General features: G+C 41.5%; 1 protein-coding gene and 2 pseudogenes across 2 annotated transcripts; 1 reads left to right on the plus strand and 2 right to left on the minus strand.

Annotated features, from left to right (window-relative positions):
* Window positions 1-3,404: 3,404 nt before the first annotated feature.
* Window positions 3,405-83,684, minus strand: APPBP2 (amyloid beta precursor protein binding protein 2). 2 transcript variants are annotated; one of them, XM_025362596.1, is made up of 13 exons: window positions 83,238-83,678; window positions 61,143-61,231; window positions 55,066-55,217; window positions 40,127-40,250; window positions 26,780-26,948; window positions 24,508-24,597; window positions 22,514-22,581; window positions 22,330-22,435; window positions 21,188-21,312; window positions 16,849-16,934; window positions 14,534-14,724; window positions 11,828-11,993; window positions 3,405-8,135 (listed from the first exon to the last, which is right to left on the minus strand). In XM_025362596.1, the coding sequence occupies exons 1-13, from the start codon at window positions 83,373-83,375 to the stop codon at window positions 7,882-7,884; spliced, it is 1,758 nt and encodes a 585-aa protein (XP_025218381.1). In that variant the 5' UTR covers window positions 83,376-83,678; the 3' UTR covers window positions 3,405-7,881. The 2 variants fall into 2 exon arrangements, with proteins under 2 accessions (XP_025218381.1, XP_025218382.1); XM_025362597.1 differs by lacking the exon at window positions 61,143-61,231 and having other exon boundaries at window positions 83,238-83,684.
* LOC112609198 lies at window positions 71,233-71,623 on the plus strand (annotated as a pseudogene).
* Window positions 83,685-122,186: 38,502 nt separating the features above from the next.
* On the minus strand, window positions 122,187-124,557 carry LOC112609292 (annotated as a pseudogene).
* Between the last annotated feature and the right edge of the window lie 19,622 nt (window positions 124,558-144,179).

Consider the following 144,179-nt stretch of genomic DNA (forward strand, 5'->3'; position numbering starts at 1 on the left):
ATCATATTTAACTGCTTATGCAAAGTGAAGTCTGATTTTTTTTTTTTTTTTTTTTTTAGGAGTCTCACTCTGTTGCCCAGGCTGGAGTGCAGTGGTGCGACCTCTGCTCGCTGCAAGCTCCGCCTCCTGGGTTCATGCCATTCTCCTGCCTCAGCCTCCCAAGTAGCTGGGACTACAGGTGCCCTCCACCACGCCAGGCAAATTTTTTGTATTTTTAGTAGAGACGGGTTTTCACCGTGTTAGCCAGAATGGTCTTAATCTCCTGACCTCGTGATCCGCCTGTCTCGGCCTCCCAAAGGGCTGGGATTACAGGCCTGAGCCACCATGCCTGGCATGAAGTCTGATTTTTAAAAATTGTGGTAAAATACACATAAAGTTTACTGTCTGAAATATATATATATATATATTTTAGACAGAGTCTTGCTCTGTCACCCAGGCTGGAGTGCAGTAGCGCAATCTCAGCTCACTGCAACCTCTGTATTCCAGGTTCAAGCAATTCTCCTGTCTCAGCCCCCCTAGTAGCTGGGACTACAGGCACGCACCACTACACCCGGCTAATTTTTGTATTTTTAGTACAGACAGGGTTTCACCATATTGGTCAGGCTGGTCTCAAACTCCTGACCTCAGGTGATCAACCCGCTTCAGTCTCCCCAAGTGCTGGGATTACAGGCATGAGCCACACTGTGCCCAGCCCCGTCTGAACCATTTTATGTGTAAAATTCACTAGTATTAATTTTCACAGTTTTGTGAAACTAATCTCCAGAACTTTTGCATCATGCAAAACACAAACTCTAGATCCATTAGTGCAGTGGTCCCCAACATTTTTGGCACCAGGGATTGGCTTTGTGGAACACAATTTTTCCACAGATTGGAAGCAGGGGGAGGTGGGGTGCTTTTGAGATGATTTAAGTGCATTACATTTTTTTGTAATTGAGACAGGGTCTCACTGTGTCATCCAGACTGGGGTGCAGTGGCACAATCACATTTCACTGCAGCCTCAACCTCCCAGGCTCAAGCAACCCTCCAACCTCAGCTTCCTGAGCAGCTGGGACCACAGGCATGTACCACCAGACCCAGCTAACTTTTTGCATTTTTTGGCAGAGATGAGGTTTTGCCATGTTCAGGTCTTGAACTCCTGAGCTCAAGCGATCTGCCTGCCTTGGCCTTCTAGAGTGCTGGGATTACAGGTGTGAGCCACCGTTTAAAGCACATTACATTTACTGTGCACTTTATTTCTATTACTATTACATTGTAATACATAATGAAATGATTATACAGCTCACCATAATGTAGAATCAGTGGGAGCCCTGAGCTTGTTTTCCTGTACTAGACGGTCCCATCTGGGGGTGATGGGAGACAGTGACAGATCATTAGGCATTAGATTCTCATAGGAAGTGCATAACCTAGACCCCTCACATGGGCAGTTCACAATAGGGTTCACCTAATGCTGCCACTGATCTGACAGGAGGTGGAGCTCAGGCAAGTGATGGGGAGAGGCTGTAAATACAGAAGCTCCGCTCATTCGCCCACCCACTGCTCACCTCCTGCCATGTGGCCCGATGCCTAGCAGGCCACGGACCCCCGGGGGTTGGGGACCCCTGCATTAGGCAACTACTCCCCATTTTCCCCTATCCCCAGCTCCTGGCAACCACTATCCTACTTTCTGCTTCTATAGATTTGACTACTCTAGGTGCATCATACAACAGAATCATACACTTGTGACTGTCTTATTTCACCTAGCATAATGTCTTCAAGGTTTGTCCACATTATAGCTTATGTCAGAATTTCCTATATTCTTATGGCTGAATAATATCCCACTGTATGTATATGCCATATTTATCAACAGGTTCTCATTCTCTCACCCAGGCTGGAGTGCAGTGTGGCGTGATCATGGCTCACTCAGCCTCGACCTCCTGGGCTCAAGCAATCCTCCCACCTTAGCCTCCTGAGTAGCTGGGACTACAGGTGTGTGCCACCATGTCCAGTTAATTATTTTTTTTTTGTATTTTTTTGTGGAGACAGGGTTTCACCTTGTTGCCCAGGGTGGTCTTGAACTCCTGGGCTCGATCCTGCGTCAGCCTGCCTCCCAGAATGTTAGGAATACACGTGAGCCACCACGCCTGGCCTGCTATATTGATCTGTTCATGCATTGATAGACATTTGGGTTGCTTTTGGTTTTGGCTATTGCAAATAATGCTTCTACACAGTTACCTAAATATCTGTTCAAGACCCTTTCAATTCTTTTGGATCTATACCCAGAAGTTGAATTGCTGGATCACAGAGTAATTGTGTTTTTAATTTTTTGAGCACAGGTGACTTTTTCACAGCACATGCAGCATTTTACATTCCTGCCAACAGTGCACAAAGGCTCTCATTTCTGCACATTCTTGCCAACACTTATTTTCTGTAATAGCCATCCTAATGGGCATTTGTCTATAGAAATGTGTGCTTAAAGTAACTGAGTGTGGTTTGCTAACACACTCAGGACAGTATCTGTCACAGGGTAATCTTTGTTTCTTGAAAAAATACACAACTCAGCAGTTTACAAGTTGGAAATAGTCTTAATACTGCAAGTTATATGGCCACATGGTAATTGCTTTAACAAAGCTCTAAAATACTGCATTACTACCAAGTGGCAACTCAAACTTTAAGGGAAGGGTTCCCTTGATCTTTGAGCTTGACAGATGAGTAAGACTATCCAGGAAATGACATTCCACAAAGCAGATGAAATAGCATGTTCAGAGGTTGTCATGGAGATGTAAAAAGAAACATTTTTAAACTCAGTATCACTGAAGGTGGCAGGCAATGAAGCTGGTGCTCACTATATTCCAAGTGATGAGGGGATTTTGTCTACAGTATTTTCTTCCTAATCTTTAAAAATATGGCTTCGTTTCCTGCAACTGGTTTCTGAGTACTTCAGACTTATGCTGTTTCATGGTGAAGTTTTTTAAAGACCTAATTTCACCCCCTTATTCAAGTGAGGAAATAAAACACAAAGAGGGCTGGAATGACATCACTCAGTCTTCCAGTTCAGAGACAGCTGCAACTGAAACTCCAATCTAGGGTTTTCTTTACTATTCCAACAGAACTTTATCAGGTCTCATCATTCATTTTCAGCCTTTAGAGTGAGAGGATTCTTAAAAGAATGGTATACTTTTGTAAAGACTAAAAAATCCCTTTGCATTAATGCAGTGCTTTGTTTTTTTCAAAGTGCTTTTCATCAGCACAATCTCCAGATGTTACCATGTGCCTCCTCTGCCACACATCTTAATTTTCTTGAACAAGAGCACTTTTGTTCTAGTTCCAACAGTTTCTCTCACACTGTTCTCTAATAAAAACAGTCTGCAAAGCTTAATCCCAACCAAAAGCCATCAAAACCGAATTGGAAACAGATACACTATGAATGCAGGAACACTATATTTATTAGGTCAATAATTCATTTTTAGCAATACAAGTACAGAATAATATCACAATGCTGGTTACAAACATACTTAGTATGGTTTAATAGTTACAAATAATGGTGGGCACTACAAATTGGTGAGAATGATATGAAAGGTCATCCTGACACAATGAAGAACTGTCTTCAAAAATCTATTTAATGACCTTAGATATTTCTATAGAAATTATTGTGGCACTATTAGTGGGGATTTTCACGTAAAGATTGTTAGTGTTTTGCTTTTAACTGTTACATTAAGAACTTTTAATTTTGAGCCTATTAAACTAAAATCCCCTGATGCTTAATAAAGTATAAAAATAGTACTGACCTGGTAATATTTAATAAAATGTAGCATTCATTCACATCATAAAAGTAGAACTAAACTGAAAAGTTTTAGTTACCATGGCAAAATATCTTCCCATAAAAGGAATATACAGAAATGAGTAATGTTACACAAACAGTACCTGCAATGGTTATTTAGTGATCCAACACTTAACTGTGCACCACAAACCAAGTTTTCTAGATATCTATATATAGCATATAATTTTAATCTTAAATTTTACTCTTGAAAAACATGTGCACTTCAACAAACTCACTAAGGCCACTCATGCTATAGATACCTAGGATTGCAATTAAAGAACAGTATTATGCAATAAGTCCTAAAGCACACTCCTTCTGATTATCAACAGGGTAAAACCAGTTTTCTGCCTAAAACATTCCTGAGATTTATGGACAAAAGTAGTGTTGAAGCTGGAGATTAATCCAAATGTCATATTAACAACAAAAAATTTCCTAGCCAGGCGTGGTGGCAGGAGCCTGTAATCCCAGCTACTCGGGAGGCTGAGGCAGGAGAATTACTTGAACCCGGGAGGCGGAGGTTGCAGTGAGCCAAGACGGTGCCATTGCCCTCCCAGCCTGGGCAATAACAGCGAAACTCCGTCTCAAAAAAAAAAAAAAAAAAAAAGAATTTCCTGGCAACTAAGGTCCTCCACAGTCAAGAGGTGAAATACACATTCACTTTTAAAGCAAAGGTAAAACTCTAAAAAATTTGTACTTATAAATTAGTGTTTCTCCAGTAGTAACTTTGCCACCCAGGGGGGAAAAAAAAAAAAAGGAGCAGCAAGGCTACAAATTCTAGGGAAAACATAAAAAGTGGCAGTTAACGATACCTGTTACGAGCAAATCATTATTTCTACGTATAAAGTTTCAGCCAAAGGCTTCAATCATGTTTCAGCATGTGTTTACTGAGTTTTCTGTCTGCACTATTAAGGAGCAGCCAAATGGCACCTTCATTATTTCTAAGATCGCAGCCTCTGTACTTAATTTTCATAAAATTATAAACTCTTCCCAACAGGCTAGGAACAAAGGTCTTTCTCAAATCCTTTATTTTCACAAATGAAAAAATACCTGGGCAGGGGTTACTACAAAGCAACAGTGAGTCAGTTTTTAACCAGGCAGAGACAGAGATCTGATGGTAATAAGGGTCTCAATCCCTTTGGCAAAGTCAGCTTTGAGGACCCATAAAGATTATGCTCTAAAAATTCCAATTGGCTCTATTAAATGGAATGCAGGCATGAATGGCCACCTGAGCGACACATGCGAGTGCTGACGGAGCTCCCTGATGCACCCAACTGGAGTAGCACCGAACTTTAGGAAGAGACTGGGTAGAAGAGAAGAGTCAGAGAAGGATGAGACCAAAGGCCCCTAATTTAACATGACTTTGCTGAACCTCCAGAAAAATCTTTAAGTTGGCCAGGGCTTCCTTACATACCTCACCATATGTAAAAAGTTTGTGCAAGTTAACTTATTGTGAGATAAATTTTATTATTTTGAGATTTTTAAAAAACCCAATAAATCATAGTGGCACACATCTAACTTATCCTAAACATCCCTACTTAAAGGATGAATCTTACACTTAAAAGTCATAGGGTATTATTCTTCATTAGAACCAGAAATAACAACATATTAAGTCATATCCCTAACCAAAAATGGCAATCTGTTTTCTTAGCTAGTGTATGCACAAAAGTATATGGATTTACAAAAAAAAAAAAAAACTACATTAAAGCAGTGGTGATAAGGAGAAATTGCCAATAATGATGTTTCAAAAAAACACAACTGGCTGCCAATTGACATTATCACCCTGTGATCCTAGGCTTCTACATATCATGTTGTTTTATCACTGAGTGTGAGCTAAGTTGAGTTCAAACTGAGTTAGGGAGGATGAGGCTGTAGGTCATTTGTTTATTTTTATCCTAGGAAGTGCTGTATGTGCACAAAACCAAAAAATACAGATTGAAAAAAAAAAAAACTTCATATGGAAACATGTTTCAAAATATTTATTGAAAAACAATTTACCATGACATTCCTATACCACAAACATATCACTGGATTCTAAATAACCAATAAAAGTATACAAAGCCTATCCTGAAAATATCTTTGGAGGTATTAAATATATAGGCCCATGAGGATAGAGCTGAGTAACTTAAAAATGTTAGTCCTTGGTCACAAAGACTATTTGGTAATTAATAAAGAAGTGCCTCTTGACATTAGACTGCAATTAACTGAGGGGTGGGGGGCAGCTTCATAAACTGCAAGTACATCAATTTACTCTTTCCAAAATTTAAAAAGAAAATAATTCAATTTAAGGAATAAACTCAGGTTTCTAAATCACACAGTTATCATCTTAGGGTGTGGGCATGCTTCATCTCTTTCAGTACATCCCCCAACCAACCCCCTCCTAGAGAACTTAAATGCACTGGCTCAAAACTAATAGGACTGCAAATAACAGCTTCAAACAAGGTTGGGAAGTTGAAAAAAGTGCTTAAAATATTAATAAAATTTGAAATCTACAATTTTTCTATACTCAATGTGGCAGACAGCTTAGATTTTTTCGCCTCTCACCCAACATGTATGTTAAAAGAAAACTAAAATTCAGCGCACATCCATTCACCCACAGACTACTCCAAGCATTAGCTAAGAGCAACATCTTTAACAGCCAAGTCATGAACCCCTGAAAATAGGGGGGAACCCAGATTCTTAACTATAGAAGCATCAGATGGGCTACTACAGTAAGAATTGAGGTAACAGCAAAATACCTTTTTGTTTCTTGAATTGCTACATGTCACAAATTCTTAAATTTGATTATTACCTCATAATTAAATAACCTGACTGGCTTACAAAAAAATCAAATCAAAACCCAATAAACAGAAAGACAAGTTAGTGAAACAGTTGTATTATTAGGGGATCTTTCCATTTGACTCCTAGATTTCAAATGAAATGACCTAGTTGTATTACTATTTACCATAAAAATGGAGGGTTTTCTAAGACTTATTTTTGGGCATTCATTTTCATTAATCTCTATAAACCATACAGTAACCTAACATTTCCATCTGAACATGAACTTTTTCATGACTCACAGTCAGTATACTTGTTAACTGCATTGATTACTAGGGCAACATTCAAAATGAGGGGGATGGCTGCAGCCGATATTTATAGACTTGCTTATGGCACTGCCATCTGTGTACCTTGACTAAAAATATGCCATTGAAATTGCCAAACTTCCCTAATTTGGTATCTATTACATAATTTTTGCATTATTCTTTTTCATTATACATCTAAATGAAATCATTCTACTGATAAAAGTATACATAGGATCTAAAATAATCATCTAAAGCCTCTGGTCCAAATAACCACCTTCTACATAAGGCTGGTCCTTTTTAGATCCTCCTGGTCCTGTTAGCAAATGCTATTAGAGCATCTTACATTGTTGTACCAAAAAAAAAAAAAAAAAAAAAACAGTCAGAAGTGCTGGTCTATCAGATTTCCTGTTACTTACAGATCAACACTGGTCCAGTTCAGATGAATCGGACAGTCCTTTCCTTGTAATACAGAGTGGTTGTATCCACTTATCCGGGCAAGGTAGCCAAACATAAGTCAGGATGTCCCTCTTTTATTAGTACTTGTATTAACTTTTCTATACTGCATATAAAGATTTTCCCATAAAATTCCTTTACACTACAGTATTGAATACCTCCACATGGAAGAATTACATATTAAAAAGTTGTTAAAATCATCCTTACATAATAAGAATGCAACTCTTTTAAACTCTTAAATAGTTTTATTTAGGGGTGTGTTTTATTCTTTCAGGCTTTCTGCAAAATGAATTTTTTAAAAACAAACAAAAAAAAGATTTCCTGTTGTTTGTTCTACGAGGTTGAAAATGTGGGCCAGACTACTTACACATGCGGTACATGCTGAATATAACTGAATATATGCTTATTCCTACAGACACTCTGCAAGATAGGGATCACCCAAAATAGGGTCTTCAATGGACTGGACCAGTGTTTCAATGCAAATTCCAGCCCCCCAAAACAACATGGTTTTGATTTCACAGTATGAATTCCCTGGAATCCGGGAAAAGGTAATTGGTTAACTGAGGTCCTCCCTCAGCAGCTCGGTCCCTCAACATTCTGAGAAATCAGGAAGGACTGCACCACTTCTTCAGTGGACTGGGGGCTGGTGTTGACATCTTCAAGAGCATCTGTCACTGAATACTGCCGATCTCGCAACCGGTTCCAGTTAGACAGAACATTGTGATATTCAAACACTTTCTCGTAATTTCCAATGGAGTTGTAAAGTTTAATGAGACCTCGATAATCATATTCTAGTCCACTGTAGCCTTCACCAAAAAGTTTCTTCCCTGAAAGTAACAAAAAAGGAAAAAAGAAAAAAAAAGAAAGCACAAAAGCACAAATAATGAGATAACAAGCAATTTCTATAATAGGAACAAGTTCAATTCTTTCAACAGGGAGGCTTAGGTTTATTCCCCTGCAAAGAATAGATGTAATTCTTGTATCAGCATCCCCCAAATCAGTCCATGAGCTATCACTAAGACTTTAAAAAAATTTTCTCTTGTCTAAAGCTAGCCTCACTAGAACAGAATTATAAAATTTCATGGTTTGAAGGAACTGTTTTAAAGAGATCTCAAAGAACAGCAGCATCTCCAACAACAGAAAATACACATGCACAGGCCAGTCATGGTGGCTCACGCCTGTAATCCCAGCACTTTGGGAGGCCAAGGTGGGTGGATCACCTGAGGTCAAGAGTTAGAGACCAGCCTGGCCAACATGGTGAAACCCCATCTCTACTAAAAATACAAAAATTAGCTGGGCATGGTGGCGCATGCTTGTAATCCCAGCTACTGGAGAGGCTGAGGCATGAGAACCGCTTGAACCCAGGAGGCAGATGTTGCAGTGAGCCAAGATCAGGCTGCCGCACTCTAGCCTGGGTGACAGAGAGAGACTCCGTCTCAAAACAAACACAAAAACCAAAACACACGCACAAGGCTATTCACTGCAACAGTATCTGTAATTACAAAGTAACAGAAACAAATGAAAACATGTAGAATGGTTTAATCAACTGTGGTACCTTCACTCAATGGCATCCTATGTAGCTGCAAACTGAGGGGGAAATTCTGGGCTCTCTATAAATGGTTACGGAGTGACTGATGGTATATTGTTAAGATTCAAAAATGTAAAATACCAAAGAGTATCTATAGTGTGCTATCTTTTGTGTATGATAGGGAAAATAAGAAAATATGTATCTGTTCATTGTGCAAAAAGATATACAAAAACGATAAACCAGAAACTAATGAGACTGGTTATCCATAGTGAGTGGGTGGGAACTGGGTAGAAGAAATCAGAGAAAATGACATGTCTCTGAGCATATCTTTCTGTATAGTTCTAATTACAGTCCATTAATTAACTCAAAAAATTAACAAAATAAAGAAAGATGGATAGGAGCAAAATTTAACATGTTAAATAAACCTAATTGTTTTGCAAAAGAATAACATAACCACATTGAAGGAAGGGGGTGTAAATAACCCCAAGTAACTTTTGAACACAGTATTCTGAATATATACTACCTTCAGGCTAAACAAAAACTGTAAATGAATATTGAACTCTAAGTAGTAGGTGTGTTTTTCACAGTGGTATGGGTTAGCAACTCTTAAACTACATGCACCTGAGGAATGAACAAGTCAGTCAATACATTATAGATAATAGGGAAACCACATGTATATGGACAAATGATTTATGATGAAGACAGTATCGCAGAGGGAAAAAAACAGTATTGTGGCCAGGTGCGGTGGCTCACACCTGTAATCCTAGCACTTTGGGAGGCCCAGGCGGGCAGATTGCCTGAGGTCAGAAGTTCAAGACCAGCCTGGCCGACATGGCAAAACCTTGCCTCTGCTAAAAAATTACAAAAAAATTAGCCAAGTGTGGTGATGCGCATCTGTAGTCCCAGCTACTTGGGAGACTGGGACAGGAGAATCGCTTGAACCCAGGAGGCGGAGGCTGCAGCAAGTCAAGACCACGCCACTGCATTTCAGCCTGGACGACAGAGTTTGAGACTGTCTCAAAACCAAACCAAACCAAAAAAAGTCTTTTGAAGAAATGGTCTTGGCTTAACTCTATGTCCATACTGGGAAAAAAAAATTGAATCCCTACTGCACACCATAAACAAAAATCAGTTTCATGACTGTAGATCTAAATATAAATAAAGTTTCCTGAAGATAATTTTCTAGAAAAATATCTTTATTACTTTGGGAAGGAGTGAGCCATTGCGCCCAGTCAAAAAGATTTCTTAAACAGAATACAAAAAGTGCTATTCACAAAAGAAAACACTGACGCAGGCTAGGCGCAGTGGCTCACAAGGCCTGTAATCCTAGCACTTTGGGAGGCCGAGGCGGGCAGATCACAAGGTCAAGAGATTGAGACCATCCTGGCCAACATACTGAAACCCTGTCTCTACTAAAAATACAAAAAATTAACCAGGTGTGGTGGCGGGCACCTATAGTTCCAGCTACTCGGGAGGCTTAGGCAGGAGAATCGCTTGAACCTGGGAGTTGGAGGTTGCAGTGAGCCAAGATCGCGCCACTGTACTCTAGCCTGGGTGACACAGTGAGACTCCCTCTCAAAAAAAAAAAAAAGAAAGAAAGAAAATACTGATGCATCTGATTACATTAAGGACTGGCTGGCTGGGCACAGTGGCTCACGCCTGCAATCCCAGCACTTCGGGAGGCTGAGGTAGGAGGATCACTTGAGCTCAGGAGTTTGAGATCAGCCTGGGCCAAGATTGTGAGACCTCATCCCTATTGAAATTAAAAAAAAAAATTAGCCGGCTAGGTGCTGGTACATGTCTGTAGTCCCAGCTACTCAGCTGAGGCAGGAGGATCACCTGAGCTCAGGAGATCGAGGCTGCAGTGAGCCCTGATTTGCACTCCAGCCTGGGTGACAAAGTAAGATCCTGTCTCACACACAAAAAAGAATTATTGTTATTTAAAAGGCTCCATTAGGAAACAAGCAATAGAATAAGAGATATGTGCAACACATGTAACCAACGAAGGTCTGTCATATTCGTATCATATAAAGAACTTCTACAAGTCAGTAAGAAAACGACAAGATAAATCAGTATAAAAATGGGCAAGAGTTTTAACAGGCACTTCATAAGATGATGGCCACAGATTCCTTATTTGATTTTGTAATAGTCCTGAAATGGAAATCCAAATGTTCCAAATGTTCATTAACAGTGGAATGGATAAATGATGACATCCTAATCTAGCATATGGCAGTGATATGCAACATCACAGATTTTACCATTATTGTTCACCAATAAGTCAGACACATAAAAATACACATTGTATAACTTTATCAAGTTCAAAAACAGGTAAGCCTGATCTATGATGTTAAAAGTTAGGAGAAGGGAGGGGGAGGAATGAGTGGGCAGTAACTGCACAAATACTTTAAAATAACTACTTTTGCCTACACATGACACTCTGCTGTCACACTTCTTACTACTGGCTTCAGTATCAAAACAAGCACCTTTAGCAAAATGTTCCAGATGATTTTTGAGTGGTTCCTGAATATCCTTAGCAACTTATCCCATTTAAGTCTATTTTATTTTATTAACTATTTTACTATTTTATTTTATTTATTTTTTTGAGATGGAGTCTCATTCTGTTGCCCAGGCTGGAGAGCAGTGGCCCAATCTCAGCTCACGACAACCTCTGCCTTCCAGGTTCAAGCGATTCTCCTGCCTCAGACTCCTGAGTAGCTGGGACTACAGACACGCACCACCATGCCCAGCTAATTTGTTTCTGTATTTTTTTGGTAGAGATGGGGTTTCACTATGTTGGCTAGGCTGGTCACCAACTCCTGACCTCAAGTGATCTGCCTACCTTGGCCTCCCAAAGTGCTGGGATTACAGGTATAAGCAACGACACCCAGCCCCATTTAAGTGTTTAATAACATTTTCCTTATACAACATATAAGACATGCTGACATGCTGATTTGTAATCAACTGACTAAAGAAAATTTAAATGTAACATACCAATTGCTATAGATCGCAAATAAAGTTTCTCAGCATTTTCATACTGATTCATGTCATAATTATATAAAGAAGCCAGATGTCCGACTGAAAGGGCTACTTCATAATCTTCTTGACCAAGAAGTTGTTCTTTAATCTGAATTGCTTTGATGTGCATTTCTTCGGCTTCCTGAAAAACAATTATGCCATATCAATCATTATACTTTTTCTCATCAGTTTTTTTTCTCAACAGTTCTTACTCAATGAGCAAAACTGATCTAAATGCCAAAGACATCTTATGAATGCCATAAAGTAATTATATCAAAGAACATACTATGTTATTCCAAAAACTGCCTATGGGAAGCATTACAGAGTTTTGGAAACCGCAGATAAACTGATGACAGCAATAGTATCCTATGCCAAAAGTAACAAGTGAAAACTTATCCTGGTAATAAAAAATTGTTAGAAGAACAATTTTTTAGAACAAAGAAATTTTCAAAATTAATTATTACAAGAAACTGTTACAAGAAATTAACAAAACATTCTAAAACAAAAATTACTTCCTTTGGTTAACACAGTTAACACAGTCCAAAATTTAGTTGAACCTTCTTAACAAGCTCTATATCATAATATGTTAATTTACACGGGTATATACTTCATTTTTTGGAATTCTGGCTGGAGTGCAATGGCCGGATCTCAGCTCACTGCAAGCTCCGCCTCCCGGGTTTTTACGCCATTCTCCTGCCTCAGCCTCCCGAGTAGCCGGGACTACAGGCGCCCGCCACCTCGCCCGGCTAGTTTTTTTGTATTTTTTAGTAGAGACGGGGTTTCACCGTGTTAGCCAGGATGGTCTCGAACTCCTGACCTCGTGATCCGCCCGTCTCGGCTTCCCAAAGTGCTGGGATTACAGGCTTGAGCCACCGCGCCCGGCCTGACAATTTTTATTCCAACAAACTAAACTCAAGGTACTTCAGGGATATATAGGTTGCTTTTCAGGTAAAGAAGACCTCTCACTCTTTCCTTACTGTGATCCCAAAATTAGTAATATTAAGAATTTATAGGCTGGGCACAGTGGCTCATGCCTGTAATCCCAACAGTTTGGGAGGTTGAGGCAGGCAGATTGCTTGAGCCCAGGAGTTCGAGATCAGCCTGGGCAACAGGATTGGGCAATAGGGCAAGACCCTGTCTCTACAAACAATACAAAAATTAGGCAGTGTGGTGGTGTGTGCCTGTATTCCCAGCTACTTGGGAGGCTGAGGTGAAAGGATCGACTGAGCCCAGGAAAGTTGAGCCTGCAGTGAGCCATGATCATACCACTGAACTACAGCCTGGACAGCAGAGTAAGAACCTACATTAAAAAAAGAAAAATTTGTAACTCAAAATTCTAAAAGACATTGAAGTTAGTCATATTTATTGCTACAATTAATAATACTTGTTGCAATAGCTGACATTTCTTGCACACCTGCCATGTGCCAGGCATTCTGCTAAGAGCTATACTTAGTATATACTAAGAATTATATATCAATAATTATATACTAAGAACTATGTTTGAAGTCAAGTATAGCAATCATATTTGTCTTTTTTTTTCCTTATCTCAAGTACTACTTTCATATATTAATCTTTTTTTTTTTTGAGATGGAGTCTCACTCTGTCACCCATTGGAGCTGGAGTGGAGATCTCGGCTCACTACAATCTCCACCTCCCAGGTTGAAGCAATTCTCCTGTCTCAGCCTCCCAAGTAGCTGGGACTACAGGTGCATACCACCATGCCTGGCTAATTTTTGTATTTTTAGTAGAGACGGGTTTCACCATGTTACCCAGGCTGGTCTCGAACTCCTGACCTCAAGTGTTCTGCCCACCTCGGCCTCCCAAAGTGCTGGGATTATAGACGCGAGCCACTGTGCCTGGCCTCATATATTAATCTTTTTGGTTTGATATGTTTCCTAATTTTTCATGATATATATGTATTTTTTTTTTCTGGAGACAGGCTCTCACTCTGTCACGTAGGCTGGAGTGTAGTGGTGTAATCACAGCTCACTGCAGCCTCAACCTCATGGGCTCCAGCCATCCTCTTGCCTCAGCCTCTGGAGAAGCTGGGACTACAGGTGCGAGCCACCATGTCTGGCTAACTTTTTCTTTTTTGTAGAGATGGGATTTCCCTATATTGACCAGGCTAGTCCTGAACTCCTGGCTTCAGGTGATTGTCCCACCCTGGACTCCCAAAATGCTGGGATTACAGGCAAGAGCCACTGTGCCTGGCCCACGGTCCTGATTTTTAAATTTTATTTATATTTTGACTATTTTTTGTTTGTTTTAGAGATAGGGTCTCACTCTGTCACCCAGGCTAGAGTGCAGTGGTGTGATCAGTCACTGCAGCCTCAACTTCTTGGGCTCAACTCATTCTCCTGCTTTAGTCTTCCAAGTAGCTAGAAAGACAGGTATGTGCCACCACACCTGGCTAATTTTTGTAGAGACAGGGTCTCCCTATGTTGCCCAGGCTCGTCTGAAACTCCTGGTCTCAAGAGACCCTCCCATTTCAGCCTCCCAGAGTGCCAGGATTATAGGAATGAGCCATTGTGCTTGGCCTATGTTGTTTTATACTCGCTATCCTCTCAATTCCTTTGTGAATAAGATTAGTGTATAATTTATTTGAGCTTACTTAAGATTATTTAAGATTCTATTTCATTACTTAAGATTAAGAGAGAAAAATATAGTAAAACATGATTCTACCTTAAATTTTCTCATTGACTGATAAAGTCTTCCAAGGTTTCCATAGTGTTTTGCAGTCTGTACATTAAATTCCCCAAAAGCTTTTTTAGCTAGTTGGAGTGAAGACAGGTGCAAATCATGAGCTTCTTGAAGCAGCCTCTGTTCAGTTTCCTTATTATGACAGTCAATTGCAATCTCCTCTAAAATAAGTGCTAAAAAAGAAGGCAATAAATTAGTGTACTTCAAAACTGTCTACCAAAGCTAATAAGAACATTTACTTTAAACTTAAATAATAAAAATGTTTACTGATTATATTTATATGTGATTATGGTTTGGAACTGGTCAAGATGAAAGAATTCCACTTTAACAAAAAAGTACACTTTTTGGTGGTCATTCTATTTTGCACAGTATATAAATTCAAATTTAAGAAAAACAATGGTATAAACGATTTTGCAGAATTAGTTTCTATTTTAATAGACTGCTATACTTTGCTGATGTGAATTTATTTTTCAAATTAAATGGAAGGACAAGGCAAGTTTTTTTTTTTTTTTTGAGATGGAGTCTCTCTGTGTTACCCAGGCTGGAGTGCAATGGTGCGATCTCGGCTCACTGCAACTCCACCTCATGGGTTCACGCCATTCTCCTGCCTCAGCCTCCCGAGTAGCTGGGACTACAGGTGTCTGCCACCACGCCCGGCTAATTTTTTGTATTTTCAGTAGAGACGGGGTTTCACCGTGTTAGCCAGGATGGTCTTGATCTCCTGACCTTGTGATCCACCCACCTCGACCTACCAAAGTGCTGGGATTACAGGCGTGAGCCACCACGCCCGGCCGACAAGGCAAGTTTTTAAAAGTTATGAAACTGTGTCAAGGAGTACCTAAGCACTTTTGAAAATTTTGAAACCACACTTTATAAAACATAACCTTTAACCAAACACAGCTAAGAACTGGTTTCCTCCTACTCATCTGACCAACCAAATCAGGCAAAACATTTCAATTTCAAAGCTGCATTCAAGACTTTCAAATTCTATCTAAAGTCTTAAGAATATACATATTATTTTACCAGATAATTTGATTTCTTGGAAAACTGTCTATGTACACAAAGGTAAGAAAAAGAGATTTACTTCTCTGTAGCATTTTTAAAAAATAAAAGGTTAAAAACAATTGTAAGAGTCAAATTAAAAAGGTAAGGTTAAATACATTAGAAAAAAGAACATATGTAGAGACATGAAAAAATGTTTGTAATATATTGAATGAAAAAATCAGATTATAAAACTAAAAAAAAAAATTTAGTTATCTTATTTGAAGTAATAAAAGTCTAAAATAATATTCACCAAAATGTTGATTGAGGATTGGTGGGATTTTAAGGCAATTTATTTTTTCTCTTTTCTATCTAACATCATGTATTACTTGTGTAACTTAAAAAATACAAACCTAGAGGGAGAAAAACCTCAGTTCCAGAACTAAGGTAGAACATACCCAACATGCATGGAATTACCACATAGGTAACCCAATCATGTTAGCAAAATAAATACATTACATGAAAAAGCCTTGGTGGTAATCAGAAGGAAAGTTAAAATAAGAAATGGAAGATAGGGGTATTTGGCAAGAGTCTTGCAACATTCAGTGTAACCTGATATGAAGCTCAGGATAAGAATCCTGCACTACAAAGCTAAAGTTATGAAACCCATCTTCTATCCATGTTGTGCAGAAACATCTGTATTATTCTTCCATGAAATCCTCAAAAAAAATTAATGCATGCATGAGTGAATGACAAAAAGGAAAGAGAAAAGAAATAAATTCTGGCTTATTAACATTTTTTTTTTTTTTTTTTTTGAGACAGAGTCTTGTTCTGTTGCCCAGGCTGGAGTGCAGTGGCACGATCTTGGTTCACTGCAACCTCTGACTCCTGGGTTCAAACAATTCTCCTGACTCAGCCTCCCAAGTAGCTGGGATTACAGGCGTGTGCCACCACACCCAGCTAATTTTTGTATTTTTATTAGAGATGGGGTTTCACCACGTTGGCCAGACTGGTCTCAAACTTCTGACCTCAGGTGATCCGCCTGCCTTGACCTCCCAAAGTGCTGGGATTACAGGCATAAGCCACCAAGCCCGGCCTATTAACAATGTTTTATGAGAGATGCAAACAGTCTTTCATTATGAACCACTGGAATCCCTTAAGTAGAGTTGTGGTAAAATGGCTATCTAGTAATACGTAGACACAGTCTAATCCTCTGAGAAAATCCTCCAATCCTCTGAGAAAATAAACAAATATCCCTAATTTTATACCATATATCATCTATTTTAAAATATCTGAGTCTAGATTACAAAGGATACCTTTCACCCTCTTTGAAGAAGCCAAAAGAAGATGATCTTCAGGTAGGATGTGGGTAATGATACCAATAGCTCTTTCTGCATGAAATCTGTAATACAGATAGATACAGTCTGGTATTTCTTTTTAGTTACAAATGATTTAGAAATTTTAAAAATCACAATCTGTAATATAATACTGATAGAAAGTACTTCTAAAACTATCTATGGTAAAGATTCAGCTTTTTGCTTTGAATTTCCAATCTGCTATAGACTGAACTTTTAATACCCAACAGAGACTCCCATTTCCCTCAGAATGAAAGAGAAAGTCTTTACTACAGTCTACAACACTGTATGATCTTTCAGCCTGCTACTTCCCTGACTTCATCTCCTGCCATTCTCACACCAACCCTCTCCTTCCCCTCCAGCCACACAGGCCTAGCAGTTTCCTGAACATGCAGAGCATGTTCTCACCCTGGCTTTACCCTCTCTGCAATGCTCTTCCCCTGAACAGTCTCACAGCTCGCTCCTCACTGAACATGTCTTTCCAGAACAGATCATATAAAAGGCCCTAAAAAAATTTACCATTGGCCAGGCGCGGTGGCTCACACCTGTAATCCCAGCACTTTGGGAGGCTGAGGTGGGTGGATCACCTGAGGTCAGGAGTTCAAGGCGAGCCTGGCCAACATGGTGAAACTCTATCTCTACTAAAAAAATACAAAAATTAGCCAGGTGTGGTGGTGAACGCCTGTAATCCCAGCTACTCAGGAGGCTGAGGCAGAACTGCTTGAACCCCGGAGGCGGAAGTTGCAGTAAGCCAAGACTGCACCATTGCACTCCAGCCTGGATGACAAAGACTGTCTCAAAAAAAAAAATTTTACCATCACTCTCTCAACTCTTAGCCTACTTTACTCTTCTTCACAACATGTATTCTCGCCTGACAAGTTTGGTTATTTGTTTATGGCCCATATCACCAAATAGAAGGTAAGCTATTTGTTTTATTGTCAGTTCCTTTCAAACAACACCAAGCCTCCTCTCCCCCATCTTCCAGGTAACCACTAGTTTTCTCAAATCTGTCTTCCAATTTACTGATTCTCTCTTTTGTTCTAACTAATCTGCTGTTAAACTTGTCTGCTGAGTTTTTATTTTTTTTTGAGACACGATCCTGCTCTGTCGTCCAGGCTAGAGTATAGTGGTGCAATCATGGCTCACCACAGCCTCAAACTCCTGGGCTCAGGTGATCCTCCCACCTCAACCTCCCGGATAGGTAGGTTACAGGCGTACATCGCCATGCCCAACTAATTTTTTTTGCATTTTCTTTGTAGAGACGGTGATTTGCTATGTTGCCCAAGCTGGTCTCAAACTCCCGGGCTCAAGTGATCTACCCACCTTGACCTCCTGAAGTGCTGGGAGTACAAGAGTGGGCCACCATGCCTGGCCTATCTGCTGAGTTTTAATGTCAATGACTACTTCCATTTCTAGCCATTTGTTTTATTTTTATAACGACTCAAGATGTAATTAGTATACCACACAATTCACCCATTTAACGTGTACAATTCAATGATTTTTAGTGTATTCAAGTAGTATGCCAATCACCAAAATCAATTTTACAACATTTTCATAACCCCATGATGAAAGAAACCCATGCTCATTAGCAGTCACTCTCCATTTCCCTCCAACTTCCCAGCCTAGACAAAACCAATTTATGTTCTGTCTCTACAGATTTGCCTATTCTGGACACATCACATAAATGAAATCATACAATATGTGATCCTTTGTGACTGGCTTCTTTCACTGGGCACAGTGTTTTCAAGGTTCATCCATGCTGTAGCATGTATCAGTTGTTTTATTTTAAAATCTGCCCTTTTCCAGCCAGGCGCGGTGGCTCACATCTGTGGTCTCAGCACTTTAGGAGGCCAAGGTGGGCAGATCACTTAAGATGAGGAGATCAAGACCAGTCTGGCCAACATGGTGAAACCCTGTCTCTACTAAAAATACAAAAATTAGCCAGGCGTGGTGGCACATGCCTATAATTCCAGCTACTCAGGTGGCTGAGACAGGAGAATCGCTTGAACTTGGGCGGTGGAGAGTGCAGTGAGCCGAGATCACGCCACTGCACTCCAGCGTGGGGACAGAGTGAGAGACTCTGTCTCAAAAAAAAACCAAAACAAAAACAAAAAAACTTCCCATTTCCTTTACAGGAATTTTCTTCATTCTTTCTTTTATATTAGGGTTAACAAGCTTTTTCTGTAGAGGGCCAGATAGTAAATATTTCAGGTTGTGTTGGCCACACATTCTCTGTTGCAACTATTGAACTCTTGCTGCTGCAGTGTGAACGAAGCTATAGAAAATACATGAATGAATGAGCATGGCTATGTTCCAGTAAAACATAAAACTTTAATTTACTTGCAGGCCTAGTTTGCCAACCTATTTTGTATCTTTAATCATAGAAAGAATACATACTATAGCATCAATCAAAAAACATTTTTTTTTTTTTTTTTTGAGATGGAGTCTCGTTTTGTCACCAGGCTGGAGTGCAGTGGCGATCCTGGCTCACTGCAACCTCCAACTCCCAGGTTCAGGCGATTCTCCTGCCTCAGCCTCCCGAGCAGCTGGGATTACAGGCGCGTGCCACCACACCCAGCTAATTTTTGTATTTTTAGTAGAGACAGGGTTTCACCCTGTTGGCCAGGAAGGTCTTGATCTCCTGACCTCATGATCCGCCCGCCTTGGCCTCCCAAAGTGCTGGGATTACAGGTGTGAGCCACTGCGCCTGGCCAAAAAAGTTCTGTTAACTAAAGTTCTCAGGATTCTAATCCTGTTCATTATGCCTGCTGACTCAGAGGAAATATTTTCTTATGTTTTGTAATTTTTAATGGTGAGTTCATTTTAGGTAAAGCTTTGTCTATGAAATGTCTGTGTAGTTTGGGTTGACAGGTAATTATTTCCAAGTTTTTGCATTTTCTCTCACAAGGCATCCCAGGAAAACCTGCAGTCCCAAAGTGCTTTTTAATATTTTTCTGTTTGGAGATCCTCAGGCATTATCCCTGTCTCAAGAGTGTTATAGGTAAAGAATTATGTTTTGTGAGGCTTCTTTTTGGGTTCAACTGTGATACCAAACTCAGATGGCCAACTTTCCCTATCATCTATTAATTAGATAGATGTCCACCTGTTGTCTTTTCCCTGGGGTTGTAGTTTTGTTTTTTTTTTTTTTTTGACAGAGTCTCACTCTGTTGCCTAGGCTGGAGGGCAGTGGCACAATCTTGGCTCACTGCAACCTCCATCTCCTGGGTTCAAGCAATTCTCTGCCTCAGCCTCCTGAGTAGCTGGCATTACAGGTGCCTGCCACCACGCCCGGCTAATTTTTCTATTTTTAGTAGAGATGGGGTTTCATCATCTTGGCCAGGCTTGTCTTGAACTCCTGACTGCACGTGATCCACCCGCTTTGGCCTCCCAAAGTGCTGGGATTACAGGCATGAGCCACCGTGCCCAGCCGGGCTATAGTCTTGACCCTGCTTCATGTGAGGGTTTCAGTTCTAACTCCCAGCCTCCTATAGGCTATTTCTTAAACCAAGGTTACAGAAATCTCTAAACTTTCCCATCACCCCAGAGCAGTTATACCACAGGCCATGCTTAATCCTTTGAATTTCAGTGTTCATTATTGGCCCTTGGAGGATTTCCCCCTCACTCTTGCAAGCTCAGTTACACATTTAAAAAGACAATTGTTACATTTGATTCAGTATTTCTATGTGTTCTGACCAAGAAGTTTCAGGTTAAGTTTGCTACTGTATTACTCAAAAATTATTGAAGTAAATACTCAAAAGATAAGTTACATTCTACATGAAAATATACAAGTCTCAATATTAAATCACATAAAGGCTAAATGAATAACCTATAAATTAGTATGATTTTATTTTTGGAAATAGGGTCTCACTCTGTTGCCCAGGCTGGAATGCAGTGGTGTGAATATGGCTCACTGCATCCTTGACCTCTTGGGCTCAAGCAATTCTCCTGCCTCAGCCTCCAGAGCAGCTGGGACCACAGACATGCACCAAAACATCCAGCTAATTTTTTAAATTTTTTGAGTAGACAGGGTCTCAAAACTCTTGGGCTCAAGCAATCTTTCCACCTCAGCCTCCCAAAGTGCTGGGATTACAGGCAAGAGCCTCTGCACCTGAAAACTGGTATGATTTTAAATGACTTCAAGAACATTTTAGGCATTCTGTTAAAGCTCCAGGAAGACAAATTCAATCTATAAAGTGTATCAAGTACTATTATTAATATAATAATAGTTCCCTAATGGGAAAAAACAAAATAAAACAAAAACAGTATTTCCTCCTTCAGAGAAAAGGAATGTGGAACTTACAGTGCATTGTCAAATTTCCCAGAGCTATACTGGTGGACATAAGAAGAGTAAGCCAAATCTTCATGAGCTGTTGCTACGTGGATATTTTTGCCACCAAACACTGACTGTCTAATGTCAAGTGCTGCCTGAAAGAATCATAAAAATATTTGTCAATACTGTAGAAAATACCACCTAAATTAAACATCCTAGTAATTTAAATATATATCTATATGCCTAACACCACAAAATTATGAAGCCCAGAAAGTCCTGCTATATTTAAATTACAGAACACGAAAGTCACCTAGAAGGCCTGAATTTCTGAAGATAGAGTTTGACTTAAAAGGCAATGGCTTAATAATAATAATCATTCCTATGTCTTGAGAATCAAGACATTGGGAATGTTTTTCTCTGTGTCCTTCTTCAAAAGTGAACTTAGGCCAGGCACGGTGGCTCACACCTGTAATCCTAGTACTTTGGGAGGCCGAGGTGGGTGGATCACCTGAGGTCAGTAGTTCAAGACTAGCCTAGGCAACATGGTGAAACCCCGTCTCTACTAAAAATACAAAAATTAGCCGGGCATGGTGGCACGGGCCTGTAATCCCACATACTCAGGAGGCCGAGGCACGAGAATTGCTTGAACTCAGGAGGCGGAGGTTGCATTGAGCTGAGACTGTGCCACTGCACTCCAGCCTGGACGACAGATCAAAACTGTCTCAAAAGAAAAAAAAAAAAAAAAAGTGAACCTTAAAGTCAAGTATGCCTTGTCTAGACCGATGGCATAATACATCATTTACCTGAGAATGAGTAAGAAAGGCCTAAAATAATTATCAGACATCTTTGTTATTACAAAGGCAGCTTTAGCGACATTTACTAAATCAACAACAAAGACAAGCCATTATATGGGTAAATAAAAAATGGAAAACTACTCCCAAATATGAGCTCACAACCCAACAATTCCTTTCCTGAATGATTCTCTTTAGTTCCCAAAGCATTAACTTTTACGCCTTCTAGGCAATACTTAATAAAATAATGATGCAACCTGTATTGGTGGGAAGGGTAGGTGTTAAAAAGTCATTTTTGAAGAGTGGTTTATACACCACAAACAAATACAGGTCAGCAAGTCAATATAGGTTGAAAGAAAAAAAGGGTAACCATTAACATACCTGATAAATTGCAACAGACTGACAGATATTATCTACATTGAGTAAGTAGAACCCATAATCTAGCAGTGTATCAGAATATTTTGGGTGTTTTGATCCAAAATGATCCCTATAAAAGGATACAAAATTATTAGCATATAAAGTATAGAGACAATTTAAAAGGATATTTTTAATAATAATCACCTACCGTGCCAAATACACTGCATGTTTAATTAACTGTTCTGCCTTCTTAAATTCACGTTTTACTACACAAGCCTAAAGATAAAGTGAAAAACGGTTAACTCTCAAACAGTTCATTAGTGTGCTAAGATAAGTGTAGTTTATATATTCTGGCTGTAACAGTTAATAAGAAAAAAACCCTCCAAACATAAATACAAAGGTTCTATTTGTAATTTCTTTCCTTCCAAGTACTTAAAAATTTTCTATTATAGGCCGGGCGTGGTGGCTCACGCCTGTAATCCCAGCACTTTGGGAGGCCAAGGCGGGCAGACCAGGTCAGAAGATCCAGACCATCCTGGCTAACACGGTGAAACCCCATCTCTACTAAAAATACAAAAAAATTAGCCAGGCGTGGTGGCAGGCGCCTGTGTAGTCCCAGCTACTCGGGAGGCTAAGGCAGGAGAATAGCGTGAACCCATGGGGGCAGAGCTTGCAGTGAGCCGAGTGCCACTGCACTCCAGCCTGGGCGACAGAGAGAGACACCGTTTAAAAAAAAAAAAATTCTATTACAAACAGATATGTATATAAGCTGGGAAAATTATAAAGTTTAAAATTTTGACAGTCAGTCCTAGTACAAATCTGCCATAATAAAGTCACCTTACAAAGCTGGTATACTCCCATTTTTCCCTATTATTAAAATAAAATAATGGGGGCAGCATTTACCACAGCATTTTCTAAGGTCCTTATATCCCAGTCCTGGAGTGGCTTACAACAATCTTTTGTTATTTTCATTTACTAATTTTTAAATGCATAGAATTTCAAGTTTTCTTATAATTTCTTTTCTTAAGAGACAAGGTTTTATGTTGCCCAGGCTGGACTTGAATTCCTGGCTACAGGCATGTGCCATTGTGCACAGTTCCCAATTATTTCTTAAAATATTTTGATCCATGAGTATAGCTAGTCGTTTTTTAAAAACTCTAAATATAATTTGTATATAGAAATATTAATCTTGCATAAATATTACACTGGTTTTATATTAAATTAATATTCAATTATTTCAATTAATTAAAAACATAAGAATATCCCTGTTCTAGCTCTCATAACTTGAATATTTACACTGTTTACTTACTCTAAAATGACTGACTTAATACAGAAATCTTGGATTCTCCCAGATATAATTTTGGACTCTATCTTCTAGTTGAATTTTCATAAGTAAAATAAACCAAAATGAAATATTCAAATCTGAGAAACTTCTGGGTAGAAGAGTGTATCTGAAAAGTACATTAATGCTTTAAGGCTTCACTGCACCAAAGCAGTAGTTTTAAACTACTACTAAATATCCTCAAGAGTTAATGCAGGCCAAGCGTGGCAGCTCACACCTGTAATCCTAGAACTTCTGGAGGCTCAGGTGGGAGGATCGCTTGAGTCCAGGTGTTTGACACCAGCCAGGGCAACATTGTGAGACCCTGTCTCTATTTAAAATAAAATAAAAATGTAAAAGATTTAATGCATTTATTTACAGAATAAGAAAAAACTAGAGAAAAATCAAGTAAGGACTGCCTAGCAGGTCAAGTATAGCAAGCTGCCTTGCTGTGAGACTGCAATACTATGACAAAGAGATTTAACACCAGGCTATCCTTTAGCAGAAGAGTGACCAAAGTTCACAGGATTTTGGCATAAGGAATTTAGGTTGCTATAAATATTTAAAAAAAAAACACAAAAAGAAACTCAAGCCAGAATAGCACCCAAATACTACTTTGATCTGTACTTTAGTGCACTGAAACAATTATCAAAATGAATTATTTCACTGGTTTTCTTGGTAAAGAAAAATTAGCTAAAAATCTACGTGTGATAGTTTTAGTTAGAAACCAGATTTCTAAAAATGAGCACAGAAACTTATAAAACAGACCTATGTCTATGGAGTGTACAAATAACTAAAATGTTAAATAATAGGTTAATTAAAACAAACTTAAAGCCTGATAAATCCTATAATTCATTTAATAGTTTTAACAGTATATTTACCTTAGAAGCTTGTCTTAAAACATCCACCACAACTTTCACTGGTAAGCCTGCTGTAATTTCTTTCATTGCCTCAATGCACCATTTGTATGCCTAAAAAAATTATTATTTATAGAAGAGACAGAACTGTGGTAAATCAAGTTGACAATATTTAACAAGATGACTGCAAAATTTTTCTACAAGCACTTCAATAAGAACACACACAAAATATTTACAGTTAGAATTTTCTGAGGCTAAACTTTCTTCAAAGTATAAATCTGTTAAATTATTTTTACTCTTAATATCTATAGCTTGTCTGAATCAGACCTTGTGTATACATATTTTCCAGAAATCAGAGGTATGTTCTCTCTTGCCTAGAAGCCTTTGCACATACTGTTCCCTCTGCCTTAAAATACATTCCCCCTTCTTCCAACTCCTTAAACTCATCTGTCTTGCAGGTTTCAGTCCTAGACAAGGTTTCCTGTGTTTTCCTATACATTCCATCCTCCTACTGTAAGATTTATTATTTTATGTATGAATTTTCTGTTTAGTTGAGTGCTTACTTTGTCCCAGCTACTGTCCAAAGTATTTTATGTGCATTAACACATTTACCTGACACAACAGCCCTATAAGATATGTACTATTATGGGAAACTGAGGTGTGGAGAGGTTAAGTGGCAGGCAAATATGCTAGTATCTAGGTATGAAATGGGAAACAAAACAAAAAATGTCCTTCCTCTCCTGGTGCTTAGTGGAAGAAATAAAAAAGGCAAAATAAATTATCAGGCTGGCTGTGGTGACGCATACCTGTAATCCCAGCACTCTGGGAGGCTGAGGTGGGAGGATCACCCAGCTCAGATGTTTGAGACCAGCCTGGGTTATAACATAGTGAGACTTTGTCTCTATCAAAAATCAAAAAAATCAGCTAGGCGTGGGGCTGTGCACCTGTAGTTCCAGCTACTTGGTGGGGCTGACGTGGAGGCTGCAGTGGGCCATGATGATGCCACTGCACTCCAGGCCTTATGGAGTGAGACGCTGTCTCAAACAAACAAGTAAACAAACAAAGACAAGTGTGGCCATGTTATTTCTTTTGGCAATTAAAATATGAAAAGTGAAGTGTGCCATTTCTGGAAGAAAAGTCCAAGAGCCAGCAGTACTACTCCATGAAGTTTCTGCCCCTGTGCCCAGGCGGGTAATGTTCTAGATAGATATGTTCCAGATAGACCCAAACCACACTGGGTCTTGATCAAACTGTAGATATAATGTTAAGAACAGCCATAGCCATCTGAAGACAGGGATATATTATGAGCCAGAAAGAAACTTTCATTGTTCCAAGCTATTCTGGGGTTGATATTACCTCCGCATAGCCTAGCCTATCCTAACACAAAAACATGGTGCTAATTCATCAAACTATGTCTGTAAGATTTGTTTACTTTTCTGTAGGTATCAGTGAAAAGCTTATTTATCACTAAAAGATTGAACTTTCGAAATTATCCAAGACTTCAACATTCCTCACGAATGTGATGAGAGTTGCAAAGACATGAATAAGGCATAGTATAGACCCCTAAATCCAAATGTAGAAGGAAAATAACTGTCAGGCTGGGCATGGTGGCTCATGCCTGCAATCCCAGCTCTTTGGGAAGCTGAGGAAGGTGGATCACTTGAGCCTAGGAGTTTGAGTCCAGCGTGGGTGACAAAGCAAGACCCTCCCTGTCTCAAAAACTACAAGAAGCCCATCCAAACAGTTTAGGTAAACATTTGGTTAAATTAAAACAAAAACAACAAAAGAAAGGGCTCTAAATTATACATGTATATATTTCAAATTCATCTCACAAATACTCCTTTTGTCTGATTTCATTTTTATTTTTTTGAGACAGGGTCTCACTCTGTCACCCAGGCTGGATTGTATAAATATGGCTCACTACAGCCTCAACCTACTGGGATCAAGGGATCCTCCTGCCTCAGCCTCCCATCTAGTTGTGACCACCACAGGTGTGTGCTACACATGCGGCTAATTTTCTGTAGAGGCAGGGTCTCACTTTGTTGCCCAGGCTGGCCTCAAACTCCTGCGCTCAACTGATTCTCTACCTTGGCCTCCTAAAGTGCTAGGATTATAGGCATGAGCCACAGTGCTCAGCTTGACTGATTTTGAATATTCCATTACAAATGTGTACTGCCTTATATAAACCTAATAAGCAAAAAAGATCTGTAAGAAAAATAAGAGAAGACTATTTGATTTACTCTCTGTTTTTATAGGTACTTATTGGTCACAATGAAATGTACCTTAAAACACTTACCTCATCATAGTGACTTTTTGCAAATAGGAGTGCACACAGTTCTCCATAGAGTGCAGCTTTATTTGCTTGCTGGCCATGTTTTGATAGTTTATCCATATATGTCTGAGCTAATTTAAATGTTTCTTCACCCAAATGATATTTGCAGTTTCCATTTCGCACATGAAGCAACCTATAAAACACAAATAACATTGCTCTATTTTTGATATTTCCAGCCTGGTAGACCTGATGACCTCTTATCAATCACCTAAATGACTTAAGGTAATTAAATGCAATTACAAGGCAGCATTTGAAAATACATGTGTGGACCAAATTGGAGATGACCTCATGCCGATAAAGAAGTACATGCTCTTTCCTGAAAGCTTCCCATAATTAATTTCATCAATTGTTGATTCCTTATCTTCTCTAAATATTTTATATATTTTGTATACTCAGCATGTACTGCATCTAAAAAAATGACATTTGCTCTTTTTGTTCCAAATCCACAAGTAATATAGCTTCAGTATAAGAAACTTGGAAAATAATGAAGAAAGTAAAATCAACATAAAATATCTTTTCTTATTTTTAGTACAGTCTAACACTTGATCAGTTACCACTTATTTCATGATGCTTCATAATGTTCATTTTTCTTTCTAATAAGATAAATTTACCAAAAATACCAGTAGTGTCAACTATTTCTTGAGACGGAGTCTCACTCTGTTGCCCAGGCTGGAGTGCAGTGGCACAATCTCAGCTCACTGCAAGCTCTGCCTCCCGGGTTCATGCCATTCTCCTGCCTCAGCCTCCCGAGTAGCTGGGACTACAGGCGCCCGCCACCACACCCGGCAAATTTTTGTATTTTTAGTAGAGACGGGGTTTCACCTTGTTAGCCAGGATGGTCTCGATCTCCTGACCTCGTGATCTGCCCGCCTCGGCCTCCCAAAGTGCTGGGATTACAGGCGTGAGCCACCGCGTCCGGCCAATTATTTCTTTTAAAATCTTTATCCTCTATAGTAGAAATACAGAGTTCTTTACACAAAGTAACTGTACAACCATGCTGACTATTTAACGATATGCCAAAATAGTACAATGCTTCTAGACAGCAACAGACTATGTGTCTATATAGACTATACAACATAGGCAAACAGTGTTAGGACTGGACAAATATTTATTTATTTATTTATTAAATGCTAGCTAGAACATTACGTTCATGTATCAAGCCAATACAACTTTCTGAAATGCTCAGCCTGAGAAGGAACAAAGGTATAAAAGCTACTTAAAAAAAAACCAAGGATGGAGAGGTTAGGAAGTATTCTTTAGGAGCATCAAATCAACAGATACATAAAATTTATTTTTTCTATCTATACCACAAATATGAACAGATTAATAACCCATGATGATAAAAATTCAGACAATCTTTTAATATCTATCATTCCTTTATATAGTCAGGGAAACAGATTAACTTCAAAAGAACCAGGACTAATCAATAAAGTGATGACTACTATACAATGCCAGTGTGTATCCTGTCAACATGTACCACACAGTTATCTGCAAAATCTATTACCATAAGAAGCTTACGTTCTAGTGGTGACAAGGGTATTAGCATGGGCAAATATACAAATACATAAGACTTTCATTTAAGGATGAATGCTATAAAGATGATAAAAAAAAAAAGTAGAGTAATATGATCAAAAGATTCTCAAAAGAGGTGTTTAGGGTAGACAGGGAAGAATTCTCCTGAGGTGGTAACATTTAAGTTGACACCTAAATGATGACACTGTAGCCAGCCAAGTGAAGATCTGGTGGGGAAGCATGTTCCAAAACAGAAGGAACTGCAAAATAGAAGGAATAGCCCCTGAGAAGGGATGGGGAGAAATTCTGGCATAGTCAAAGGAACAGAGAAGGCCAATTCATCTAGACTACAGTGAATAAAAGATTATGTAAAGAGAAATGAGAAGGCAGAGATAAGCAAGATTTTATAGCACCTTGCCTGCCTTGGAAAGGAGTTTTGGTTGCAACAGTAAGGGAGGTGATTTGACTTATGCACTATCTAATATAATTTCCTGTGATGTTAGAAATGTTCTATACTTGTGTTGCTCAATTTGGTAGCCACTAGCCACAGTGGCTACTGAGTATTAGAAATGTGCCCAGTGTGACTGAGGCACATTTTACTTTTAATTATTTTAACCTTAATAATCACATATGGTTAATGGCTACCATATGGGACAATGCAACTGTATCAAGAATGCTCTGGCTACAGTGTGGAGAATGGATTATAGCAAAGCCAAGAGTGGAAGCAAAGCCACCAAGGCAGAAGATACTGTAACAGTCCAGAAAAAAAAAAATTCCTTGAGAAAAAAAGGATTAGTATTTGAAACACAGATTTGATAGCCAAACAGCTGAAAGAAAAAAAAATGAGAAACCCATAGGTTGAAATTTTAGAGAATAAAAAGAACAGTGCTTACTTCTCATTTCCACAATGCTAAGAATTTCCTTTCCAAAGACCTTCACTCTAAGTATTCTCCTGAAATAACAATCTGTGGAAATTATTTAGTAATTGGCACATGATGAGGTAACAAAATAAACATTGTAGGCCAGAAAGGCACAGCTTGATATTTTCTCCAGTCCCTGCTGAATATCTATTTAAACAAAAGGGCAAATTAAACATATGGAGACTCTTTAAGGTTCTGTGTGTCCATCTGGGCTGACACTAAGCAGTATATTGAATTCAAGGAACTTGCGGTCCAACTCATTATGGTCTAATTTTATCCCAACATTCGGCCTAAGGAAAACGCAGGTTCTCAAAATGTGGCACTATCATGCAAACACAGTATTTTACTTTCACAATAACATAAAATCTTGTCTACCTGATCAACACCTATTGTCAAGAGCAACTACTGATTGTTCATTGTTTGAAATGAAAAATACACACATACGTAAGTCATTAGTTTACTAATATATTTACCATAAGACTGAACATGACTAGTTAGAGCCTCATCAGCCAGACATAACGAAAGTAAAATACACTAAAAGTAAAACTAAAGGAAAAGAATTTCTTTCCTTCTTATAAGTGTCTTTTTCTTACAACTAGTTTAAAATTTTGGCCGGGTGTGGTGGCTCACGCCTGTAATCCCAGCACTTTGGGAGGCCGAGGTGGGTGGATCACGATGTCAGGAGATTGAGACCATCCTGGCCAACACGGAGAAATCCCATCTCTACTAAAAATACAAAAAAAATTGCCGGGCATGGTTGTGCGTGCCTGTAGATACAGCTACTCAGGAGGCTGAGGCAGGAGAACTGCTTGAACCCGGGAGGCAGAGATTGCAGTGAGTTGAGATTGCACCACTGTACTCCAGACTGGCAAAAGAGCAAGACTCCATCTCAAAAAAATAAAAAATGGAAATAAATGATAGCTTGAAAGGGTAGAGCTGCATAATGAAAATAAAGACCGGTATGGGTTTAATAATTTTTTTTTACTATGGTGAAATATACATAAAACTTTGTGCCATATGAGCTATTTTAAAGTATACAATTCAGTGGCATTAATTATATTAACTGCATCATACAACCATCAATACTATTCGCTTCCAAAACTTTTTCATCACCCCAAAGAAAAATTCTGTAAGCATTAAGCAATAGTTTCCCCTTCTGCCTTACCCCTAAGTCCCTACTAACCTTTAATCTGCTTTCTGTCTCTATGAATTTGCCTATTCTACATATTTCATGTAAGTGGAACCATACAGTATTTGTCCTTTTGTGTCTAACTTATTTCACTTAGGATAAAATTTTCAAGGTTCATCCATGTCGTAGCATGTACCAAAACTGGCTGAATCATTGTATGAGTATATATGTAAAAATGCCAAATTTTATCTCTCTATTTATCTGTTGATGGATACTTGGACTGTTATCTTTTGACTTGTGAAAAATTCTGCTATAAACACTAGCACACAAATATCTTTTGATTCCTTGCTTTCAATGCTTTTAGGCATATACCATGGAGTGAAACTGCTGAGTCATACGGTAATTCTATGTTTAGCTTTTTGACAAACTGCCAAACTGTACTCCACAGCAGCTGCACCATTTTACATCCCCAGCAACAGTGCACAAAGTTTCCAATTTCGTTTTCTTTTTTTCAAATGCTCTCTCAGCAGAATCACTCGATTTCTTCTCATCCTTGCCAACACTTCTTTTCTTTTTTTTTTTTTAATTGTACCCATCTTGATAGGAATAAAGTGGTGGCTCATTATGTTTGATTTGCATTTCCCTAATGCCAAATGACACTGAGTATCTTTTTATGTGCTTACTGGTCTTTTATGTATCTTCCTTGGGAAAATGTCTATTCAAGTCCTTTGCCCATTTTTTATTTTTATTTTTTATTTTATGAGACAGAGTCTCACTCTGTCACCCAGGCTGGAGAGCAGTGGCATGATCAAGCTCACTACAGTCATGATCTCTTGTGCTTAAGTGATCCTCCCACCTCAGCCTCCTAAGTAGCTGAGACTAGAGGCTCATGCCACCACAGCTGGTTGATTTTTTAAAAAATTATTTTAATAGAGACGAGGTCTTGCTATTTTGCTTAGGCAGGTCTCAAACTCCTGAGCTCAAGAAATCCTTCTGCCTCAGCCTCCCAAAATGTTGGGATTACAGATGTGAGCCACCATGCCCAGCCTACTCTTTATTTTAATTAATTAATTAATAATTACAGGTGGTAGGCACCTGTAATCCCAGCTACTTGGGAGGCTGAGGCAGGAGAATCGCTTGAACCTGGGAGGCGGAAGTTGCAGTGAGCCGATATCATGCCACTGCACTCCAGCCTGGGCAAAAGAGTAAGACTCTGTCTCATAAAATAAAGCAAATACATGTAAATGAAAATAAAAATAAAAATTAATTCATTAATTAGTTTTTTAACAGAGTTTCACTCTTGTTATATTTTTTAGTAGAGACAGAGTTTTACCATGTTGGCCAGACTGGTCTCGAACTCGTGACCTCAGATGATCTGTCTGCCTTGAACTCCCAAACTGTTGGGATTACAGGTGTAAGCCACGGGGCCCAGCCACATTTTTAAATTGTGTTGTTTGCAGTTGTAGTTCTTGATATATTCTGGATACTAGAACCCTAATTAACATATGATTTGCAAATATTTTCTCCCATTCCATAGATTGTCTTTTTATTTTCTTGATGTTTTTTGATGTACAAAAGTTTTTTATTTTGATTAAGTCCAACAAATCTATAGTTTTACTTCTTCCTTTCCAATACCAATGCTTTTTATTTTTCTTGTCAAATTTCTTCTGCTAAAGCTTCCAGTACAACGTTGAAAACCACTAGTGAAAGCAGGCATCTATGTCTTGTTCCTGATCCTATGGGGGAATCTTCTAGTCTTTCACTATAGAGTATGATGTTAATTGTGAGTTTTTCATAAATACTCTTTATCATATTGAGGAAGTTCCTTTCTATTCCTAGCTTTGTGAATTTTTTTTTTTTAATGATGAAAAGGTGTTAGATTTTGCTAAACGACTTTTCTGTGTCAACTGAGATAAACGTTTTTTTTTTTTTTCCCCTTCACCTTATTAACATGGTGTATCACACTGATGTTCTTATGTTGAACCACCCTTGCATTCCTGGGATAAATCTCACTTGGTCATAGTGTAAAATCCTTTTAATATTCTATTAGATTTGCTAGTATTTTGTTGATGATTTTTTCATCTATATTCATAAGAGATACTTGTCTGAAATTGTCTCTTTTGTGATGTCATTTTTGGTCTTTGGTATCAGGTAACGTTAGCCTTTTAAAATTAGTTAGGGCGCAGTGGCTCACGCCCATAATCCTAGCACTTTGGGAGGCCAAGGTGGGCGGGTCACCTGAGGTCAGGAGTTTGAGACCAGCCTGGTCAACATGGCAAAACCCCATCTCTACTAAAAATATAAAAATTAGCCAGGTGTGGTGGTGGGCACCTGTAATCCCAGCTACTTGGGAGGCTGAGGCAGGAGAATCGCTTGAACCTGGGAGGCAGAAGTTGCAGTGAGCCGAGATTGTGCCACTGCACTCCAGCCTGGGCAAAAGAGTAAGACTCTGTCTCATAAAATAAAGCAAATACATGTAAATGAAAATAAAAATAAAAACAAAACAAAATGAGTTAGGAAGTGTTGCTTCCTCTGCAATTTCCTGGAAGAGTTTGAGAAGAACTAGTGCTAATTCTTTAAATGTTTGATAGAATTCATTAGTGAAGTCTTCGGTCCTGGACTTTGTTGGAAGGTTTTTGATTATGGATTTAATTTCTTTACTTGTTATAGGTCTCGTAGGATTTTCTATTTCTTCTTAGAGCATTTAGGTAATTTGTCCATTTCCAAAAAATTTGTCCATTTTATTTATGTTATCTAATTTGCTGGTGTTCAACTGTTCATAGGATTCTCCTTAAATCCTTTTTATTTGTGGAAGGTTGGTAGTAATGTTCCAAGTCCCATTTCTGATTTTAGTTATTTGAGTCTTCCTTTTCTCTGTTAGTCTGGTATGGTTTTAATTTCAAGTCAGGGAGGACATCAGTGTGAGAGTGTTTCTTCTGCTAGAGAATGTGGAATCTGCATGTGATACCTCAAACAATGGCAGCAATCTTACAAGCACTGGAGGGCTAGCCAAAGAAATGACTGGTACACAAAGAATTAGCAGACAGATTGAAAGAACCTAGTTCCTTAATAACTTCTATATATTCATAATTACCCTACCCTGGAGGCACTCAACATTGTACTGATTATCTTTTTATCTTTTTTGTATTTTTAAGGTGCACTGCTTATGTAGGTGGCTCCTATCTTATTTGCTACACATAGGTTTATGACCTTTTTGTGAATTATACATTCTATTATCAATATCCCTTCTGTATCAACTAATGACTTTTATCCTGAATTCTTCCTTATTGCTAGTATTATTGTTTTGGGGTGTTTTCTTTTTATGATATAGCACTAGCTTTTATTTTTTAACCCTCTTGGTAACCACCATCTTTAGGTAGGATAATTGAACCCATTCACATGTATTGTGATGATAATTGTATTTGGTCTAACCTTTTCATCTTATTTTTCATTTATCATAATCAGTTATGTCCTCTATTCTCTTTGCTTGTATCTAGCTTGGTCAAGTTTCAAATCATTCTCACCCATATTCGCACCATTCTAGTTTGGGAGTTCTATCACACTTTTCTATTAACCAAGGCATTAAATATCCATCTCTAGCACTGATAATGTTTAAACATTAAATAATGATGCCCTTTCCTACTCTACCCACTAAGATGAGAACTTTGTAACACTTTAACTCCTCCATTCTCCCAAATGTGTATTTTAAAAATAGGCTATATGTCTATTTAAAAACCTGAATGTAAGATGAACTTCCATTTTCCATCTAAAAATATTTTTGCCAACTCATATATATCAAGTTTTGGGGATATATGTGATAACATTAAAACACTTATAATTTTTATTTAAGGCCAAGTGTGGTGGTAATGCCTGTAAGCCCAGTGCTTCGGGAGGCCAAGGCAGAAGGATCACTTGAGCTCAGGAGTTTGAGACCAGCCTGAGCAACATACTGAGGTCCCTTTTCTATTAAAAACAAAAAGAATAAAAATTTATAACATTTAAATCTTTCCTTATACCTACATATTTAAAATCTAAATTAAATTTTCAAAAATCACTTTTCCTCCTCACAATTTACAAAACTTTATCCAAATTATTCACATGTACCTTAAACATTTAACTTCATCATCACCATAGTTATTTCTGGAGTCATCTGACAGTTTTTATCTGCTAAATAAATCCTTCTTTGGAATGACAGCTTTTTAGAGTAAAACATTTTCATTTGTTTGAAAACCAGTACTTCTGAATCTCTGTATGATGTCACCAGAAATTTAATCCAAAGCTACCAGTAGCCATTTGCAAAGCATTAGGACTGCTGGCCTTTTCAATTTCTCCTATGGCAAGTAGACATCCATGATCTCCACAACTGAACTACTCCGTCACTTTTCAAAGTAATCTTTAAAAAGCCAGTTAATAAAATTATCCAACTCTTACAACTATAAGGTCATGACCTCCAGAATATTCTAAATATGCTAAATTTCATTACTTTTTTTTTTTTTTTTTTGAGACAAAGTTTTGCTCTCATCACCCAGGCTGGAGTGTAATGGTGCAATCTCAGCTCACTGCAACCTCCACCTCCCAGGTTCAAGCAATTCTCCTTCCTCAGCCTCCCGAAGTAGCTGGGATCACAGGCGCCCACCACCACGCCCAGCTAATTTTTTTGTATTTTTAGTAGAGACAGAGTTTCACCATGTTGGCCAGGTTGGTCTAGAACTCCTGACCTTAGGTGATCCACCACCCCAGCCTATCAAAGTGCTGGGATTACAGGCATTGAGCCACCACACCCAGCCTCATTACTTCTTTAGAAAGAAAATTTCGCTAGGTGGTCTCTATAAAGCTTCCTGACATTAGCACTAACTGAAGTTTCAGGTTAACATTTCTTTCCTAAGTACTACTTTCTTGTTCAAAATACAGGTTGAGTATCCTTATTTGAAATGTTTGGGACCAATCATGTTTCAGATTTCAAATTTCTGGATTAGGGACACTAAACCTGTAATAGGTTTGACATGGTAAATTTTTGTCTTTTGTTATTTCTAAAATTTCCTTTTCATCTCTGGTTTGAAAAGCATCCTTATTAGGCCTATTACAAATTCTCAATTTGTTCTTCATTCTCTTCCTACTCCATCTATATGTGAGATATATATTACAATATTCATTACCTACCACTCTTTTTATATCATCTTCCCCTACCTTGGGATTTGTTATTATAAGAACTTAAATAAAAGTTTAAAAATTTTATTTTAAAATAAAATAGAAGCCAGGTACAGTGGCTGACGCCTGTAATCCCAGCACTTTGGGGGGCCAGAGCGGGTGGATCACGAGCTCGGGAGATCAAGACGATCCAGGCTAACATGGTGAAACCCCGTCTCTACTAAAAACACAAAAAAATTAGCTGGGCGTGGTGGTGGGTGCCTGTAGTCTCAGCTACTCAGGAGGCTGAGGTAGGAGAATGGCGTGAACCCAGGAGGCGGAGCTTGCAGTGAGCCGAGATCACGCCATCGCATAGAACTCCAGCCTGGGTGACAAAGCAAGACTCCGTCTCAAAAAATTAAAAAATTAAAAAAAAATTAAAAGACTCAGTCATAACATAACATAACATAACATGTCTCATTATATTGCCCAGGCAGGTCTCAAACTCCTGGGCTCAAATGATCCTCTTGCCTTGGCCTCCCAAAGTGCTGGGATTACAGGCATAAGGTACTATGCCTGGCTGGAACTTATATTTGGTTAGAGAAGTTCCTCGATTATTTCCCTCAGATAAGGTAAATGGAAACATACTGGGTCTTCATTTATTTGAAAATTATTTTTTTTGCCCTTTGAACTGGTGAGGTACAGTATTTTCTCTCGGTAACTAAGATACTGCTGCTTTCTTCTAGCTTCTAATTTCTATTTATCTTTGGCTTTCAGGAAATGCAACTGCCCAGGGTTCTCTTTCAATCCACATTCAACCCCCCCTTTTTTTTTTGAGACAGAGTCTTGCTCTGTCGCCTAGGCTGGAGTGTAGTGGCGCGATCTTGGTTCACTGCAAGCTCCACCCTCCCGGGTTCACGCCATTCTCCTGCCTCAGCCTCCTGAGTAGCTGGGAATACAGGTGCCCACCACCAGGCCCAGCTAATGTTTTGTACTTTTTAGTAGAGATGGGGTTTCACCATGTTAGCCAGGATGGTCTCGATCTCCTGACCTCGTGATCCACCCGCCTCGGCCTCCCAAAGTGCTGGGATTACAGGCGTGAGCCACCATGCCCGGCCACATTCAACTCTTTACAAACATATGCATGCACACACACATACACATACATACACTCCCCAACCCCACCCCACTGTCGAGTAGTTCAAGAAGTTCTTTTTATCATTAAAAAAAAAAAAAACCACTAAAGGAATACATGTCAATTGTTTAAAAACATAATAAACAGCAGAAAAGGATTTAAAATAAAAAGTAAGTTTGTTCTGCCCAACTCTCACAAGCCCAAAGGCAATCTCTGTTCCCTTATCTGGAGGTTCTAGAAAATTCCTGACCTTAAACAAACCATGCTCACATGGACTGATTAGCTACAAAGAAAAAATTGAAAAGCGGGTTGCAGGTGTGATTTTAAGTTTGTCATCCCCCAAAAACAAACCAATTCAGCAACTGTGGTTATTTCTGAGCAGCAGGGTTATAGACAACAATTTTCTTCCTCATAGCTTTCTGGATATGTTTGGCCACAGACACGTATAAGCAAGAAAAACAAAGCCATTAAATAGAAAATGAATAAATGGAAATAGGCAGAGTCTCCAAAGAATACAAAAGGACTGGAAAATGGTGCCAGTTTTAACTACTTTCTATCAAGAAAGGCTAGGAAGGTTCTCTGACCTTTGTTGTATAATGTTTTGCCACTAGCCCCATATTAGAAATTGGTTTTGTGACATTAAATTGAAAAACATACTTTTACTCTTCCCTCAGGCTCAAAGCCCCTGGGATTGGCCAAAGGATTTGATTCGTATCTGTTCTGCAAAACACTTCTTTTCCAATTCAATTAAACACATGGTCAATTAATACCTCAAATTTCTCTCTGCCTTAAAAAAAGACTAAGCCATAAAATTTTAATCATCTTTTCAAATGATACTAAGTAGATGAAAAAAAGTACTTATTATACAAAAATTATATTAAATACACTTGTAATGACCAAGAATTTGGCAAGGTTAGTTGAATAGAGGCAAATTTTATTTTGAAATTTCAAATTCATAAAGACTAATGTCTTGGTCTACAGGCAGTGAGTTGGCATTATAAATGGCTTTGTTCCTTGGTCCAGACAATATTCTAGTTTCACATGTGCTTGCTAAAAAGACAGCTAGTTCTGAATTGTTAATTAACTATTGTTTTTATTTATTTTAAATATTTTTTATAGAAATGGGATCTTGCTGGTCTCCAATTCCTAAGTTTAAGCAATCCTCAAATCTTGGCCTCCCAAAGTGCTGGGATTACAGGCGTGAGCCACTGCACCCAGACAGTTATCTACCCAATATTCCTCATGTTTTCTTCCTTAATGTAGACCCATGAGTTAATTTATGCACAATTGAAAATGTTTTGCTCCTCAGACTATATTACACAGATTAGAAGTTGTGTAGAATGTATCCCAGTTTCCAGTTTAAAAGAAAGGTAATCTAAGAGATAGAGTTAGACTTCTGGGAAAGCAATTTTTTTCTGATTTAAAAAAGAAGAGTCAGCTGTCATGCACTTTTTGCCCTCCCTTCTTCTCACTGACTATTAACACTTGCAACCATAATGATGTGAGCTACTTGCTAAAGATGACATACTAGGAAGGAGAGAAGGAAACTGACTTGTCTTGTGAAAAAACTAAACTTTTTGATAAGGCTAAAGTCAAATTTATACAAGAATTTTAAAATCAGAAGAAACACAGGTATTTGGGTGAAATAAATCTGAATATGTGAATAAAAAAATAAAGCACATACAAAAAAGAAAGTGCTTTATCTTTTGGTCAAGATTGCTATAGTGAATAATCTATGATAAAATCATACAAAATCCCCTTTCTGTTCCAAATTAACCAGTTTATGTACACAGAAATATATAACTAACCCCTCAAATCCCATATGGGATAGTCTAGTCTCCTATTCCTAAAAATATAAAATAGGCAGAAGAGGGGGAAAAAATGAGCGATTATTTTTATGAATACTATAAATTATAGGGCTAAATACTAATTCTTTTACAGTTTCTGCACACAAAGATTCCTATAATTTATCATACACTTCTGAAGTATATGTGGGAAATTATCACCTTCTAAAATATTATTTATAATTAAGTTTCCATATTACAAAATTAACTTCAGGATTTGAATGTCTGTCTGACATAGATAAGCCTTGTATAAAAAAAGGGCAATGACAGCCTCAAAAGACTGAACTGGCCAAAAAAAAAGAAAGAGAGAGAGTTTTACTCAATTTTAGCTTAAATCAACAATAATCTAGCTTGGGTGTGGTGACTCATGCCTGTAATCCCAGCACTTTGGGAGGCCCAGGCAAGAGGATTGCTTGAGCCCAGGAGTTGGAGACAGGACTGGGCAACACAGCGAAACACCATTTCTAATAAAAATAAATAAAATAAAAAATGTATTTAAAAAAACCCCAAAACAAAAATACAATGGTTTTATAGGAGAATATTCTAGTTTTGAAGGGATTCAGATTCAATTAACTCATCTAAAAAATACCTAGGAAATATGTACCTTAATTCCATAAAAATAGAAGACTGTAAATTCAATAAATTGATTGGACTTAGTTAACTTAGGATAAAGAATTTCTGCTGTTTAATTTTTTGACTTTAATTTTTAGTTTTATATAAAAAATTCTTTTTAAGAAATGCCAAATCAAATTGGGAGACAAAGAGAAAACCTGTATGAAAGTAAAGGTAGATGTAACATGTGCATAAAAAAAATAAGGACAGTAAAGCAGAGTTACTTCTAGATTTGCTTGACTTTAAGGACATCTGTAAAAAGGTAATAAATGTATCCTCAAAGAAAAGTTACTCATAAGTAAAGCACTAATCTTGTTATGCACAATTATGGAAATGTAAACAAAGCACGTGGTACAAAAGTAACACTCAAGAAAAAGTACATTTTTGGAGTTTCCTAGCATCCAGTATCTACCACAGTTCCTAGTACATAAGTATTCAATAAATACTTGTTGAATGAATAAACAAACAAGCTCTATGATAAAGCAAAAAGATACATAAGAAACACATTCTGGGCCGGGCACAGTAGCTCCTGCCTGTAATCCCAGTACTTTGGGAGGGCAAGGCAGGTGGATCACCTGAGGTTAGGAGTTCGAGACCAGCCTGACCAATGTGGCAAAACCCCATCTCTACTAAAAATAAAAAAAATTAGCCAGGCATGGTGGCGCATGCCTGTAATCTCAGCTACTTGGGAGGCTGAGACAGGAGAATCACTTGAACCCAGGACGTGGAGGTTGCAGTGAGTCAAGATTGCACTACTGCAGTCCAGCCTAGGTAACAGAGCGAGACTCCATTTCAAAAATAAAAACAAAAAAAGAAGCACATTCTGGTTCATAACACTCAAATCTAACCTAACTGTCTATAGCAGATTAATTATATTTTAGAGATGAGAGGATGCCAGACTAGTGAAACTATGACATATAAATATCATCTCAGAGATTTACTCAAATGTTGGCATATACTTATAAGAGCTAAAACTATAAAAACCACTAAATACCATTATAGCACATAATTACAGGATATGTTCCAACTTACCTCACACAACATTCTACTGCACGAAACCAATGAAGCATCTCATCGTGTAGAGTACACAACTGAAGGCAGGACAGAAAAACTTTCTCAGCATCACTATACCAGCCTGCATCTGAAAGAAAGCCACCTAAAAAAATAAGAAACACCAACTTTAGATAACTTAATAGCCTGGAAGCTAAAATGACATGCTGACAGTGAATATCACCTAAATTAAAAAAAAAAAAAAAACATGATATTAAAAGTCTTGTGTTTAGCATAAAACACAGGTATGAATTGTGAGATTTTTATAAAAAGGTTTTGAACTAGGGGAAGGAGGATTAAGGCTAAGACCTTGAATAAGGAATCAAAAGTTTCAACCTTGTAAGAATACTCCATGGCCTAAGAGTTGTTATTTTCCAGCTAATGAGCTAACTAATTATTTTGCTATTTTCATCTTGAAGAGTACACATAACTTTAGCATCTCCCAATACACAATCTCAAAGATAAATCTGAATATACTTAATCTTAGTATAGCAGCACATAACGGAGGATACACAGATTATAAAAAGACCATGATGCTTAATTGATTATCTCATTTTTTTTAAAACAAGAAATTACTGTCCTGGATAATGTTTCCTCAACATATTATCTTTTTGAGGATTCTGACCCCTAAAAATGACTAACATTTAATACACTGTTACTACACCATGTAAAACACTTCTTTTTGTGGTAACTACTTCAACTCACTAACTTTCACAACATAACTTCAACTTAAATGCAGTAACTGCCCCAAAGTAACAGATGAAAAAACTTGAGTCACAGAAAACCAAAGGTTATAATCTAGTAAGTGAAAAGATTTGGATGCACACAATGTGACTCCAGAGGCTAAGTCTGTAGTCCCTATACTGCAATAGTTATTAAGGAATAATTTCTTAGTGCTATTCAGGATTAGTTACAATAACCAGAAAACACAAAGTAACATACCATCATGGTATATTCTAAAATACAATTTTTGGACATTAAAAAATATCTGAAATTATCTGAGACCTGCCTGGGCAACATGGCAAAACCCCGTCTCTACAAAAGAAACAAAAGTAAGCCAGATGTGGTGGCAAGTGCCTGTAGTCCCAGCTACTCAGGAGGCTCGGGTGGGAGAATGGCTTGAACCTGGGAGGCAGAGACTGCAGTGAGCGGAGATCGCACCACTGCCCTCCAGCCTGGGCAACAGAGTCAGACCTTGTCTCAAACAACAACAACAACAAAAACACTCTGAAATTAGAGTACGTCATAAAACAAATGGTATATTACAATAATTGGCTCCATTTTTTTTCTTGGCACACAAAAAATATGGTGTCTTAATAGTATTAATGTCTGAGTCAACAAAATATTATATTTTGCACAGACTCATGTTTTATATTTAATTAAAGCTACATGTAATTAAACAATTTTTTAATTAGCTGGAGAGAACTGTGCTTTAGATCTTTCTAGGTTCCTCACCAAGTTGAGCAGAATAATGAGGTTATTATTCATATTCCTACTAAGTAATATTCTACTTATCATCCCAACATATTGTGTATTGTGCTGGTTATTAGAATATTGTCTCTCAGCTTCAAACCCACACTACTAGAGTCTGTTTGAGGATGCTGAACAAGGACTCTGCAAACCACATTTCTCTTTTGGTAGCTAGCTCCCTGTTTGGCTCAGCCCATAGGAGGCACTAGAGAAAAGGGCTGCAAGACTGGAAGAGCAAAGGACACTCTCCTTCCTGTATCTGTTAGTGAGGTTCCTGTTGACAAAAACACCCCAGGGTTTGCTTCTTTACTTTGGTGGTAGTAGTTCATTCCATTAAATAATAGTCAATACCATTTGCAGTTTTCCAATGCTTGCAAAACCAGTTTCACAGCACTCCATCAAACACCAGCAATAGACATCCAGGTTGCCCCTCCTAGAGGTCTAGATTCTAGACCCAAGGGCCCTCTTTTCAGACCTCTAAGGCACTAGTAACAGTATAGCAGCATCCTAGCTCCATGGGGCAAACCCCTCCAACTATATAATTACAATTAAAAATTATAATTTTTAATAATTCCAATCTCTTTCCTTGGTTCCCCAAGCCATAGGTATGGCAGCCAATTCTCACAGCTGCTTTGTCCATAATAACCAACTGTTCCCTTTTTGCCTTTTTAGTTCTCTAATATCTGGTTAAAAATGATCTGTATTAGGCCAGATACAGTGGCTCATGCCTGTAATTCCAGCACTTTTGGAGGCCAAGGTGGAAGGAGCCCTTGAGGCCAAGAGTTCAAGACTACCCTGGGTAACACAGTGAGACCCTGTCTCCTAAATAAATACTATTTTTTTATCTTGATAATTGATTTTATAGCCTAGTGAAATGAACTATTCACATATAACATCTATTTCATCCACATGTTGTTGAGAAGGAAAACATTTATACAACGTACTTAATTTCATTTGGTTCTTAGTTTGAAATCCCTAAAAATTTAGGTTTATTCTAGAGCATAAAATCAAAACTTGTAATATTGACTCTAGAATTTACCTAAACTCAAGGAAAATACTACAAGAGAGCTGGGTTTCAGCTAAGTCAAATCCAGAACTAAATTTATTTTCTCTGTTCAAAACGAATGAGATCCTTATTTGTTTTCAAAAGGAGTTATGAAAAGAAGACAACAGCACAATTGTGGCAGCTGTCACAGTTTCTTACAATGACCATTTGTGCTTGAAAATGAAGTGGACATTTGCTATAATTAGAAGAAGTATCAGTCCAGTAACCGCAGGATAGGTTACTATTTCTTTTTTTTAGGGACAGAGGTTTGCTCTTGTTGCCCAGGCTGGAGTGCAATGGTGTGATCAAGGCTCACCGCAACCTCCGCCTCCTGGGTTCAAGCGATTCTCCTACCACAGCCTCCTGAGTACCTGAGATTACAGGCATGCGCTACCACGCCCGGCTAATTTTGTATTTTTAGTGGAGACAGGGTTTCTCCATGTTGGTCAGGCTGGTCTCAAACTCCTGACCTCAGATGATCCATCCGCCTCAGCCTCCCAAAGTCTGAGATTACAGGTGTGAGCCACCATGCCTGGCCAGGTTACTATTTCGATTAAAAACTTAATTTTAAGAAATGTGTTCCTTGACTATAAGCATCAAATTAAACACTTGTAAACAAGAAATAAATAAATTCAAACCATTTAAAAACAGATGCCTGTTAAAAAATGTTTAGTTTTCCCTTTGAATAGCCTCATCACAATAAAGATGTGGCCTGTCAGAAAAGATCTTGGTCAGGGTGATAGTCCTACTTAATAATGCAGTCCTTTCTAAAAAACAATTTTTTAATTTTACTTTTTAGGATTAAAAAAAAGTTTTTTAATTATACTCTAAGTTCTATGGTATATGTGCACAACATGCAGGTTACACGTGCCAGGTTGGTTTGCTGCACCCATTACCTCATCATTTATATTAGGCATTTCTCCTAACGCTATCCCTCCCCTATCCCCCTACCCCACAACAGGCCCTGGTGTGTGATATTCCCTGCCCTGTGTCCAAGTGTTCTCATTGTTCAATTCGCACCTATGAGTGAGAACACGTGGTGTCTGGTTTTCTGTCCTTGCAATAGTTTGCTCAGAATGATAGTTTCCAGTTGCATCCATGTCCCTACAAAGGACAGGTACTCATCCTTTTTTATGGCTGCATAGTATTCCATGGTGTGTATGTGCCACATTTTCTTAATCCAGTCTATCACTGATGGACATCTGGGTTGGTTCCATGTACTTGCTATCATGAATAGTGCCGCAATAAACATACATGTGCATGTGTCTTTATAGCAGCATGATTTATAATCCTTTGGGTATATACCCAGTAATGGGATTGCTGGGTCAAATGCTATTTCTAGTTCTAGATCCTTGAGGAATCGCCACACTGTCTTCCACAACGGTTGAACCAGTTTACACTCCCACCAACAGTGTAAAAACGTTCCTATTTCTCCACATCCTCTTCAGCATCTGTTGTTTCCTGATATTTTAATGATCGCCATTCTAACTGGTGTGAGATGGTATCTCATTGTGGTTTTGATTTGTATTTCTCTAATGACCAGTGATGATGAGCATTTGTCGTGTGTCTGTTGGCTGCATAAATGTCTTCTTTTGAGAAGTGTCTGTTCATATCCTTTGCCCACTTTTTGATGGGGTTGATTTTTTTCTTGTAAACTTGTTTAAGTTCTTTGTAGATTCTAGATATTAGCCCTTTGTCAGATGGTAGATGGCAAAAATTTTCTCCCATTCTTTAGGTTGCCTGTTCACTTTGATGGTAGTTTATTTTGCTGTGCAGAAGCTCTTTAGTTTAATTAGATCCCATTTGTCAATTCTGGCTTCTGCTGCCATTACTTTTGGTGTTTTAGTCATGAAGTCCTTGCCCATGCCTATGTCCTGAATGGTAATGCCTAGGTTTACTTGTAGGGTTTTTTATGGTTTTAGGTCTAATATTTAAGTCTTTAATCCATCTTGAATTAATTTTTGTATAAGGTGTAAGGGAGGGATCCAGTTTCAGCTTTCTACACATGGCTAGCCAGTGTTCCCAGCACCATTTATTAAACAAGGAATCCTTTCCCCATTTCTTGTTTTTGTCAGGTTTGTAAAAGATCAGATGATTGTAGATGTGTGGTGTTATTTTTGAGGCCTCTATTCTGTTCCATCGGTCTATATCTCTGTTTTGGTACCAGTACAATGCTGTTTTGGTTACCGCAGCCTTGTGGTATAAAGTCAGGTAGCACGATGCCTCTAGCTTTCTTCTTTTCGTTTAGGATTGTCTTGGCAATGCGGGCTCTTTTTTGATTCCACATGAACTTTAGTTTCTTCCAATTCTGTGAAGAAAGTCATTGGTAGCTTGATGGGGATGGCATTTAATCTATAAATTACCTTGGGCAGTATGGCCATTTTCACAATATTGATTCTTCCTATCCATGAGCATGGAATGTTCTTCCATTTGTTTGTGTTCTCTTTTATTTCCTCGAGCAGTAGTTTGTAGTTCTCCTTGAAGAGGTCCTTCACATCCCTTGTAATGGATTCCTAGGTATTTTATTCTCTTTGTAGCAATTGTGAATGGAAGTTTACTCATTATTTGGCTCCCTGTTTGTCTGTTATTGGTGTACAGGAATGCTTGTGATTTTTCTACATTGATTTTGTATCCTGAGACTTTGTAAACAAAGTTGCTTATCAGCTTAAGGAGATTTTGGGCTGAGATGATGGGGTTTTCTAAATATACAATCATGTTATCTGCAAACAGGGACAACTTGACTTCCTCTTTTCCTATTTGAATACCCTTTCTTTCTTTCTCTTGCCTGACTGCCCTGGTCAGAACTTCCAACAGCATGTTGAATAGGAGTGATGAGAGACGGCATCCCTGTCTTGTGCCAGTTTTCAAAGGGAATGCTTCCAGTTTGGGCCCATTCACTATGAATGGCTGTGGGTCTTATTATTTTGAGATATGTTCCATCAATACCTAGTTCATTGAGAGTTTTTAGCATGAAGTGCTGTTAAAATTTGTTGAGGGCCTTTTCTGCATCTATTGAGATAATCATGTGGTTTTTGTCTTTGGTACTGTTTACGTGATGGACTATGTTTACTGATTTGCATATGGTGAACCAGCCTTGCATCCCAGGGATGAAGCCAACTTGATCTTGGTGGATAAGCTTTTGGATGTGCTGCTGGATTCGGTTTGCCAGTATTTTATTGAGGATTTTTGCATCGATGTGCATCAGGGATATTAGTCTAAAATTCTCTTTTTTTGTTGTGTCTCTCCCAGGCTTTGGTATCAGGATGATGCTGGCCTCATAAAATGAGTTAGAGAGGGTTCTCTCTTTTTCTATTGATTGGATAAGTTTCAGAAGGAATGGTACCAGCTCCTCTTTGGACCTCTGGTAGAATTCAGCTGTGAATCTGTCTGGTCCTGGACTCTCTTTGGTTCGTAGGCTACTAATTATTGTCTCAATTTCAGAGCCTGTTATTGGTCTATTCAGAGATTCAACTTCTTCCTGGTTTAGTCTTGGGAGGCTGTATATGTCCAGGCACTTATCCATTTCTTCCAGATTTTCTAGTTTATTTGCTTAGAGGTGTTTACAGTATTCTCTGATGGTAGTTTGCATTTCTGTGGGATCGGTGGTGATATCCCCTTTATCATTTTTTATTGTGTCTATTTGATCCTTCTCTTTCTTCATTAGTCTTGTTAGTGGTCTATCAATTTTGTTGATCTTTTCAAAAAGCCAGATCCTGGATTCATTGATTTTTTGAAGGGTTTGTGTGTGTGTGTGTATCTCCTTCAGTTCTGATCTGATCTTAGTTATTTCTTGCCTTCTGCTAGCTTTTGAATTTGTTTGCTCTTGCTTCTCTAGTTCTTTTAATTGTGATGGTAGGCTGTTGATTTGAGATCTTTCCTGCTTTCTTTTGTGGGCATTTAGTGCTATAAATTTCCCTCTACACACTGCTTTAAATGTGTTCCAGAGATTCTGGTATGTTGTGTGTTTATTCTCATTGGTTTCAAAGAACATCTTTATTTCTGCCTTCATTGCGTTATTTGCCCAGTAGTCATTCAGGAGCAGGTTGTTCAGTTTCCAAGTAGTTGTGCGGTTTTGAGTGAGTTTCTTAATCCTGAGTTCTAATTTGACTGCACTGTGGTCTGAGAGACAGTTTGTTGTGATTTCTGTTCTTTTACATTTGGTGAGGAGTGCTTTACTTCCAACTATGTGGTCAATTTTGGAATAAGTACAGTGTGGTGCTGAGAAGAATATATTCTGTTGATTTGGGGTGGAGAGTTCTGTAGATGTCTATTAGATCTGCTTGGTGCAGAGCTGAGTTCAAGTCCTGGATATCCTTGCTAACCTTCTGTCTCGTTGATCTGTCTAATATTGGCAGTGGGGTATTAAAGTCTCCCGTTATTATTGTGTGGGAGTCCAAGTCTCTTTGTAGATCTCTAAGGACTTGCTTTGTGAGTCTGGTGCTCCTGTATTGGGTGCATTAGGTTAGTTCGGTCTAGCTTGTTGAATTGATCCCTTTACCATTATGTAATGGCCTTGTCTCTTTTGATCTTTGTTGGTTTAAAGTCTGTTTTATCAGGATTTCAACGCCTGCTTTTATTTATTTATTTTTGCTTTCCATTTGCTTGGTAGATCTTTCTCCATCCCTTTATTTTGAGCCTATGTGTGGCTCTGCACCTGAGATGGGTCTCCTGAATACAGCACACTGATGGGTCTTGACTCTATCCAATTTGCCAGTCTGTGTCTTTTAACTGGGGCATTTAGCCCATTTACATTTAAGGTTAATATTGTTATGTGTGAATTTGATCCTGTCATTATGATGTTAGCTGGTTATTCTGCCCATTAGTTGATGCAGTTTCTTCTTAGCATCGATGGTCTTTACGATTTGGAATGTTTTTGCAGTGGCTGGTACCGGTTGTTCCTTTCCATGTTTAGGGCTTCCTTCAGGAGCTCTTGTAAGGCAGGCCTGGTGGTGACAAAATCTCTCAGCATTTGCTTGTCTGTAAAGAATTTTATTTCTCCTTTACTTACAAAGCTTAGTTTGACTGGATATGAAATTCTGGGTTGAAAATTCTTTTAAGAATGTTGAATATTGACCCCCACTCTCTTCTGGCTTGTAGAGTTTCGGCCAAGAGATACATGGTTAGGCTGATGGGCTTCCCTTTGTGGGTAACCTGACCTTTCTCTCCGGCTGCCCTTAACATTTTTTCCTTCATTTCAACCTTGGTGAATCTGACAATTACGTGTCTTGGGGTTGCTCTTCTCAAGGAATATCTTTGTGGTGTTCTCTGTATTTCCTGAATTTGAATGTTGGCCTGCCTTGCTATGTTGGGAAAGTTTTCCTGGATAATATCCTGAAGAATGTTTTCCAGCTTAGTTCTATTCTCCCCGTCACTTTCAGGTACACCAATCAAACGTAAATTTGGTCTTTTCACATAGTCCCATATTTCTTGGAGACTTTGTTGTTTCTTTTCACTCTTTTTTTCTCTATACTTCTCTTCTTAGTTCATTAATTTGATCTTCACTCACTAATACCCTTTCTTCCACTTGATCGAATTGGCTACTGAATGTGTCACGCAGTTCTCATGCCATGGTTTTCAGCTCCATCAGGTCATTTAAGGTCTTCTCTACACTGTTTATTCTAGTAAGCCATTCCAATCTTTTTTCAAAGTTTTTAACTTTCTTGCGACAGGTCTGAACATCCTCCTTTAGCTTAGAGAAGTCTGTTATTACCGACCTTCTGAAGCCTACCTCTCTCAACTCGTCAAAGTCATTCTCTGTCTGGCTTTGTTCCGTTGCTGGCGAGGAGCTGCGATCATTTGGAGGAGAAGAGGCGTTCTCGTTTTTAGAATTTTCAGCTTTTCTGCTCTGGTTTCTCCCCATCTTTGTGGTTTTATCTACCTTTGGTCTTTGATGATGGTGACCTACAGATGGGGTTTTGGTGTGGATGTCCTTTTTGTTTATGTTGATGCTATTCCTTTCTGTTTGTTAGTTTTCCTTCTAATAGTCAGGTCCCTCAACTGCAGGTCTGTTGGGAGTTTACTGGAGGTCCACTCCAGACCCTGTTTGCCTGGGTTATCACCCGTGGAGGCTGCAGAATAGCAAATATTGCTACCTCATCCTTCCTTTGGAAGCTTCGTCTCAGAGGGTTACCTGGCTGTATGAGGTGTCAGTCAGCCCCTACTGGTAGGTGTCTCCCAGTTAGGCTACATGGGAGTCAGGGAACCACTTGAGAAGGCAGTCTGTCTGTTCTCAGAGCTGAAACTATATGCTGGGAGAACCACTGCTCTCTTCAGAGCTGTCGGACAGGGATGTTTAAGTCTGCAGAAGTTTCTGCTGCCTTTTGTTCAGCTATGCCCTGCCCCCAGAGGTCAACAAATATTATTTGTATTAAATTCTATCTCTAAAACATGGATGGATTTTGGAAGTATTCTGATAAATAAAACAAGCCAGTCACAAAGACCATGTATTTCAAGAGTCCACTTGTATAAAATGTCCAGAAAAGGCAAATCTATAGAGACAGAAAGTGGATGATGTTTGCTTCATGTGGGAGAGAAATGGGAGGGACTGCTAATGGGTACTGTTTTCTTTTTGGGGTGGTAACAATGTTCTAAAACTTATTGTGATGTCTGCACAACTCTTCTGGTATGATTTTTTTCTCTCTGGGTAACTTTAGGATTAAGACTGATAACTATGAGTTTGCCAGGACTTGGTTCTCTCTCCAAGGTATCTATGTGGGTCATTACAGTGGCCAGATTGGCATAAGTAGATGTGGAGATGACAGAGGACCTCAATGAACACTAGTCTTCCTTTCATCTTCTTTGATACTAAATTTCTCTCACACACACATTTTTACATGATCGTACAGAACTATCCTTAACATTAGTCAAGACCACAAGTTTTTAGAGACTTTCTTTGGACAATTCTTTATCGCTACTGACATTCCATAAGACTATTTAAAAAAGAAATGCTGGCCAGGCACGGTGGCTCATGCCTGTAATCCCAGCACTTTGGGAGACTGAGGCGGGTGGATCAGGAAGTCAGGAGTTCTAGACCAGCCTGCCTAACATAGTGAAATCCCATCACTACTAAAAATACAAAAAATTAGCTGGGCATGTGGTGGGTGCCTGTAATCCCAGCTACTCAGGAGGCTGAGACAGGAGAATGGCTTGAACCTGGGAGGTGGAGGCTGCAGTGAGCTGAGGTCGCACTACTGCACTCCAGCCCAGGTGACAGTGAGAGATCACATCTTAAAATAATAATAAGAAGAATAACAAGAATAATGCTGAGGGTCCTTTTCAAAAAATATATGTTCTAAAGTCCCTTCAGCAACCTATCTTTGAGTACTACAAATAATTATTCTAAGATTAAACAGGCCAGGCATGGTGCCTCATGCCTGTAATCCCAGCACTTTGGGAGACTGAGGCGGACAGATCACCTTAGGTCAGGAATTCGAGACCAGCCTGGCCAACACGATGAAACCCTGGCTCTACTAAAAACACAAAAATCAGCTGGGTGTGGTGGCATATGCCTGTAGTCCCAGCCACCTGCGAGGCTGAGGTAGCAGAATCACTTGAACCCAGGAGGTGGAGGTTGCAGTGAGCTGAGATTGTGCCACTGCACTCCAGTCTGGGCGTCACAGTGACACCCTGTCCCCCCCACCCCAAAAAAAAGGAAAAGATTAAAGATGACTATTAAAATATGCTGGGAAGGATGTACATGCACATGTGTGTATGCTTTAAGACAGAAAACACATAAACGGCACATGCACACAGTAATGAGAGAAGTTAAAAACAAAAGTAGGGTTGGGTGCAGTGGCTCACATCTGTAATCCTAGCACTTTTGGTGGCAGAGGTGGGTGGACCACTTGAGGTCAGGAGTTTGAGACCAGCCTGGCCAACACAGTGAAACCCCGTCTCTACTAAAAACACAAAAATTAGTTGGGTGTGGTGGTGGTGCACGCCTGTAATCCCAGCTACTTGGGAGGCTGAGGAAGGAGAATCGCTTGAACACAGGAGGCGGAGGTTGCACTGAGCAAAAATCACGCCACTGCACTCCAGCCTGGGTGACAGAGCAAGACTCCATCTCAGAAAACAACCACCAAAAAACCCAAAACTAAAGTAGTTTGTGGCGATCAAACAGTACTATAGCTTGGTAGTGATGGTAGCTGTATGACTCTACATGGAATCCACTGCACAGACATATACACACACAAATGAGTGCATGTAAAAACTGGTGAAAACTAAGTAAGGTCAGCAGACTAGCTGATGGCATAACACCCTTTTTCAATTTCTTGGTTTTGATATTGCCCTACAGTTATATGATACGTGACCACTGGGGGAAGCTGGAGGAGTGGTTCAAAGAACTCTGGGTACTCTTTTGCAACTTCCTATGAATCTACAGTCACTTCAAAAAAAATTTGTTTAATAGAGAAAAAAGAGCCAAGTGCAGTGGCTCATGTCTATAATTCCAGTAGTTTTGGAGGAATGCTTGAGCCCAGGAGTTCAAGAACAGCCTGGGCAACACAGCAAGATCTAGTCTCAACAAAAATAAAAGTTAGCTGGATAAGGTGACACATGCCTGTTGTCTTAGCTACTCAGGACACTGAAGCAGAAAGACTGCTCGAGTCCAAGTCTGAAGTTACAGTGAGCTATGACTGTTGATATGGTTTGCCTCTGCGTCCCCACCCAAACCTCCTCTTGAATTGTAGCTCCCATAATTCCCATGTGTTGTGGGAGAGACCCGGTGGGAGACAATTGAATCATGGGGGTGGTCTCCCCAATACTGTTCTTGTGGTAGTGAATAAGTCTCACGAGATCTGATGGTTTTATAAGGGGTTTCCCCTTTCATTTGGCTCATTCTGATTTGCCTGCCACCATGTAAGATGTGCCTTTTACCTTCCACCATGATTGTGAGGCCTCCCTAGCCACGTGAGTCCATTAAACCTCCTTTTCCTTTAAAAATTATCCAGTCTCAGGTATATCTTTATCAGCAGCGTGAAAATGAACTAATAAAGTAAATTAGCGCCAGCAGAGTGGGGAGCTGCTATAAAGATACCTGAAAATGTGGAAGCGACTTTGGAACTAGGTAACAGGTAAAGCTTGGAACAGTTTGGAGGGCTCAGAATAAGACAGAAAAATGTGGGAAAAGTTTGGAACTTCCCACAGACTTGTTGAATGGCTTTGATCAAAATGCTGACAATGATATGGACAGTGAAATACAGGCTGAGGTGGTCTCAGATGGAGATGAGGAACTTGTTGGGAACTGAAGTAAATGTGACTCTTACTATGTTTTAGCCAAGAGACTGGTGACATTTTGTCCCTGCCTCAGAGATGTGTGGAACTTTGAACTTGATGGAGATGATTTAGGGTACCTGGCAGAAGAAAATTCTAAGCAGCAAAGCATTTAAGAGGTGACTTGAGTGCTGTTAAAAGCATTGTTTTATTTATTTTTATTTTTTATTTTTATTTTTTGAGATGAAGTCTTGCTTTGTCACCCAGGCTGGAGTGCAGTGGGGTGATCTCAGCAGTGCAGTGGGGCAATCTCAGCTCACTGCAGCCTCTGCCTTTCAGGTTCAAGTGATTCTCCTGCCTCAGGCTCTCAAGTAGCTGGGATTACAGGCGCCCACCACCAGGCCTGGCTAGTTTTTGTAGTTTTAGTAGAGATGGGGTTTCACCATGTTGGCCAGGCTGGTCTCAAACTCCTGATATCAAGCAATCCACCTGCCACCTCCCAACGTGCTTGGATTAGAGGCATGAGCCACCGCACCCAGTCGGCATTCAGTTTTAAAAGAAAAAAAGAGCATCAAGGTTTGGAAAATTTGCAGCCTCAGGATGTGATAGAAAAGAAAAACCCATTTTGGGAGAATTGCAAGCCAGCTGCAGAAATTTGCATAAGTAATGAGGAGATGAATGTTAATCTCCAAGACAATGGAGAAAATGTGTCCAGGGCATTTCAGAGAACTTTGTGGCAGCCCCTCGCATCACAGGCTCAGAGGTCTATGAGGAAAAAATGGTTTTGTGGGCCGAGCCCACGGCCCCCCTGTTGTGTGCAGACTAGGGACTTCAACCCCTGTGTCCCAGCTGCTCTACCCATAGCTAAAAGGGACCAAGGTACGGCTCAGACAATAGCTTCAGCGGGGGCAAGTCCCAAGCCTTAGCAGCTCCCACGTGGTGTTGAGCCTGTGGGTGCCCAGAAATCAAGAACTGAGATTTGGGAACCTCTGCCTAGATTTCAGAATGTATGGAAATGCCTGGATGTCCAGGCAGAAGTCTGCTGCAGGGTGGGGCCCTCACGAAAAACCTCTGCTAGGGCAGTGTGGAAGGGAAATACTGGGTTGAGGCCCTTCCACAGAGTGCCCACTGGAGCACTGCCTAGGGGAGCTATGAGAAGAGGGCCACTGTGCTCCAGACTACAGAATGGTAGATACACCGAAAGCTTGCACTGTGTGCCTGAAGAAGCCACAGACACTCAACGCCAGTCTGTAAAAGCTGCTAGGAGGGAGGCTGTACCCTGCAAAGCCACAGGAGTGGAGCTGTCCAAGACCATGGGAACTTACCTCTTGCATCAGCATGACCTGGATGTGAGACATGGAATCAGAAAAGATCATTTTGGAGCTTTATGATTTGACTGCTCTGCTGGATTCCAGACTTGCATGGGGCCTTTATCTCCTTCATTTTGGCCAATTTCTTCCATTTGGAATGGTTGTATTTATCCAATGCAAGTACCCTCATTGTATCTAGGAAATAACTAACTTGCTTTTGATTTTACACATTCACAGGCAAAAGGGACTTGCCTTGTCTCAGATGGGACTTTGGACTGTGGACCTTTGAGTTAATGCTGAAATAAGACCTTGGAGGACTGTTGGGAAGGTATGATTGGTGTTGAAATGTGACGACATGAGATTTGGGAGGGGCCAGGGGCGGAATGATATGATTTGGCTATGTCCCCACCCAAATCTCACCCTGAATTATAGTTCCCATAATTCCCATGTGTTGTGGGAGGGACCTGGTGAAAGACAACTGAATCATGGGGCCAGTTCCCCCATAGTGTTTTCATGCTAGTGAACAAGTCTCATGAGAGTTGATGGTTTTATAAGGTGTTTCCCCTTTCTCTTGGCTCTCATTCTCTCCTGTCTGCCACCATGTAAGACATGCCTTTCACCTTCTGCCATGATTGTGAAGCGTTCCCCAGTCATGTGGAACTACGAGTTCATTAAACCTCTTTTTGCTTTATAAATTACCCAGTCTCGGGTATGTTTTTAATGGCAGCATGAAAACAGACTAACACAATTGTGCCATTGCCCTCTAGCATGGGTGACAGAGACCTTGTCTCAAAATAAAATAAAAAAACAAAATAAACAAAAAAAAGTAGCAAAAACTTTAATAAGAAATTGCCTGAAACACACTTATCTATACAGATTTGTGAAAACCATATAAAATATTATACATACATTAAACAATATTTTTCTACATGTATAGCACACAAAACATTTTTCTAACTACTTTTATATTTATCATTATTTTTTTAAAATTTTTTGAGAGATGAGGTTTTGCTATGTTGCCCAGGCTGGTCTTGAACTCCTGGGCTCAAGTGATACTGCTACCTCAGCCTTCTAAAGTGCTAGAATTACAGGTGAGAGCCACCATGCCCAGCTTTTTTTTTTTTTTTTTTTTCCTGAGACAGAGTCTCCCTGTCACCCAGGCTGGAGTGCAGTTCAAGCAATTCTCATGCCTCATCCTCCCAAGTAGCTGGGATTTACTGGCATGCATCACCACACTCGGCTAATTTTTGTATTTGTAGCAGAGACAGGATTTCGCCATGTTGGCCAGGCTGGTCTCGAACTACTGACAGTGATCTGCCCATCTCAGTAACCCAGAGTGCTAGGAATTACAGGAATGAGCCACCATGCCCGGCCCTATCACATATTTTTAAGACCTTACTATGTTGCTTTTACATTTGTTTTCACTATCCTCATAACATCCCCATGAGGAAATACAGAATAACCCTCATTTTAGAGATAGGAAAACTGAGGCTCCAAAAGGATGAAGTTCCCTGCCACAGCCTACAGTAAGCAGGTGAAAGAGGCTGGTAGAAAAACATGTATTATAGAATCACAGAGACACAGGAATCTAAACTTAGCTCTACTACTAGCTATGTGACTTGAGCCAGTTACTCAACTTTTCTGAGTCTGTTTCCTCATTTGTAAAATGCTATTAATACAATCACTTCGTTGGAATGTCGTAAGGATTTAGAAAGATACTACTTAAATGTATAGTATAATGCTTTGGCACAGGGTTAAGTGGTTCTGATGTTCTTCTCATAACCTTCTTATGTAGACTTTGGGAAAGTCCTGGAAGAATTCTTTGTTAGCAGGTTTAATTCTGAGTCCATCACACGACAAAATACTTCTGTTTTACTATTACTTACCTAAAACAAAGCCAACCTGAATGGCTTTTTCCTTTACTGCAGCATCTGATTCTGCTATATAAGAGCACCGCCTACTGAATGAGTAGGCCAAGACTGAAGCAACTTTAACACCATGATCCATCAAAGCCTGAAAACAATGATGAAGCAAATGTCTGTAAGAAAAGAAAACGATTATTTTATAGAGGTAATTTATTTTTTTCCTTTTAGAAAGTGCTAACTGCTTCTCTTTTAAATAATAGCATCATTATTTTCCAGGATGGAATAAGATAAAAAGCATTTTGCCTTATCAATTATGAGGCCATAATTCAAAATTTAGCCTAACCTCTTTACTCAGTGGATAACTGAGTGATCCTACAACATTCAGAAAAAGTACACAATGTGTAACTTGATGACAAAGAAGGATGAAGCTAACTTTTAAAATCGGCTTTAAAAACCAAATTATAATTCACAATAAAAAGGTACATAACCCAATTTTTAAAAGGCAATGAAGATAGAAGAGAGATTTCTTTTCTTTTTTTTTTGAGATGGAGTCTCACTTTGTCATCCAGGCTGGAGTGCGGTGGTGTGGTCTTGGCTCATTGCAACCTCTGCCTCCCTGGTTCAAGCGATTCTCCTGCCTCAGCCTCCCGAGTAGCTGGGACTACAGGCGCGGGCCACCATGCCCAACTAATTTTTTGTATTTTTAGTAGAGACGGGGTTTCACTGTGTTAGCCAGGATGGTCTCAATCTCTTGACCTCGTGATCCACCCGCATCAGTCTCCCAAAGTGCTGGGATTACAGGCGTGAGCTACCGCGCCCAGCTGATATGAACAGATGTTTCTCCACAAAAGATATACAAATGCCAATAAACATGAAATAAGAAGCTCAACATCATTAATGATCAGGGAAATGCAAACCAAAATCATAATGAGATACCCCTTTATATCCAATATAATTTTTTAAAATATGCATTTATTTATTTATTGAATTTATGTTTTAGAGACAAGGTCCTGCTCTGTCACCCGTGCTGGAGAGAAATGGCATGATCATAGCTCACTGTAGCCTTGAACTGGTCTCAATTAAGATCCTCCTGCTTCAGCCTCCAGAGTAGCCGGGACTATGGACGCCCATCACTGCACCCTACTATAATTTTTTTTGAAGTGTTGTCATGAGGTGAAAAAATGGGAATCCTCATACATTGGTGGTGGGAATATAAAATGATACGTCTGCTGTGAAAAGCAGTTTAGCGGTTCCCCAAAAAGTTACTAACATAGGGTTACCATATGATATACTCAAGAGAATTGAGACTATATAAACACACACACAAAATATTGCCCAACCACATTCACAGCAGCATTATTCATAATAGCCAAAAGGTGGAAACAACTCAAATGTTCATCAACAGATGACTGGATAAGCAAAATGTAGTATTATCCGTACAATGGAAAATTATTCAGCCATTAAAAAGGAAAGTAGTACTGATGCAAGCAAAACATGAATGAACCTTAAAAACATTATGCTAAGTGAAAGTGTCAGTCACAAAAGACCATACAGTATAAGACTCAATTTATATAAAATATCTAGACTAGGCAAATCCATACAGACAGAAAGTAGATTAATGGTCAGCTAGAAACTGAGGAGATAGGTACTGTTAACTGAGGAAATGCTCAGCCAGGGTAAGAGGAAATGGAGTGACTGTTAATGATTTCTTTTTGTGGTGACCAAATTTTCTAAAATTAGACAGTGGTGATGGTTGCAAAATCTTGTGAATAGTTGAGTGGTAGAATTTAAAATGGTGAATTTTATGGTGTGTGAATTACATTTCAATAGAAAAAAACCTTTTAAACAAAATTGTAAATAACAGAGTCACTGCTTTGGATAAAGGAAAAAAAGGTCAAATTACATGCTTTTAGTTTCACAAATACGTAAAACACTTACCAAAAGATTTGGATTTGGTGAAAGATAACCTAAGAGATGAAAAAGAGGTATTCCACTAAATCTTTACAACAGCCATGTTTAAAACTACCTAGAGAGATTCAAACCCCCAAAGTTATCCTTTCTTTAGAGTAAGGAATGTTTTTAAAAGTTTTTCTAGTCTTCTTTTACCAAAATGAGAAGTTCTTATTTATTAGATTTTTTTTTTACAGACTAACTTTAATCAACTAATCAAGAAGTTTCTCTATAGTCTTAGTACACAGGCCACATTTCAAAGTTACCCCTGAACACTGAAATCATGCTATTTACTTACTTGTTTATTTATTTATTTATTTTGAGATGGAGTCTCACTCTGTCACCCAGGTTGGAATGCAATGGCGCGATCTCGGCTCACTGCAACCTCGGCCTCCTGGGTTCAAGCGATTCTCCTGCCTCAGACTCCCAAGTAACTGGGATTACAGGCATCCGCCACCATGCCCAGGTAATTTTTTTTTTTTTTTTTTTGAGACAGAGTTTTGCTCTTGTTGCCCAGGCTGGAGTGCAATGGCGCAATCTTGGCTCACTGCAACCTCTGCCTCCCGGGCTCAAGCGATTCTCCTGCCCCAGCCTCCTGAGTAGCTGATAGTACAGGCATGTGCCACCACGCCCGGCTAATTTTGTATTTTTAGTAGAGACGGGGTTTCTCCATGTTGGTCAGGCTGATCTCGAACTCCCGACCTCAGGTGATCCACCCACCTCAGCCTCCCAAAGTGCTGGGATTACAGGCGTGAGCCACCGTGCCTGGCCTAAATTTTTATATTTTTAGTAGAAATGAGGTTTCACCAGGTTGGCCAGGCTGGTCTGGAACTCCTGACCTCAGGTGATCCACCCACCTTGGCCTCCCAAAGTGCTGGGATTACAGGTGTGAGCCACCACGCCCAGCCGACTTACTTGTTTATTATCTTATCATCCCTCTCGAAAATACAAACTCCATGAGGAAGGGACGTTGTAGATCCTACTCACTGCTATGGCCCCAGCATCTAAAACAGCATCTGGAAAATGTGATACATATACACAATGGTGTACTATTTAGTCATAAAAAAAGAATGAGATCCTGCCATTTGCAACAACATGGATGGAACTGCATGGTAAGTAAAATAAGCCAGCCAAGGAAAGAACAACTTTGCATGTAGTCACTTATTTGTGGGAGCTAAAAATTAAAATAATTGCATTCATGGATATAGAGAGAAGAAGGATGGTTACCAGAGGCTGGGAAGGGTAACTGGGAGAGGGGGGCAAATGAAGATGGTTAATGGGTACAAAAAAAAAAAAAAGAATGAATAAAGCCTATTATTTGCTAACACAACAGGATTATAGTCAGAAATAATTTAGTTCTACATTTTAATAACTGAAAGAATATAACTGGATTGTCTGTAACACAAAGGATAAATGCTTGAGGTGATGGACACCTCATTTATGTTGATGTGATTATTACACATCGCATGCTTATATCAAAGTATCTTAACCCATAAATAAATGCACCTACTATGTACCCCTGAAAACTTAATGGCAGTTAAACTTAGGGAAGAACACTAAACAGAACAGCAAGCAGGCCAGGCACGGTGGCTCACACCTGTAATCCCAGCACTCTGGGAGGCCAAGGCAGGTGGACGGCTTGAGCTCAGGAGTTTGAGACCAGCATGGGCAACATGGTGAAACCCCGTCTCTACTAAAAATACAAGAAAATCAGCCAGGTGTGGTGGCACATGCCTGTATTCCCAGCTACTTGGGAGGCCGAGGTGGGAGAATTACCTCAGCCCTGGAAGTCGAGGCTACAGTGGGCCATGATCTTGCCACTGCACTCCAGGCTGAGTGATGGAAGAGAGACCCTGCCTCCAAAAAAAAAAAAAAACAAACACAAAACAGCAAGTACAATGAAAAGCCAGATCTGTAGCTAATACTACTACATGATGATACTTACAACAGGAAGATGAATTCAATCTCCCTTTCTTGAACTCAAAAAGCTAAACTGTCAAAGTGTTAACTTTCCAAAAGTGATAGGAGGAGGCAGAACAAATGATCTTCTTTTTGTCGCCAAGCTTCTGTTTGGGTTGTACAATTAGTGCCACAATATTTTTACTATATTCTCTATGATGCTGGCAAAGACTCCTTGAGTTGTCTTAAATTGCTTTCAAATTCTAATTCTAGGTATATATCTAATAGGTATGTATACATATGTTCACCAAAAAACATTTACAAGAATGTTCAGGGCAGCATGAGTTATAATAGCTAAAAACTGGAAGCAGCCCAAATGTTCATCAATAATAGAATGAATACTATTTTCATGTAATAAAACACCATATATATACAGCAACGAGAATGAACACACTGTATTTGCACGTAACATAGGTGATTCTCATAAAACAATACTGGAGAAAAAAAAAGCCAGACACAAAAGGGCACAAACTGTATATTTTATGTAATATGTTCTAAAACACATAAAATTAATCTAGTGGTTACCCTAGGGGAGGGGAAGTAGTGACTGGAAACAGGTAAGACAGGGGTTCTGGTAGCAACTGCAAATAAACATAATTCATAGTGAAATAATACCAGGTATATGGAAAAACTAATTGAGACAATTTCTCAATGAAACAATGTTATAGATTTATATTGGTACTACACTTATGAGGCAAAATTATTTTATCCACTCTAAATTTTCTGATACAATCATATTTATGAAACAATTTCTAAACTATATAAGAAATTAGTCAAAAATAAACATAACTTCATGCATTAACAAGAGGTGTAGTGGAATTTTAAAAAACAAGTAACTTAAAAATGAATTTATGTTCCAGCACTTTGGAAGACTGAGGCAAGGGGATCACTTGAGTCCAGGAGTTCAAGACCAGCCTGGGCAACATAGCGAGACCTCGTCTCTACTAAAAATAAAAAAAGTTAGTTGGGTGTGGTAGCATGTGCCTATAGTCCCAGCTACTCAGGAGGCTGAGGTGGGAGGATGGCTTTGAGCCAAGGAGAGTTTCAGTTTGCAGCGAGCTACGAACATGCCACTGAACTCCAACCTAGGCAACAGAGCAAGACCCTGTCTCCAAAAAAAAAAAAAAAAAAAGTATGGAAAACAGTATGACAGTTCCTCAAAAAAACTGGAAATAGGAGTTGGGTGCAGTGGCATAGCGCCTGTAGTCCCAGCTGGCAGGGAGGCTAAGAAAGAGGATCCCTTGAGCCCAGGAGTTCGAAGGCAGCCTGTACAGCATAGTGAAACTAAGTGTCTTAAAAAATAAACAAATAAAAATAGAATTACCATATAATCCAGCAATTCAACTTCTGGGTATATAACCAAAATAACTGAAGGCAGGGACTTGAAGAGGTATTTCTACACTCATGTTCACAGCAGTATTATTCACACTAGCCAAAAGGTCGAAAGAACCCAAATACCCACTGACAGATGAATAAACAAAATGTGGTATATGCACGCAATGGAATATAATCTAGCCATAAAAAAAAATAAAATTCTAACTTGTGCTACAACATAGATGAACCTTAAAAACATGATGCTAAATGAAATATAACACACACAAAAGGATAAACATTATAGGATTCCACTTATATGGGATATCAGAGCAGTTAAACTCATCTAAAGTACAATGGTGGCTACACAGGATAAGGGGAAGAGGGAATGGGGAGTTACTATTTAGTGGGTAAGGAGCTTTTGTTTAGGGTAATGAAAAAGTTCTGGAAATAAATGGTGTTGATGGTTGCACAATGTGAATATACTTTTCTTTTTTTTTTTTTTTTTGAGACAAAGTCTTGCTCAGTCGCCCAGGCTGGAGTGCAGTGGCGCCATCTTGGCTCACTGTAAGCTCCGCCTCCCAGGTTCATGCCATTCTCCTGCGTCAGCCTCCCAAGTAGCTGGGACTACAGGCGCCCACCACCACGCCCAGCTAATTTTTTGTATTTTTAGTAGAGACGGGGTTTCACCATGTGAGCCAGGATGGCCTCGATCTGACCTTGTGATCTGCCCAACTAAGCCTCCCAAAGTGCTGGGATTACAGGCGTGAGCCACTGCACCTAGCCCACAATGTGAATATACTTAATGCCACTGAATTCGGTTAAAATGGTAAATTTTGTGTTATGTATATTTTACAATTTAAAAAAAAAGAATTTACCTTTTATCCAAAGCTCTCAGTACTTTAGCAAAAACTTCCAATTCACAAAATTCACTGCCCAGTTGACATAATCGTCCCTGTTGGTAAAGCTGAAATAAAAAACAATTAATTATGACTTAAAAGTTTTGCAATTTAATTCTCATTTTTACTTTAATCATATTTGATAAATGTAACTTGATTAATTTCAGAAAAGATGCTTAAGAGAAATGTAACACTAACAAATTTCTGCAATTGATATAAAAATATTTTAATAGTAGTATATAATCGTTACAAATTGGTATTTGTAAACCACCTAGAACAGTACCTGGAACATGGCAAGTACTACAAAGCGCTGTATAATTATGTATTTATTAAATACAGATAAAAATCATTAAAGAAATGTTAAACTGTTAACTTTTTTACTTAAAACTGGAGAGTCAATGTAAAATTATCAAAATAATAGCAAAAACAGAGCTGGTCAATACGGCCACCTCAAAAATCTCAGTTCAGTCCTGGGTATAACATTTTAAAAACACACCAACAGTAAAGCATGTCTATAGTAATACAGGATGGCAGGATTTCTAATCATGTCATAATCGTTTATACATTCTGACTTTTTAGAACTACAATTTAAAATAACATTTTAAGGCTGAGTGCTGTGGTTTGAGCCTGTCATTCCAGCTACTAAGGAGGCGAAGGAGGGAGTATTGCTTGAAGCCAGGAGTTTGAGACAGGCCTGGGCAACATAATAAGATCCTATTTATAAATATAAATAAATTTATAAAATATAAACTGCACCTGTAGTCCCAGTTATTCGGGAGGTTGAGGCAAGGGGACTGCTTGAGCCCAAGAGCTGGAGACCAGCCTGGGCAACAGAGTGACACCCTGTCTCTACAAAACAGCCTGGGTGAGAGTGAGACCTTGTCTCAAAAACATTATAAATAAATAAACAAAAAGACAAATACTATTGTCTCTCCCTGCAACCCACCTCAATGTCACCAAATGCTTTTTTTCTGAGACGGAGTCTTGCTCTGTTGCCCAGGCGATACAATACCAACAGTGTGTAGTGGTGCAATCTCGGTTCACTGCAACCTCTGTCTCCCGGGTTCAAGCAATCCTCCCACTCAGGATCCCTAGTAGCTAGGATTACAGGCACGCATCACCACGCCTAATTTTTTTTTGTATTTTTAGCAGAGATGGGGTTTCACCATGTTGGCCAGGCTGGTCTTGAACTCCTGATCTCAAGACCAAATGCTTCTGAATTTACATGTGCTATATAAATAATACAGTGCCCTAGAAAGCAGGATTTATTTGACTTTATATTACAGACACTTAACAGCTCAGTTGATGAGAACATGAGTTTCATAAAGAGGACAAGGTCACTCTCAAAATGGGCCAGTTTACTTGGTGCACAGAAAACATAAAAAAACCTGAGCACACTCTTGGGCATAAATCACTTGTCACAATGGAGGTCAGGTCAAATTAGGTAAATATATTAATCCAAATCCATAATGACTACTTCAAAAAATGTATAACTGCTACAGGGGAGAGGGGACAGGGACCACCACATGCTCAGGAAGGAAAGGCAGCAATGTTATCTTCACGTAATAGTTAGACGTTTATGTTAACGTTAAAACCTTCATCAGGAAATATTTGTTATTTATTTATTTATTTATGGTCTTACTCTGTCACCCAGGCTGCAGTACAGTGGCACAATTATAGCTCAATGCAACACTGCAGTCTCGAACTCCTGGGCTCAAGTGATCCTCCTGCCTCAGCCTCTCTGAGTGCTGGGGTTACAGGTGTAAGCCACTGCGTTCAGCCTATATTTGCTATTCGTATAGAGGACTTTGTTTTCTGCTACAGAAAAGTAAGAGTTTCTGGGAACGCATGCTGTAAAATTCACTACTATTAATTGCTGTCTTATTTACTTGACAACCAAAACAGAATAACTCAGGGAAAATAAAGCTGAGAACTTATGACCACATTCTCGTAACATGGGCTTAACAAGGGGATAAATTTCTGATTTGTGACAGAAGAGTTATCACAATAAATATAAACACACACTCCAAAAACACTAAGATAAAAATCTTCGCTTCTTACCAAAATGACTGACTCATCATTATCAAACTTAAGGCTTAGAATTTCTTTTTAAAAATAGAATAAATAGGCTGGGCATGGTGGCTCACACCTGTAATCCCAACACTTTGGGAGGCCAAGGCGGGTGGATCACCTGAGGTCAACAGTTCGAGACCAGCCTGGCCAACATGGAGAAACCCTGTCTCTAATAAAAATACAAAAATTAAACGGGCCCTTGGTGGCGGGCACCTGTAATCCCAGCTACTCAGGAGGCTGGGGCAGAGAATCGCTTGAACTCAGGAGACAGAGGTTGCAGTGAGTCAAGATCATGCCACTGCATACCAGTCTGGGTGACAGAGCAAAACTCTGTCTCAAAAAAACAAAAAAAGAATAAACAAAAACAAGTTATACAACTACTCTGCCTAAAAACAAAATTTATGTTATTTTACAATTCATCGTATTCCTTTAATGACTAAAAACTGGTGTATCCTACTAAATGAGATTCTATATTTGGCTGTTTAAATTTTCTTTTTCTTTTTTTTGGGGGGGCGGGGGGACAGAGTCTCTCACTCTGTCCCCAGGCTGGAGTGCAGTGGCATGATCTCAGCTCACTGCAACCTCCGCTTCCCAGGTTCAAGTGATTCTCCTGCCTCAGACCCCTGAATAGCCTGGACTACAGGCACGCGTCACCACGCCCAGGTAATTTTTGTATTTTTAGTGCAGACAGGGTTTCCCCATTGTTAGCCAGGATGGTCTCGATCTCTTGACCTCGTGATCTGCCCACCTCGGCCTTTCAAAGTGCTGGGATTACAGGTATGAGTTTCTCTAGTTAATAAAATAGGATCACATTTAAATTGTGGGGCAAGGGTAATTTGTTTCAACTCATCCTTACCAAGTTTATCTAAAAAATGCAAAGTAACTTTTTTTTTGAGACGGAGTTTCGCTCTTGTTGCCCAGGCTAGAGTACAGTGGCATGAACTTGACTCACTGCAACCTTCACCTCCCAGGTTCAAGTGATTCCCTTGCTTCAGCCTCTGGAGTAGCTGGGATTACAGGTGCCCGCCACCACACCCAGCTAATTTTTGTATTTTTAGTAGAGACGGGGTTTCACCATGTTGGCCAGGCAGGTGATCCACCTGCCTCGGCCTCCGAATGTGCTGAGATTACAGGTGTCTGCCACTGTGCCAGGCCTGAAATTAATACATTTTTATGAATTAAAGGGGTTTTTGGATACCAATCCAGAATAAAAATAGCTTCTAATCATACAGAGATCTTTTATGTGTCAGGTACTGTTCTCAGTGCTTTTCATAAATTATTCATTCTATCCTTTTACAGACAAGGAAACTGAGGCATTCACAGTTAAATAACCTTCTCAAAAATCACAAAATTAGGATAGGGCAAAGCAGGAATCTGACCCAGGCAGTTTGTCTCTATATCCATGTTCTTAACAACTTACCCTACATTGCCTCTTGAAGATAATATAAAAGGAAATTTTTTAAAGTATTAAATGGACAATTTAAAATATTTTTATAGAAATGATAGAAGATTTAAAGGTTAATCCCCTCATAGATTCATACATCTTATGAAACAGAGCTTAGAAAAGAGGAAACTGATGCTTTGTGTTCCGGTAATGATTCTCATATAAGATTTTTAAAACTTATTTTAGTTCATTACAGTGTTTATATTATGTACCCGTAGCATAATGAAGCTATTAAAGGGCTATATCAATTACTTTTAGCTGTTGTTTTTCCTTAAAGAAAGGAAAAACAAGCTTATTTCTAGAAGTAGGCAAATTATCTCCCACCAGAGATAAAAACAGACAATAAAAATACAATTAAAACAATATTATACAGGTATGAAGACAGACCAACCAACAGAACAAAATGCAATGTTCAGAAACAGACCTTAGTGTATATAAAAATTAACGTATGACAAAAGAAGCATTTTAAGACCACTGAGGAAAGAAAAAAATTGCTTAATAAAGAGTTCATAAAAATGGGTAAACAAAGATGCCTACCTAATAAAATGTAACAAAAATGAATTCCAGATTTATCAAAATTTTAAATGGAATAAATTATATCAGAGCCTTATTAAAAGCTACCTGCTAACATTGCCTTGCTAAGCACTACATCACGGGTAAAATTCAAGATCAGCCTGGCCAACATGGTGAAACCTTGACTATACCAAAAAAACAAAAACTGGCCCGGCATGGCTGCGTGTCCCAGCTACCTGGGAAGTTAAGGCACAATAATTGCTCGAAGTCAGGAGGCAGAGGTTGCAATGAGCTGATATTGTGCACTGCACTCTAGCCTGGGTGACACCGAGACTCTGTCTCAAAACCAACCAACCAAAAAACACCTATGGTCTAAGAAAACCTGAAGGCACATAATTGCATGCACACACTCACATATACCAATGAAACCTGTGCATCTCATTCATGTTTGGAACTCTCTCAGAGACTCTTTAAATAGCCAAAAACTTCAGAAATGAAAAGGGGTTGTTATCAAGGAAAAATGACCACGCTATATGAAGTGAACAAGTTCCTGAAAAGTGTAATAAAATTCCACCTTTGCTTCTAAATTGTATATCTACATTATATATGCATCATATAAGAACGTGAAATAATACAATGCTTATATATATGTATAGGATTTATATCTCAAATATTTCACCTAGATTACTGTAAAAGTTTGATAGAATTAGTCTCTCCACTACCACTTGTCTCCCACAAAATCACTGTCCACACAGTAGCCAGAATCGTAAAAAAAAAAAAAAAGAAAAACTCGTATCATGCCATTCTCTTGTTTAAAACCTTTATTTAAATGGCACCCTCACTGTAGAACAAAATCCAAAATCTGTAATGTTACCTCTGAGCTCCTAAAAGCCACGTGACCCCTGCTTTTTTTTTTTCGAGATGGAGTTTCGCTCTTGTCACCCAGGCTGGAGTGCAGTGGTGCCATCTCGGCTCACTACCTCTGCCTCCCAGGTTCAAGCAATTCTCATGCCTCAGTCTCTCGAGTAGCTGGGATTACAGGCACCCACCACCACGCCCAGCTAATTTCTGTATTTTTAGTAGAAACGGGGTTTCACCATATTGGCCAGGCTGGTCTCGAACTCCTGACCTAGGTGATCCACCTGTCTCGGCCTCCCAAAGTGCTGGGATAACAGGTGTGGGCCACCATGCCTGGCCTTTTTTTCTTTCTTTTTCTTTTTCTTTTTTTCTCCCTGGGAGACAGTCTGGCCTCTGTCTCACAAGCTGGAGGGCAGTGGCATGATCATGGCTCACTAGAGCCTCAATCTCCTTCCTGGGCTCAAGCAATCCGCCCACCTCAGCCCCAGATAATAGCTGGTACTACAGGCATGCACAACCATGCCTGGCTAATTTTCCTATTTTTTGTAGAGACTGGGTCACACTATGTTGCCTAGCCTGGTCTATGAACTCGGGCTCAAGTGATACTCCCACCGAGGCCTCCCACAGTGCTGGGATTGCAGGCACAAGCCACTGCCTCCGGCCTTGATGCCTGCCTATATTTCTGACCTCATTGTTTACTATTGTTTCTCCCTGTCTCCTACATTCCTGCCACCTTAGGTTTCTTTTGGCTCATAATTTTTGCACACATATGCTACTACCTCTACATGAAGCACTGGTAACATGATTCTTTGCCTGGTTAGTTTATAATTCATCCAAATCCTCTCAACTACTATGTCACTTCCTCAGAGATCTTCCCCTGACTCGGCAATCTAAATTGTGTCCTGTTAAACTTTCTCATGACACACAGTTTTTTTACCTCCATGGTAACATCAAGACATGCATGCATTCACTTAAACAGTCATTTGTTAAATATATTATTCCATCACACTCTACATTCTATGAGGTGACCATAGTTACCACTATATTCTCAATACCTAGCACAGTGCCTAGTACAAGATATACATTCAATATTTTCTTTTTAAAAAAAAATATTTTGGGCCAGGCGCGGTGGCTCACGACTGTAATCCCAGCACTTTGGGAGGCCAAGGTGGGTGGATCACGAGGTCAAGAGATTGAGACCATCCTGGCCAACATGATGAAACCCCATCTCTAGTAAAAATACAAAAATTAGGCCGGGCGCGGTGGCTCACGCCTGTAATCCCAGCACTTTTGGGAGGCCGAGGCGGGTGGATCATAAGGTCAGGAGTTCGAGACGAACCCGGCCAGCATGGTAAAACCCATCTCTACTAAAAATACAAAAATTGGCCAGGCGTGGTGGTGTGTGCCTGTAGTCCCTGCTATCAGGAGGCTGAGGCAGGAGAATTGCTTGAACCTGGGAGGCGGAGGTTGTAGTGAGCCGAGATTGCACCACTGCACTCCAGCCTGGGCAACAACAGTGAAACTCTGTCTCAAAAAACAACAAAAACAAAGAAATCATCTGATGTCTAGATTTGTTTCCAAATGCCACATGAAAGGGGAAAGTGAATGGGAGAACAGATTCAGTAACAAGACTGGCCAAGAATTGGTAACTGTTAAAGCTAGGTGACAGACAGGAATCCATTATTCTATTCTATTTTTGTACGTATTTAATTTTTTTAAAAAAGAAAGTCTTACAAGTGTATCCTTTACCTCTAACATAAAAGACTATGTTTCATTTAACAAACATGAGTTATTGTCACTTACATGATTCATTTATTATTATCCTCTGATCTCAAAACTCATCTGAAGGCTGGCATGGTGGCTCACACCTGTAATCCCAGCAATTTGGCATGCAGAGACGAGAGGACTGCTTGAGACCAGGAGTTTGAGATCAGCCTGGGCAATGTAGCGAGACCCCTGTCTCCACAAAAAATAAAAAATTAGCCAGACATGGTAGTACATACCTGTAGTCCCAACTAATTGGGTGGCTGAGATGGAAGGATCACTTGAGCCCTGAAGGTCGAGGCGGCAGTGAGTCATGACTGTACCACTGCACTCCAGCCTGGACAACACAGCAAAATCCTGTCTCAAAAACAAATAATTTTAAAAAGTAAAAAACTCATCTGCGGTTGGGCGTGGTGACTCACACCTGTAATCCCAGCGCTCTTGGAGGCCAAGGTGGGAGGATTGCTTGAGACCAGCAGTTTGAGGCCAGCCTGGACAACGTAGGGAGACCCCCATTGCCACAAAAAATTTAAAAAATTAGCCAAGTGTGACGGCGTGTGCCCCAGGTACTTGGGAGGCTGAGGCAGGAGGACTGCCTTAGCCTGGGAGGTTGAGGTTGCAGTGAGCCATAACTGCTCCACTACACCAGAGTCTGGGCGACAAAGTGAGATCCTGTTTCTGTGGGGAAAAAAATTCATCTGAAATGTACTCTGAAAAAAATTATATTAGAATATTGATATTCCTTTTCTTTGTACTTTATACCTTACAATTAAGGTCTTTTATCTGTTGTTGCTTCTTTAAAGTGTCATTTCAGAGAATATTCAAATAAAAGGGCAACCCTTTACTAAAACTTAAATATACTGTCCGTTGGCTGGACGCGGTGGCTCAAGCCTGTAATCCCAGCACTTTGGGAGGCCGAGACGGGCGGATCATGAGGTCAGGAGATCGAGACCATCCTGGCTAACACAGTGAAACCCCGTCTCTACTAAAAATACAAAAACTTAGCCGGGCGAGGTGGCAGGTGCCTGTAGTCCCAGCTACTCGGGAGGCTGAGGCAGGAGAATGGCGTGAACCCGGGAGGTGGAGCTTGCAGTGAGCTGAGATCTGGCCACTGCACTCCAGCCTGGGTGACAGAGCGAGACTCCGTCTCAAAAAAAATAAATAAATAAATAAAAAATATATATAAATATATATATATATATATACACACTGTCCGTTTATGATGATGATGTCACTAGGTCAATCATCCATGAAACAAGAAATCAGGAGTTTTTTCCCCCAATGGTTAAAATAACGAACTTATGTGTATTTACCGAGATGCTCCAACTCTATAGCTCACTTTCTAAGTCAATGGCATAATTTTCAAAATAGTATGACTGTGTTAGTGGTAGGAGATGTTACCATAGCACAAATGGAAATTCAAAACAAAAATCTAGTTAGATGTAAAGCCTAGCCAGCGATAGATAACCAGTCATACATAACACAATACATACCAACAATCTCTATATTTGGGATAAGTTTCTCAGCTTCTCTTCTTGAAGCTTCACTACCAATATGTGGTGAAAATCAAAAGTGTTTCCATGAGGCAGAAGGAGAGGGCAGTATGGCTATAAGAAAACACTTTCTGCTGGGCACGGTGACTCACACCTGTAATCCCAGCACTTTGGGAGGCTAAAGTGGGCTGATCACGAGGTCAGGAGATCGAGACTATCTGGAAAACATGGTGAAACCCCATCTCTGCTAAAAATACAAAAATTAGCTGGGAGTGGTGGTGCATGCCTGTAATCCCAGCTACAAGGGAGGCTGAGGCAGGAGAAATGCTTGAACTAGGGAGTCAGAGGTTGTGGTGAGCCAAGATCGCGTCACTGCATTCCAGCCTGGTGACAGATTAAGACTCCATCTCAAAAAAAAAACAAAAAACACTTTCTGTCTCTATAAGAAAACTCATTCTGTATTCTAGATAAGGAACTGTAAAACATTTGTTTCCTCTGATTTCAGTATTTAAAAACATTAGTTTTTAAAAACATTAGAAAATGTAGGGAATTTCATAAAGAATTGCTCAATGTTACCATCTACAGAGGAAAATCACTGTCAACATAATGGCACACTTCTTTTCAGTCCTCCTTTTCTTATTGATTTGCAAGAGTTTTGAACATGCTTAATAAACTTTAACCCTCTATTATATAACAGATATATTTTTTTCTCACTACACATTTTTAACTTTTTAAACTTGGTTCTAAGAACTGTTCTGGGGATTCTGATTAAGTTCACACTGAATATACAGATTCTGGGAAAAGTTACATCTTTAAAACCCCAAATCTTCCAATCTAGGAACAAAATATTGTCTCTTCTACATTTATTGAAGACTTCTGGGCGTCTTTTTACTCCTTGAGGTGTTTTATTATCATTATTATTATTATTATTTTGAGATGGAGTCTCACTCTGCCACCCAGGCTGGAATGCAGTGGCCCAATATCAGCTCACTGCAAGCCCGGCCTCCCGGGTTCAAGCCATTCTCCTGCCTCAGCCTCCCAAGTAGCTGGGACTACAGGCATCCACCACCACGCCCAGCTAATTTTTTGTATTTTTAGTAGAGATGGGGTTTCACCATGTTAGCCAGGATGGTCCTGATGTCCCGACCTCGTGATCTGCCCGCCTCAGCCTCCCAAAGAGGTGTTTTATTATTTTGAGTCAGATATAATCCTTCCTATATTGCACATGTGATCAGCCCCTTTACCAAATTATCTGTTATACTTTTTCAGTTGACTTTGCTGGCTTTTTACTAATTTTAACTGTACAGGTTAGCACCTCAAGAATGTTGAATAGGGCCGGGTGTGGTGGCTCACGCCTGTAATCCCAGCACTTTGGGAGGCTGAGGCGGGCAGATCACGAAGTCAGGAGTTCGAGACTAGCCTGGCCAACATAGTGAAATTCCCGTCTCTACTAAAAATACAAAAAATAGTCAGGTGTGATGGCACGTGCCTGTAGTCCCAGCTACTCAGTAGGCTGAGGCAAGAGAATCGTCTGAACCCAGGAGGTGGAGGTTGCAGTGAGCCAAGACTGCACCATTACACTCCAGCCTGGGCAACAGAGTGAGATGTCATCTCAAAAAAAAAAAAAAGAAAAGAAAAGAAAAAAAAGAATGAAATGCTGAATATGTAGTATACAGTGTCAGAAATAAGTCTGAAAGTCTTCACTTAAAAGCCCAGGGAGTCGATTCGAAATGGAACGCTACACGGATGTGTCTTGGCATAAGACAGTGCTATTCTGTGGGTGCTGTAACAGCTTCCAGCAGTGCTTGGGTGTTGATATCCTGCCCCTGACGCTATGCAGCACCTGAAGCCCAGTGAGCTTGGAAGCTATCCAGAAGAATTTCAGTATTTGCTACAGTAACCTCATCAGTCTGCCAAGACAGCAATGCAAGCGGCCAAGAAGGTAAGCATTCGACTTCCACCTGAAGTAAATCGGATATTGTACGTAAGAAATTTGCCATACAAAATCACAGTTGAATCAATGTATATTTGGGAAATATGGACCTATTCATCAAATCAGAGTAGGGAACACACCTGAAACTAGAGGAACAGCTTATGTGGTCTATGAATACATCTTTGTTGCCGAGAATGCTTGTGATCACCTACCGAGATTCAATTTTTGTGACAGATAACTTGTGGTTTTGTACTACAATGCCAACAGGGCAGTTCAGAAGATGGACACGAAGGAGGAGGAACAGCTGAAGCTTCTCACGGAGAAATATGGTATCAAGATAGATGCACCAAAAGAAATGTTGTTTTCCACATTTTTATTTTGAGGCCGGGCACGGTGGCTCACACCCATAATCCCAGCACTTTGGGAGGCCAAGGCAGGTGGATCACCTGAGGTCAGGAGTTTGAGACCAGCCTAACATGGTGAAACCCCGTTTCTACTAAAAATACAAAAAATTAGCCGGGCGTGGTGGCGGGCACCTGTAATCCCAGCTACTCAGGAGGCTGAGGCAGAAGAATCACTTGAACCTGGGAAACGGAAGTTGCAGATGCCACTGCACTCCAGTTTGGGCAAAAAGAGTGAAATTCCGTCTCAAAAAAAGAAAAAAATAGAGCACATATGTACAAAGTAAAAAGCAACTGCGATCCTACCCCTTGAGTAAACACCATTAAACTTTTGTTGTGTTCCCCTATATTCTTCTTTCAATGCAAATGCATAAATATACATGTTTTCCCCATATTAAAAAAAAAAAACAAAACAAAAAAAACAAAACACAGGCATGGTGGCTCACGCCTATAATTCCAACACTTAGGAAGGCTGTGGCAGGAAGATCACTTGAACCCAGGAGTTCAACACCAGCCTGAACAACGTGGCAAATCTCATCTCTACAAAAAATACAAAAATTAGCTGAGCATGCAGTAAACACCTGTAAGTCCCAGCTACTAGGGAGGATCACTTGAGCCTAGGAGGTAGAGGTTGTATTGAGTGGTGACTGCACCACTGCATTCCAGCCTGGATAACAGAACAAGACCCTATCTTAAAACAAACAAACAAAAAACCCACAATGGTGGCTAGGCAAAGTGGCTCATACCTATAATGCCAGCACTTTAGGAAGCCACAGCAGGAAGACCGCCTAACGCTGGGAATTCAAGACCAGCCTGGGCAACAGAGCCAGACCCCACTTCTACCAAAAAAACAGAAACAAAACACACACATAAGATGATTCTATTCACGCTACTTTGTAACAAACTTTTTATTCTCCCTACTTGCTCTATGTTCTGGCATCTCTACTCTAGTATATATAGAATACTCATTCTTTATAAATGCACTGTGATATTCCATTCCTGATTAGTATAAAGTTGTTTGCAATTTTTGCCATCATAAACAATGCTATTTATGAACAGACACTGAATATCCTTTAATAGGATTTTCCACACATTCAACAAGTATTCCTGGAGGAAAAATTCTTTAAATGGTATTGTTGGTTAAAGGGTATGAGTGATTTGAATTTTTAAAGCATGACAATCTGATAGGTGAAGCCTGATGTTACTTTAAAACTTCTTTTTTTTTCTCTTTTGAGACAGGGTCTCACTCTGTAGCCCAGGCTGGGGTGCAGCCGTGCAATCCCAGCTCATTGCAACCGCCACCTCCCAGGTTCAAGTGATTCTTCTGCCTTAGCCTCCTGAGTAGCTGGGATTACAGGCACCCGTCACCACGCCCAGCTAAGTTTTGTATTTTTAGTAGAGACGGGGTTTCACCATGCTGTCCAGGCTGGTGTCAAATTCCTGACCTCAAGTAATCCACCCACCTCAGCCTCCCAAAGTGCTGGGATTATGGGCATGAGCCACCACACCCAGCCTATTTTAAAAATTTTAAATCAAAGTACAACATGCATACAGAATAGTGCACAACTCATATTTTACATGTGAAGCTGGATAAATTTTCACTTGTAACCAGCATCCAGATAATAAAAAAGTATAACCAGAATCTCAGAAGCCTCCCCTCATATCTGTCCCTGTATCATCACTACTGTCCAAGGATAGTGTCTACTTCCAACAACTAAATTTTGCCTGTTTTGAACTTCATATAAATGGGATCATTATTATACACCCAGTTTCCAAACTGCAACAAGGTACCCTGACGCACTGCAAGATATTCTTAATTTGAGAGAAACAACATTCAACATCTGCATTGCACTATACCAAATACTAGATTGCTACACTACATTGCTTTCAATGACATCTTTATGAAGCTGTGTTTTCAGTGGTTGCTGTGATAAAAAGAGTAATATGCAAAAGTCAATATGGAACATCAGATGAAGCTGGGCACGATGGCTCACGCCTGTAATCCCAGCACTTTGGGAAGCCAAGGCAGGCGGATCACTTGAGGTCAGGAGTTCGAGACCAGTCTGGCCAACATAGTGAAACCTGTTTCTACCAAAAATATAAAAAATTAGCCAGGTGTGGTGGCACGCACCTGTAATCCAAGCTACTGGGGAGGCTGAGGCAGAACTGCTTGAACTCAGAAGGCAAAGGCGCAAGTGAGCAGAGATCATGCCACTGCACTCCAGGCTCGGCGAAAAAGTGAGACTCCATCTCAAAAAAAAAAAAAAAAAAAAGATGAGAGTGGTGGTATCCAATCTGATTCCAAGGTTTGAGATGCTGTACAGTGCCCAACACACAAACATCCCATTAGTTAAGGCGGTTGCCTAAGAATGAAAGTTTTTTTCTTCAATTTTTGTGCATTTTAAAAAACAGATCTTAAGTTGTTAGGACATAAATAATATGAAGTTTTTTGGATCTAACTACTTAATAAACAGAACTGTCAGGTATTTCTTTTGGCCTGGGGTTGCCATGAACCATAAAGGGAAAAAGTTTAGGAACCTCTGGTACACATTCCTGTGACTGGTTTATTTCACTTAGTATCATCTGCAAGATTCATTCATATTATTATTTAAAGTAGTTGTTGTTCATTTTCATTGTGTAATATTCAACTATATGATTATCCCACTCTTTATTAATATTCTTCTATTGATGGGTATTTGACAGTTTCCACCTTTGGGCTATTATGAATAGCAGTGCTATGAACATTCATAAGTGCATACATCTTGAAGTAGCACTACTGGGTTAGAGTGCATGTTTATGTTCAGTTTTAGTACATAATGCTACTTTTCCAAAATGGCATATCAACTTACATTCCCATTAACAACGTATGAGAGTTTTTTATTTCTCCATATCCTTCCTAACATTTTCACTGAGTCACTATGATGGGTGTACAGTGAAACAGTACTTCTCTGAAGACAAAATAAGGTTGAGTGGCTTTCTAAATGTTTGGCCTTTTGAGTATTTTCTTTTGGGATGCTATTCAAATTCTCTTCAAACAAACAAACAAAAAACTGAGTATTTTTCTCTGCGTTTTTTTTTTTTTTTTTTTTGCAACACAGTCTTGCTGTGTCGCCCAGCCGGGAGTGCAATGGCACGATCTCAGCTCGCTGCAACCTCCGTCTCCTGGGTTCAAGCAATTCTCCTGCCTCAGACTCCCAAGTAGCTGGGATTACAAGTGCCTGTCACTACGCCTGGCTAATTTTTTTATTTTTAGTGGAGATGGGGTTTCATCATGTTGGCCAGGCTGGTCTCGAACTCCTGACCTCAGGTGATCCACCTGCCTCAGCCTCTCAAAGTGCTGGGATTACAGGCATGAACCACTGCGCCCAGCCTTTTCTCTGCTATTAATGTATAGTTCTTTAGTGTACAAGGAGTCCTCTGTCAGATACAGGTACTGCAAATATCTTCTCCCACTCTGTGGCTTGACTCTTCACTTGCTTAATGATATCTTTTGATGAGGTGTTCTTGCTCTTAATATAGCACCAATTTATCACACTTCCTTTATATTTAACCACTTTGAGATCCAAATTAATCTTTGCTGACATGAAACTTTTTTTCTAAAACACTTTTTTCACATTTAGATCAGCAATTTATCTGGAAATGACTTTTGTGTGTGGTGTGAGGTAAAGTCAAGATACTTTCTTCCCTGATACAGAAATTAATTAACCAATACCATTGATTTGACTTTCCTTTTCCTATCATAGTGCCATGTCACTTTTATCATAATACGGGTTATAGTATATGTGCCAGTCTGTTTCTGGACTGTTCATTTTGGTCCATTGGTCTATTTGCAATACCATATTACCTTAATTGTTATAGCTAAGTAACAATTAAGTTTAATTCCTCCAGATCTTCTTTCATCATCATCATGATTACCTTGCATCTGGCTTCATCTTGCATTTGAATTTGTATTTCAGTTGAGTATCCTTTAATGTTCATTGGCCATTCATATTTCCTCTTCTGTAAGCTGGTTTTTGGGACATGAATTAGTTGCCTTAGTTGCCTTTTTCAAACTGATTAGTATTAGATCTTTCTGTATTAGAAAACATGCCCTTCATCTGTCAAATGCTGTCATTTGCATAGTGTTTTTTTAAAGTGTGCTTACAATTTTTTTTTTTTTTTGAGACAGTCTCAATCTGTCTGCAGTGCAGTAGCATGATCTTGGCTCACCGCAACCTCCGCATCCTAGGCTCAAGCAATTCTCCCAAGTAACTGGCACTACAGGTGTATGTCGCCATGCCTGGCTAATTTTTTATTGTTTTTGGTAGAGACACCATTTTGCCATGTTACCCAGGCTAGTCTTGAATTCCTAGGCTTAAGCAATCTGCCTGTCTCGGCCTCTCAAAGTGCTGGGATTACAGACATGAGCTACCATGCCCAACCTTTTTGTGTGTGTGTGTGTGAGAGACAGTGTCTCATTCCGGAAGCTGAGAGTGCAGTGTCATGATAATCACTCACTGCAGCCTCGAACCTCCCAGGCCCAAGCGATCCGCCTGAGCAGCTGGGACCACAGGCATGTGCCACCACGCCTGAATAATTTTTAATTTTTTTGTAGAGACGGGGTCTCCCTATGTTGCCCAGGCAGATCTAAAACTCTTAGGCTCAAGTCATCCTCCCACCTTGGCCTCCTAAAGTTCTCAGATTACAGGAGTGAGCCACTGCTCCTGGCTCTACTTTCTAATGCATTCCAACACAACAATTTCTTTTTTTTCCTTCTGGGTTTTGGTTTCATTCTTAGAAATGCCTTCTTCATGCCAAGATGGCATTACAGTGTTGGCAAGATAAGACAAGAGGTAAAGATAGATTTTAAAATTATTTTTACATTACTTTTTTTCCTTTGAGAGTTCTCGCTGTGTTGCCCAGGCTAGTGTGCAGTGGCACAATCACAGCTCATTGAGTGGCCTCGACTTCCCAAGCTTCAAATGATCCTTCCACCTCAGCCTCCCAAGCAACTGGGACCACAGGCATGTACCACTCTGCCTGAATAATTTTTTTTTTTTTTTCTGGTAAAGACAGTGTCTCCCTATGTTGCCAAGGCTGGTCTCGAACTCTTGGGCTCAAGCAATCCTCCTCCTGCCTTGGTCTCCCAAAGTGCTGGGATTACAGGCATGAGCCACTGCTCCTGGCCACTTATTTTTATAGTGTTTGACATTTTCATAATTTGTACATTACCTTAAAAATAATTTTTTAGGCTGGGCACAGTTACTCACACCTGTAATGCCAGCACTTTGCGGGGCTGAGGTGGGAAGACTGCCTGAGGCTAAGGTTCAAGACCAGCTTGGGCAACAAAGTGAGATACAGTCAGTCTCTACCAAAAAAAAAAAAAATTAAGGTGTTTTTTGTTGTTGTTATCTCCTACAGGAAGGAGAAATTTTTTTTTTTAATTAACCAGGTGTGGTAGCATGCACGGAGGATGAGGCAGGAGGATCACTTGGGGCCAGGAGTTCAAAGGCTGCAGTGAGCTATGATTATGCCACTGCACTACAGCCTGGGACACAGAGGGAGGCCTTGTGTCTTAAAAAAGAAAGAAAAACAATTTCTTTAAAGAAGACATTCTGGTCATTTCCCATTGCAAAATATTGACCCAATAATTTATTCTGACACTTTTATAATTTTAGTAGCCAAATTTAATTTTTTTTTTTTGAGACAAGGTCTCGTCCTGTCACCCAGTTTGGAGTATGCTGGTGCAATGACAGTTCACTGCAACCTCAGCCTCCTGGGCTCAAGCAATCTTCCTGCCTCAGCCTCCTGAGTAGCTGTGACTATAGGCATGCAACACTACACATGGCTAATTTTTTCTTTTTTTTAGAGATGGGATCTCACTATGTTGCCCACGCTGGTCTCAAACTCCTGGACTCAAGCAAAATCCTCCCACCATGGCCCCCAAAGTGCTGAGATTACAGACATGAGCCACCATGCCTGGCCATCAGTGAATTTTTTTAAATTCTCAGAAAACTGAATGTTGGTTCAGGCTGTATATAGCTATACAACTGAAATGTACAGAGAAAAATAAAAAATTAAGTCTGATCCTAAATCAAAACCTAATTAGTATGGTTTTCAGCATAGTATTTATTTTTATTTTCTTTTTTCTTTTCAGCATAATACTTTAATTTTTTAAAAAATCATTAAGGAGGCCGGGTGCAGTGGCTCACTCCTGTAATGCCAGCACTTTGGGAGGCCAAGATCACCCGAGTTCAGGAGTTCAAGACCAGCGTGGCCAACAAGGTAATAAAACCCCATCTCTACTAAAAATTCAAAAATTAGCTGGGCGTGATGGCAGGCACCTATAATCCCAGCTACTTGGTAGGCTGAGGCAGGAGAATCACTTGACCCCAGGAGGCAGAGGTTGCAGTGAGCTGAGATTGTGCCTATGCACTCCAGCCCAGGCAACAGAGCAAGACTGTTTCAAAAAAAAAAAAAAATCATTAAGACAGTGAAACCTATACATAGAACATACTACTGAAACACTTCACCCAGACAAAGCTTAACTCTATGGCAGACTTTGTATTTGGAAAAAACACAAAATAGACCTTCAGTAGTTAAAATAAAAAGATCATAAACTTCATTCTTTTTTTTAGAGATGGAGTCTCACTACATTGCCCTGGCCAGTCTTGAAGTCCTGGACTCAAGAGACCCCCCCGGCTTGGCCTCCCAAACTGTTGGGATTACAGGTATGAGCTACCACGCCTGGCCATAAACTTCATTCTTCAGAATAAAAACCCAGCCCCGTCTCTATTTCCTTCCACTCTGTATAGAGTTCTAGAATTTTCTTTTAAGAGATGATTTTGCTGCCCAGGCTGGAGTGCAGTATTCACAGGCACAACCACAGCTAGCACACTACAACCTCCAACTTCTGGACTCAAACCATCTTCCTGCCTCAGATTCCTGGGTAGCTACGATGGGACTACAGGCATATATCACTCCATCTGACTTACAATTCTTTCACTTCATCTTATCAGCTTTTATACCAAAATGGTTGCACGCCCTTGGAGAGAAAACTTCAGAATCCAAGCCATTGCAATCACATGCCACATAAAGTTTCAGTCAACAACCGACTGCAGACACAAAGGTGGCCCCATAAGATTATAATAGAGCTGAAAAGTTCCTATTAGCTAGTGACACTGTAGTCCAATTACTTTATTTTTTTAACATTTAGAGTAGACTAAGTATACACTGTTTATAACGTCTATAGTAGTGTACAGTGATGTCTCAGGCCTTCACATTCACTCACCACTCACTGACTTACCAGAGCAACTTCCAGTCCTAAAAGTTCCATTCACAGTAAGTGCCCTATACAGGTGTACCATTTCTTATCTTTTATACTGTATTTGTACTGTACCTTTTCTATGTTTAGATGAAGCTTGCCCAATGCACAGCCAGTGGGCCCCATGTGGCCTAGGTCAGCTTTGAGTTACTTTTTTTTTTTTTCTTTTTGTGAAGAATGGGGTCTCACTTTATCACCCAGGGAGGCCTCGAACTCCTGTGTTCAAGCTATCCTCCCACCTCTGTCTCCCTAAGAGCTGGGATTACAGGCATGAGACACCGCAACTGGTCCCCAGAACATCTTTGAATGCAACCCAACAGAAATGCGTTAACTTTCTTAAAACATTATGAGATTTTTTTTCCTCAGCTTATCAGCTATCGTTAGTGTATTTTATGTGTGGCCCAAGACAATTTATCTTCTTCCAATGCGGCCCAGGGAAGCCAAAAGATTGGACACCCCTGGTTTAGATACACAAGTACTTACTATCATCTTACAACTGCCTACAGTACTCAGGAAAGTAACATGCTGTACGAGTTTGTAGCCTAAAAGCAATAGGCTATCATATAACCCAGGTGTGTAATAGATTATACCATCTAGGCTTGTATAAGTATACTCTCTGATGTTCCCACAAGCATGAAATCACCTAATGCATTTCTCAGAACATATCCCTGTCATTAAGCAACACATGACTGTATTTTGTAGGGTTCTGATTTTTATTGAACTGTCAATTGTTTTACATATTTTTAGTCATCGTTCCTTCTCATACACCTCACTAGACATTCCCAACTTCTGTTTAGACTTTCTACATAAAAGCTACCACTCCTATCACTTACCCTCAGCAAATGAACTCACCTCCTCATTCATGACAATCGTTCTTACAAACTTACCTATATTAATGACTTGTTTTGTTTTGAGATAGGCTCTCCCTCTGTTGCCCAGGCTGGAGTGCAGTGGCACAATAACAGCTCACTGCAGGCTCTGACCTCCCGGTCTCAAGCAATCCTCTCACCTCAGCCTCCCGAGTAGCTGGGATGACAGGCAGGCACCACCATGCCTGGATAATTTTTTCTACTTTTTGTAGAGACGGGGGTCTCACTTATGTTGCCTAGGCTGGTCTCGAACTCCTGCGCTCAAGCGATCCTCCTGCTTCAGCTTTCCAAAGTGTTGGAATTATGGGTGTGAGCCCTGCGCCTTTATATCTTTAATTCTTTCATTCTGATCTTAGAAGATTTCTTTCCCCAACTCCAATATAAGGATAATACCTTAATTTATGCACGGTGAAGGAGGAAAGACCAAAAACAGGCAAGACTCATCAACTCATGTTCCTGCTCAGGGACCTTGTTCCAAAACTTATTTCCCACCTCACTTGGATATTCAACCTCACTCTCTTGGTTTCTGCCATTCAGCCAACAAATATATTCTAATGTCTTCCATTCTTTAAAAAAAAAAAAAAAAAAAAATTCATATTTTACCCTTTCTATTCTCTCCCTTCCCTGCTTATGGAGCAGTCAATATTCCTACTTCCTTACTTTCCACTCATTTCATAACCCCATCTCCTAATGCTTTATGATTGTGCCTTTATCTGAAGCTATTACAAAAATTAACACAGTCATACTGTACTACACCAAACAAGCAGAAGAGGGAAATTTACGATTCCACAGATACTACCATTTTGTCTATGACTATGCCTACTGATGGAAATTTGAACTGCAAGAGAGGTGTAATTATGAAATTCTCCTTGGCTTTAAAGTGCAGAAAATTGGAAATCGTAAACAGTAAGCTTCCTAAAATTTTCACAAGTTGGGCAGGGGATGAGTATCTTATATTTATGTGTGCAATTATATTGCTTTAAAAAGTTTCTCCAGCCCGGGCAATATATCAAGACCTCATCTATACAAAAAATTAGCTAGGCACGGGTGGCATGCACCTGTAGTCCCAGCTACTCAGGAGGCTGAGATGGAAAGACTGCTTAAGCCCAGGGGTTCAACGTTGCAGTAAGCTATGATCACCACTGCACTCCAGCCTGGGCAACAGAGTAAGATCCTGTCTCCACAAAAAAAGTTTCTTATATCTATATGCTAATACAGTGTTCAAAAGGAAGAAAAGCCAGGTGCAGTGGCATATGCCTGTAGTCTCAGCTAATCAGCAGACTGAGGCAGGAGGATAGCTTGAGCCCAGAAGTTCAAGACCAGACTGGGCAAAATAGCAAGACCCCATCTATTTTTTTTTTATTTTAATAAAAAGAATAATTTATTCTTTTATCTCCATTGAAGACTAGAATAGAGTCCTGGGACTGACTTTCACTCTACTTCTACAGAGGCTAATAAAAAAATTAGTGTTATAATATCTTTCATTAAAATAATCCATTATCTTAAGATAGATAGCTAAGTAAAAAAGCAAGGAACTCAGAAACTAAATATCAGGTTTGAGACTTTAATTAAATTACTTAACCTTCTCACCAATAAAGCAGGGTTATACTGTACTCTACTTCACAGTTTAATTCTGAAGATTAAACAAGATAACACATAAAACTACTTAACACAGTTACAGGCACATATTTAACACTTCCCTCATCTTAGCACAATGCCATACTCCCAATAAGAAGTAAAAGTGTACCAAAAAGGAGCAATATTAAAACTGTGAACTATGTGAAACAGAAATTCTGACAAAACCACCATCTGTTCATACTAATAATCTTCAAATGAAAAGCTTCAATTAGAAGTGAAAGTTACTAAAAAACATTCAAGTATTCTGAGCAAATTCAACTAGTAAATATACTTTGATGACATTCCCAATGATTTCCTCTGAGAGATTGCATACGCGGTACAAGATTACATATGATTTAATAAAATGGACAGAGAGCACACACAAAGCTGCAGTTTCCCAGGCTGAGAAAGACACATCTAATTTGTCCTTCCTGGGGAGGAATGTATCTTAAATGAACAAAATTTCCTTAGATATACACAAAAGTAAATCAACGTATCAAAGGGATTAGGAATAAAGGGAGCTTTTTCTCTAAATCCAAAATAATAATATGCATGACCTAAATGAATCTTCTCCAAATATTTAGGGGGGAAACCCCACTTTAATTGTTAGAACTGGTGCAAAGCAGCTGGATTTAGTAGAATGCAGTCCATCAACTGCTAATTCTGGAAAAAAAAAAAAAAAAACTTTCTAGGGGTGGAGAAAGCAGGCAATCTTCCCCATAAAACAATTGCCATAAAACACCGTACATACATAAGAACATACGCATTTGTTAAAATGTCAGTTTACACTGTTCCAGTCAACTTACAGATCAAGAGGAAGTATTTAAGGTCAAAAAAATAAATTACATTCTACTTAGGAGTTATCGACGCAGATTCAAGACAAGGAGGGCTGAATAATAAATCCAGTGTTCACATTCAAATGTGGGGGAAAGAAAAAGGCAGGCTCTGAGTCCATAAAGTTCTCCACACTCTCAAAACACAGCAAAAATAGTCCACAACTAAGGACACTTACCCTTGAAACTCCTTGGAGAGTGGCTTGGGAGACTTTCTGTTCAGATTTTTGAGGGGGAGCGATTTAAGAATGCTGCAAGATTGCAACTTTCAAACACAGGAACACAATCTAAAGTATTTTTTTCTTTCAGTAAAGATCTCTCCCTGTCCTCTTCAAACAGTTGATCAGCACTCCCATTTTCACAAAATCCCTAATTCAACTTCAAGTACAGACCCCCTCCTCTCCCACAAAAAAACAAAGCTTTAAAGAACATGCAAATAAAACACACAGATCATTTCCAATAATCTCTAACTCCTTCCCAATTGGGAAAGGAGAAACGAAGGAACACGAAGCAAAAACACCAAAACACTCGGGTAAGGAAGGCGGCGAGATGAGAAAGTAGGAAGGGGTCGGGGGAGGAGCACGGAAAAAAGTCCAGCTGATGCTGACACTTAACTGGATGGAGAGGGTGGAAAATATCTTGAAGATACCGGCTAGAAGGAAAGGACTAGATGGGACAGGGGCGCGACAGAGGAAGTCCACGCAAAAGGCCTACCCAAGAGGGCCACTGTGTAGAAGGGAACACCAAAAGGGGACAAGACTCCTCAGGAAGATTTCAATGCCCCAAAGCTTAAGAGACGGCATGGGCAGATAGGGTGCTTCTCCATTGGCAACGCGGACACCACACCAGACGTTTCGGGAGGCAAGCCTGCTGCGAGGGGTGAGGGGTTAACTGCGGGGGTTCGCAGACGTGGAAGGGGGTGCGGCCCCCGGGGTTGCTGGAGGAGAGCAGAGAGGAGGCCCACGGCGCATACCTTGTAGTAAACATCAAACTGGATGTTCTCGGGCAAGGAGCGGATGTCTCGGCGGGAGCGGATGTAGTTGTCCACGACAGCGGAGATGGCGGTGTTATAGAGAGTCTCTGGGATCCACTCTAGTTCCACGGCCGCCATCTTCCTTCCCTCCTCCTCCGCCTCCTCCGCCTCCTCCTCCCGAAGGCCCGCACCTCCCTCCGTAGCGAACCCCTCTGCGGCCCCGGAGGATTCGGAGGGGCGGTGGCAGCCACGCGGGCGCACGGCAGGAGGCACGGCCGCCCTGCCTTCTCCGAGGGCAAACTGAGGGACGGCGGCAGCGGACGCAGGCCCGAGTAAAAAGTGGGACACAAAACAGGGGCCAGCCAAGGCCAAAGCCTCACATTCCGGGTTTGAGAGGAACCCGGGTTCCGTCCCAGCGCCGATCTCTGCAGGGGCGGGGCTGCGTGTGCGGCGTCATGACGTAAAAGCACGCCGACGCGCCGGAGGGGAGGAATGCGGCAGGCGGAAAACTTAGGAAGAGCTGGATTCCTCCCACGGAGAGCGTGCTTTCCAAGCGGCCCCGGAGTGGAGGGGAGTGGAGGGGAGTGGAGTGGATGGGGGTAGACTTTTCACACGGGGACAAATTATTACAGGATATCTGCACCCCCCATTCCGAGTCACTCGGGCGCATCGGTTACTTCAGCAGGTTCTCTGCATCACGGACCCTTTTAAGGCTCAGGTAAAAGTTTGGATCCTCTCCCCACAAACGAGCAAAATTATCTGCACATTGAAAATTATGCATTGAGAAAATTCACATTACTCTAAAAATCCTTAGACTGCAGTTCCTAACCCAAGTTAAGAACCCGCGGTCCAGGAACTAGGGGTAACGATGGAAGAGACTTATTTTTCTTTGTATAACCGTTTGCATACACCGTTTTAACTTTTTGACCATGTTTCTTTATCCAAATAAAATTTCCGAAAAAAGAAAACTCCTGCCCTAGAACTTAGTAGGAAAACTAGCTTGATTATGGAATTACAAATAATAGTAAGAGAAAAAAGGCTAAGTGGTGGCCGTGATAGGACTTAATGGTGTTTCAATTCCCTTGGTTACAGTGGTGGCTTCAAGGGATTGTTGAATAATTGGGAGTACTTGTATCAACTTCTTTCCTTCCTCAGCCTGAACATCTGCTGTTTATGTAACTTAATTTCCTAAGTCTGCGATTTCAAGAATTTGATGCAACATCTTTCTGTTCTAGGAATTTAACATGGAAATTATTGGCCATAATGGTTGGTGACACTATCAAACTCATAGTCACTGTATAACGATGTGAGTCCTGAAAACAGCAATAATAATAATGTCCTGGTGGATATTTAGAGCTAAAAGAAGTGGAAAGAGTTCTTTCAGTTTACCCTTCACCTGCTACTTCGGGGTTAAGTGATTAAATAATTCCACAAAAAAAATAAACAAACACTCTTAATCTTTTTCAGTCTATATAAATTCTTGTTCTATAATCTATGAACCTAGTAAAGCTGTGGATGGCCTCAAGATCAGATTGGCAGATTTAGCAAGTGAAAAAATACAAATGCCCAGTCACATCTTAATGTCATATAACCAACAAATGGTTTTGAAATGTAAGTATGTTCCATGCAATAGTTTTGCTCATGCCTTCGGAGTCACTCAAGTGTATTAGTTCATTCAGCAAATCCTTCATCACTAAGTAGACACTGGTGCTTTTGAAGCTCAGGATCCCTGCCCCACATAAAAGAATAATTATCTATTATCTCTGCAAATATTGCAGGGAACATATTTATACTAAAAACTTATTTGTAACCAGCCTGGGCAACATAGCAAGCCCCCCATCTCTACAAAAAAAATTTAAAAATAGCCACGTGTGGTGGTGTGCACCTGTAGTCCTAGCTACTCAGGAGGCTGAGACAGGAGGATTACTTGAGCCCAGGATGTTGAGGCTGCAGTGAGCCACCCTGTCTCAAAAAACAACAACAACAAAAAACTTTGTTGTTCATCTGAAATTCACATTTAACTGAACATCTGTATTTTATCTAGCAATCCTACCTGAAGGGATCCATGAATCCCCTGAAATTGAATGCACATGTTCTTGGACATTTTGGCTAAATCAGGATCTGTACTAAGGTCCTGTAAACAGGTAAAGGTGTGTCAGACACACATATTGATTGCTATATGGACCTTAGATGCTGAGTATATTAGTCCATTTACACACTGCTGATAAAGACATACCTGAAACTGGGCAATTTACAAAAGAAAGAGATTTATTGGGCTAACAGTTCCACACAGCTGAGGAGCCCTCACAATCATGGCGGAAGGCAAGGAGGAGCAAGTACACATCTTATGTGGATGGTAGCAGGCAAAGAGAGACAAGCAAAAGGGGTTTCTCCTTATAAAACCGGCAGATCTCATGAGACTTACTACCACAAAACAGTATGGGAGAAACCACCCCCATGATTCAGTGATCTCCCACTGGGTCGCTACCACAACACGTGGGAATGATCAGAGTACAATTCAAGATGAGATTTGGGTGGGGACACAGAGCCAAACCATGTATCACTGAGTTAGACATTAAAAAATATATATAGTCACAAAGGGGACTCTGGATGAAAGGGCCTCTTAATCCCTTCTTCACTGCTTTCAGATTGAAAGTTATTCAGATGTGTGTGATGGACTAGGAGGTCCTGACCAAGAGCAGATAAACTGCCGGAAAGGATAAGGCCCCTGAGAAGGACTTAGTCCTGGCAGTATTCATCACCTTCTAACTGAAGAGCCCTTGGGCCCTAAATAACCAGCAGATATACCCGGGTACTAAGTTGAGGACCTTGGGTGAGCCTCTGAGACTTGTTGGCTTCAGGTGCCAGCATGGCCATAGAGGGGTAGAGCACCAAGTGGGCCTTTGGGGTTGGTTCCTGATTCCAGGACTGGACTCCTAAATGGCATTTCTGACCTGCCCTGGTCCAGAATAGAGCCCACTGCCCTGACGGGTGAGTCTCTGGCCAGACAGCATTCACCACACACTGACTTGAGAGCCCCTGGGCCTTAAGGAAACATCGGTGGTAGCCTGGCAGTACTCCCTGTGGCCTGTGGTGGTGGTGGCTACAGAGTGAAGCTAGTCTCCTTTTGGAAAGAAAAGGGAAGAGTAGGAAGGACTGTGTCTTATGGTTTGAGAGCCAGCTCAGCTGCAGTACAATAGAACACCACGTAGACTTCTGAGATTTTTTACTCTAGTCCATGACTCCTGGAGTATACTTCTGGACCTACCCAGGGCCTGGGGGAACTCGTCACCCTGAAGGGAAGGACACATGCCTGGATAGCTTTGCCACCTGCTAATTGTAGAGCCCCAGGGCCTTCAGTGAACATAGGTAGTAGTCAGGGAGTGGTTACAGCAGGTCTTGGGTGAGACCCAATGCTATGCTGGCTTCATCTCTAACGCAGTCCAGTCATAGTGGTGGTGGCCACAGGGGTACTTCTGTCACTCCACTCCCAACTTTATGTGGCTCAGAACAGAGAGAGAAATTCCATTTGTTTGGGAGAAAGTAAGGTAAGAGAACAAGAGTCTCTGCCCGGTAATCCAGAGAATTTCTCCCAGATGCTGTCCTTAACCATCAAGGTGGTACCTCTAAGAGTCTGTAAGAACTTCAAAAAACTATGGTGTTACTGGGTTTGGGGTAATCCCTCCCACAGCTCCAGGCAGCTCAGCACAGAGAGAGACTTTGTGTGTTTAAGGAATGTAAGGGAAGAGAACAAGAGTTTTTGCCTGTAATCCAGGGATTTTCCTTGGATCTTACCCAAGAACACCAAGGTGATACCTCTATAAGTCTGCAAGAACCATAGCATTACTGGGCTTGGGGTGCCTCCTAAAGCAGATACAGCTTAGATCACAGTAGTGAAGTCCTTTGAAATATCTGGAAAGCCTTCCCAAGAAGGATGAGTACAAACAAGCCCATACAGTGAAGACTCTGATAATATCCAACTCTTCAATGCCCAGACACTGAAGAACATCTATAGCATCAGCACCATCCAGGAAAACATGGCCTCACCAAATAAACTAAAGAAACCGGCCGGGCGCGGTGGCTCACACCTGTAATCCCAGCAGTTTGGGAGGTCGTGGTGGGCAGATCACCCGAGGTCAGGAGTTTGAAACCAGTCTCAACATGGAGAAACCCTGTCTCTACTAAAAATACAAAATTTGCTGGGTGTGGTGGTGCATGCCTGTAATCCCAGCTACTGGAGAAGCTGAGGCAGGAGAATTGTTTGAACCTGGGAGGTGAAGGTTGTGGTGAGCTGAGGTCACGCCATTGTGCTCCAGCCTGGTCAACGAGAGTGAAACTCTGTCTCGAAAAAAGAAAGAAACCACCAGAGACCAGTCCTAGAGAAACAGAACTATGAGACCTTTCAGAGAATTCAAAATAGCCATGTTGAAGAAACTCAAAGAAATTCAAGATAACAGAAAGAAGGAATTCAGAATTCTATCGGAAAATTTAACAAATAAATTGAAATAATTAAAAAGAAGCAGAAATTCTGGAGCTGAAAAATGTAATTAGCATACTGAAGAAAGCATCTGAATCTTTTTTTTTTTTTTTTTTGAGGCAAGGCCACACTCTGTTACCCAGGCTGGAGTGCAGTGGCAGGATATCAGCTCACTACAGCCTCAGTCTCACAGGCTCAAGCAATCTTCCTGCCTCAGTTCCCTGAGTAGCTGAGACTACAGGTGTGTACCACCATGCTCGGCTTGTATTTTTTTGTAGAGATAGAGTTTTTGCTATGTTTCCCAGGCTGGTCTTGAACTCCTGGGCTCAAGTGATCTATCTGCTTCAGCCTTTCAAAGTTCTGGGATTATAGGTGTGAACCACCACACCCAGCCTCGAGTCTTTTAGTAGCAGATTTGTTCAAGCAGAAGAAGGAATTAGTGAGCTTGAAGACAGGCTATTTGAAAATACATGATCAGAGGAGACAAAAGAAAAAGGAATTAAAAATAATGAAGCATGCCTACAAGATCTAGAAAATAGCCTCAAAAGGGCAAATCTAAGAGTTATTGACCTTACAGAGGAGGTAGAGAAAGAGATTGGGTAGAAAGTGTATTCAAAGGGATAATAACTGAGAACTTCCCAAACTTAGAGAAAGATACCAATATCCAAGTACATGAAGGTTATAGAACACCAAACAGATTTAACCCAAAGAAGACTATCTCAAAGCATTTAATAATCAAACTCCCAAAGGTTGTGGATAAAGGTTTCCCTGGCAAAAGCTGAGGAATTTCAAATCAGACTTGTCCTTCAAGAAATGCTAAAGGGAATACTTCAATGAGAAAGAAAAAGATATTAATGAGCAACAAATCATCTGAAGGTACAAAATCACTGGTAATAGTACATAAACAGAAAAACACAGAACATTATAACACTGTAACTGTGGTATAGAAACTGACGTAGAAAGACTAAATGATGGACCAATCAAAAATAGTAACTGTGACAACTTTAAAAGACATAGACTATATAATAAGATAGAAATAACAAAAAGTTAAAAAAAAAGGGATGAAATTAAAACATAGAGTTTTTATTAGTTTTTTTTTCTTGTTTGTTTATGTAAATGGTGTTAAATTTTTATCAGATTATAATAATGGGTTATAAGATCGTATTGCAAGCCTCATGGTAGCCTCACACCAAAAAGCAAACAATGGATACACAAAAAATAAAAAGCAAGTAACTAAATAATATTGTCAGAGGAAATCACTTTCACTAGAGGAAAACACAGGGAGGAAACAAGACTACAAAGCAATTAGAAAACAAAGTGACAGGAATAAGTTCTTATCAATAGTAATATCAAATGTAAATGGACTAAACTCTTCAATAAAAAGACACAGAGTGGCTGAATGGGTGAAAAAACAAGACCCATTGATCTGTTGCCTACAAGAAACACACTACACCTATAAAGACACACATAAACTAAAAGTAAAGAGTTGGAAAAAGATATTCCATGCCAATGGAAACCAAAAAAAGAGCAAGAGTAGTCAATGGGATATCATCTCACTCCAGTTAAAATGGCTTCTATCCAAAAGACAGACAATAACAAATGCTGGCAAGGATATAGAGAAAAGGAAACCCTCATACACTGTTGGTGGGAATGTAAATTAGTACAACAACTATGGAGAATGGTTTGGAGGTTCCTCAAAAAACTATAACTAGAGCTACTGTGTGATCCAGCAATCTCATTGCTGGGTATAGACCCCAAAGAATGGAAATCAGTATTTCAAAGAGATACCTGCACTCCCATGTTTGTTGCAGCTCTGTTCACAATAGCTAAGATTTAGAAGCAACCTAAGTGTTCATCAGCAGATGAATGGATAAAGAAAATGTGGTACATATACACAATGGAGTACTATTTAGCCTTAAAACAAAAAAGATCCAGGCCAGGCGCAGTGGCTCACACCTGTAATCCCAGCATTTTGGGAGGCCGAGGCAGGCGGATCACCAGGTCAAGAGATTGAGACCATCCTGGCCAACATGGTGAAACCCCATCTCTACTGAAAATACAAAAATTAGCTGGGCGTGGTGGTGCACGCCTCTAGTCCCCTATTTGGGAGGCTGAGGCAGGCGAATCACTTGAATGAATGTGGGATTCAGAGGTTGCAGTGAGTTGAGATTGCACCACTGCACTCTAGCCTGGTGACAGAGCAAGACTCCGTCTCAAAAGAAAGAAAGATCCTGTCATTTTCATCAACATGGATGGAACAGGAAATCATTATATTAAGTGAAATAAGCCAGGCACAGAAGGACAAATATTACATGTTCTTACTTATTTGTCAGATCTAAAAATCAAAACAATTGAACTCATGGTCGTAGAGTGTAGAAGGATAGCTATCAGAGGCTGGGAAGGGTAGTGGGGGGTTGGGAGGGAGATGGGGATGGTTAAAGGCTACCAAAAAATAGAAAGAATGAATAAAGGCTACTATTTGATAGCACAACAGGGTGACTGTGGTCAATAATAACAATTGTACATTTTTTTTAAATAACCAAAAGATCATAATTGGATTGTTTGTAACACAAAGGATAAATGCTTGAGGAGATGAATACCCCATTCTCCATGATGTGATTGTTTCACATTGCATGCCTGTATCAAACATCTCATGTACCCCATAAATGTATATATCTACTATGTACCCACAAAAATTAAAAATTTATATCTTTTTTTGGGCCAGGCGCAGTGGCTCATGTCTGTAATCCCAGCTACTTGGGAGGCTGAGACAGGGGAATGGCTTGAACTTGGGAGGCAGAGGTTGCAGTGAGCCAAGATGGTGCCACAGCAATCCAGCCTGGGAGACTCCAGAGGGAGATTCCGTCTAGAAAATATATATATATAAATATATATACACACACACACACACACACACATATATATGTAAACAGATCAGATTTGTGTGTCAGAAAGAAGATGGCAATAATCTGTGACCAGCGCAGAGAACCAGAACATCCAGAATCATGCTCTCCCAGCTCCAGAAGAGTTTATATATATATATATTTTTTTTTTTTTTTTAAAAAGGATAAGGAGCCAGGTGCGGTGGCTCATGCCTGTAATCCCAGCACTTTGGGAGGCTGAGGTGGGCGGATTGCTTGAGCTCAGGAGTTTCAGATGAGCCTGGGCAACATAGTGAAACCTTGTATCTACAAAAAAAAAAAAAAATACAAAAATTAGCCAGGCATGGTGGCATGCAGCTATAGTCCCAGGTACTTAGGAGGCTGAGGTGGGAGAATCACTTGAGCCTGGGAGCTGGAGGTTGCAGTCAGCCAAGACAGCACCACTGCACTCCAGCCTGGGCGACAGAGCCAGACCCTATCTCAAAAAGGATAAGATCCCTGAAAAACAATTCACCATGAGGGTTAGAGGAGTCAGGAGCAATAGGCTGGCATCTATACTAAGGGTCAAAGGTCAAAAGGAAGCATAGGCTCTAGAATTAGAATCCATTTTCAGGCTTGGGCCCTCCAGAACTGGCTGACTAGAGAAACCAGTGGAAACTAGGCCATTTTGTTGTGGACTAAGGGAAGAAAGGTCCTCCCTTGCACCCCAGAAAATTAATGAAAGCCCAGAAGCTTACCAGAGTGTTGATTTGGACTCAGTAATTATACCATGCTGCTTTCCATGTTTTGGACTGGAACATAGAATCTGAGTTTCTGGTGATCAGAAACAACATAAAGGGGCATATATGTGATGCTAATGGCCTTGGACTTTATCTCGGAGCTGATAGGCAATCCTTAAGGCATTGTAAACAGGGAAGTAAACAGATCAGATTTGTGCGTCAGAAAGAAAATGACAATAATCTGTGACCAGCACAGAGAACCAGAAGATCCAGAATTATGCTCTCCCAGCTCCAGAAGGGTAAAATAGAAAAGGGTAGAATACAAAAGAGGCCTAAACTGTTGTGGCCACCTATACCATTTTAGACACAGGACCATAGTATCACAAAATTACCCCTACAGTCCACCAAATCCCCTTTAACTCTTGACTTTTGGTACCTTCAAATTTGCCAGGAGGCCTTGCACCAGACAGAGATATCTGAGACATGAGTCTTGTCCAAATAGATTTCTGAGAATCCTAAGAGACTGTGATGCGCATTGTGACAATGTTTTTTGTTTTATTTTTGTTTTTTGAGACAGAGCCTCGCTCTGTTACCCAGGCTGGAGTGCAGTGGCCTGATCTCAGCTCACTCCAACCTCCACCTTCCAGGTTCAAGCTGTTCTTGTGCTTCAGCCTCCCAAGTAGCTGGGGTTCCAGGCATGCATCACCACACTCAGCTAATTTTTGTATTTTTAGTAGAGATGGTGTTTCACCATGTTGAGCAGGCTGGTCTCGAACTCCTGACTTCAGGTGATACACCCTCCTCAGCCTCCCAGAGAGCTAGGATTATATAGGCATGAGCCACTGTGCCTGGCCCCATTGTGATAACTTTTAAGTTGAAATTTCCTTAAGGATTCCTTCACTGAGATGAGATCTAAATACCTTCCCCTTCAATCTGGGTGGATTGTGACTGCTCGAACCAATGGAGTGCAGTGAAAGTGATGCTGCATACCTTCTGAGGTTAGATCAGAAAAGGACATTTGGCTGGGCACAGTGGCTCACGCCTGTAATGCCAGCACTTTGGGAGGCTGAGGTGGGCGGATCATGAAGTCAGGAGATCGAGACCATCCTGGCTAACACATGAAACCCCGTCTCTACTAAAAATACAAAAAAAAATTAGCTGGGCATGGTGACGGGCGCCTGTAGTCCCAGCTACTCAGGAGGCTGAGGCAGGAGAATGGCGTGAGCCCGGGAGGCGGAGCTTGCAGTGAGCCGAGATTACGCCACTGCACTCCAGCCTGGGTGACAGAGCAAGACTCCATCTCAAAAAAAAAGAAAGAAAAGGACATTCAGAGGTCACCTTGTTATCTATAATAAACAGTCTTGGATTCCTAAGCTACCATATAAGAAAATCAGCTACTCTGAGGCCACCATACCCTGTGTGATATGATATATATTTTTTGGTTTTTCCCCATGGTTCCTAACTCATAGCTCCTGTAACCCTTGTAATTTCCTCAGTGACTAGAGCAATATGAGTATCTTTTGTGAAAATATTTGACCTGTTGTCCTTGGTTTCTGAAACAGCTCAGAAACAGCTCCCGGGACAAAGATGAAAGATAGTTTTGTGTTATTTATAACAAGCCCCTTGCAACCACACCTGAGCTTATATTAACGAGGTGGTTTTTAGAAAGCCCTTGATAACCACCGGATGGGGTTGCTGCTTGCCAAGTATATAAATTTTTCATTTGAAGAGAGTATGTAAAAATTGTTTTCCTTGCATGGAAAGATGACGCTCTATAAGAAATTCCACATCAAGGGATGCTTATTTAAAATGCGAGAATGATAGGGAAGCAATTCTAAAGAATAACCCAGATTTACAGCCTCTAATCCCAAAACAGTCTCACACTACATGTCAGTTTTCTTTCTAAGTCATCAGTCAGATCAAATCACAGTACTCTCCTGCCCTAAAGCTTGCAGATATTCCGAAGAAGTGCCCAGACAAGATTATTACTGGGTGCAGTGGGGAATAAGTGAAGGGGTATCACCAGAGACAGGTTAACTTTGAAGGGAAAGCAGCAATTTTGGATATAATAGCCAAAGAGGGCATTGGTTAAAAGGTGACATATAAACCAAATGTGAACCGAGTGCTCAGAGAGTTGGAACTGATAGCCCCACCCTCCACCTCCAGGGAGGAAAGAGAGACTGAAGGCCACCAATGACCGATGACTTAATCAGTTGTGACTGTGTAATGAGGCCTCCATAAAAACCAAAAGGATTGAGTGCAGGGGGCTTCCAAGAAGTTGAAGAAAAATACATCTACATGTCTAAAAGGCAGTTCATCCCAACTTGATGAGGATGGAAGTTTTTACACTTGGGACCCTTCCAGACTTCCTCACCCTATGTATCTCTTAATCTGGCTGTTCGTTTTGTCAACCTAAAATAGTCAAAAGGGTGAGAATCTAGTTTATTTATTTATTTATTGAGACAGGGTCTTGCTGTGTCGTCCAGGCTGGAGTTCTCAAGCAATCCTCCCACTTTGACCTCCCAAAGCACTGGGATTACAGATGTGACCCACCTTACCCAGCCAGAGTCTGGTTTAAAGAGAGTTTATTCAAGCACAGTTTGAGAACAGCCTCCTGGGAAATACAGATTCCAAAGGATGGAAGTCAGTGTTTTGTGAATGTGAAATTTGGATTGTTTATATAGATAAAGATTGGGGAAGCTTAACAGAATTTCAACATCTCTCTCTCTGGGGTCTTATTTGTTGTGTAGGCTATAGTCTAGTGGTACAATCATAGCTCATTGCAGCTTCTAACTGCCATGCTCAAGGGATCTTCCCGCCTCAGCCTCCTGAGTATCTGGGATTACAGGCGCCAACCACTGCATCCAGCTCTATATAAGGCTTAATGCATAGTTACAACAATCTGATTAGTCAGGTGGTCTTTTTCTTTCAGGAAAGGTATATTTAACATTACACACTGAAAATGTAGCAGTCATGGGGTCTTTTGTGCCCTCTGGTCTGAGTTAGGTACACAACAATAAAGGAGGCAGTTAATCTACAACAAAGTTGAATGGAAGGGGAGGAGCTGTGGTCTCCCTTAGTCATTTATAAAACAAGAACAATGAGGAAGCGAGTTACTCTGTAAGAACCAGAACTTGCAAACATGCTATTTGACTCGGTCTCTAGGGCTTAACTTCTTAAGTGGCATAATAAATTTAGAGGGTCCTGTTTTTATTTTCTTTTACAATATGTATCCTTTAAAATATCCTGGCCAAGCACGGTGACTCATGCCTGTATTCCTAGCACTTTGGGAGGCCGAGGCGGGTGGATCACTTGAGGTCAGGAGTTTGAGACCAGCCTGACCAACATGGTGAAACCCAATCTCTACTAAAAAAACAAAAATTAGCTGGGCATGGTGGCAGGCGCCTGTAATCCCAGCTACTCAGGAGGCTGAGGTAGGAGAATCGCTTGAACCAGGGAGGCAAAGGTTGCAGTGAACCAAGATCGTGCCACTGTACTCCAGCCTGGGCAACAAGAGTGAGACTCTGTCTCAATTAAAAAAAAAAAAAAAATTCATTTATAATAAACTGGTAAATGTAAGTAAATGTTCCACCTAGCAAATTAATCAAACCCAAGAAGAGCGACATGAGAACCCTGATTTATAGCCAGTCTGTCAGAAGCGTAAGTAAAACAGCCTGGGGCTTGCAATTGGCATTTGTTGGCATCAAAAGTTGGGGGCAGTCTTATGGGACTGAGCCCTCAGCCTGTGGGATCTGATGCTTTCTCCAAGTAGATAGTGTCTGAATTGAACTAGAGGATACCCACCTGGTGTCTGCTGCAGAATTGATTGATTGCTTGATGTGTAGAGGGAAAAAGTCCACACAGCTGGTGTCATGGGCATGTTATGAGGGTATAGTAGGAGAAACTGAGTTTGTTTTTCTACTCATACATACCCTGACAAAGCCCAAGCCTCATGGAAGGCTACACGTAAGCACTCTGGTCTACAGCCCCAGAGTACAGCCCTTGAGTCATCCCAGCCCAGCTACCAGATGTTTCGGTGAAGAACTTTCAGACGATTCCAACTCTAAGATATTTGAATCACCCTTTATTTTATCCCACTGAACCTGTAGCTTGGGTCACCCCAAAAGTGGAGGCAAGAATGTTCCCACGAAGTGCTCCAAACCATCTCAAGATGAGGCTGGTTGGGATTCACAAGAAAGAAGCACTAAATGCCAGGCTGATCAGTCCCAAGCATGTATTAGTGGAACTTAGATGCAGAGGGCTGCCTCATATCCTCCTGACAGAGGTCAAGAGAAAAAGAATGTTCTACCTGGGTATGTCTGCTGCAAAGGGGTCAAAGCAGAGAGTTTACATGAGGGTTTAAGGAATTTGGCTCAGTGCTGGGGCCGGTTTCTTTGTAGTAAACCTAAATACCTTTATCAGGGCCTGGGGATGTTCAAGGCCCCAGTTTGAATTCAAGCTTGCTGGGAAAAACATACATCTGGCAGAGTCACAGAGCCGTCCAGGCGCTCTGATTTTTGGTCAGGACACAGAAAGTGGGGGAAACTGGGAGACCCTATGCCTTCAGTCTTCCTAGATGAGGGCCCAGCATCATGGAGCTGAAACAAGCATCCCTGCTGTACTCTGAATTCCTTGCTCACAAAAGCACAATAAAATGGTTGTTCATTTATATCACTAATGTTGTGGGTGGTCTGTTATGCCAAAATAGATAACTGGAACACCCCATCCCAATCCTCTAAAGTTCCCAGGAACTCATTATCTTAGACTCCATAATAAACCTATTCCTTTTCAGGGATACGTATCACTAAGCACGTGGATACATTCGTGAAAATGAAAATTCAAGCCGGGTACAGTGGCTTACGCCTGTGATCCCAGCACTTTGGGAGGCTGAGGCGGGTGGATCATTCAAGGTCAGGAGTTCAAGACCAGCTTGGCCAGCATGGTGAGACCCTGTCTCTACTAAAAGTACAAAAATTAGCTGGTCATGGTGGCGCATGCCTGTAATCCCAGGTGCTTGGGAGTCTGAGGGACAAGACATTACCTGAACCTGGGAGGCAGAGGTTGCAGTGAGTTGAGATTGTACCCCTGCACTCCAGCCTGGGTAACAGAGTGAGACTCCATCTCAAAAAAGAAAAAAGAAAAAAAGAAAATGATAGGATTCGTAGCCTATACTAGAGAACTTTCATAATTTACAGACTCTGACTGTGCTACACTTTAAAGAGTGAACTGGGCTGGGCTCATGCCTGTAATCCCAGCACTTTGGGAGGCCTAGGCAGGCGGATCATGAGGTCAGGAGATCAAGAACATCCTGGCTAACACAGTGAAACCCCCATCTCTACTAAAAATACAAAATAATTAGCTGGGCATGGTGGCGGGTGCCTGTAGTCCCAGCTACTCGGGAGGCTGAGGCAGGAGAATGGCGTGAACCCGGGAGGCGGAGCTTGCAGCGAGCCAAGATTGTGCCACTGCACTCCAGCCTGGGCGACAGAGTGAGAGTGTCTCAAAAAAAAAAAAAAAAAGTGAACTGCCTAGTCACAGAGTGTCAAGATAGAGACAACGATTTTTGTCCTAAATCTGAAGTCTTTTTGAGAGCCCTCCATGTCTAAAATGCACGTATTCCCTGCCCATCAAATAAATAAGGTCTTGTTGTGGCATACCTATGGCACCACACATCATATAAGCTAAATGACTAGGTCATTTTGTAATGACCCGTGTAAGTTGAAACTACCAAAAATCAAAGCAAGTCTTTGTCAACAAGTTCTGGTCACCCGAGAAAACAATGTAGATAAGAAATCCAGCCTAATTCTTTTTTGTTTGCTCGTCTTGAAACAAGGTCTTGCTCTGTTTCCCAGACTGGAGTGTAGTGGCGCCATCACAGCTCACTGCAGCCTTGATCTCCTGGGCTCAAGTGATCCTCCCACCTCAGCCTCCTGAGTAGCTGGGACTACAGGCATACGACACTCGCCCAGCTAAATATATATATTTGTAGGCACAAGGTTTTGCTGTGTTTCCCAGATTGATTTCAAACTCCTAGTCTCAATCTGCCAGCCTCCCAAAGTCTTGGGATGAAAGGTATGAAACACCACACCTGGCCTAAATCCAGCCTAATTATCATCATCCCTCATCACCCGTATTTGCAGAAAACTAAAGAGTTTTCTGAACATGTTCATAGTTACCATCCATCTTGTCCTGGCCCTTTTAAATTCACCCTGCTTGTTAGACATAGATCCTATGGCCAAAATTAATCTAAATCGCTACCTGCTAGGCTGTTCCCTTGTTCTTGATCTTTACTGTCGCCACTAACATAAACATCTCCCTGCTGGGTGTGGTGGCTCACACCTGTAATCCCAGCATTTTGGGAGGCTGAGGCAGGAGGATCACTTGAGCCCAAGAGTTGGAGACCAGCCTGGGCAACATGGCAAGACACAATCTCTACAAAAATTTTTTCAAAACATTACGCAAGTATGGTGGGGTGCATCCAGCTGGTTTGCTGAGGCTGATGCAGGATTGCTTGAGCCCGGGAGATCAGAGCTGCAGTGTTCACACCATTTCTTTCCATCCTGGGCAACAGAGAGTGAATCTGTCTCAAAAAAATCCTATCCCTGCCGGCCGCCGTGGCACACACCTGTAATTGCACCACTTTGGGAGGCAGAGGAAAGGGTTATTGCTTGAGCTCCAGAGTTCGAGACCAGCCTGGGCAAAATGGTGAAACCCCCCCATCTCTACAAAAAAATACAAAAATTTACTGGGCATGATGGCGTACCTGTAGTCTCAGCTACTTGGGAGACTGAGATGGGAGGATCACCTGAGCCCGGCAGTTCAAGGCTATAGCGAGCTGTGATTGCACCACTGCACTGCAGCCTGGGTGATGGAACAAGACCTGCCTCAGAGAAAAAAAACAAAACAAAACAAAAAACGGGCCGGGCACTGTGACTCACGCCTGTAATCCTAGCACTTTGGGAGTCCAAGGAGGGTGGATCACTTGAGGCCAGAAGTTTGAGGCCAGCCTGGCCAACATGGCGAAACCCTGGCTCTACTAAAAATGCAAAAATTAACTGGGTATGGTTGTGCACCCCTGTAATCCCAGCTACTTGGGAGGCTGAGACAGGAGAATCGCTTGAACTCAGGAGTCGGAGGTTGCAGTGAGCTGAGATCGTGTCATTGCACTCCAGCCTAGGCGGCAGAACAAGACTCCATCTCCAAAAAAACAAAAAAACCCGAAAAACATCATCCCTATTTGGCTCTAAGAAGCAAAACACGGTATAACCTCTGATTAGGCCAGTCCTTATTTCGAAGAAGCCCACCTGAGGCTGAAGCCAGGAGGATTGCTTGAGCCTGGGAGGTCAGATTGTGCACATACAATCTGCCTACTTGACGATCTGAAGTAGAAACCCAGCATAGAAGGACTGAGTAGTTCTGGATTTGTGCTGCAAAGGCTGGTTTAATGTGTAGAATAAAGGCTTAAGGATCATATATGTAGAAAGACAGACATGTAACCGATGATAATTCATTGTGAAAAGTCTGTGGTAGGGTTTGCACAAAATTTTATGGGAACACGGAGGAGGAGATAATGACTTGATTTGGGTTGTAATAATGCTGTAACAGTTCCAATATAGGTCAATACTCAAGTATTTTTAGTTGCAGTGAAACTCATAGGAAAATAATACTGGAACAGTTTTACTTGGGCAATTCTAAGTGCGTTCATTTTCTTTCTTTCTTTTTTTTTTTTTTTTTTTTTTCAGACGGAGTCTCGCTCTGTCGCCCAGGCTGGAGTGCAGTGGCCGGATCTCAGCTCACTGCAAACTCCGCCTCCCGGGTTCACGCCATTCTCCTGCCTCAGCCTCCCGAGTAGCTGGGACTACAGGCGCCCGCCACCTCGCCCGGCTAGTTTTTTGTATTTTTTTAGTAGAGACGGGGTTTCACCGTGTCAGCCAGGATGGTCTCGATCTCCTGACCTCGTGATCCGCCCGTCTCGGCCTCCCAAAGTGCTGGGATTACAGGCTTGAGCCACCGCGCCCGGCCTGGAATCTTTTCTAATTATCAGAATGTATAAAATACATAGAAGTTTGTGAATAAAAGTTGTGGTTCTTGACTGGCTGTGGCAGCCCACACCTGTAATCTCAACACTTTGGAAGGCTGAGGTGGCTGGATTGCTTGAGCTCAGGAGTTTGAGACCAGCCTGGGCATGTTGAAACCCTGTCTCTATGAAAAATTTTTTAAAAATTAACCAGGCATGGTGGCGTGCACCTGTGGTCCCAGCCATTCAGGAGGCTGAGGGGAGAATCCCTTGAAACTGGGAGGCAGAGATTGCCATGAGCCAAAACCACACCACTGCACTCCAGCCTGGGTGACACAGTGAGTCCTTGTCTCCAAAACAACAACAACAAAAAATTGTAGTTCTTTATTTGTGATGGTGATATGACTTCTTTAATGAGATAGAAAATAGCAAAGATCATGGATCAGGAAAAAAATTTAAAAGGAGTTCAAAATGAGCCTGGCCGACATAGTGATACCCTATCTCTACAAAAGAAAAATAAAATTAGCCAGGCATGGTAGTGTGCACCTGTAGTCCCAGCTACTTGGAAGGCTGAGGCAGGAGGATTGCTTGGCCCAGGAGTTCAAGGCTGCACTGAGCCATAATTGTGCCACTGTACTCCAGCCTGAGCAGCAGAGTGAGACCTTGTCTTCCAAAAAAAAAAAAAAAAAGAAAAGAAAAAACAGGAACAAGGAAAACTATAGGCAATATAACATAGTCGTATAATAATGATAACTCTTGAGCCATCTGGTAGAAATACCATTATCCTAAGTGATCCCATATACCTCCAACCTCCCACCAAACATTTTAGTTAAAATGTGCAAATGACATGTTTTTAACTTAGAATACAACATATATGGTGAAGCCATCTACTGAGCTTAACAAATACTGAGGAATTTGGGTCCAGCTTTTTATTATATTAAGGTTGATGTATCTATAAGATGTTCAGGCAGCTATAGTCCCAGCTACTCTGGAAGCTGGGCAGAAGTAGGAGAATTTCTTGAGCTGAGGTGTTTTAATCCAGCCTGGGAAACATAGCAAGATCCCATCTCTTAAAAGAAAATATATATACACACACACACATATATTATATATGATACATTACATATGATATACATCATATATATGTGTATATACATAATATACATAATATACATAATATACATGTGTGTATGCATATAATATATAATATGTATCGTACATAATGTATATATACAATATAGTGTATATAATATATAATACATTATAATACATAATGTATACATATAATACAGTATAATACATAATATATAATGTATTATACAATATGTATATATGCATATGATATATAATATGGATTATACATAATATATATTATATATAACAATATGTATTATATCATATACAACATATAACAATACTATATAATATATAAAATATATATTTATATATTATGTATAATACATTATAATATATATTATATACAAAATATATGTTATGTATACATAAAACCACACACATACATGTTCAGGAAGACTGGGAAAAAGCTTTAAGACTAGGGAAATAACATGGTAATTGTTGATGATAGGTAAAGATAAGAGAGTATAGTATATCAAAAGAGAGAAGGAATATTGCTATGGTTTGAATGTTTGTCTCCTCTGAAACTCATGTTGAAACTTAGGCTGGGCACAGTGGCTCATGCCTGTAATCCCAGCACTTTGGAAGGCTGAAGTGAGAGGATCTCTTGAGCCAGGAGTTCAAGATCAGCCTAGGCAACATAGTGAGACTCTGTCTCTACAAAAAATTTTAAAAATTTGCTGAGTGTGGTGGCACAAACCTGTAGTCCCAGCTACTTGGAAGCCTGAGGTGAGAGAATCACTTGAGCCCAAGAGTTTGCAGCTGCAGTGAGCTGTGATCATGCCATTGCACTCCAGCATGAATGATAGAGTGACTGTCTCAACGGAAAAAAAAATGAACCTTGATCCATAGTGTAACAGTGTTGGGAGGTGGTGCTTTTAAAAGGTGATTGGGTCATGAAGGCTCTGACCTCATGAATAGATTAATCTACTCATGTGTTAATGGATTAATGAATTATCATGGGAATGGGTTAGTTATTGTGAGAGTGGATCTGTTATAAAAAGCCAGGTTGACTCTCTCTCCTGAGCTCCCTAGCCATGTGATGCCCTGTGCTGCCTCAGGACTCTGCAGAGAGCCCCCACCAGCAAGAAGACCCCCACCAGATGTAGCCTTCAACCTTGGACTTCCCAGCCTCCAGAGCTGTATGAAGTAAATTTATTTTTCTTATAAATTACCCCATCTCAGATATTCAGTTGTAGCAACAGAAATGGACTAAGACAAATGTGTAATTCAAGAGAAAAGAAAAAGAGATCACATTATAAAGATCTCTTAGAATGATTTGTTATAATTTATATTATAGTGTAATATACAGTAGTCACCCCTTATGTGCTATTTTACTTTCTGCAGTTTCAGTTACTCACAGTCAACTGGGGTCCAAAAGTATTAAATGGAAAATTCCAGAAATAAATTCATAACTTTTAAATTGCCCATCATTCTGAGTAGTGTGAAAAAAAACTCACATGGTCCCACTCCATTCTGCTCTGTCCTGCCCAGGACATGAATCATCTTTTTTGTACAGTATATCTACACTGTATATACCCATTACTGTATATGAAAAAATATGCTATATATAGGGTTTGATGCTATCTGAGGTTTCAGGCACCCACTGGGAGTCTTGGAATGTATCCACTACAGAAAAGGAGGGACTGCTGTATATGGGTGCCTTATCTCCCAAACTGGTCCGTAATTTTTTTTTTTTTTTTTTTTTTTTTTTTTTGAGATTGAGCCTGGCTCTGTCCCCCAGGATGGAGTGCAGTGGCACAATCTTGGATCACTGCAATCTCCGCCTCCCAGGTTCAAGCAATTTTCCTGCCTCAGCCTTCTGAGTAGCTGGGATTATAGGCATGTGCCACCATGCCCAACAAATTTTTGTATTTTTAGTGGAGATGGGGTTTCTCCATGTTTACTAGGCTGGTCTTGAACTCCTGACCTCAGTGATCTGCCTGCCTTGGCCTCCCAAAGTTCTGGGATTACAGGCATGAGCCACCGTGCCCAGCCCTCATAAGCTTCTTGAGGACAGAAACATAAATATGTATTTCAGGTACCAAGCATAGTGCAGATATAGGATGAGTATTTAATAACTGGATGAAAAGGAAAGATCCTTCCTATTTTTCTCTGGGGGGGGAAAGCACATTTTGTACATAGGTGTTTATGTAGGTGTTTGCTGCATCGCAAAACATTTACTTTCTTTAAAACCCAAAGTAGCAAAAACATACACTTTAAAATATTTTTTCATGCTTGGTGTGGTGGTGCACAACAATAATCCTGGCCACTCAGGAAGCTGAGGCAGGAGGATCACTTGGGCCCAAGAGTTTGAGGCTCCAGTGAGTTGTGATCACACCTGTGAATAGCCACTGTACTCTGGCCTGGGTAACATAGCAAGACCCCATCTCTAAAAAAAAAAAAAAAGAAAAAAAAAATATTTTCTTTTTTTTTTAAAAAAAATTGTTATATAACAAAAAATATACCATTTTAATTTTTTTTTTTTTTTTTGAGACAGAGTCTTGCTCTGTCACCCAGGCTGGAATGCAGTGGTACAATCATGGCTCACTGCAACCTCTGCCTTCCAGGCTCAAGCAATTCTTGTGCCTCAGCCTCCTGAGTAGCTGGGTCTACAGGTGTGCACCACTGCACCCGGCTAATTTTTGTATTTTTAGTAGAGATGGGGTTTCGTCATGTTGGCCAGGCTGGTCTCAAAGTGATCCACTCCTGGCCTCAAGTAATCCACCCGCCTCGGCCTCCCAAAGTGCTGAAATTATAGGTATGAGCCACCACATCCAACCCATTTTAACCATTTTTAAATGTACAATTCATTGCCATTAAGTACATTTACAATGTTGTGCAACCATCACCACTATCTATTTCCAGAAAATTTTCATCATCCCAAACAAAAAGCCTTATTCTCCTGTCCCCACAGTCAGGCCCTGGCAGCCACCTTTTGACTATCTGTCTCTGAATTTGCCTATTTTAGATATCTAATGTAGTGGAATTATACAATATTTGCCCTTTTGTGTCTGGCTTATTTCACTTAGCATAATGTTTTCAAGTTCATCCATGCTATAGCATGTATCAGAATTGCATTCCTTTTTAAGGCTGAATATTCCATTGTATGTACATACCACATTTCATTTATTCATTCATTGGTCAATGGACATTTGGGTTATTTTTGCCTTTTGGCAGATGTGAATAATGCTGCAGTGAACATCAGTGTACAGTACTCATTTGTGTCGCTGTTTTTAATTGTTTGGGGAATATATCCAGGAGTAGAATTGCTGGACCATATGGTAATTCTATGTTTTAACTTTTTGAGGAACTGGCAACTGTTTTCCACAGCATGTGCACCATTTTATATTCCCCCTAGCAATGTACAAAGGTTCCAGTTCCTCAGCATTATCACCAACACTTGTTATTTTCCTTTTTTAAAGTAATAGTCATTCTGGCTGGGAACGATGGCTCGCGCCTGTAATCCCATCACTTTGGGAGGCCAAGGCAGGTGGATCACTTGAAGTTTGAGACCTGCCTGGCCAACATGGTGAAACCTTGTCTCTACTAAAAATACAAAAATTAGCCAAGTGTGGTGGCAAGCGCCTGTAATCCCAGCTGCTTGGGAGGCTGAGACAGGAGAATCTCTTGATCCCTGGAGGTGGAAGTTGCAGTGAGCCAAGATCACGCCAGCCTGGCAATAGAGTGAGACTCCGTCTCAAAAAAAAAAAAAGTTGGGTCCGTGGCTCATGCCTGTAATCCCAGCACTTTGGGAGGCTGAGGCAGGTGGATCACTTGAGGTCAGGAGTTCAAAACCAGCCTGCCCAACGTGGTGAAACCCTGTCTCTACTAAAAATTAAAAAATTAGCCAGGCATGTGGGTGTATGCCTATAATCCCAGCTACTCAGGAGGCTGAGGCAGGGAAATCGCTGGAACCTAGGAGGCACAGGTTGCAGTAGGCTGAGATCAGGCCACTGCACTCCAGCCTGGACAACAGAGCAAGACTCTGTCTCAAAAATAAGTAAATAAAAATAAAATAAAAATAAATTTAAAATAAAAATAAATAAAATAATAGTCATTCTAATGGGTGTGAAATGGTATTAAAATATTTTTGTAGCCAGGTGCAGTGGCTCATGCCTGTAATCCCAGCACTTTTGGAGGCCAATGAGAGAGGATCACTTGAGCCCAGAAGTTTAGGGCAGCAGTGAGCTAGAATGGCACCACTGTGCTCCAGCCTGGGCAACTGGGCAACAGAGACTCTGTCTCTTAAAAAAAAGGCTGGGTGGTGGCTCCTGATCACTTGAACCCAGGAGTTGAAGACCAGCCTGGGCAACATAGTGAGACCCTGTCTCTACAAAATTTTTTAAAAAATTTTAAAAAGTAGCCAGTTGTGGTAGTGCATGCTCTTGATCCCAGCTACTTGGGAGGCTGAGGTCAGAGGATCGCTTGAGCCCGGGAGGTCAAGACTGCACTTGTGAGTGATGATTGCCCCACAGCACTTCAGCCAGGGTGACAGAGCAAAATGCTCTCTCTAATTAATTAAAATACACTTTAAAAATTTTGTCTCATAAAATCCACAGAAGGGTGAGCTAGCCTGATAAGAAAAGAATATTAAGTTTAGAATTGAAGACACTAAAGTTACATTAGAAAATGTTTAGGCAAACATATTAGGAGCCTTAAAAATGTTCAATTCCAACTGGTTTTATAAATGTTTTCTCCCATCTTCAAGGAGATTATGTATGAGGATGTTTATACAGTTTGTTTATGTGGTAAGATATCAGTTTGTATGTTTGTTTGTTTGTTTTTGAGACAGGGTCTCACTCTGTTGCCCAGGCTGGAGCACAGTGGCACAATCACAGCCCACTGTAGCCTCAACCTCCCTGGGCTCAGGTGATCCTCCCACCTCAGCCTCCTGAGGAGCTGGGACCACAGGCGTGGACCACCATGCCCAACTAGCATAACCGTTTTAATATGTGAACTGAAGTTACTCTGCAACCCCTCCCCCGCATTGAGGCAGCAGCTATTGTGGTTCTATGTTTACTTGTTTTAAGTGAGAGGGCACAGAAAAGAGAAACAGGAGCCTTTTGTTTGAAAGTCTAGCCCCTGCAGGGAAATAGAAAGAGCTAATATGCATAGACACAGCAGTAGATTTGGGAGCAACTTGATGAATAGAGCTTCTGCATCCCTTAGACCAGCCAGTTTCCCTGGAGAGGAGAAAGGAAAAGGAGGGAAAGCCCAAAGTAGAAAGCATAGGAATCTTATTATGTAGAAAGTACCCTGCACCCTGTCCCCTCACCACCCCACCACTACCTCCACCCCATGGATCCCAGAGTAGGAATCAAAAACTAAAGATCTGTGGTGTCTGAGTACATAGGACCTACTTTCACAGGAAGATTTGAGAAAGGCAGTAGGAACCCAAAGTGGAACAGCTGCCTGATATACCCAGGCTGATAGGCCTTAGACAACATTTCCCGGCCCCCCAGCATGATATGGGAGTCATACAATGATGCTCTTGAATTATCTGGTAGTAACTAGCGTCTGTGAAGTGTTTTGGGTAACTCAAGAGTTGCTTAGAAAAACAGAATGATTTCTGTGTGTTTAGGAACTTTAGGCAGCCTCCCGGACTGGCCACTGGCAGCCTGTCACAGGGGTTGACAATTCCAAGGTGCCCTGGAGAAAGGAGAGAGAAATCTGCCTCTCAAGAAGCTCTATGATCCAGAAGGAGGAAAGCACAGCAGTGATGGGCACACATTGGCCATCTTGCTGATGCTGATCACTAGCAGGATGAAACAGCTCTAAGCATTTTTTGGTCCTTAGATCACACGACTCAAAATTAAAATTCCAGGGATAGAAAGGCTGATTGGCTCTCTTGGTCACATGTCCACCTTTGGCCAGAGGACAGGTCAATGTAATTGTTCACCAAAACTACATCAACTAGAAAAAGGGTAATAACCTAAGAAAACAATCAGGGGATGTTACCAAAAGATGGGGTCAGAAATGTCTGGCAAGCAAAAACTGCAAATATCTGAATTCACCACATGGACTTACAGTGTCAGAGATGTAATAGTTTGTTGGGTTTTTGTTTTTCTTCCCAGAAAATTATCTGCAAGTAAAGATGTGATAGTGTTGTTTTGTTTTGTTTTGTTTTTGAGACAGAGTTTTGCTCTTGTTGCCCAGCCTGGAGTGCAATGGCACGATCTCAGCAACCTCTACCTCCCGGGTTCAAGCAATTCTCCTGCCTCAGCCTCCCAAGTAGCTGGAATTACAGGTGTGCGCCACCATGCCCGGCTAATTTTGTATTTTTTTAGTAGAGATAGAGTTTTGCCATGTTGGTCAGGCTGGTTCTGAACTTCTGACCTCAAGTGATCTACCCGCCTCAGCCTCCCAAAGTGCTGGGATTACAGGTGTGAGCCACCGCGCCCTGCCACAGAATCTCGTATGTTTAGCAATTTTCTTTTCTTTTTTCTTTCTTTCTTTCTTTTCTTTTTTTTTTGGTTGTTGTTAGATGGAGGCTTGCTCTGTCACCCAGGCTGGAGAGCAATGGCACGATCTTGACTCACTGCAACCCCCATCTCTGAGGTTCAAGTTATTCTCCTGCCTCAACCTCTTGAGAAGCTGGGATTACAGGCGTGCACCACCACACCCACCTAATTTTTATTTTTAGTAGAGACGGGGTTTCATGATGTTGGCCAGGTTTGTCTGGAACTCCTGACCTCAGGTGATCCACCCGCCTCAGCCTCCCAAAGTGCTACGATTACAGGCGTGAGCCACCACCACCATGCCCAGCCTTAGCAATTATTTTCAACAATTGATACTCTTACCTTTCTTCCTATAGATCTAATTATATGGAAAGATACAATTATTTTTGACAAAATTTTTATCTTAGTATGTTGTACTCATTTATATTTCTTCCAGTAGTGGCAGTAATTTTCCTATATACAAATGCATCCATATATAAGCACATAGTATATATACACTATATATAAAACATATAGATAAGTTAAAACTATAATGGAAGGAAAGATTATAAGAGCAATAAAAACATAAAATATGGAAGAATAAAGTCAACAAAAAAATGCAATGGACCTGTGTGAAAAAGCTACAAGACAATAGGGGGAGGTAAAAGAGGATTTTAATGAAAGGAGGGACGTGCTTTGTTCCCAGAAAGACAATATTGCGAAATTTTGACTTCTATTTGTTGAGAGTAGAATTGTTTCTACTCTCAACAATTTCACTCATTTTTCTGGTCAAAACAGCATATCGTTGTAATGTATCTTTTTTTGGTAAATGCTAAATCTGACAGTTCTTGCCCTTTAATATAAGAATTAAACTCATATATTAATAATTGGTGTATCTGATTTTGCTTCAGCCATCATGTTTATACTTTCAGCCATCATGGTTTACACTTTCTATTCATTGTATATTCTTGCTTTCTTTCTTTTCCCTAGAAAGAAAAGTCTTTGACTTTGGCTAAATGGATTTTGTTTTCTTTTTTTAAAGAGAGAGGGTCTTGCTCTGTCGCCCATGCTAGATTGCAATGGCACTATCAAAGCTCACTTCAAGGCCAGGCATGGTGGCTCACGCCTGTAATCCCAGCACTTTGAGAGACCAAGGCAGGCGGATCGCTTGAACTCAGGAGTTCGAGACCAGCCTGGGCAATATGGCAAAACCCCATCTCTACAAAAAATACCAAAAAAATTAGCCAGGTGTGGTGGCATATGCCTGTAGTCCCAGCTACTTGGGAGGCTGAGATGGGAGGAACACTTGAGCCCAGAAGGCAAAGGTTGCAGTGAACCAAGATTATGCCTTTGCCCTCTAGCCTTGGTGACAGAGGGAGACCCTGTCTCAAGAAAACAAAACAAAACAAAATAAAAAAACTCACTGCAGCCTGGAACTCCTGACCTCAAGTGATCCTCCTGCCTCAGCCTCCGAAAATGCTGGGATTAGAAGTACTGTATCCCTTTTTTGTTTTTTTCAGACAGAGTCTTACACTGTCACCCAGGCTGGAGTGCAGTGGTGCGATCTTGGCTCACTGCAACCTCCGCCTCCCAGGTTCAAGTAATTCTCCTTGCTTCAGCCTCCCAAGTAGCTGGGACCACAGGTGCGTGCCACCATGCCTGGCTAAATTTTGTTTTCATTTTGTTTTGTGTTTTTGAGACAGAGTCTTGCTCTGTCAACCAGGCTGGAGAGCAGTGGCGTGATCTCTGCTCTCTGCAACCTCTGCTTCCCAGGTTCAAGCGATTCTCTTGCCTCAGCCTCCCAAGTAGCTGGGACCACAGGTGCGTGCCACCATGCCAGGCTAAGTTTTTGTATTTTTAGTAGAGACATGGTTTCACCGTGTTAGCCAGGATGGTCTCGATCTCCTGACCTCATAATCTGCCCGCCTTGACCTCACAAAGTGCTGGGATTACAGGCGTGAGCTACCGCGCCCAGCCTAATTTTTGTATTTTTAGTAGAGACAGTGTTTCATCATGTTGGCCAGGTGGTCTCGAACTCCTGACCTCAGGTGATCTGCCTGCCTTGGCCTCCCAAAGTGTTAGGATTACAGACATGAGCCACCACACCCGGCCAGAAGTACTGTATCCTGTTTCCACTCTCATGGTGGTGAATTTTACCTTTTAGAAAATAAAAGTTATTTTTATTTTCTGATTATAAAAGTAATACATACTCATGAACGGAAATTTGGAATAAATAGCAAACTAAAAGGAAAGTGCCATGCAGAGATAATCACTATTAATATCTTTAATTTTTTGTATTCTTAAATTTTTTCATGAAGTAATGCACAATTGCTGTAAAGATTTCCAATCACATTGAGGCATTATAGAGGACATCTTTTATTTTTGCTCATCTAGTATCTATTCTCTCTTCTGGTAACCCCACCTGATTTCCCTTTGAGGAACTATCTCTCTTCCACTTTCCGTTCATGTGTTTCAGATGGGACTGAGCCCAACTCTGAGCTCCAGAGACTAGCCAGGACCCAGGCTTGGCCAGAGTGATGATGAACCTGGCAAGGCTAATGGAAATCAATTCTGGAACTTTAGTTGAAACTATTGGGAAAGAGAGGTTCCCTTTCTCTACTGTGACTGACACCTAACAAATAGAATATGGTGGAAGTGATGCCGTGTGACTTCCAAGGACATAGCTTCCATTCAGTACACTCTTTCTTGAATCACTCACTCTAGGGGAAGGCAGCCACCATATTGTGAGGCCACCCAAGCAACCTTGAGGAGAGGACCCTGTGAAGAAGAACTAGGGCATCAGCCATGTGAGTGAACCACTTTGGGGTTGTTTGTTTGCTTGTTTTGTCACCTGGGTTCTGTCACCCAGGCTGGAGTGCAATGGCATGATCTCCACTCACTGCAACTTCCACCTCCCAGGCTCAGGTGATCCTCTCAACTCAGCCTTCCGAGTAGCCAGGACAGGTGCACATCACCACATCTGGCTAGTTTTTGTATTTTTTGTAGAAACAGGGTTTTGCCATGTTGCCCAGGCTGGTCTCAAACTCCTAGACTCAAGCAATCCACCTGCCTCAGCCTCCCAAAGTGCTGAGATTACAGGCATAAGCCACTGTGCCTGGCCAGAGTTAGCCACTTTGACAGTGGATACTCCAGCCTCAGTCAAGCCTTCAGATGACATCTTTATTGCATCCTCATGAGTGATCCTGAGCCAGAACTGCTCAGCTAATCTGTTCCTGACCACAGAAACTTTGAGAGATAATAAATGTTTGTTGTTGTTTTAAGCCACTAAGTTTTTTTGGTTTTTTTTTGTTTTGTTTTGTTTTTATTTTTTGAGATAGAGTCTCATTCCATTGCCCAGGCTGGAGTGCAGTGGTGCAATCTCTGCTCACTAAAACCTCCACCTACCCAGCTCAAGCAATTCTCCCAACTCAGCCTCCCAAGTAGCTGGGACTACAGGAGTGCACCACCATGCCCAACTAAGTTGTGTATTTTTAGTAGAGATAGAGTTTAATCATGTTGTTCAGGCTGATCTTGAACTCCTGACCTCAAGTGATCCACCTGCCTTGGCCTCTCAAATTGCTGACATTACGGGTGTGAGCCACCATGCTCAGCCATAAGCCACTTAGTTTTGAGGTAATTTGTTGTGTGGCAATAGATAACTAATACAAGATTAGTTTAGGAATCCAAACCTAAGCCAATCAGCACGTGGCATTCCCCTGTGAACTTTGCTGGTTCAAGAATAGATATGTTACTAAATTGTCTCAGTTAGACCCAGGGACAGACTTATAAACAGTTGGGTAAATAGCTCTCTTCTACAACCCATAAACCTGAAAACCTATGTTCAGAGTGTGGCTGGCAGCCATCTCATTATAAATAAAGCCCTCACTAGTGTACTTGATGAGTCTTAAGAAAGAAAGTGGCTGGGTGTGGTGGCTAATTCCTGTAATCCCAGCACTTGGAAAGGCCATGGCAGGCAGATAGCTTGAGCCCAGGAGTTTGAAATCAGCCTGGGAAACATGGGGAAACCTCGTCTCCACAAAAAATACAAAAATTAGCTGGGCATAGTGGCACACGCCTGTGGTGGCAGCTACTCAGGAGGCTGAGGTAAGAGGATCGCTTGAGCCTGGGAGGTCAAGGCTGCAGCAAGCCGTGATTGCACCCCTGCATTCCAGCCTGAGCGACAGAGCAAGACCCTGTCTCCAAAAAAATAAAAGAAAGCCAACTTTAGGATGAATATAATATTGTAGATAGCAAATCAGATGGACCTAATAAATTGGGTCCTTGATGAAATTATTGAGCTACTGAAATAAATAACCATAAACCCTTCCTTAACTTTAACCTTCTGGTTTTATGAACCAATACATTTCCTTATCATATTAGTCACAATAGCCTTCTTTATGTTAGCATTTGCTTTGATGGAAACACTTCCCAGTATTATCAAACTCTTTTAGTCATGTTGTTTTAGGTATATCTTACGTAAATTGTAGATAGCTGGGATTGTTTTATTTTCTCAACATGACTTTGACTTTGGGAGAATTTACTACGTGATCATAGCTCACTGCAGCCTCTGACTCCTAAGCTCAAAGGATCCTTCCCACCTTGGCTTCCTGAGTAGCTGGGAATATAGGCGTGCACCACCATGCCTGGCTCATCCAACGTTTTAAAATCTGGATCTTTCATGTAGAAATTCAGTTGCGTATCCACACTTTAAAAATTAGAGGCTCTATAATGTGAAGTCCCCTAATCTCACATCACTGAGTGGTGGCTGGCCCTTCCAGATGGGGTATGTACCCTGTGGTTCACCACAGTGCCCCCCATTCTGTGTTATTTTTCCAAAGTGGAGAGAATTTTAGTTTATATTTATGATCTCTCCTTGCACTATTTTTTTTTATGGTAGAATATCTGTTTCCATGACTCTATTACTTTTATTGAAGACCCAAAAGAGCCGTATTTCAAGAAACGAAAGTAAAAATATCCACTTCTGCATTACCCTTCTGGCCCCTGTGGTCATTTGGGTGTGCATTTTCTGTCTTAATTCTGTTTCTCTTTTACAATTGGTTACATATAAATTGTTAACAATTATGTTATGAGTCACTGGTTTCTTCTTTTTTTTTTTTTTACTTTTTTTCTTTTGTTTTCTTTCTTTCTTTTTTTTTTTTTTTTTTGAGACAGGATCAGGCTCTGTCACTCAGGCTGGAGTACAGTGGCGCGATCACAGCTCACTGCAACCTCTGCCTCCTGGGCACAGGTGATCCTTCTACCTCAGCCTCCCTAGTAGCTGGGACTACAGGCACATGTCACCACACCCAGCTAATGTTTGTATTTTTTGTAGTGACAGTTTCGCCGTGTTGCCCAGGCTGGTCTCGAACTCCTGGGCTCAAGTGATCCTCCTGCCTCCACCTCCCAAAGTGCTGGGATTATAGGCGTGAGCCACCACACTCTGCCCAATATTTTTAATGACCATCAAGAAACAGTATGTATAATTTTGCTCCCCTATAATTTTGCTTGCTACAGAAAATCTTTAGCAAGATTTTCTTTCTCCTCTGCCTTATACCTCACTTCTACTTTTGTTGTGATTCAGTTCAAGATTGTTATTCATCTTTCTTATTATGTCTCTTCTAAGAATCTTTTCTGACAAATTGCACTAAACATAAGAACCACTATCAACAACTATTTAACCTATACAGCTGTACACGTTGTCAGTTTCTTTTTCTTTTTTTCTTCTTTTTTTTGAGACAGAGTCTTGCTCTTGTCACCTAGGCTGGAATGCAATGGCACAGTCTTGGCTCACTGCAACCTCCGCCTCCTGGCTTCAAGCAATTCTCCTGCCTCAGCCTCCCGAGTAGCTGGAATTACAGGCGCTTGCCACCACACCCGGCTAATTTTTGTATTTTTAGTAGAGATGGTGTTTCACCATGTTGGCCAGGCTGGTCTCAGACTCCTGACCTCATGATCTGCCTGCCTCGGCCTCCCAAAGTGCTAGAATTATAGGCATGAGCCACCGTGCCTGGTATTTGTTTGTTTGTTTGAGACAGTCTTGCTGTGTCACCAGGCTGGAGTGCAGTGGCATGATGTTGGCTCACTGCAACCTCCAACTCCCTGGTTCAAGCGATTCTTCTGCCTCAGCCTCCCGAGTAGCTGGAATTACAGGCACGTGCCACCACATCCAGCTAATTTTTGTATTTTTAGTAGAGACAGGGTTTCACCATGTTGGCCAGGATGGTCCCTATCTCCTGACCTCATGATCTGCCCGCCTCTGCCTCCCAAAGTGCTGAGATTACAGGCGTGAGCCACCGCACCCAGCCTACTCATCACTGTTTCTTATATATCACCCCTGCCCTTTTTTGAGCTTTTTATTGTAATTCATCTGTCATTTTGCTACAGTGCTTCCTTAAGGGAAAAAAAAAATATCTGTTGATAGATGGTTTGCACTCCCTCAAAACTTGTGTCAGTTACTGGGCTATTCAGTTTCCCCTGAGCTAGGCCTCCCACCCCAAGGCTGCAGCATTCTGCTGGCCGGCTTCACCCTGAGTATGATGAGTGGCCATGGAACTGGCTGACAAGCTAAGACCCTGCTGGAACAAGAAAGCAAGGGAAGTAGTGGAGGCTTAAGGGACTTTGCTGATGTGATTTGACTGTTGTGCTGAGTCTTTCTCTTTTTGTCCCCAGTTCTCTCTCTTCTTGTTTGTTGTAGTTGCCTAAAATTAGTTGGATCTCAGCTAGCCAATCTCTCTGGCTGCCTAGGTAAATTGCAATTTCAAAGAGAGTCAAGCATACCAGTGTAAAATTATCCTTTTTCCCTAAAACAGTAAACCCTGCTCCACTGTCGTTTTGTATCTACTGCTGCATATGAGAAAACATGAAAAGTTACGAGTTTCTTTTTATCTTTGGAATACGGAAAAGTCACCAGACTCACTTGGAATTCTCTTCATTCCTCTCTTTCTCACACCCCACCACCTTCTACCTATCAGTAAATCTTGTTAGTTCTACCTTCAATATGGAGGTCAGGCATGGTGGCTCATACCTGTAATGCCAATACTTTGGGATGCCAAGGTGGGAGGATCGCCTGAGCCCAGGAGTTTGAGACCAGCCTGGGCAACATGGTGATACCCTCATCTTATATAGCTGAAAGAACACTTAATGGGCCATAGGCACGTGAAAGATGGTTTCATTCAGCAGCTCTTTTACACTGTGTGTCTCTGTCTCGGCTACCTCTTCTGGCTCTGTGACTTCTGCCACTCCCACACACAGCTGCACAGCCAGCTTTCCCTACAGGTCAGCAGCTTAACACTTTCTCTGGGCACAAGCATGCCTGTACAGCATCAGCAGGGCAGTTATACCTTTTACAGACAATAGTGGCTCCAAGCCAAGTGATGAGCCTTCCCATGTTATGGCTATGTAGCTGTGATTATATAACAAGTAAAGTTATGCACCTGCACTCCAAACTTGCTGAGTCATGCAGGATGTTTACCTTGGCCCATGCCTCCCTTGCTGCATTGCAGCCATGTTCCTTACACAGGAGGATCCCTTGAGCCCAGGAGTTTGAGGCCAGCCCAGGGAACATAGCAGAATCCTGTCGCTAAAAAAAATAAAATAAATAAATTAAAATATTTTTTAAATTTAGGAAGCTACTAGGGATGGAATCCTCCAAAATAAGAAGCAAACCAAGAAGGAGGAAAAATATGACACAAAATGAAGGGTACAACCAAAAGAGAGGTATAAAGTAAACCACTAGGATGGTGGTAAAGGGAGATACCAATGAGACAGTGGTATAGGCTTAGAGAGGAACGAATACAGATTGGAGCAGGCCAGAAGGGTCTGGAATAGATTTCCAAAGAAAGATTCAATTAATAGATTACGATTGCTAGAAAAACACTTGTTAGATCCCGGTGTCTGGGTCCAGCCGTGCTGAAGTCCGAGGGGAGTGGGTAGGTGAGCAGAAAGAACACTTGATGGGCTGTAGGCAGGTGAATATGGTTTTATTTAGCAGCAGCTGTCTTACATGGTTTACTCAAACTAGCTCTTCTACATTGTCCACCCTGTCTCGGCTGCTTAGTCTGGTGGCTCCCACATACCTGTGCAGCCAGCTCTCCCTTGTCTTCAGGGTCAGCAGCTTAACTCTTTTTCTCTCTGGGCTTGAGCAAGCCAAGCTGTGTCCTGGCTCCCTCCTGTCCATCTGTAAAATAGACAGCTTTGGCTCTCTCTCTTTCTCTGGGTACCAGTGTGTCCTCCATGTCAAGCCATGTTGAGCTGAGCCAAGCCCCCAGATCCCCTGTACAGCATTAGCAGGGCAGACAATAGTGGCTCAGAGCCAAGTATGAACTTACACAAATAGGTTATATAACAAGTGGACGTGTGCGCCAATGCACCAAACTCACTGAGTTACACAGGCCTTGGATATCCACCTCGGCCTATTCCTTGGCCAAAGCACATCCATATGTACCTTACACTCCACCCCCTAGGCTGAGGGAGACATAGGCCTTGGACACACAGGTTTGATACACAGGTTTGGCACACAGGCCTGACATATAAACTTTGGGCATGCAGGTCTGATACATATACAGGCTTGACACATAAGCCTGACACACAAGCCTTGGGCACACAAGCCCAATACATACATAAGCTTCTGGGCATGCAGGCCCCTTGCATACATAGGCTATGATAAACTACCCAGCTATTGGCGCAGATTACCTTAGGTGTCACCTCCTTGGTGATTACCATTCACATTGCCTTAACTTTAACTTATTAACTACTTTGCCCATACCTGCTTTCAAACCATATGGTGTCAGTACTAGCTTGGACTGCACCAGCAGTAGCACCCCAGCTGGACCCACTTGTACATGATACCCTATTAGGAATGGGGGAGGCCCTTCCTAATGGTGAAGGCTTAGTGTCTAGAGGTGCCTCGGGCCCCATGGCCTCATCTTGCATTAGGACTTCAGGTCCCAAAACCTCTTGTAACTCTGCTGTTAAGGAACTTGCATTCAGCATACTCTGCTGCTCTAAGTAAGTAGGCACTGCACTTCGCCAAAGTGGATGTCTTCACTGTCCCTGTCCAGGGATCGTTATCCATGAACACACCCATCCCGCTATTGGGTTAGTTGTCAGCACGACTGTAGCCCGTACTGCCATGCTCTTATGAGCCTGAAGGGCAGAATATGCAGTTACTAACCGCTTTCCCAGTCTGGGGTGGTGGTTACGCATGAACACACCCATCCCACTATTACTAACTGTGGGATGCTTTTACTATTACTAACTATTACTAACTGCTTCTCTGTTAATGAACACTGGAGGTCAGCTCTCTTCCACAGCTGCTTCCAAGCGCTCATGCACTGATATAGTCCCTAGCCAAAACTATCTATGGTTACATGTACATCTAGTGTAAATGGCACCCTCGGTTTACTACCCAGAAAGGCTGTCTCAGCCTCATCATCCCAGTCCCAGGCAAGAGGAGTGCTGCCACTTTTAAACCTGCAAGAGAATCAGAGGTTAAAAGAACATTATTAACAAAACCACAGCATATGGCGGGGCTATACAATAGCCCATCAGCAACACTATGAAAGTCCATTGTCGGGCCTAGCGCGGTGGCTCATGCCTGTAATCTCAGCACTTTGGGAGACCGAGGCAGGCAGATCACAAGGTCAGGAGTTCGAGACCAGCCTGGCCAATATGGTGAAACCCCATCTCTACTAAAAATACAAAAATTGGCTGGGCATGGTGGCTCACACCTGTAATCCCAGCACTTTGGGAGGCCAAGGTGGGCGGATCACGAGGTCAGGAGATTGAGACCATCCTGGCCAAATGGTGAAACCCTGTCTCTACTAAAAATACAAAAATTAACCGGGTGTGGTGGCACGTGCCTGTAGTCCCAGCTACTTGGGAGGCTGGGGCAGGAGAATCGCTTGAACCCAGAAGGCGGAGGCTGCAGTGAGCTGAGATCACGCCACTGCACTCCAGCCTGGTGACAGGGCAAGATTGTCTCAAAATAATAATAATAATAATAATAATAATAATAATAATAATTAGCTGGGCGTGGTGGCGGGTGCCTATAGTCTTAGCTACTCAGGAGGCTGAGACAGGAAAATTGCTTGAACCCAGGTGGCAGAGGTTGCAGAAGCTGAGATCGTGCCACTGCACTCCAGCCTGGGCGACAGAGCAAGACTCCACCTCAAAAAAAAAAAAAAAAAAGAAAAAGAAAAGAAAAAGAAAGTCCACTGTTGCCCTCCCATGAAGGCAAACTGTTCCTGGCTCTCTGGACAAGAAGTCCCAGTTCCGTTGTCAAGTGGTCCAGCAAGTCCGTGACAGACGGTACAGCTGCCAAGCCCTACAAAACATCCACCCTCAGAATGTCTTCGGGTATGGGAGACACATACACAGTGCATAAGTGGAGAGCCAAGCAGCCGATGCCAAGATGCAAAGACCCAGATTTTGCTTTCACTGACCAACTTTCATAGCTGTTTATGCAGCTCTGCCCAGAAACTTATCCGGGTTCAGAGACCAGTGGATTGCCAAATCCACATGTGGCTCTGGTTGTCCAGTGCCCCGCAAGCCGGGCACCTTGGCCAGTTCTCTTATCAAGCAGAAAAGGCTTTACCCTTCCGCCAACTGCAGCAGGTACTCTTTGAACTGGAATGCTCGGGCAGGACTGGGTTGCGCAGCAATGATCCTTCTCCCAAATGACTTGCGCTAAGTCTGTACACAACTGCAGACATTAGTTGCTTAACTCCCGCAACTCAGCAGGGACACAGGCATCATAGGAAATGTGTTCCACCACAATGGGGGAGTCTCTGGGCCTCCTCTTGGGACCCAACAGCTGTTCATGCTCTATTTTCTGACGGACTACCGGGCAGGCCTGCAACGGAGGTTTCTCCTCCCTGCGCTGCATCCTGCTGGGATTGGGCATTCATTTCCCTCAGCACAGTCGCAAATGCCCATCTGACTCTGCTGGCAAAGGTATGTTCCTTTCAATGCTGTGCATTTGCAGGTGCTTCAGCGCCTTCTCCACACTCATGGGGGATCTGGCCACTGCCTCCCATGTTTCCATTGGGGCTTATCCAAGCAGCACCACTACGACCAGGTACCACAGCTCATGCTGTGGCTACATAGCCCACCCGGGAGCCCTCAGGGGATGAAGACCCACTCACCTCATTCCGTCCTCGTCACCAATTGTTATATCCTGGGGTCTGGGTCCAGCCCATGCTGAAGTCTAAGGGCAGTGGGTGGATGAGCAGAAAGAACACTTGGGTGGCCAGCCATAGGCAGGTGAATTTGGTTCTGTTTAGCAGCAGCTGTCTTACACAGCTTACTCAAACTAGCTCTTTTAAACTGTCCACCCTGTCTTGGCTGCTTAGTCCGGCGACTCCCACACATACCTGTGTGGCCAGCTCTGCCTTGCCTTTAGGGTCAGCAGCTTAACTCTTTTTCTCTCTGGGCAGGAGCAAGCTGAGCTGTGTCATGGCTCCCTCCTGTCCGTCTGCAAGACAGACAGCTTTGGCTCTGTCTTTTTCTCTGGGCGCCAGCACACTCTCCATGTCAAACCATATTGAGCCGAGCCCAGAGCCCCTGTATAGCGTTAGCAGGGCAATTATACCTTTTACAGACAATAGTGGCTCAGAGCCAAGTATGAACTTACACAAAAAGGTTATATAACAAGTGGAGGTGTGTGCCTGTGGGCCAAACTCACTGTTATGCAGGCCTGGATATCCACCTGGGCCTATCAACCACAGCACATCCATATACCTTACACCACTGTTTTTAATGTATCAAGAGCAGATTTATATAACTGGAGTAAGTTTGGGGTTAAATTAATAATAAATAATTAAAAAGACAAATAAATGAACAAACAACCCCCGGAAAAACAAAAATATAAAAGGGAAAGTAATCATACTATAATATTAGCATGGATAAAAATAGCGTTTTTCAGCTGGGTGTTGTGGCTCACACCTGTAATCTCAACACTTTAGGAGGCCGACGTCAGTGGATCACCTAAGGTCAGGAGTTCGAGACTAGCCTGGCCAACATGGTGAAACCCCATCTCTAGTAAAAAAAAATACATAAATTAGCTGTGGTGGCGGGCACCTGTAATCCCCACTACTCAGGAGGCTGAGGCAGGAGAATCGCTTGAACCCTGGAGGTGGAGGTTGCAGTGAGCCAAGATTGTGCCATTGCACTCCAACCTGGGTGACAAGAGCGAAATTCCATCTAAAAAAAAAATATATAGCATTTTTTACTTCTCCTTCCTGCCACTTTGTGAAGAAGGTGCTTTGCTTCCCCTTTTCCTTCCACCGTGATTAAGCTAGGAGAGGATATGCCTGCACAACATGGCAGATAATCAATGGGGGACCTGAGAAACTGAATTTCTATACACATCAGGGGCTGACAGGATGCTCCAGGTGATGGTGAAGCTAAGCTCCAGCAGGCCAAGTGAAGCATGGAGTATACCTTCAATTAGAAAACCAAAACAATGTGAACTGTTGAAAACTGTTGTCACTGATTCTCTCCAAGCTGAGGGAATACACAAGGTCACTGCCTCCCACGAAAAGCTGCTCTTGACATTCATCCAGCAGGATTGTGTAGAGATCAAGAAATCCAAAAGGGCTATGAAATATTGATGTTCTGTTCAGTTTCAAGACCTCTGAAATGCAAAGTGATATGTACACTAAACACACGAGAAAATGCAAACACCTTTATAACACTTTTCTCATAGCTCTATTTTCATCCCTATTGGAAGCAAGTCATTAACATTCATTTTATCATAAATATAATGGCAATGAATTTTAATGTGCACAAATTAAAATATTTTATAAATAAAAAATAGCATTTTACATTATTCAACTTATGGAACTATTTGACTCTAGATTATATGATTGTATAACCTGAAAAAACTAATTACAAAATATTTTATATCATTCTATTTAGGGTATTAGATAAAAAAATTAAATAACTCATAGTGACTAAGCTGGTTAATTATTGCCCTTAAATGGATATTGAAAGTGAATTTTTCTTTTTGATAAAGTAACTAGCAAATGATTAAATGTTGTGAAAGTGTTTCCTGGTATGTGGATTCACTGAATTCCTTTGACCCACTTAAACAGAACATGTGACATTCATGAAATAGTAACTTAATAACTTTAAAACAGCTGTTCTGTAGCTCCAAATTAATTTAGCTTTTCTCTCTCAACATGTCTACTTTATGAGAAAAAAGCGTGAGAAATGAGTTATTCTTTTGCTTTCAGGCCCTGTCCTACCATGAGCTGAAGAGGCAGCAGCATACATGTTTGGAGTTTAGTAGGGACTGAGAAGCAGGGAAAAGAACTGCCTAACCAAAGGTATTGTTTCCACCTGACTTCCAAGATGTCAGAAAATTCTCCCTGGTAGATACTCTTTTATACGTGGACATTAGCAATTGTTGTTAAAATGAAAACAGTTTAAACCTATTAAGTTATCATCACCTATTAATAATTTAGACTATCAGCTTATCAGATTTATCAACTAGTCTTGTAGCAAAATACTGTTGTTAAACAGCACAGAAACAGGAGAGAAGAAAGAATTGTCTAAGTCTGCACTGTCTAACAGAAATATAATATGAACCATATAAGTTGAAATTTTCTAGTAATTAGCAAGTAAAAAGAAACAGGTGAATTTTTTTCTTTTTTTTTACTTCCTCCTCTTCCAAGGTGAAATTTTTTTAATAACATATTTTTTGTTAACCCAATATATCTAAAACATTTTAAAACATAAATCAATATAAAATTTATTAAAGAGATATTTTGCATTTTTTTTTGTACTAAGTCTTTAAAATCCGGTGTATGTTTTATACTTACAGCACATCTTACTTTGAACTAGACACATTTGAAGTTCTTAATAGCCACATGTGGCTACCATATTGGACAAGCAGGTCTAAGTCAGTGGTTCCCAAAATGTGGTCCCTGGAGCAGCAGGATCAGCATCACCCTAAAACTTGTTAGAAATACAAATTCTCAGGTTCCACCCCAGACCTACTTACTGAATCAGAAACTCAGATAGCTGGGCTCAGCAACCTGTGGTTTAACAAGCCTTTCAGGTGATTCTGATGACAGGTTAAATTTCACAATCGGCAGCCTAAATTATGGGGAACTGGTTTTTCTTTGCTAACTAATACATTTAACAGGGTTCAAAATTCAAAAAGTACAAAAACATACACAGTGAAAATCTTCCTTTCCTGCCAGGCACAAACCATCTATCTCCCCTCCCTAGAGGCAACCAAAATGTTATGTTGGTAGGTAGCTGTCATGCTGGACCCCTATTGACTTCAACAGGAATGGCACCATGTTTGAGAGGCTGAAGACGAGATGCAGAGCCAGTGAATGAGACATACGGTTTATTTAATTAATTTATTTACTTTTTGAGATGGGGTCTCACTCTGTCACCCAGGCTGGAATACAGTAGTGTATTCATGGCTCACTGCAGTCTCAGCCACCTGGACACAAGCAATCCTCCTGCCTCAGACTCCTGAGAAGCTGGGACTACAGGCATTAGTTCTGGCTAATTAAAAAAAAAAAAAAAAATTATAGAGATGAGGCCTCACTATGTTTCCCAGGCTGAGACATAGGGTTTACTGAGGAGACTTACATACAGGGCAATCCTGTGGTAGCAGGCTGGACAGGAGAACTGCATTTGCTTATAAAAAGCATACTGGCTGGGCGCGGTGGCTCACACCTGTACTCCTAGCACTTTGGGAGGCCAAGGCAAGTGGATCACTTGAGGTCAGGAGTTGGAAACCAGCTTGGCCATCATGGCGAAACCCCGTCTCTATTAAAAATTCAAAAATTAGCTGGGCATGGTGGTGCGTGCCTGTAATCCCAGCTACTTGGGAGGCTGAGGCAGGAGAATTGCTTGAACCTGGGAGGTGGAGGTTTCAGTGAGCTGAGATTGTGCCACTGCACCCCAGCCGGGGCAAAAGCAAAACCCCAACTAAAAAAAAAAAAAAAAAAAAAAAGAAAAGCATACTGGTTATATAGCATTTTCACTTAGCATTCTCACCCTAGCAACCTCCACCTGGCAACCTTGATTTAACCCAAAACAAAGGGCCTCGATCCCCTGTATGGCCCGCATTCCATGGGATGAGATGGGGCTTCCTATGTTCCTCATAGGTAAGGAATGAATCTCCTGATTGGCAACTCCCAGGTTCCTTTTGTTTGTTTGTTTGTTTTTGTTTTAAGAAACATGTTTATTTTCTGTCAAACTTATTTCCATGTGGCTTATGAGCCTGTAAGACAACTTGGTGGTTGTTCCTACCCATTCAAGTGGCCTGAGCAGTGGGAGCTGCAGACCAGGCTTCTGTGGCAGGCTGAGCTCTCCAGTCTTCAGTAAGGAATTGCTGAATAGGCACAGAGGGCACCTGCCACCTTCAGATCAGTCTGCACCCTCAGGCGGAGGAGCAGTGAACTCAGGAGCCAGAGCCGTCCACTTACCCTGAAATTCCTCCTTGGTCACAGATTTTTTTCAGCAACAGCCTGCTCTTCCTTTTCATCTTTTTTTTTTTTTTTTTTTTTTGAGACAGAGTCTCACTCTGTTGCCCAAGCTACAGTGCAATGGTGCTGTCTCAGCTCACTGCAGCCTCCGCCTTCTGGGTTCGATTCTCCTGCCTCAGCCTCCCAAGTAGCTGGGACTGCAGGCACGTGCCACCACGCCCAGCTAATTTTTGTATTTTTAGTGGAGACTGGGTTTCACCATGTTGGCCAGGCTGGTTTTGAACTCCTGACCTCAGGTGATTCACCCACCTTGGCCTCCCAAAGTGCTGGGATTACAGGCATGAATCACTGCACCTGGCCTTCCTTTTCAACCTCTTTAGGATCTCTGTAGAAGCAGAGATCAGGCCTGAGCTCCCATGAGTGTTCACAGGAGATGGTGCCATGCATGCACAGAAGTTCCCAAACCAGCATCCATCATATCAAACCCATAAGTTAAATCCTTTGTTGTTGCATGGGATGGCAATGTCCCCATAGCACAGAGGAGAATCTGTGTTGCACAGAGCGATGGTAGATAGATTAACGTAAGTTGCCTCTGTGACAGGCTGGTGGTCATCGTTGGAATCAATAACCACCAGAAGCTGTGGCTCCCAGAAGGCTGCCTGGATCTGGTTAGTGAAGGTTCCAGGAGTGAACCGATCAGCAATTGAACTTTAATTGAGCAATTGAGATTCTTTAGCTCAGAGTTCCGAACACACATTCTTCTTTTTTTTTGAGACGGAGGCTGGAGTGCAGTGGTGAGATCTAGGCTCACTACAATCTGTTAAGACTTGACTGGGGCTAGAGAATCCACCTTCAGGATGGCTCACTCACATGACTGTTAGCAGGAGGCCTCAGTTTCTTGTTGGCTCTTGGCTGAGGGCCTCAGTTCCTCACTACAAGTACCTCTCCATAGGGCTGCTTCACACCATAGCAGCTAGTGACTGATCCAAGAGACAGCAAGGCAAAAGCCACAAGGTCTTTCTATACACTTGCCTTTGAAGGGACATACCATTACTGTTGCAATTTTCTGGTAGTCACACAGAGCAAATCTGGTACAATATGAGAGGGGACTACAAAAGGGTAAACACCAGGAGGCAGGGATCACTGGAGGCCATCTTGGAGGCTGCTGTATGGCAGATGTGCCTAACAGCAATAATTTAAGCATACCCTGAGAATGACCCTATGGCCTAAGACGAACATGTGTTCGGACGGCCCAGCGCAGTGGCTCATGCCTGTAATCCCAGCACTTTGGGAGGCCAAGGCGGGTGGATCACCTGAGGTCAGGAGTTCGAGACCAGCCTGCCCAGCATGGTGAAACCCCATCTCTATTAAAAATATAAAAATTAGACTAGGCGCGGTGGCTCACGCCTGTAATCCCAGCACTTTGGGAGACCAAGGTGGGCGGATCACGAGGTCAAAAGATCGAGACCATCCTGGCCAACATGGTGAAACCCTGTCTCTACTAAAAATACAAAAATTAGCCGAGCATGGTGGTGCACACCTGTAGTCCCAACATCCTAGAGATGAAATTACTGAGAGGGCTGGGCACGGTGGCTCATACCTGTAATCCCAGCACTTTGGGAGGCTGAGGCAGGCGGATCATTTGAGGTCAGGAGTTTGAGACCAGCCTGGCCAACACAGTGAAAACCCATCTCCACTAAAAATACAAAAATTAGCCAGGCATGATGGTGCACACCTGTAGTTGCAGCTACTCGGGAGGCTGAGGAGGAGAATCACTTGAACCCAGGAGGCGGAGGTTGCAGTGAGCAGAGATCGCGCCACTGCATTCAAGCCTGGGTGAAAGAACGAGACTCTATCTCAAAAAAGAAAGAAAGAAAGAAATTACTGAGAGAGTATGTACATTTAAAGATTTGATGAATATCACAAAATTTCCCTGAAAAAAAAAAAAAAGTCATACCGATGTACACCTTCGTGAATAATGTTGTTGGAGACTTTGGATGCTCCTTTCCTCACTTTCACTCCAGTTCTGATTAATGAAGAATACATATTTTTAAAATGGTCAAATGGGAACTGACATACAGTTCTGTTAATATGCACAAGACTCTAGTACTCCTGAATTGTAGCTTACCTTAGGTCTGAGGTTACAATTGGGCATCTTACTTCCAGTGTGACTCCAGATCTTATGACCCACACAATCATGCATTCTTGCAGATAAATCAGTAAAAACAAAATGCAATTTCCTTCTTCTTATAAGTTAAAGTCCCATATTTGATTATTTTCAATTTTTTTTTTTTTTTTTTTGTTGGAGACAGAGTCTCGCTCTGCCGCCCAGGCTAGAGTGCAGTGGCCGGATCTCAGCTCACTGCAAGCTCCGCCTCCCGGGTTCACGCCATTCTCCTGCCTCAGCCTCCCGAGTAGCTGGGACTACAGGCGCCCAACACCTCGCCCGGCTAGTTTTTTGTATTTTTTAGTAGAGACGGGGTTTCACCGTGTTAGCCAGGATGGTCTCGATCTCCTGACCTCATGATCCGCCCGTCTCAGCCTCCCAAAGTGCTGGGATTACAGGCTTGAGCCACCGCACCCGGCCTTTTTTTTTTTTTTTTTGAGACGGAGTTTTGCTCTTTTTGCCCAGGCTGGAGTGCAATGGCACGATCTTGGCTCACCGCAACCTCCGCCTCCTGGGTTCAAGCCACTCTCCTGCCTCAGCCTCTTGAATAGCTGGGATTACTGGCATGTGTCACCATGCCTGGCTAATTTTGTATTTTTTAGTAGAGACAGGGTTTCTCCATGTTGGCCAGGCTGGTCTCAAACTCCTGACCTCAGGTCATCTGCCCACCTCGGCCTCCCAAACTGCTGGGATTACAGGCGTGAGCCATTGCACCCGGCCTTTTTTTTTTTTTTGAGATGGGAGTCTCACTCTGTTGCCCAGGCTGCAGTGTAGTGGCACAGTCTTGGCTCACTGCAACCTCCACTTCCCAGGTTCAAGCGATTCTCCTGCCTCAGCCTCCTGAGTAGCAGGGATTACAGATGCATGTCACCACACCTGGCTAATTTTTGTATTTTTAATAGAGACAGGGTTTCACCATGCTGGTCAGGCTGGTCTCAAACTCCTGACCTCGTGATTTGCCTGCCTCGGCCTCCCAAAGTGCTGGGATTACAGACATGAGCTACTGCTCCCGGCCAATAATTTTTCTTTCTTTTTATTTTTTTGAGACAGAGTCTCACTCTGTCACCCAGGCTGGAGTGCAGTGGCATGATCTCAGCTCACTGAAACCTCCACCTCCCGGGTTCAAGCAATTCTTCTGCCTCAGCCTCCCGAGTAGCTGGGATTATCGGCATGTGCCACCACGCCCGGTTAATTTTTGTATTTTTAGTAGAGACAGGGTTTCACCATGTTGACCAGGTTGGTCTCAAACTCCTGACCTCATGATCCGCCCGCCTTGGCCTCCCAAAGTGCTAGGATTACAGGCATGAGCCACTGTGCCCGGCTAGCCCCAATTTTTATTTGGCCTGATGAGTCTGGTTTCCAAAAACAGTAGCTAAATCTCACTTTAGAAATATACCCTGTTGCTCAGACATGGTTTGAAAAAGAATTGATTGGGGACTGAAAGGGTTCATGTCTACGTCACTGTTTTTTTGGTGTTTGTTTGTTTGAGAGGGAGTCTGGCTCTGTCACCCAGGCTGGAGTGCAGTGGTGCAATCTTGGCTCACTGCAACTTTCGCCTCCTGGGTTCAAGTGATTCTCGTGCCTCAGCCTCCCAAGTAGCTGGAATTACAGACAAGTGCCACCATGCCCGGCTAATTTTTTTTTTTTTTTTTTGAGACGGAGTCTCGCTCTCTCGCCCAGGCTGGAGTGCAGTGGCCGGATCTCAGCTCACTGCAAGCTCCGCCTCCCAGGTTCACGCCACTCTCCTGCCTCAGCCTCCCGAGTAGCTAGGACTACAGGCGCCCACCACCTTGCCCGGCTAGTTTTTTGAATTTTTTAGTAGAGACGGGGTTTCACCATGTTAGCCAGGATGGTCTCGATCTCCTGACCTCGTGATCCACCCATCTCGGCCTCCCAAAGTGCTGGGATTACAGGCTTGAGCAACCGCGCCCGGCCATGCCCGGCTAATTTTTATATTTTTAGTAGAGATGGGGTTTCACCATGTTGGCCAGGCTGGTCTCAAAGTCTTGACTTCGGGTGATCCACCCACCTCGGCTTCCCAAAGTGCTGGGATTACAGGCATGAGCCACCACACCCGGCCCGTACTTCATTGTTGATCTGCTGGTCCACTTGGTAGATAAGGAAGTCAGGCCAGACCCCTGTTGCCAATGGTTATACATATTAAACCATATTCCTTGAAGTATGTAGCTACAAAGATGGGATATTGGCTCACCGTTACATAGTTATTGATGCCAGGGTATGTTTATAAGGTATAAATATACCATTTTACTTCCCTGATTGAAAACTTCTGATGATTCATCATTGCCCAAATCATAAAGTGTATATTTCATGATATGGCTGTCACAGCCCTTCACAATCTAATCTAAACCTACTCTTCAGCCTCTTTCCTTATTCCCACCCTACCTCTGATGTCACTCCCCTATTTCTTGAAATTTGGGTTGTTGTTTTTTTTTTTTTTTAAATAGAGATGGCATGTCGATGTGTTCTCCTGGCTGGCCTTGAACTTCTGAGCTCAAGTGATCCTCCCACCTCAGCCTCTCAAAGTGCTGGGATTACAGGTATGAGCCACCATGCCCAGCCTATTTCTTGAAATTTGGTCTCCAACCATACTAAAAAACTGGTCATTGCCTAATCAGATAAGACATGATGAATCACACTCCACAGGCTCCTGAAGTAGCTTACCAATATTGGGAATACCTGTTGACCCTGATTACTCAGACTATATCCTGCCTGGGCTGTCAGGCAGCTCAAAGTTAAATTTTTATTTTTTATTATAAGAGACATGGCCAGGTGTGGTGGCTCATGCCTGTAATCCCAGCACTTTGGGAAAACGAGACAGGCAGATTGCTCGAGTCCAGGAGTTCAAGACCAGCCTGGGCAACATGATGAAACCCCCATCTTTACCAAAAAATACAAAAATTAGCTGGACGTGGTGGTGCATGCCTGTCGTTCCAGCTACTCAGGAGGCCGAGGTGGGAGGATCACCTGAGTCCGGGAAGTCAAGGCTGCAGTGAGCTATGATCATGCCACTGCACTCCAACATGCATGACAGAGTGAGACCCTGTCTCAATAAAAAACCGAGAGAGACAGGATCTTGCTATGTCACCCAGGTTTGAGTGCAGTGGCTATTCACAGGTGCTATCATGGTGTACTACAGCCTTAGACTCCTGGACTCTAGTGATCCTCTCATGTCAGTGACCAGAATAGCTGGGACTATGGGCACATGCCACTGCACCTAGCTTTTACAATTAAATTTAGTGCCTACTCACTAACTCTTATTACTAACTCTTAGTAGTCGAATTAACATTTCTATTTCTTTGGACCATATTTTTGTTGTTATATTTAAGACTACTTCTTTAAATGATAAAATAAGTGAGATATAGAAAAGAAGAAAAATATTTTGAAATGTTATTTTTAAATTTTATTTATTTATTTATTTATTTTTGAGAGAGTCTCTCTCAGTCGCCCAGGCTGAAGTGCAGTGGTGCAATCTAGGCTCACTGCAGCCTCTGTATCCCGGGTTCAAGCAATTCTCCTGCCTCAGCATTCCAAGTAGCTGGGACTACAGGGGTGTGCCACCACACCTGGCTAATTTTTGTATTTTTAGTAGAAACAGGATTTCACCATGTTGGCCAGGCTGGTCTTGAACTCCTGACCTCGAGTGATCCGCCTGCCTCAGCCTTCCAAAGTGCTGGGATTACAGGCATGAGCCACCACGCCTATTTTTTTTTTTTTTAAAGAAATACATGCAGTTGTTAAAAAAGAAAAAGTACTCAAGTGTATAAACTATACAGTCACACATTCTTCCCTAACTCCACTGCCCAGAAGTACCTAGTTAAGCTTAATATATATGCTTCCAGATTTTTCATATAAGCAGCTGATAAATCTCATACATTGCTGGTGGGAATATAAATTGGCACACTATTTTGGAAAACTGGCACCATCTACTAAAACTAAATATATACATAGACACAATAGTCTCACTCCTAGGCATATATTCAGCAGAAATGTAGACATCTGTGAACTAAAAAAAATATAAAAGTAATGTTCATATAAGCATGATTTCTTAGTAGCCCCAAAGTAGAAATAAATAAATTGTGGTATATTCAACTTGAATATATCTCATAAACAATAATGACCAGAGAAGCCAGACAAAAGAAAATATGCTGTATGATTACATTTCTGTAAAGTTCAAAACAATCCATAATGGTAGAAATCAGCAAGTAGTTACCTTTGGGGAGATGGCTGTGACTACGAGGATGTATAAGAAGGCATTTGGGCTATTAATGGGTGTGATTGCATTGTGATAATTTATTGAGCTGAACACTGATGCAGTAAAAAGATATTGATCTCATTATTTTTAATGGCTCCAGAGTCTTCCATTGGATGGATGTTTACTAATTTAGTTAACCATCTCTCTATTGATTGCACATTTACGTTAGGTTTTTAGGTTGTTATTCCTATAATAATGCTGTCATGAACAACCTTGTATAACTTCTTCCATTTTTATGAATATATCTGTAAGATATATTTCTAAATAGAGAAACTGATGCTTTACAAGAAATACATGCTGTAAATGTTGTTAGATATTGTCATAAAACCCTGCAGAAAAAAAAAACTGTAACAATTTGCATTTTCACACAGGACATGGTTGCCTAATTTCCATAATCTGAAAATTCACTGAGTAGTGTTGGTCTTTTACATTGCTGCCTTTAGTAGGTGAAAGCATTTTCTCACTACTGCATTCATTCTGGGTTTTTTCTTTCTTTCTCTTTTCTTTTCTTTCATTCTTTCTTTCTTTCTCTTTTCTTTCTGTCTTTTCCTATCTTCCTCACTCCCTCCCTCCTTGATTTCTCTCTCTCTCTCTTTCTCTTTTTCTTTTTTTCTTTGACAAGTTCTTGCTCTGTCGCCCAGGCTGGAGTGCAGTGGTGCAATCGTAGCTCATTGTAACCTCTAACTCCTGGGCTCAAGTGATCCTCCTGCCTCAGCCTCCTGAATAGCCAGAACTACAGGCACTCGCCACTGTGCCTGGCTTCTCATTCGTATTTTTAAATTATTGGTGAATTGAATTTTTTTTTTTTTTTTTTTTTTTTTGAGATGGAGTCTTGCTCTGTCGCCCAGGCTGGGGTGCAGTGGTGCGATCTCGGCTCACTTCAAGCTCCCTCTCCCGAATCCACGCCATTCTCCTGCCTCAGCCTCCTGAGTAGCTGGGACTACAGGCGCCCACCACCATGCCTGGCTAATTTTTATGTATTTTTAGTAGAGATGGGATTTCATCGTGTTAGCCAGGATGGTGTCTATCTTCTGACCTCGTGATCCGCCTGCCTCGGCCTCCCAAAGTGCTGGGATTACAGGCTTGAGCCACCGCGCCTGGCCGAATTGAAAATTTTTAATGTTATTAGCTGTTTGTTATTTGTTATGAGTTTCTTATTTATGTTGTTCTCCTTTTTTCCCCTCTAGGGAGTTGTTTGCTTCTAATATATATTAAGAATACTAATCCTGGCCAGGCGCGGTGGCTCATGCCTGTAATCCCACCACTTTCGGAGGCCGAGGTGGGCGGATCGCTTGAGCTCAGAAGTTTGAGACCAGCCTGGGCAACACAGTGAGACCTGTCTCTACCAAGGAATTTAAAAATTAGCCAAGTGTGGTAATTTTTACTGGAAATTAAATTAATTACTGGAATTCCAATAAATAAATTCCTGGAAATTCCTCACTGGAGCCTGGGAGGTCAAGGCTGCAGTGAGCACTCCAGCCTGGGCGACAGTGAGACCCTGTCTCCAAAAAAAAACAAACAAAAAAAAAAAAGAGGAGAGAGAGAACACCAATCCTTTATAAAGTGGTACAAAATATGTTTTCTGGGTATCATTTGGAATTTGTCTTCATTATTGGTAATTTTTGACCTAAGAAAAAGTAGTTTAAATTTTTATGTGTTCTGTTTTAGGCTTTCAGTGTTTTCTAGTATCTTCTTAAGACTGGAAGGCCAGTAAGCAAGTTTTTCGGAATTTGTCCCCATGCTGACATTTTGTGTCAGGTTTTTCCTGGAACACAGTGTATCCTTTGCATGTTCCAAGGGAGGAGATCAAGGTAATATCAGACAATTCTGCCCACACATCCCGGGCTGGCCTCCCAGACACTGGACTGGGGCAGATAAGACAAGCAGTCTAGCTCCTCAAGGCTTTTATGAATGGCTCTTTGATACTGGCCTCTGAAGCCTTTGAAATGGGTCAAGGCAGAACATTTACTTTTTATCCAAGAGTTGCATTATATGCTACAAGAGAAATCATAGCTTATTCACTACTCAGTTACATTTTCAAATTGAGGTTATTAGATGTTATCACCCCAATGATCCTGTGCCAGTTATTTTTTAAAGTCATAACATTTGAAATGTAACAGTATGTTCCCTTTCCCTTATGGTTTAAGAGAAAATGATGTTCATAAAATGAATCACCCGTTCTTTACTCCCAAAGAAGCACTAGAGTCTCCAGATTTCCCCTCTCCCAGTTCTCCTTTGGCAGGGTTCTAGCTGGAAGGGTCTCACTCACGTACCAGCTCGGTGTCAGGGCTCTCCTTTTGACAAGTGTAGCTCTAGCCATCTTCCACTAGAGCCACTGTGGTTCCTCCAGCTCCTCCCAGGATGTTCCAACCCAATTCTGTACTTTTCCTGACTTTTAGAAGGTCCCATAAAAATGTTCCAGCCTCAAAAAAAAAAAAAAAAAAAAAGTTAAGACTGGGCAGGGTGACTCACACCTGTAATCCCAGCACTTTAGGAGGCCAAAGTGGGCAGATCACATGAGGCCAGGAGTTCAAGACCAGCCTGGCCATCATGATGAAACCCTGTCTCTACTGAAAATACAAAAATTAGCCAGGCATAGTGGTGCATGTCTGCAATCCCAGCTACTCAGGAAGCTGAAACACATGAATCGCTTGAACCCAGGAGGCGGAGGTCGCAGTGAGCTGAGATTGAGCCACTGCACTCCATGTGCCACCATGCCTGGGTAATTGTTTAATTTTTTTTTTTGGAGGCAAGGCCTGACTATGTTGCCCAGGCTCATCTCGAATTCCTGGCCTCAAGCAATCCTCCCCACTCAGCCCTTCAGTCTTTGGAATTACAAACATGAGCCACAATGCCTGGCTAAAATGAGTACATTTTATCATATACAAATTACATCTTAATGAAGGTGATTTTTTTTTTTTTTTTAGATGGAGTCTTACTCTGTCGCCCAAGCTGGAGTGCAGTGGCACAATCTCAACTCACTGCAACCTCCACCTCCTGGTTTCAAGCGATTCTCCTGTCTCAGCCTCCTGAGAAGCCGGGATTATAGGCGGCCACCACCATGCCTGGCTAATTTTTGTATTTTTAGTAGAGATGGGGGTTTCTCTACGTTGGCCAGGGTGGTCTCGAACTCCTGACCACAGGTGACCTGCCCGCCTTGGCCTCCCAAAGTGCTGGGATTACAGGCATGAGCCACCGCGCCCAGCCAATGAAGCTGAATTTTTTAAATGCTGGAACCAAACTACCTCACTTTTTCTTTATTTTTCAGACACTGTTAAGCTGTTAAGGTTGAACTGTGTCCCCCAAATGATATGTTGAAATCCTATCCCAACTATCTCAGAATGTGACCTTACTTAGAAACAGGGTGGTTGGCTGGGCGCGGTGGCTCACGCCTGTAATCCCAGCACTTTGGGAGGCGGAGGTGGGCGGATCACTAGGTCAGGAGATCGAGACCATCCTGACTAACATGGTGAAACCCTGTCTCTACTAAAAATACAAAAATTAGCTGGGCGTGGTGGCGGGCTCCTGTAATCCCAGCTACTCGGGAGGCTGAGGCAGGAGAATGGCGTGAACCCGGGAGGCGGAGCTTGCAGTGAGCCGAGATGGCGCCACTGCACTCCAGCCTGGGGGACAGAGTGAGACTCCGTCTCAAAAAAAAAAAAAAAGAAACAGGGTGGTTGCAGGTACAATCAAGTCAAGATGAGGTCATACTGGTTTAACATGGGCCCTAATCCAGAGACTGTTGAAATAAGAAGAGAAAATTTGGACACAGAGACACAGACACATGGGAAGAACACTGTGTAGTTTTTTTGGTTTCTTTTTTTGAGACCGAGTCTCGCTCTGTCGCCCAAGCTGGAGTGCAGTGGCGTGATCTCGGCTCACTGCAACCTCCGCCTCTCAGGTTCAAGTGATTCTCCTGTCTCGCCCTATCTAGTAGCTGGGACTACAGGTGCGTGCCATCATGCCTGACTGATTTTTTTTATTTTTAGGAGAGACAGGGTTTCACCGTGTTAACCAGGATGGTCTCGATCTCCTGACCTCGTCATCTGTCCATCTCGACCTCCCAAAGTGCTGGGATTAGAGGAGTGAGCCACCGTGCCCAGCCGAAGAACACTAAAGGAGGCAGAGACTGGAGTCATGCGTCCACAAAACAATGCCAAAGATTGCCAACAACTACCAAAAACTGAGAAGAATCAAGGAGGGATTTTACTGCTCTCTCAGCTCTCCACCAAATGAGGATACAATGAGGCAACTGCTATCTGCAAACCAGGAAGAGTGCCCTCCCCAGACCCCAAATTTGCTGGCATCTTGATCCTGGACTTCCCAGCCTCCAAAACTGTGGGAAATAAATGTTGTTTAAGTCAAAAAGAAAAAAAAAAGTAAAGTAAGTTTCTTCCCCTAGGACCTTCAGAGAGAGCATGACCCCTCAATTTTGGACTTCTAGCCTCCAGAACTGTGAGGGAACAAATGTTTGATGTTTAAAGACACCCAGCGCCGGGCCTGGTGGTTCATGCCTGTAATCCCAGCACTTTGGGAGGCCAAGATGGGAGAAATTGCTTGAGGCTAGGTGTTCAAGACCAACCTGGACAACATAAGCAGACCCTGTCTCCATAAAAACAAGCAAAAAAAAAAAAAAAAAAAAAAATTAGAGGCTGAGGCGGGTGGGTCGCTTGAGGTCAGGAATTCGAGACCAGCCTGGCCACCATGGCAAAACCCCGTCTCCACCAAAAAAATACGAGAATTAGCCAGGCAAGGTGGTGTGCGCCTATAGTCCCAGCTACTCGGATGGCTGAGGCAGGAGAATCACTTGAACCCAGGAGATGTAGGTTGCAGTGAGCGAAGATCCCACCACTGCACTCCAGCCTGGGTGACAGAGCTAGACTGTCTCAAAAAAAGTAAAAAATAATAATAATTTAAAAATTAACAGGGCATGTTGGTACATGCCTGTAATCCCAGCTTCTCAGGAGGCTGAGGTGGGAGGATTGCTTGAGGCCGGGAGGTGGAGGCTGCAGTGAGCTGTGATCACAGCAGTGCACTCCAGTCTGGGTGACACTGTGAGACTGTTTCCCAGAAAAACAAAAAACAAAAAGTGTAAAGACACTTTGAGGGAGGGAGAGAGAAGAAAAAAAAAGACATCCAGTTTGTGATAATTTGCTACAGAGCCTAGGAATCTAACACAGACACTTAGAATTGTTTTCATGGCCGGGCGCGGTGGCTCAAGCCTGTAATCCCAGCACTTTGGGAGGCCGAGACGGGCGGATCACGAGGTCAGGAGATCGAGACCATCCTGGCTAACAGGGTGAAACCCCGTCTCTATTAAGAAATACAAAAAACTAGCCGGGCGAGGTGGCGGGCGCCTATAGTCCCAGCTACTCGGGAGGCTGAGGCCGGAGAATGGCGTGAACCCGGGAGGCGGAGCTTGCAGTGAGCTGAGATCCGGCCACTGCACTCCAGCCTGGGCGACAGAGCGAGACTCCGTCTCAAACAATAAAAAAAAAAAAAAAAAAAGAATTGTTTTCATAAGCCAGGCGTGGTGGCTCATGCCTGTAATCCCAGCACTTTGGGAGGCTGAGGCGGGCAGATCACAAGATCAGGAGATCGAGACCGTCCTGGCTAATACAGTGAAACCCTGTCTCTACTGAAAATACAAAAAAAAAAAAAAAAAAAAAGCCAGGCATTGTGGCAGGCGCCTCTAGTCCCAGTTACTCAGGAAGCTGAGGCAGGAGAATGGCTGAACCCAGGAGGCGGAGCTTGCACTGAGCCGAGATGTCCTCACTGCACTCCACCCTGGGTGACAGAGCGAGACTCCGTCTCAAAAAAAAAACAAAAGGAATTCTTTTCATAATATGCTCTTGCAATATGGAGATGTTTTATAGTCAGATATGAAGTCAATGAGCTTGAGATCTGAAAAACTTCCTCTTCACTTTGTACCTCCTTGGTGGAGTTCTCAGGGAACTCGCCTTCTAGTGAGCCCGCATCCAGCCTGCTCTCACACAGATGCTGTCTGGCTCCCATTGAGGGGCTCCAATGCCTGTGGGTGCTTTCAGATGCCCAGCTTCACAAACCCCCTTACACAGGCTGCTCGTAGCATGTGTCTTTCTCTGCGTGTGGAGTGGGCTATAATATTTCAAATATTAATGTGCATTTCCTTACCCTCTAGATCATCATCACATTTTTGTTGTTGTTGTTTCTTCCAGAAGAGATTTTTCCACAACCTAAAGTTAGTTCTGAATCTCCCCTTGCTTTGAGAAAACAACAGTGGAGGGTGGGGACATCACTGTGGAATGTCAGAAATGAAAGTCAGTAAATTTTGGTTTGTAAGTTCAAAAGCGGTTTATGTCTCATAAAGCAAAAATATTAAGAAAGAAGATAAAATCAGTCAGCAGAGATGACCAGATAGGTAGAGACTGAGAATGTCACAACCTCTGCTCACTCTTACAACCACCCTGGTAGCATTTTTAACCCCCTTCCCAGGAATATTAACTTCAAAAGGAAGAAAGATCAAGTAGAAAGAAATGTGAACTAAGGTATTTTAAACATGAATTGAGATATAATTGAATTTGATTTAGTTTGCCTTAGATTAACAAGATTGTTTTCTGCTTCAGGCAGGATGGGGACTCAAGGTCATAAATTAAGACTGAATTGTAGGAAAGTTCTATTTGGCTGGGCATGGTGGCTCATGTCTGTAATCCTAGAACTTTGGGAGGCCAAGAAAGGAGGATCATTTGAGGCCAGAAGTTCAAGACCAGCCTGGGCAGTATAGGGAGACCTCTGACTCTACCAAAAAATATAAAAGTTAGCCAGACATGGTGGCACATACCTGTGGTCCCAGCTGCTCGGGAGGCTGAGGTAGGGGGATCAATTGAGCCCAGGAGGTTAAGGATGCAGTGAACTTTGATCATGCCACTGTACAACCTGGGTGACAGAGAGAGACCCTCATTTCAAAAAACCCAATTAACTAAATTAAATATAACCTTTCTTTTCTTTCTTTCTTTCTTTCTTTTTTTCTTTTTTTGAGACAGGTCTTGCTGTGTCACCCAGCCTGTAATGCAGTTGGCGCCAGCTCAGGTCACTGTGACCTTGACCTTCTGGACTCAAGTGATCCTCCCACCTCAGCCTCCCAAGCAGCTGGGACCACAGGCCCACACCACCACACTCTGCTAATTTTTAAATTTTTTTTTTGTAGAGATGGGGTCTCACTATGTTGCCCAGGCTGGTCTTGAACTCCTGGGCTTAAATGATCCTCTCTTGGCCTCCCAAAGCACTGAGATTGCAAGTGTGAGCCATTGCTCCCGATTAAAAAGTTCTATATTCTATATATCTGCACTTGGAGGATCCTGTGGGTGAGCATCTGTGCACGACCAGTTCCTTCACTTGCCTCGCCCTAGCCCCAGCCCTGCTCTTCATTTGCTGCTTTCAGAGGGTATCTTTCAACATTTTCCTGAACTTGGACCTTCTCTGAGGGAGATCCAGCAGTTTCTGAAATCACTAACTGCTCGTTTACAAAATCCTTTCGGGTCCCAGACATCCTCCCTATTTCTTAACAATATTTTTGGCCGGGCACGGTAGCTCATGCCTGTAATTTCAGCACTTTGGGAGGCTGAGGTGTGTGGATCACCTGAGGTCAGGAGTTCAAGACCAGCCTGGCCAACATGGTGAAACCCCATCTCTACTAAAAATACAAAAATCAGTTGGTGTGGTGGCACGTGCCTGTAATCCCAGCTGCTCGGGAGGCTGGGGCAGGATAATCGCTTGAACCTGGAAGGCGGACGTTGCAGTGAGCCGAGACGGTGCCATTGCACTGGGCGAAAGAGTGAGACTCCATGTCAAAAAAAGAAAAAAGAAAAATGTTCAGGACTATTACAGCTGAGAAAAGGTTTTTTCATGTATCCTTTAGACTTACATGGTCACAGCCTTTCTTCATGACAGGCCCCTCTCTTTTCTCCCTCGCATCCTGATAAACCCCTATTCTACCCTCTGCCAAATTTGTATTAAAAGTCGCACATGAGCCCAGATGACATCTGATTCTCTGTAGCTGACGGAGGGCTGGCAACAGAAATCTCTCTTATATCCTGGCAATATGTAATATACTACCTTTCTCGTCTAGTAATGAGAGTCCTTAAAGGGTCTAGTTTCTTCATAAAGGATGCACCCTCTCTGAAACTAGACATCAACCTTATAACTTTGAATCATTCTCTAATTAGGCAAAAGCATATCTTGCAAAATAATTTTATACTTTCAATTTTGAAAATGCCACCTAGTGGACAGAACTAGTAAGGTTTTCATGATAACAACCAGTCATGGGATAATCGCTAGAGTGAGCCCAGGGATTTAACAAACCCTCCAGCTGGATCCACTTCAGCATGCAAACCAGACAAATGGCCTGTGATGACTTTTCTTTTTCTTTTTTTTCTTTCTTTCTTTTTTTTTTTGGAGATGGAGTTTTGCTCTCGTTGCCCAGGCTGGAGTGCAATGGCATGATCTCGGCTCACCACAACCTCCACCTCCTGGGTTCAAGCAATTCTCCAGCTTCAGCCTCCAGAGTAGCTGGGATTACAGGCATGCACCACCACACCCAGCTAATTTTGTATTTTTAGTATAAATGGGGTTTCTCCATGTTGGTCAGGCTGGTCTCGAACTCCCGACCTCAGGTGATCCATCCGCCTTGGCCTCCCAAAGTGCTGGGATTACAGGCATGAGCCACCGCATCCTGCGCTGTGAAGACTTTTCTCCTGTCTTTTCTGCTTCCCTCCAAATTAATCATGACATAATAATTTAAAAGAAAATATTGGGGGGCAGGCATGGTGGCTCGCACCTGTAATCCCAGCACTTTGGGAGGCTGAGGTGGGCGGATCACTTGAGGTCAGGAGTTCAAGACCAATCTGGCCAACATGGTGAAACCCCATCTCTACTAAAAATACAAAAATCAGCTGGGCAAGGTGGTTCATGCCTGTAATTGCAGCTACTGAGGAGGCTGAGGCAGAAGGATCACTTGAACCAGGGAGGAGGAGGTTGCAGTGAGCTGAGATTGTGCCACTATACTCTAGCCTGGGCAACGGTGCAAGACTCCGTCTGAAAAGAAACAAAATAATTAACATCAAGAAGAAAATGCTGGTTGTTCCAATTCATGTTGTTATGACGTCCAAGTTGCTAGCTATTGTAATGGCAAAATATTTGGGGAAAGTATATGGAACAAAGGTTCATGTGCTGGGCAGTGATGGGAAGTTAGTAATTAGTATGTCCACTCTCCAACTGCATAGAATAGTTTACACTCAGCAGGAAAATCACTAAACTAAAATTCCAAACATAATATGAGAATTCAATAGGTACTTTATTGTTTGAAAAAACATATAAATCATGACTGTTTCTCCCCACCCCTAAGAGTAGTAATTGAAAACTCTGGAAATCTTTTAAACAAAGATAGGACGCATTCCTTTGTTTCAAATATAGAGTACTTGCAGATAAGATCCCTGAAATCTTCTTTTGAGAAATGTCAGGGCAAAACTGAGATCCAGTTTCTGAGTTTAGACAGATAATTACTGAAACTTTTGAGAGTACTTGGAACTTCAAATTATCTGTGACTCCAACTTTACTGAGTCACACAGCAGCCCATTACAGCCCTTTTCTGTTTCTTCCTTTGTGTTGCTTCATCCTAGGTTTGGGAAATGGTGCATTTCCTCCTCTCTGCCCACTAGCAATTTCACATTTCAATTTCAGCTAGAGGAAGGGACACAAATAAATACCTAGTAGAAATTATGGGGTGGAATAATTTTTTGGAGGAGAAAGTTTCAAAAATCATGAGAGGGACCTATGACAGACCCCCTAGGGTCTTATATAATGTCCCCTCCACATTTCTCTGCTTTTAGACACAGCTGTGCTGAATAGTTCCATGCAAGTTCAGATGCACCTAGCACTGATGGTACTCATGAGTACACGTGTGCATCTTGTTCAATGCCCAGGACATTCTTCAGTGCCACAGGAGCCTGCTAGACTCATGGACAAGTGCAGTCCAAGGCAACCCTCAGGCAGAGGAGGATGGGAATAAGTGATGATCCGGCCTCCTTTCCTTCGGAAGAATCTTTCTAGGAGGCCCTGGCTGACTGGAGTGGCTGATCTCCACAGTTGCAACCTGGATAATTATTTTTATATGATCTTTTACTCTTCTATTTCACTCTCCTCCATCTCTCCTGTGATCACTTTCCAAATAAACTACCTTAATTCAATTCCTCGTCTCAGCCTCTGCTTTCAAGGGAACCCAATCGTGTTCACTAGGAGACAAGCGAGAAAGTATTCTGAAGTCCATTTTTGCTCTTAGTAAGTTAAGAAGAGTATACTTATTCTGAGCCAGGTGCGGTGGCCTGTAATCCCAGCACTTTGGGAGGCCGAGGTGGGCAGATCACTTGAGGTCGGGAGTTTGAAACCAGCTTGGCCAACATGGTGAAAACCTGTCTCTACTAAAAATACAAAAATTAGCTGGGCGTGGTGTTGGGTATCTGTCATCCCAGCTACTCAGGAGGCTGAGCCGGAAGAATTGCTTACACTTGGGAGGAGGAGGTTGCAGTGAGCTGAGATCACACTACTGCACTCCAGTCTGGGCAGTAGAGTGAGATTCCATCTCAAAAAAAGTAAAAAGAAAAGTATACTGATTCACTCCCGATGTTTTATTTGGTTAAGTGGGGTGACGTCTATTCCCATTTTTCATCTCTCTATGCTTATTATGCTATTGCCACACTGGCCTCCTTTCTGTTTCTCAAACAAACTAGCCTATTCCTGTCTTAGGGTATGTGGAGGAGTTGTTCCTTCTGCCTGGAACACTTTCCTTCTGTGGCTTCACGTGACTGGCAGCATCTTGTCATTCAAATCTTAATTCAATTGTTACTTTTTCAAAGAAAACGTCCTTGACCACCAAAAGTAGCCACCATACACAGACTCCCAACACCCTACCATATCACTTTGATTTATTTTCTTCATAGCTGGTATAAATTTATCTGGCTAATTTGTTCAATTGTTTATTGGTCACCTATTTCCACCTCAAAACCTAAGATCCAAATACAAGTAGGTACTCAACATACATTTGCTGATCAATAAATCTCCTGGGCCAGACATGGTGGCTTATGCCTGTAACCCCAGCACTTTGGGAGGCCAAGTGGACAGACTGCTTCAGCCCAGGAGTTTGAGACCAGCCTGGACAACATGGCAAAATCCTGTCTCTACAAAAAATAAAAATTAAAAAATAATCTGGGGATGGTGGCACATGCCTTTGGTTCCAGCTACTGGGGAGGGAGAGAGAGGAGGATCTCTTGAGCCCAGGAGGCAGAGGTTGCCATAAGCCAAGATCGTACTGCTACACCCCACCCTGGATTATAGAGCGAGACTCTGTCTCAAAAAATAATAATAATAAACCCAATAAATCTCCTTTTGCCTGTAAAGAATTGAAAATGTTTTCTCGGACTTGTGTGCAAAAATAAATACGGGTTTTTAACAGAGACTGCTCAGCTCACCAGTGTCTGGGTAAGGGCCTCTACCTCTACATACATCAAAGGGTTGAAATAGAGCATTCCAAAGAATGATCTAAGTAGAAACTTCTGAAGGAAAATCTCTATAAACATTCCATTTGCCTTATGAGGAGCTTAGAATTTAGCTCTCCACTGAAGAATTTGTTTCACCTTCAGTACTTGGTTAGGCTTGCATTACCTTACTCCAATGGCTTCTTTACCTCTTTGGCAAGGTCTAAATTTGTCATAGATGTGGGATTTTTTGTTTCGTTTTTACAAAGTCTAGGTTTGTCACAGATTGGAGGAGTACAAGCAAGACAGAGTAGAGTTGGGGCTTGGCTTCAGCGCACCCCCCACTACAGCATTCCCATTGAGATGCTCACACGACGACGTCACTGCTAATAGTCCTTTTACTTAAAGAATTCCAGGAACTGGCCTTGGAGATAATCAAGGTCGCAAAGTGTTCCCCCTCAGGAAGGAATGCTGAACAACTGATTTACAGCCTGGTTGCCCTGGCCAGACCACCAGGTGGCCCATTACTGAAGAAAACCATCACAATCAGCTGCGCTGACCTGCATACCCTACCCCTCACGTGTTTTGTCCAGCCCAGCCTGCATACCCTACCCTTGATGTCAATTCTCATGCTTTGCCTACTAAAAAAGCCCTACCAGCTCTTCAGGGAATTCTTTCTCTTGTGCTGCCTCCCTTATGTCTCAGCATAAGCTCCAATGAAGCCTTGTCTGGGAAAATTCTTTTGGCCTCATGTCAATTTCTTTTGCATTGAGAGCCCAAGAACCCATGGTCAGTAACATAAGGAGACATGACGACTAAATGCAATGTGGGATCCTGGATTGGATCCCGGAACAGAAAAAGGATATTAGTAAAAAAAACTGATAAGATCTAAATAAAGATTGTCATTTCTTTAAAAAAAGAAAAAAGTAACTATGAAAAAATAGAATAGATATAACACTAAGGTAGGCCATTCCCAGAATCCAGCTTTGAAAGACTTTGCCACCTTATCACAGAATCAAAAGTGCTTCCCAGCCCAGGCGTGGTGGCTCACACCTGTAATCCCAGCACTTTGGGAGGCCAAAGTGGGCGGATCACCTGAGGTCAGGAGTTCGAGACCAGACTGGCCAATATGGCAAAACCCTGTCTCTACTAAAAATACAAAAAATTAGCTGGGCGTGGTGGCAGGCGCCTGTAATCCCAGTTACTCAGGAGGCTGAGGCAGGAGAATTGCTTGAACCTGGGAGGCAAAGGCTGCAATGAGCCGAGATTGCCCCATTGCACTCTAGCCTGGGTGACAAGAGTGAGACTCTGTCACACACACACACACACACACAAAACTGCTTCCCAGAGTTGAGAAACTGTCCCTGCATGAGGAAGAGGATACATGACTTTAAAGAAGTTTCCTACCCACCATCTTTTCTCTTCTCCCCTCCCTCTTTCCCCACTCTTCTCTCTCCCTCTCAAATATATTTTGAATATGTTATACCTGTATGAGTTATAAAACTCAGAAAGTACAAAAATATATGTGTAGTTCAGATTAATACTAAGTGTGGTAGGCTGAATAATGATCCTCCCTAAAATAAAATATTTATATCATAATCCCTGGAATCTGTGAATGTTATCTTATGTGGGGAAAAAAAAGAACTTTGCAGATGTTACTAAGTTAAATATCTTGAGATGGGCATATTATCTTGGATTATCTAGGGCACTCCTAAATAAAATCACATGTATCTTTATAAGAGGAAAGCAGAGGAGATTTAACACAGACAGAAGAGGAAAAGCCAATGTGACCATGGAGGTGGAGACTGGAGGGATGTGGCCACAAGCCAAGGTGGGCTAGCATCCACCAGAAGCTAGCAGAGGCCATTTGACTGTGAAGTGTTTAGCTAAGGTTTTTTAGTTTATTCCACTTGATGTTGATTGCATTCTTGAATGCATTGTGCTTTCTTCAAATTCGAGAAGTTTTCAGCCGTTATTTCTTCAAATATTATTTCCACCCTTTTCTCTCTCTTCTCTCCTTCTGGAACTCTTATTGTTTGCATTTTGGTACACTTGGAGGTTTCCCACAATTCTCTAAGGCCTTTATTCTTATTTTCTTGCTGTCCCCCAGATTGGCTGTCAGTGGACTTGTCTTGAGATTTGCTGAAGATAAATCTGAGACAGGATCTTGCTCTGTCACTCAGGATGAGTGCAGTGGCACAATCATGGTCCACTGCAGCCTCGAACTCCTGGGTTTGAGTGATCCTCCTAGCTCAGCCTCCACCTCAGCCACCATGCCCGGCTAATTTTTATTTTTTTTTAGAGATGGGGTCTCTATATTGCCCAGGCTGATCTTGAACTCCTGGGCTCAAGTGATCCTCCTGCCTCGGTCTCCCAAAGTGCTGGGATTACAGGTGTGAGCTACCACACCAAGCTGCTTTTGTGTGTTCGTTTTCAAGATGAGGTCTCACTCTGTCTCCCAGGCTGGAGTGCAGTGGCACAATCATAGCTCACTGCAGCTTCAAACCAGTGGGTTCAAGTGATCCTTGTGCCTCAGCCTCCTGAGAGCTAGGACTACAGGCATATGCTACCATGCGTGGTTCATTTTTAAATTTTTTTGTAGAGATGGGGTCTCACTATGTTCCCCAGGCTGGTCTTAAACTCCTGACCTTTAGCAGTCCTCCCTCCTCAGTCTCCCGAAGCACTGGGATTACAGGTGTGAGCCACTGCACCCAGTCCCAGGTTTGGTCATTCGTTGTCAGTTTGAATCCACCATTGAGCACCTCTAGTTAATTTTTCATTTCAGTTCTTACACGTTTCAACTCCAAAATTTCTATTGTGAGCTAATTTATATCCTTTATTATTGATATCCTCTATTGGCGAGATGTTTGTCATACTCTCCTGTAGTTCTTTTTTTTTTTTTTTTTTTTTTTTTTTGTTGGGGTTTTACTTTTTTTGCCCAGGCTGGGGTGCAGTGGCATGATCTCAGCTCACCATAACCTCTGCCTCCTGGGTTCAAGCGATTCTCCTGCCTCAGCCTCCTGAGTAGCTGGGATTACAGGCACGTACCACCACACCCAGCTAATTTTGTATTTTTAGTAGAGACGGGGTTTCTCCCTGTTGGTCAGGTTGGTCTTGAACTCCCAACCTCAGGTGATCCGCTGGCCTCGGCCTCCCAAAGTGCTGGGATTACAGGCGTGAGCCCTTGTGTCCAGCCCTCTCCTTTAGTTCTTTAGACTCACTTTCCTTTAGTTCTTTGAACATATTTATAATAGCTGATTTAAAGTCTTTGTCTGCTAAGGTCAAAATCTGGATGCACCCAGGGACATTTTCTTTTTCTTTTTTTTTTTTTGGAGACGAAGTCTCGTTCTTGTCACCCAGGCTGGAGTGCAATGGCGCGATCTTGGCTCACTGCAACCTCCGCCTCCTGGGTTCAAGCGATTCTCCTGCCTCAGCCTCCTGAGTAGCTGGGATTACAGGTGTCTGCCACCACGCCTGGCTAATTGTTGTATTTTTTTTTTTTTTTTTTTGAGATGGAGTCTCGCTCTGTCGCCCAGGCTGGAGTGCAGTGGCCGGATCTCAGCTCACTGCAAGCTCCGCCTCCCGGGTTTACGCCATTCTCCTGCCTCAGCCTCCCGAGTAGCTGGGACTACAGGCGCCCGCCACCTCGCCCGGCTAGTTTTTTGTATTTTTTAGTAGAGACGGGGTTTCACCTTGTTAGCCAGGATGGTCTCGATCTCCTGACCTCGTGATCCGCCCGTCTCGGCCTCCCAAAGTGCTGGGATTACAGGCTTGAGCCACCATGACTGGCCAACATTTTCTGTTTTCTGCTTTTTGTTTTGCATATGTGGCATATCTTCCAGAGGTGGTGGTGGTGGTTGTTTTTTTGTTGTTG

This window comes from Theropithecus gelada, chromosome 16, assembly GCF_003255815.1.
Source record: "Theropithecus gelada isolate Dixy chromosome 16, Tgel_1.0, whole genome shotgun sequence".
Taxonomy (NCBI): domain Eukaryota; kingdom Metazoa; phylum Chordata; class Mammalia; order Primates; family Cercopithecidae; genus Theropithecus; species Theropithecus gelada.

Bases quoted from the DNA above. Each gene is read 5' to 3' on its own strand.
- APPBP2 (XM_025362596.1), bottom strand. From the start codon at position 83,375: ATGGCGGCCGTGGAACTAGAGTGGATCCCAGAGACTCTCTATAACACC. The intron at 55,218-61,142 runs GTAAATTCTTTT...CTTTTCTTACAG, and splicing joins CTGAGAGCTTTGGATAAAAG to ACATTTGCTTCATCATTGTT. The intron at 14,725-16,848 runs GTATCCTTTGTA...CTTCTTTTTTAG, and splicing joins TTCTTCAAAGAGGGTGAAAG to CACTTATTTTAGAGGAGATT.